We start from the raw sequence: 113,612 nt of genomic DNA on the forward strand, positions 1-113,612 counted from the left end.
GTGGTTTGCAGTGTGTGAAAGGCTCTTTGGCCTCAGGTTGCTAACTAAATAGGACTGCTTTTGTCCCTGCTGCCAGCAGCCCCTGGTTTCTCCCACATGCCCCTCTCTGGGCTCAGGCCCAACTTCATGAAGCCAGCCAGGGAACCAGTCTGTAAACCCCCCCCCCCCAGTTCCGTCCCCTCTTCCATATAACACGTCTTCCTCTCTCTTACCAACCCCCCCCCCCCCCGCCGCCACCTCCACCCCAGGAGTCCCAGGCAGCCCCTCTGCTACAGGCCGGTGTATAACCCACAACTGACATTTATATTAAGCACGGTTTCCAGCTCCGTGTTAACTGCGTCACAGGCATAATCCTGATGGACCCTTCTATCAGCCTGTCTGTGACCACTGCAGAGACGAGAAAACAAGCAGAGACGCCTACCAAACCTGTCGGAGGCAGAGCCGGAACTGAGATCCGGGTCTGGCAGACTCCAGAGCCCACGCTCGTTCCGCTGCATGGAACGTCCTCCCTCCACCGTACAAGGGTCTCTGCTCAAGCTGCCGAGCTTGTCCTTCTTCACTGAGACCATGAAGTCACTTACCTCGACCTACTCTCCCAGGTCTTTCTTGCCAGTGGCCTGCTAGACCTGGGTGGTGTACCAGGCGGGGTCCTACCTCCGGGGGCCTGGTAACCTCGGGAGCCAGTGTTCACCTGGTGGGAGCCAGTGAGAGACATCTATCTTCTTCCTAAACTTTCGATGCCTCTGCTAATTCTGTGGCTGCCACGTTGGCTGAAATATCCTTTAGGGACACCTTCACTTCTCCTGAGGGCTGCAGGACTGCATGGAGCCCTGATGCCAAGGACCTTTGGGAAATCGCTGAGAGTAGATCTTAAAAGCACTCATCACAAAAAAAAAAAAAATTGATAACTACGTGTGGCGATTGATAATTTCATAACGTATATAGATCGACCATGTCATATACCTGAAACTAATGTTATATGTCAATTATCTCTCAATAAAAACAAACCAGACCTTGGGGCTGCTACTTCGTTCTCGCGCGGGAACAGCAGGCTGAAAAGACCTGGAAGGATCACCCTGCGTCACCTCCGCGGAGGCCCGAGCACTGGCATTTAAAGTTTCACTGAGACCGCAGAGAGCCAGAGGTGGAGTCAAAGGCTCAAATTAAAATTCTGTCATCAGCTGTGTGCCCTTGGGCAAGTCGCTGAACCACTATGAATTTTCCTTTCCTCGATAAAATGTAGAGAAGGGGAGCCTCGCAGGGCTTTTTTTTCAGGGTCAAAGACACTACAGTCCACAAAAGTGGTTCGCAAATGTCCCAAACAGTGCCTGGCGCAGACACAGCAGGCTTGGTACAGATTCAAAGAAAACGAATCATAAGGGGTAGTGACATTCATGACTATTGCTAAAGTAGTAAGGGAGAAGCCCAGCCGACAGCCTAACGCTCGGAGTGGAAGCTGACTGTGGGTTCTGCTGCCCGCCTCCTCTGCCAAGCTCCAGTGCTGGGGCCACTTCCTGCCTGTCACTGCTGCGACGCTCCCTCTCTCTCTAAACCTTGCTCCGGCAGGTAAGAGAGGAAAATGCCAGCCGGCCCTTACCAGCTAAGGAGTGAAAAGTGCGGGCTGGCTTCTTGTGTTCGACCTGTGACTACGAAGTCTGCCAAGACTCTAGCCTCCCGCCGAGAACTTGCAATCCATCCTGTCCTACGTAAGTGGGCTGGGCATGCCAGCAAATCGAGAAAACACCCAAGTCCTAACGATGGTGCATTGCTATTGAACTCTCCTTTTTGTTTTTCTAGAGGGGCTTAAGATGACAGCTGAGCCATATACCCACGGCTAGGACACCAGAGCCAAGGAACCGGGTGTGCCTGAGCAATTAACATTTAGCTAAGAGGGAGGCTCACAGAACAAGCTGGTGGTTGGAGCTCTGACTGCCGGATATGACCCTGTAGTGTTCTAGCTACAACTGAGGAAGGCCAGTAGGAAGGATAAACCTGCCATAAATCATCACTAACAGAAGCTCTGGACACCCCACCCAGCAACGGGGGAGGCCAAGAGCAACGGCATTAACGAGATGGCTACCATTTACTGAGCACTGTGTGCCAGACACACCGAGCACTTAATCTAGATTACCTTTCACCCTCGCTAGGGAGTAGGTATTGCTATTCCTATCTACCTAAGAGGAAACTGAGGCCCAGAGAGGTTAAGGGCTTTGCCCAAGTGACCCAGCTGGTACATGTCTGGTTCCAAGCTCATTACCACTATGGGTATATCCAGGTTCCCAGGGGTGAGAAGCAGAAGCAGGGGAGTCTCGGGCAAATGAAGCTTCTCTCGAGGGGGGATAGGAGGCAGCCAAAGAAAAGAACTCTTGGAGAGTGAAAAAAATAAGGATGCAAGATACACGCCTCAGGCGCCTCTAGTTAGGGGCTCGACTCTCAGTCTAGAATGATCCTGAAAAAAAAAACTCAAGTTCTCCCCATCCCTCCGAATGCGAGGAGCCAACTGCTGCTTCTCCCAGGTCCTGGGGCCGGGGAAAGCATTCACAAACGGGGCACCGGCTGCATCTGTAAGTCCAGTCACATCGGCCACCCTGCTTTCTACAGAAGGCAAGCGGATGCTTTGACTTTCATTCTCCCTTTCTCCCCGCCTGGGTGCGTGATAGGGCCAAAGGCAGGTAGGTGGCTAGCAGGAAGTGGCTGAGAGGGCAGAGTGTGCCACAAAAAAATAGACGAGCTTTTCTCCCTCGCATAGTTCGGGCTGTAAGAATGTGACCGACCACTAGAGATAAAGCTAGCCGATTTAAAGAAACCCAGCCCAAGCGGTTTTTATCCCATACTACTTAGTTATAAAACTCCAATTATCTATTACGGTAGCAGGGCTGCATTTTATGGTTTAAAGCAGTATTTCCTTCCAGCCCTGTTTTTTCTCTTCTTTGGGCTTGAACCACACCATGTACACCGCATGCTTTCCAAAGCTGCTCACCGCGGCGGTCCCCAACCTGTTTGGCACCATGGACCAGGGCTCCCATGAGAACCTAAGGCCTGATGAGGCGGAGCTGAGGCGGTGACGCTGGCGCTGGGGAGCGGCTGCAGATGCAGACGAAGCTTCGCTCACTTGCCCGCCGCTCGCCTCCTGCCATGCAGCCACGGACCAGCACCAGTCCGCAGCCATGGGGTCGGGTACCTCTCATCTATAGGTGAGACCTGGTCCTGCTTATTCTAGTCATGGTTTTCACAGAACCCGTGTTTCAGTTCCAACACTCTGCACTAATAGGTACAACAGAATGTGATGATCACCAAGGATTCTCAGCCCCACCATTAACGGATACCTATCAGAAGGGCCCCAACCTTCTCGACACAATCTAGCTGTCGTGATGTATGGGGAGGGAGTTGGGAACACGAGATTGAGAACAGGAAAAGCAAGATGTTGTTCTCTGACAGATTTATTAGCTTTCAAATTAAATGTTTTAAATTCCTGCAATCCTTTATAACTTCTTCCAATATCAACAGAGGCCACAGGGTATAGTAACGGCCTCTTATAAGTCAAACCATATAAAGAGGGTGGCTTTGATTCCTTGGTCTGCCTCCCGAAATGATCAGAGGTGGCTCTGGGCACGCTCTGTAACAATGACAGCGCAAAAGCAGGACCAATGAAGCAGAGAAGCAGAAGGTGCAGACACGGTTTTACCTAAACGTCTTGTTTGTTAGAGTGGAAGTGACGCGCCTGTCCTGACAAGTCAGGAACAATTAGCACAGAGTAGTTCTGAAAAGGAGGAAGAATCACAAGGCATCGGTTATGGGTGAAGGGAAGTCACCATCTGCGAATGGGCACCGGAATGTCACTGCATTGGAAGGGGAAAAGGAGTGCGCTGGATGAGCTCCAGGGGCCTCTGCCCACATTAAAACTGAGTAGCTCCTCCGCCTGCCAGCATCGCAGTGTCAACACATTCTGCGTGTGTCTCTCTCTGTCTCACACCCAAGGAAGTAGAAACAATTGATGGAGAAATCGAGGGGAATAAAGAACCACCCAGGCTCGCTCTCCTGAAGCAGAGGGGCCTGCAGATGATCTTTCATAAAGCCCATGACTACGTCTGTCCGTGAGGCCTCTCTATACCTGTCTCCCTCCATCCTTCCCTGCTTCCCTTCATGAGACGGAGGTAGAGCAGGACCTCTACGTCCTGGCTGCTCACTGCCTCGGAGCTGCTCTGTGTGGGAAAGAGCAGGAGGGGCAGCAGATAAAAGAGGAGAGGACTAGGACTGCACCTTTCAGCTAGAAATAGCTTCCATAGTTGGAAGCCACAACTATAAATGTACCAAATCGAGAGGGACCCCGACAGACTACAGAGTATAGTCAGAATATGCAGGTGTCTCCCACTGGTCTGCGACATTAGGATTCTAGGAGCCGCCAAAAATAAGTCGTGTTGTCCACATACCTACTAGCGCTTCTGATTTCTGGCTATGATGAAATAAGGCCTATGCCTGTTTCTCTAAGGTTTAGAGTCTTAAATGGGATCAGATGGAGGGGAAAGAGGGAGTAAGTTTTCCAAGAGGAAGGAATTTCGCAAAGAATAATGAGTATTAAGGACACCCCCCCCCCCCGCAGACGTAGTTTTTAATCTTAGTCACACAACGTCAAGATCCGGTCATTCCCAAGGGTGAGCCATTTCATTACCTGAGTCACTTCTCTCCCCCCGCATGCTCCACAATGCAGTATAACCAAACGCCACGATCATCTAGAATAGAATGTTTAAATACCTGTCCAGCAACGACCCTGCTCCTCTGCACTGCTGGGAAAGGAGGGGAAAAAAAAAAAAGATACAAGAAAGCAACATAACCCACACCCTTTGCAAGCCAGCTGGTGCCTATCTTCCCAGGGCATTTTTAGCGGGACTTCTGCTGGGCCCTAAGCCCCTGCCCCCACATCAGTGAGGGAGGAAGCAGCAAGACAGGTTCGGGCATCTGCACTGGAGCGGAAGGAGAAACCAAACACAAGTCGGGCCACAAGTGGACTCTGGCACGTTTTTAGATGAGGTTAGAAATGTCACGCTGTGCACAGGAAGCAGGCGAAGGAGTTTTCTGAGGGAGGTAACGCCTGTAGGCAGATGAACCGTCCGGCTTACTCTCGGGGGAGCTCCTGGGGGGAGGAGCTAGGGGGCCTCCAGGAAGGTGTTGGTTCGGAAGATGGAGGAGACAATCTTGCCGGTGGCGTTGATAGTGCCTTCGCTGTCCGAGCTGGACTCGGAATCGCTGCTCCCAGAGTAGGCGCCCAAGCCGGGGAGGATGCCGATGCAGACCGCCGCCGAGGGGCAGTGGATGGACGGGCCGCTCAGGGCCGTGCTTCCGAGAGACGCGCAGGACGGGGCTTCTGCAGAGGAGGAGGAGAGGCCTGTTACTGCATCGCTTTTCCACGGCCCGCGGGGCAGCTCCCAGGGGCCAGGCGCTGTGCCGCGGGCTTCACCTTGGAAGCCTCGAAACCACCCTGCGCGGGCCACACCACACTCATCCTCACCTTGGAGCACGTTCCTCGTTTACAAATGTGCTCAGCCACAGCCAGAGCACATTTCAGACCATGCAGAATGTCACCGAGCAGCTGAGGCTCTTTTTGCCCCCAGGAAACCAACAGTTACGCTGTCACCTTAGTGACAGAAAGCCTCGATCTAGAAAACGCAGGGCTTAAAGGTTAAAGAGAAAGTTAACTCTGTTCTACTCCTTCCTCCTTCTACATGTTTCAAGCTTCATTTATCCCCCATTTTACTGATGAGGGAGGTCAGATGACCCGCTAAGGTTGTATGCCACTTAGAATAGAAAATGTTAAATGCAATCTGAATAAAAAAATAATGTACTAAAATGATACCTGAGCTCTTACTGCAAAGTAAGAGCTGGAGTTGAAGCTTCATTGTCTTCGGCTGACAAGATGTTACTATCTAGGGTTTTGTCTTAACGACAGAAAAAAAAAAAAGCTTATGTAAAAATGAAAAGAGTACGTGGTTCCCAAAATATAAAATTAGGAGTAAGCAAAAACTACGCTAACAGGCTGAGAGATTGCAAATGGCCGGGACACGGAGTTCGGGAGCTCAGTATGTTTGCCTGTCTTGCTGGAAGTTCTAATAAGGAGGAGAAGAAGGCAATGCGAAAACATGGAGACGTAGAACAGTGAGATGAGAGCTGACAATGACTGCAGAGATGCCAATAACAATGCTACAAGAACGCAGAGGCGAATGTTTGCAACGGGTACCACAAAAGCTAATTTCTTTAAGACGAGAAAGAGTTCTTCCGAAACCAGCCAAGCAAATGACTGAATAGAAAAGAGGACAAGAAGCATGAACGGTTCATAGAATTTTAAACACGGAGCACAAACAATACATAAGGAGGGAAGGTATGGGGCGTCGGCATCTTTAGATGTTGCTGAGGGAAGTACAGGCCAATTCAGCAATGTCCTTCAAACGTAAATGATGCTCATACGAGAACATTCACTGCAGCACTGCTGACAGCAGCGAGCGACTGAAAACAACTGAAATGCCCATTAAGAGGGGGCCAGGGAGGTAGTGGACTACTACCTAGTCAGCCATGAAGAAAAGCATCTCTGTGTTTACTGGTATCAACTGATCCCCAAGACAAAGCGCTAAATCAAAGACGTGAGGGTCTGTATAAGTTAGAATTTGTGTGTGTATGTGTGTCGGGGGAACATGCCACGGACATGCATTACATCTGAAAAGAAAAAAAGGAACCGGTGACAGTGGCTGCTCTGGGGAGAGAAGCAATGCTTGGGGAACAGGGGTGACTTAACTTTTCACTCCACACTCCTTTGCCCATTTTGAATTTTCTAGTATGTGCATGTACTACCTGTGTAGACTATTTTTTTAAAAAGTAAATGCAAAAATTTCATGCGTATCCCGGGCCACTTAAATTATGGAGGAACAGTTGCAGACAGCTCTGTAACCCCAAGGGCTTCCCTGTGTGACAGTCGGGAAGGCTGTGGAAGACTGGACAGTCGCAGTGACGACACGGATTGCTTGTTTGTACTGTCCTCTAACCGTAAGTTAGTCTCTTGAGGGCAAGGGCTCTTTCCTCACTATACCGCCCCCTGGGCACATAGCACAGGGCCTGGCACAGAGCAGGCCAGCATTCACGACGTGTGAGAATGCAGGAAAATGTGTTATAGATATTTTACAGCGTTCCATTGCAAATGGCTAAAAATTTTTTTTGGCGGGGGGCGATGAAAATATAGGCATAACATCAAACTGTAAGCCCTTCGTTACTTAAACATTCATTGTATTATTATGTCACATATACAATGATATTTTCAGTACTCTTGGTAAAATATCTTTTAAGGGTATGAATCACTTATTTAGAAAAGCAATTTTTGTGAAGCTGTTCAGTGAGCTATGTCGTTTCTTAGGTATTTCAAAGGTGAACCGAATTTTCTTAGACAGAAAAGGAGGATCAGTTTTAGAGTACCTACGGAGGACAAGAGCTGCCCGAAGGCAAGGATGGAGGTCAGCCACAGGCATGCAACCAAGAATCTACACCACTGTGGCATCAGCAGAGTTTATGCCAAAAGACCAAATCTCCCAATTATCTAGGAGGTTTCAAGAAAGAAAAGATTGCGACTCTGACAGATTTCATTCCAAAGCAGTTAACTGTCCAAAGAGAACAAAATGGTGCTCTCTGATCTCACTCATTTGGTGAATTTCCTGCCAACTTCTGCATTTGCAGGACCACATTGTTATACCAAATTAACACTGAAAATTACTAATAGAGAATGTTCTTGGGATGCAGACAGATGCGTGACTTGAGAATAGATGGGTCCACTTGTGCATTCGCAGGCTCTGCTCAGAGCTGAAGTCCAGAGACTCCGGTGGGGGCAACCTCGATCTCCACTGGGGTCACAGAGCTATCTTCTGGGGGACCAAAGAGACAAATGCTTCTACTGCTGAGGACAAGACTCTGAAGCAAGATACGGGAGATATTCTTCTAGTATGGCCTCAGCTCCTAGCAAAAGAGGATGTTCCCTGCCCAGCTTTTGCAGCAAGAATATAGGAAGGGGTGGGAAGAAGGGATTCAGAATGACAAAAAAAAAAAAAAAAAAAAAAAAAAAAAAAAGTGGCTCTGAAACACAAGTGTCTGACTCAGATAGTTTAAAGATCCCACACAAGTTTTCCTTTCCACTGATTCATGCAAATAATTCTAATCAGGGAATAAGCACCAGATACAGAGCTATTGGTTAACTAGCCGAAGTATGTTTAAGATTTCTATGAAGTATTATATACAGGTGTGTGCATATACGCACACACAGTATACACTCACCCTATTTATGCAGCCACAGTTTAGCAAGTTTCCTATAAAGATATCGGTGAAATGAACTCGTACATTGCTGATGGGAACGTAAACTGGGATAACTTCTTTGCAGGGCAATTTGGCAATATTTACCTAAATTACAAATGTATGATTCTCTTTGGATCCTGATTTTTTTAAAAAAACAACTGTCAAAAAAATGTTATGGGGAAAATGAATACTAATCTGATATTTGATAATATTTAGAAATTATAATTATTTTAGGAATGATAATGGTACTGCACTTATGTTAAAAACAAACAAAACAGAACCCTTATTTTTTAGGGAATTACATATGAAACAATCTGACGTCTGGGATTTGCCTCACAATACTACAGTTAGGGAGGCATAAATGAAATAAAATTGGACGTGTGTCAAAAATTGTTGAAGCTACATGATGAGTTTCACTGTACCATTATCTCAATGTTTGAGTATGTTTGAAGTCATCTATAATAAATTTTTTTTTTAAAGAATATACTTCTAATTGCTTGTACATACATAGAATAGCTCTGGATGGATACATAAGAGATGTATGGAAAAGAGAATTGGATGAAAGATGATATATAGACAGAAGTGAGACTCTTGACTGAATATCCTTTTTAAAAGTAGATTCTATACCAAAAGGTATCAGCAACAGCTGACCATTACCAGTGCTCAGTAGATACATATTTTTTAAGTCCATTACTTTTTTATTGAAAGAGAAATAAATGTAAGCCCTGTTTTAGAAATGACTCATTGAGTTTAGCTCAGAGTCTCATAGGATTTAAGGGTAGAACCAAAAACACTCTCCTTCACTTAAAACTGTGCCACTTAAGACAGTGCCAGATTTGATCACATAAAACTAACCACCAAAGAGAGTGTACTCCTGGAAATTCTATTAAGCCTCTAGGTGCAATCCAGTTCAACCATCGGCAGGAGCCAGGTATTTGACCTCTCACTGGTAGCAAGCCAGGTGAAACCAAGAAACTTGACATTGGGGGACACGGAGAAAAATCTCTTTGTGAGTAGAAGTGACACGACCAGGGCTTTGGCTCTGTAAGCACTCCTCGGGAGCACAATGGTCATTTATCAGTTCCACTGGTTTCTAACATATTATTACTCTGCAGGGCAGCTGACACATTCTTGGGTATAAATCTTGCCTGGTATAAAACAGTTTGGTATAGTAAGTTTAGGTAGGCTTGCTTAAAGATAAATGCATCCATTCATAGGTACAGTGCATTCCAGCCCTTTACTGTGGTCATGTGCCTTATAAGGAAAGAATGAAGTGAAAGCTGCCACCTACCTTGATTCTTGTCATCTGGGTCAGGGTCCGATTTCAGCCTTTTTACACTGTTGCCACTCTCTGAGCTATAACAGAAAACAGGGTGATATGAGCTGCGTCTAACTTTGGGGATCAAAGTTTTGGGAATGAGAAGCTCCATAACCATTTGTATGGGTCTTAGGTAGCCTCAAGGAGATGGAATGATCTGAAATGAAAAGTTTTCACTTTAGAGTCCCCTTCCGGTTATATTGTTATAAAAACAACTTAACTCCCTGCCCAATTCAAGGGGTAAAACGTTATATGTCAGCATAACCTAAACTTCAGATTCTTTGTTGTCCTTATTATTCATCCTGGTTAGGACCACAGATGGATTTCGAGACAACTTAGACATGTTCATAAATGAAAAAAACTTAGTTATTAAAGACTGAAAGAAACGTCTTTAGTGACATGTTAGAGATTCTGAAAGTCACCCAAAAGCCCTTCGCTTAAAGAACATATAAACAATGTACTTCAACAAGGAAGGAAATGATCCCAGAACGAAGAAGAGATGGTGAAAAAGAAACTGGCTAATACAAATATAAAGCTAAACAAATCTTGTCTGTATAAAAAAATAACATCAATTTATGGTGTCACACATGACCATACTGAAGTCCTAGGCAGTACTAGCATGTACGAAACGAAGAGAGTGACATGGCTAAAGGTTCTAAGGTCCATGTATAATTTTCTAACGGAGTAAGATACCTATTTACTTTAGGTTTTGCCAAGTGTGCCTCATAAATTGCAAAGTTAGCCATCAAAAGAGTCAAAATAGAATACATCAATCTAAATTAGTAAAAAGAAAAATATTTTTTAATCTTAATATTTTTAAAAGAAAAAAGAAAAAAATTTTAAGTAAAAAGACAAACGTTAAGATAGTAAAAACAACATCAAAAATCCTAATAAATCTAAATCTACCAGTAAAAAGAGATCAAGACTAAATTGTAAATCAGCCATTATGAGACATAACTAAAAACTTGATGAAATAAGACAATTTCGGATATACCAGTAATCAGAAAAATAAAAAAATACTAATGACTTTAGCTAATGCATTAGAAATAAGACAAAATGGACGAATTCCCAGAAAATATAATTAAATAAAACTGACTTAAAAAGATACAGATAAACTTAAATAGTCCTATAATCAGGAATTTAAAAAAGAGTGACCTAAATGACTTTATAGGAGTTCTATCAAACTTTTACAAAACAGAACACTATATCTTACACAAATTCCTCCAGAGAACAGAAAAAAAGGGAATACTTCTTAAATCACTCTATGAAGCTAGTTTTAATGTTCATGTTAAAATCAGATAAACTGGGGAAAACAATACAGGCCAGTCTCACTCAAGAACATAGATTCAACAACTGATTAAAAATATTAGCAAAGCAAACCAGCAGAGTTGAAAAAAAAAAATGATATATTACTAGCAAGCTGGGTTACTCACAGAGATATTACATTAGAAAAATCTATATGTTTAATTTTTTACTGTAACAGAGTAAAGAAAAAAAGATCAATTCGAAAGCAGAAAAACAGACAAAATTTAACAGCTTATGGCCACAAAAATCCTTATCAAACTAGAAACAGAACTTCCTTAACCTTCAAAAGGATACTTGAAAAAAAGAAACGATAAATACATCCTTAGCAAAAACGTTATATACACATTCTGTTTAAAATTAGAGATAAAACAAGAATGTGCATAGGAAGTGTTTCTATCTAACATTTTACTGGTCGTTCTAGCCAGTGCAGTAAGATATGAAAAAGGAATTTAAAGGGATAAGAGAATAAAACTGTCATTATTTAAAGATGGTAACTCTCTACATAAAAATTTCAAAAGAATCCACTGACAAATTATTAAAGTTAATAAGAGTTACTCAAGAATTTTTATTAAAGTTCACAAGAGCTGGGAAGCTGAATGTAGAGTTTCCATCCATTGCACTTTTACATAACAGCACCAAAAAAATATATAAAACTTAATAAATTTAACAAAAGATGTAACTTTTTTTTGAAAAACAACCGTAAGACTTTACAGAATAACAATACCAATAAATGTAGATATATGGCAGGGCTAGAAAGACTCAAATCCGTAAAGATCTGTTCTCTCCATAAATGTATCAAGAATTTAATAATATTCCAATAAAAATTCCCGTAAGAGATTTTTTAAGAACTTAAACTAAATCTAAAATGAAGAACAAAGTGGCCAAAAATAGACATGACAATCCTGAGAAGAATGTAAGGGGACTTGCCCTACCGGATATCAAGATTTATTATAAAGCTACAATAATTACACAGAGTGGTACTGCTCCAGCAGATCCAAGGAACAGAAAAAGAGAACCCCTAAACAAACCCATAAGTATACGGAAATTTGTTATAAGACAGAGGTGACATTGAAGATAACTGGGGAAAACAGGCAGAAATATTTAGTAAATATTGCTAGAAAACTGGCCTCTAATTTGAAGAAAAGAACTGAAACGGGATCCCTTCTTCATACTCTTCACAAAAATCAATTCCAGATAGATTAAAGGCTAAGATGTGAAAGACAAAACTCTAAAACTTTCAGAAGAAACACTATCTTATGACCTCAGTGTAGGAAGTATTTCTTGAACGAAATATAAAATGCTTTTACTGTAAAAGAAAATATTGATATATTTGACTCTCTTAAAACTGACCACCTTCAAAAGGTACAAACTTCCACTTATAAAATAAATAAGTCTTGGGATGTACAGTATGGTGACTATGGTCAATAATACTGTATTGTATATTCGCAAGTTGCTAAGAGAGTAGAGCTTGAAGTTCTCATCACACACACAAAAAAATTGTAACTCTATGTGGTAAGGGATGTTAACCAGATTTAGACTCCCGGACCTCACTCCAAACTTACTGAACCAGAATTTGTGTGAGGCCTGGAAGCCCCATTAACAAACTCTGAAGTGGTTCTAATCAACACAGGCTGGATACATTAGAACTCCTACCCCAGGAGACTAATCTATCAGCTTGCTACGCAAAACAATAAATAATGTGGTTTCAAAACCTAAAAAGGGGTTATATACATGTCACCAAACATGCCCTTTTGAAAGGTGCCAAGGACTATAGGGAGATAGTTATGACACCATTCTGCTAGCAGCAAGACACTGCTGAGAAATAACTAATTGTACACCTAGAGAGCCCTTTCTTGGCACTGTCCAGTAAAACTGACCCAGGTCCAAATCTTGAAAGATAATGGGCCAGGCATGAAAACTTATGAGAAAACTTGAAAGGAACAATTCACGGCTCGGGTAAGTGGCTCTTCACAGGCTACTAGTCCTCCTCCCTCTGCCGCTGTGCATACCATGACGACGTTTCGCGTGTAAGCAATGTTCCTAGAACAGCTGCAGCAGATGGCCGGTGTGCCGAACCACAAGACTGCCTCAGTACATGCCCTTCACAACATGTGGCTGGCTGACGGCCTATCACGTTGATCTCCTTAATAGACTGCACTTCAAGTTTACATCAATTTGCGTATAGTATGGCTGGTCGAATTGAAGGACCAGATTTAATCACTTTGATGCCATTTCAGGAGAGGAGCAAAAATAATGAAGAACTTATCAAAACCTCTAGGCAGTGCTGCTGCCCCCGTATCGATCGAGCAGAGCCCAGCCAGGCCCATAACCCTGTCACAGCTGCCATGTCCTTACAGGCCACAATGCCTTTGCGACAGCTGCTCCCCCTGCCTGGAACCTTCTCCTCTCCCGTCTAAGCCCTAGTCATCCTACCCAAATCAGTATTTCCTTTCTAATGCCTTCCCTAACTTCTCCATTATGAGCACACAAACCCTCTTCAGGACGAGTTATGTGTTTCCTCCTCTATATACAAATCCTTTCACAGAACTTGCTAAGTCGTTTGCCTAGAAACAGAAATGCTCAAACGTTGAACTCCGCCTCTCTTATTATTTTGTAGCTTTGGAAAAATGTTCTCAACCTCTCAAATTCTGTCTCCTCATCTGATAATACTAACTTGTATTTCATAGACTTGTTGGGAGGAATAAATGAGATAATGCATTAAAAGCGCTTAACACAATGCCTGGCACACGTCAGGTACCCAATGAAGAGTAGCTATTTATGATGCTGAATGAACAATCAGAGAGATAAGGATCAAAGGCCATAGGAAGACACCAAATCTGGACGGGGAGAGAGGTCAGGCTACCAAAGGGACTTCACTGAGACTTATGCTTAGGTAACCTTTTGCTCTGGATACCATGACAAGCAACATTTCAGAGCACACGGTCAGAGGGAAATTTAAGTTGCCCAAGTGCTGGCTGACCTCTTATGCTTCACAGCTCCTGCCAACAGCTTTGCCTGGGAGAACTTATTCTTGGTTTCTATGGGTTTCACAGCCACTTTCTTCTCCACGTCTTTCTTGCTTTCTGAAGAAATTCCAACCTTGTTGAGATTACTGTGAGTTAAAGGTTAAGGGTCAAACTAAGCAAAAAGAAAAGATATGGCAGAACAATGGTAAATCAAGAGAAGGAACACAAATATAATCCACCAGCACTTCAGCTCTGCCATGTTTAGCTTACTTATTAAAAAAAAAAAAAAAAAAAAAAAAAACGCTTCCCTCTTCATTCTGCCAGTCAAATCCAGTTGATTTTTAAAGAGAAATTGAAGGTGACTAGAAAGGAAGATGGCAAATCAAGCACAAAATATGAAACTTTTCCCTCTGATTCTCAATGAAAATCTGAGTACAGCCAGAAAACTTGCTATTTACCAAAGACATGGTCGATACCACGCTTGCTGGGAAAAACAAAAACCTTAAGAAATATAAATGTAACAGAAAAAAATGTGGCTTCTTTAAAAATGGAAAATGTTTACTTTTTTCTCCTTAAGAGTAAAAACAAATTTTGTAGCATGTCTTATGACTATTAATGACATTAAGTCTTAGACAGGACAAGGACTAACTCCTACTCTGCTGATACAGGGCAACATCAAAATCACTTAAGGCTCATTAAAAAAAGAGTCCCTCCCCTGTCCCAAACCTATTAAATGCGGACCATCAGAGGCCTAGGAACCTGTTGTAACTTTTCAAGGCAATTTTAATGAGAATCCTCTGTGCATACGTAACACAGCACAGGAACCAAAAAGTTGTTTTTCAAAGCATAAGAGGTTCACTGGTAACATCACTTTTTTCATGCTTGATGCTTTCAAGGTCTGTCACTTTCTTTTGTTCTCTCCACCAGCCTCTTCCCCCCACCTTCCCTTTCATTTTCTCTCTCCCAACCTATTATGCAATAGGTAAGTACTCTGACATGGTGCATGCAATGCCTTAGTTAAGAAGCAGTAGTACCTCATTGGAACAATAGTGACATCTAGTGCCCAAGATATCTAACAAGACGTATTATCAACACTGCCGAATTAAGCACATAAAGAAAGGACTTGGGGGTGGGGGTCTATAGTCTAAGCTATTATTTGACTTTAAACATTGGAGAAAACCGGGTACCGGAGATAAAGAAATTCTCATTCTGATCGCTCTTCAGCAACCAGCTGAGATCAGAGCTCTTACTGACACCAGCTGCCTTAAATATCTGTGATGTTCAGTGGGGATTACTCAATGCTCACACTATTCCAAGTTTCGTCAATTTAATGTTTTTAAGGTCATTGTGGAAACATGATGTTAATACTAAATGTTCACTTTTCTAAGAATAAAAATGAAAGAAATAATTTTATCTAATACGGAATGCCAAAACCATGAGCAAGCTGTGATTTTTACCTGCAAAGGGGACAAAAACTCTCAAAGAAAATTCTTAATATTAAATATTGAAAAAAAATTAAACATGAAAGCACACACGTATTCATAAGACCAGGACACAGACAAAAACCAACACATAATTTTTTACTCTTATAATTTAGACGAAAATTGTTCAACCTTTTAAGGGGAAAGATATAAGGAGGTGGTAAGAATATTATTTTTGATCTATACCCGAAGCATAAGCAATTTTTCCCCTGAAGTCCTCTCTCCCAACAATGCTTTAAATACACACACCTTAAAAATCTCAGGGGATGCATTAAATGAGGCACTTTTGGAGATCTCAGTTAACCTGAAGGAAATAACAGTTCTGTTGTTGTTTATGTGGCACAAACCACTGCTTATCTGTATTCACAAGTATCGATCACATTATAAAATGAATCATATTATAACAATCGAGCAAAGCTAAGAACCAGCTCCTGGTTTAGAGCTACCACAAACAAATGTCTGCTCCTTCAATTCCTATCTCAACGTGTCTCTGGCAACACACATAGCTGGGATTAGTGCATTAGATAGACATCAGCGGTCTGGAAGGCTTGCTTTTCTTCAGTTATTCTAAACAGTCAGAACTTTCCAAGTTTCCAGTGAAAGCCAACACCACTGGGGCCTCTTCCATGTTGTACCATAATGTTACCAGGACAGAGAAGTTTCTTTTCTCTCACTGCTGCCTTGTTCATTCTTCCCTTCGAATTGAAAACCGAAGGGCCTTTCCCACTCATACCACACCAACACGACTTTCCGGGACGCTGCTCTGGGACACATTGTCTTATTTGCTAGCCTGCCAGATTACGCATACAAAGTAAGACAATTCAAGGGATAAGTTTTAATCAATGTATTTCCTTAGAGGAAAAAGCCTGGTGCCTGAAACAATGCAATACATATATCTGCTCATTCTGCAAACATCAATGCATAATATTATTCTGAGGTCAGCAAGGAAAGGAGTGGGAGACGGGAGCTTCAGAAGAATGCGCCTTTCCATCAACTCCTATCTTGATGTTACACCAGAGCTCTACTACGAGAACTGGGACTGAAGCCAGGTCTCTGGCCACCAGTGCAGAGCAGGTTTTATAGCACCATGCTGCCACCTTATCTCAATCGGCGTCTGTCACCTTGATTTAAACCTAATCTCTGGGAATCTACACACACCGTCTCCCCGTATAACTCTTTAATGGAAGCTACTGCACACACTCTGCAAACAAATACCAACTCACACATACATGCAGCGTCTTATCAATCTTAGAGGTGAAGCCTGTTCAATTATACGAGTAAGGTCATTCAACATATACATTTGAAACATTCAAATAAGATTTCTCATAGGAGAAAAAAAATCGAGGGTGGCCTTAATCTTTCCTGTGAGTCATTCGTTAAGTTTTTCACATATACACAGAGAACCCACTACATGCCAGGGACTGGGAAATCAGCGGAGACCAAGCCCTTGTTCTTGTGCTTACTTTACATTCCAGCAGAAAAGGGGCAAACAAACCAGTAAAAAGCAAATAAATGAAGATTCCTCCGGCAGGGACAACTACTATTTGAAAATGACATAGTGATTAGATAGGGTGCCTTGTGAAAGTCTCCGCGAAGGGAGAAGTGAACTGGGACCAGAATGCCATGAAATGCCAGCCTTGTAAAATCCGAGGGCAGAGCATTCCAGCACAGGGAAAAAAGAAATACAAAGGTCTTGAGATAGAATCACAAAGCTCGGTGAGAGAGGAACATAAATAAGGGTCAGTAGGCTGTGTGGTACAGCAACGAATAGGAAGACTTGAGTTCAAGATGCAACAGGGAGGTGGGTTGGCCTAAATAATGTGGAGGCCTGTAGGGCCTGGTAAAGAATGTAGATTTACGATTAAATGCAACAGGAAGCCACTAATGTTTCCAACAGGAAAGTGACACGATTCTATGTATGTTTTTGAAAGTTCCCTTTGACTGTTGCTTGGAGAAGGGATTCTTGGGGACAAGAGTACAAGCAGAGACTAATTAGACGGTTGTAGTATTTCAGGGAACAGTGCACAACTATTGCAATGGTAGCAGAGATAGCAAGAACTGCTCAGATTTAGAGTACATTTTCGAAGTAATTTTTGGCCTAGTCACCTGTGGTACAAAAGTACCATTACTGAAATTGGGAAAACCAAAAAAAAAAAAAAAAGATTGGAGGGGGCAGTGTGATGAGAGTGGGGGTGCTGAGACATGGCATTGAGAATTCTGATTTGGCCAAGTTACATTTGGGGTGCCTATCAGAACATTCAAGTGGCTGTCAAAAAGGCAATACTAAGCCAGAACAGTCATTTTTGTTGTTTTCTCTACCCCTTTATGGGGGCGGACCTGGCTGTACCCGTAGGGAAGGTTACTGAGGACACAGGAGTTGTCTGACATTTTCTTTGAAAACTCAGAAGCTAATTTCTCCCCTGGGTGAGGTTTACTGCACTGCCCATCTGTTTCAGAGTCTAATCCTACAAGGCAAGAATATCCTGGTACTGACTATTAGGATTTAGGCCTTTAGTTAATCCTTAAGGATCTGGACTTTTGATTGCAATAGGCTCTTACATGCAACATAACTCCATAAATCACTGCCAGTTATGAAGTCATAAAAATACCATCGTTGAAAGGAAACGCAGGAGTTCACCAAGCAGATCTTCATTCTACTTATGAAAAAACTAAACCCATAGACGTTGATGGGAAAACTGACACCTTACAAACTGCTCTCAAAGTACAAAGGATATTCTGTATTCCTTTAGTTCTTTCAGTTCTTCTTCTCTTCGCTGCTTTTCTATTAATTCCTGCTGCCGAGAAACCTCATCAAGGAAGTTGGTCTCATCTTCATCTAAGCCTCTTACCATGTTTTCTGAGGAAATAATTAAACAAGGAACACTTAGCAGGCTAAAGGGAAAATATAGTCAAATAAGATTTTTCCTTTTTCTTTTCTTTTTTAATAAACAGCAGATCCTTCAGGGGATTAGAAGAAAGAATTTGTAAATAACGTGGCTTTCGAATAGATAACATGGCATAAAATCAAGGCATTTCTCCCATTACTGAATATTAGCATAGAATTAAAATGGGTATCTTGAGCTCTAAACAAAAATGTTCAATGTGGCTAACAGGAAGAAGTTTGTCTCTTTTCTACTTAATGAGCATTTAGAGACTAAGATAATCAAGACAATTCCATGGCTAGTTAGAAAAAGTGTTGCATGAGGCCAACATGCATCAAAAAGACCCCGCGGAGCCCCTTGGATTCTGTGTTTTCTGAAGCTTACTGAATTTGAACTGCTCCTCGTACTCCTGCTGCTTCCTGTCTTTCTGTTCCTGCAGCCTTTCATATAGGGACCGAGGGTCATAAACCTCCTCTGGACATTCTGAAAGGAAGAGGAAGGGAGAGAAAAAGGAGGGGAGATGGGGAGGAGAAAAAAAGATACACACTTTAGAACTCTTTCATATTATTTTGGAATCGCGAAGGATTTTAAAGATCAAGTCCACGCTCTGCATGATCCTGAGGGCAAGGATAACACAAAAATAGGACAAAATCCGCAGCTTCCCTTTGGACTTCAGAGAGTGGCCAGCAGTTCTCAAAGCCAACTGTCAGTGTCAACAGGGCCCATAGCCTGAGACAGTTAACTGGATGAGGAGCCGGCCCAAACCCTACAGAGCAGCAGCATTCTCAGCTGTTCAGATCCCAGATACAGCTGCATAGATGAAACAGACTAGCAGGATCTCCTGGAAGACAGTGTGGTAGGGTGGAAAGGCCAAGGGTAAGTAGGAGTATCCTGGTTCTGCTCCCAGCTGTGGAGGCCTAACAAAGGGTTCCTTCAACCGTCCGAGGCGTGGTCGTCTACTCTAAAGTGAGGACAGCGTTACCTACTTGGAGGGCCAGTGTGAGGACTGAGATTATGACGCTGAATGCCAAAGTATAAGCCCACGTACCTTCTGGATCTTCAGGTTTTCGAACTTTCTCCCATTCCTCTTGCCTCCTTTTGCGCCGCTCATCTAGTTCTGCTTCCGACACGAACCTCTTTTTGATAACAAGGTTACCATCATCCCCTCCATCCATAATGGAACACTCAGTCTACAGAAAACAAACACAACATTTCAAGTGAGAAATGCAATTAGTATTCTAAGGAGAAATAGGAAAATTTAGCTCTGACTCACCCAGCAGTGGACTACCTCAAAATTCCCTATGACCTTGAATTGAAGAAATCTTTAATGTATTGATCGGTGATGAAAGCACATGATTACATTTTTCCTAACGTATCAAGTAGTTTTATTAAAATATGATGTCTACAAAGTCAGTGAGAGGACCTGAATAATTCTCATTACACACTATTCTACAGTAAATCTTACACTGCAGATATTTCTCTGCCCCTCTAGGGACATACTGGCCTCTTGGGCACCCTATCCTTTTCCCAGTTCTCATCCTCCTTTAATTCTATAACATCTAATATTGTTCGTTCCTGAATTCCCATTTCAAAGATATTATACTATCTCAATTTGCCTGTTTTTGTTTCCAAGTAGATCCAGAGTGGAGAGACTCAGGTATTTAGGGAGACTTAGAGATCAAGTCTGGTCGGCACAGCAGCGAAGTGATAAGCCTAGGGCACAAAAACCATGAATAGAAAAAAGGAAACTAGAAGAACTCAGATTTCCCAACTTTTAAGTTCAATGTACTCCGCACTAAACTTAACTGACTCTTCCTTCATCTCCTTCCCGATCTCCCTCCCTGTAAACTCCGTATCTGCGCCACTTAAGAGTCCATCTTCGATCCTCCTCTTTCCTCACTCCCACGATGACCTCGACCACTTTATGTGCATCTTGATGCAGAAGACTCCCGAATCTCAATCCATAACTTCTACCTGAACCTCTCCAGAAAGGAGGGGCGAGGGAAATAAAAATAGAGGAGTGTGCATTACTCCTTTTAAGATAAACTTTTCCGCTTTTCTTTGCTGGTGCCTTTCCTTTTGAAGAATTGTGGAATTAGCTCAGACATGTTGTAGCATTCACAGAATTACATCCTAACAGAGAAGCACATATTCAGCACTACTGGCGCATCGATTTGATGTTCATTTCAAGACGATCCCTAATAACAACGATACGTCTCTACTGCTAGTACAGAAATAAAGTACCAACCATTTACTGAATCCTTACCATGTACTGAATGCTTTTTATGTTTTATTACCTCCTTTACACTCACACGGACCCTATGAGAAATATTAACCCTTTACAGATGAAAACATTGAGGTCCACAGAAGTTAGGTCACTTGTCTAAGGTGATAAAAATGGTGAATGGTAGGGCTGAGAATCAAATCCAGGCCTGACATCAAAGATTCGTATTCTTGTTTACTTCGCCATACCCCTCTCCAGAAACCAGGGATCCTGGTTAAAAAGAAGGACATGTCGATTTCAGCTTTCTTCCTACATCGAATTCCAGTGCTGAGAATGTTCATGTAACATTTTTCTTCAATAATGATGAAATGGAAGCTGAGAAAATAAATCCAAACATTCAGAACAGGAGAATAGTCTCAGCTTAAGCCCTACTGTTGCTGAAGTTTAGTTCAATATAACAACAAGAAGAGAATTTTGAAATTTACAAAAACCCCAAACCAACTGACAGAAGCTGTTGCTCCCACTGACAGCTCACAGCCTGGACACTTCTGCCTTAGGGTAACTCAGCGCCTCCTGTCAGAAGCCTACGACAGAGGCAGAACTGTTTGGTCTCTGTGCCCAAGCCAAACATTCCTCAAGTTCTACAGAGTGACCCCTTATGAAACAAGAGCCAACATTTTCTTAGATGTCCCTAGCAGAGAAAATGTCACCTATGTAGGGCTCTAATAAATGGGAGAGGCATACTGGAACCTCGATTTCCCCCACCCCCTTTTTAGCTGTATCTCTCATTTCTTGCCCTATATTGGTGGCAGTCTGGTTTCTCCCTATCACCCTTAATTCCTGATAAATAATTGAATAGGTCGGGTCCTCATAGCCCAGCTAATACGATTCCCCATCTGGCATCTGGAGATTTTCATCCAATCCATATTTTAAAACTTCAAGATGGACCACCACATTCCCTCCCAGCCAGCGACTCTGAGCACATCTACTTACTGGTTGGATAGTTCTTCCTTAAACCGAACTGAAATCTGTCTCCCTATAAATTCCACACATAGGTTCAGTCCACTGAGACTACACAAAAGGAGCCAAATCCCTTTTTCAACATGATATTGTTTTGGTTGTTTGAAGACAACTCCCATGTTCTTCCTAATTTGTCTCTTTTCTGTACCAAACATTTCTAGTTCCTTTAATCTTATAAAAATGGAGAAAAATAATAGTGTCTTAAAACAGTGAATTTATCAGATTGCATATGATTTAAACCTGGGGAATAAATATTGGGATCTGTGTCACTGGTATTCCATTAGATGCATCTCTTCACTCTCATTATACATTATAAAAATGAAAATTATATTGATACCGAAAACAACATTCCAAAAGGCCCAAATAAAACCTAGAATCTGACATGCTTCCTTCTAAATAAGAATTCAGAGACTAAAGATTATTCTTATAACTCAAAATTAAGAAAGGAAAATCGTTTATTTTAATCGTCATGGTCTGTTGAGGTTTTGGAACAAGAAGAACCTATTTTCATTTAACTTTAAGAAAGATCCCTGAAACTCAGGAACAAAGCCTTTAGGATACATGTAAATAAGGGCTTGAATCTGAAATAGAACCTAGAGAAAAATAAGGATCTTCCCAACATTTAACAATCACTTTTGGGAAAACACTAATTGATGGAATTCTAAGAAATCCTTCCTCTCTTTTTCATCAATCTTTTTCTCTTAAGTGCTGGAATTCGACTTCTACCCAAAGAGTGAGTCTGTGTTATTACCCATCCATCTTTCACACACGGGGACAAAACCAGGAATCACAGTTGGTTAATGAAAATGAAAGTAAAGCAGAAGCACATTTTTCAAAAGGACATTTAAAGACGATGGCTTTAGAATTTGATAGAGAAACTCTACTTCTCAGCTCTCAATGGGCTGGTTTCCTGAAAAAAGTCACATAATCAAAACTAACGAAGGCTTCTAAGTCTGCTCTTTAAAGCTAGTATTATAATCCTGACAATCTTTTGATTCTACAATAAAGCTAGACGGCCGTACCTTATTACAATGAACTTCTGTGAGTTTAGGGACAAGACTAAAACACAGACTGCTCTGCCCATCTCTTTCTCCCGTCGGTCCTCACTGCCTGGCACTTCAACTGTTGCTCTCTCCTAGCCTTCAAGCGCCTTCAGTAGCCCTCTGGCTAATTAATTTGGTCATCTTTCTGTGTTAGGAGAGATCAAAGATAGGGGCAGAAAATGTTCACAAACGAGTGGCCATACTCTTGAATATTCTGGATCATATTCAGAATATCTTTTTCCAGAAATATGCAGGCCTTTTCAGTATTCAAAACTTCACTGTCGATAAATGCTGCCAAGAAGCACGCTTAATTTCAGACATCTTTTACAACCTAATATAATTAAACCAATATATAACCAGTACCTTCTGTTGCAGTCTTCTTACCAAGAGGGAGTACAGATGACTATAAAAAAAAAAGTGTAGAAAATTGAAATCAAGAGACCTCAGTTCAAAACCTGGTTCTGTCACTTACCAGTTGTTTAACCCTGGGGAAGTCACTTAACTCCTTTGAGCCTTGGTTTCCTCATTCACAGACTACACTCGCCAATGGGGATTAAAACAGTACTGCACAACATAAATTTTTTGTGAAGATAAATAAGATAATTCGTGTACAGCACTTTGTGCAGTGTTTGGCACATGCTTAAAAATGCTTTGAAAAGTTTGTCATTACTGCAAAGCACTACGCTAAGCTCTGGACCTGTAGGCATGAAATACTGTCTGCCCTCCAGGAGTGGGGAAGATATAAACCAGCAGCATAAACAGTCATGACATTTGACATGGGAAAGGGATCACATCCAACTCAGAGAAATTAGGTTAAACTGACATGTATATGTAATCTGATTCTGTATTTTCCCTTTAGTGTGGTTCTTTATTTTACTGTTTTACTTTATTAGTTCAATTTAAATAAACTCAATACTGTGCTAAACGCTGAACTCTGTCCAGCGCTGTGCCAAATTCTATGGGGATACATCGAGGAAAAAAAAAATTTAAGAGTTAGTACTCCTGAACTAGCGAATACCAGATAATAGCATATCCAATGAATCAACAAGGTGAACAGTACAAGTAAGAAGCGGTAAGGAAGGGCATGAATGTGGATCAGTCCAGATTCCCAGGCTGAAAACCTGCACCCAGGCTCCTTTTGCTCATTCCCTTACATTCCTCCAGTCGCCAAGTTCTGTTGTTTCTACTTCATAATGACCTCTTTTTAATCCACCTCAACTTTCTTTGTTTTTTCTTTCTTTTTCTTTTTTTTTTTTTTTCCGAGAAGAGGCCTTTTTTTCCCTAATCTCTTTCTTTTCAGACCTCATCTTGCATGGACTACTGCAATACCATTCCACTTGTCTCCTTGTTTCTACTCTAGCCCCTACTACAGCCCTTTATAACTCTACTATAGCACTCATCCACTGTGTTTTATCATTTCTGACAGTTCCTACCACTCTCTGTATCCACAGTGCTTATTAGCACAGTGTCTGGCAAACATTAGGTATATAATAAATACGTACTGAATAAACCAACCATGAAGAGGATTTTAAGAATTTAAGCAGGGAGGAATGATCCCACAGGAATATTCCCAGCTGTTGTCTGATATAAGTTATAGAGAATGGTAGACATTAAATATGTATTTACTGAGGTTTCCATGTCCCATGGGGAATTCTATTCAAGCACCATATAATTTGTGCAGGAGGAAACAAAGGACCGAAAATTAAATCACTTTACTATATTATATAATTAATGTTTTTTTCAAGAATAACTCTTGCTACTCTCCTTTGATTTCAACTGACTAAAATGTTCTCTTACACGAAGTAATAAGTACTCCCCACACAAAGCATTTTTCTTTAGAGTCCAATGTTCATTGGCTGTTTGCTCTGCAGTAGGGAGTGGTTAAGTATCTGCAACTCATTTACCTCCCTCTGGAAATAGAAAAACCAGAAGTTAAAAGTGTTTATTTCTAATTCCTGCTGCCTAGCTAAATTTTCACAAGCCTCTTATTTTCCCCCTTTGTTTGCTAGAATAATTGAAAACAAACACAAACAAACAAACAAAAGCCCAGGGCCTGGGAATCTAACTATAAAGATTCATGTAGGAATAAAGAGAAATTACATTGGGACTACTCATTTTGTCCTTACTATGTTTAATTTTAGAAATAAATACTGTCAACTTTCCTAACATAGCTTTTTTCTTCAAGGTGACCTAAGTAGTTATCAGACAAAACATTACATTATTTTCAAAAGGATTAAAGTTATTCAAATAGAGAATAGAAAACCAAAACCATACCAAAATCACTTTGTCCAAATTTAAAAGTTTCAAACTGATACAGATAAAGAACACAGTTTTCGCATTTGCTTGACAGCCAAAAAACGAAGTTCTTATATTTCAAGTCAACATGACTGTTAAAACACTGCACTTACTGTGCTTGTACTGGAGATTGTGGTATTTAATTTCCAGTTTGGTGGGACAAAATAGGCTCAGTGTCTTAAATAGCATCCATCCAAGTTTTAAGATACATAACTTACACTGCTGCCCCCAAAATAATTGCTGTTGCTGAAAAAAAAAAATTATTCCTTTTTCACGCAGGCCTCCAACCCCCCCTGCCCTCTGGCAATCACCAGTTTGTTTTCTGTATCTGTGAGTCTGAAAAAGGTGAAGAGATGAAAAAGTACAAATTAGTAGCTACAAAACAGTTACAGGGATGAAGAGTATGGCACAGAGAATACAGTAAATAAATAATTCCACTGAGCTGGTACCATGATACAAGTTAATGAGATCTGGTTTCCTATGGAATTGAATTTTGTGATGGCAGACTACTCAAGTGTTTACAGCAGTAGCCACAATACCCTCCTAATTCTAACATTAGATAGACCGTAAGTGTAAAAATACACCCAGGGAATCAGATCTCTGTTACGATGTTCTAAGGCTTCTCTTTAGATAGCAAGAATAACAGGCCAATACACTTTCCTTTTGTCAGTAAATATAGTTAAGCACTGTTCTCCCTAAAATTTTGCCCTCATGTTCAAGTCACATGCGATTTCAAAATGCAGGACAGCAACTAAGAGGAATCTTCCATCTTAGCAAACTCAACTATATTCCAAATGGACTGCTTTCTGGAGAGAAGCTATGGTAATTTAGATCAAGCCAATTTCCTCTATATTTTAAAACTTCAGAAACTTCAGAAAATGACAACTACTAACAGAGAACAGTCTGTTAGCATTTATTACTAGATAAAGTCATCCTCAATCTTCTAACAATGAAGCTTATTTAACGTCCTCCAGTACCAAAGGAGACTAAAAGATTCTAAAAATGAGTACACATCACAGCAATTTAATTCATATTTAACATGTTCATTATGAAGAGTAATTTGTAATAACCTTCTGGCTGTCTAGGCATCTGAAAACACACACGCAATAAAAAAGTTATTTAAAAAAACCTATACATGCCATTTATCCTCCCATAAGAGAAGAACAGTCTCATCATATGTGCATTTACCTTGAATTCATTACATGCACTGAAAGAAAACAAGATCTTAAAATATTGGTTCCCTTTGCGCTTCCCCAATTCATATGTGCCTCTCAGAATATAAACACTTTCCTCACTATGTATGATTCTAATATTAGTTCTATTTGTTACACACTGTGACTTCTAAATGCAAACCAACTACTTCATCTGGGCTCACAGGAAGAAAAACAGCATCTGTTCCAAAGCTGGAGGAAAACCTGGCCATGCTGGAATTTTGCTGCGCTGGTATGCCTACATCCAACATGGTACTTCCCTAAAAGATTTTCGAAGGTAGCTGTGATTATGCACTACTTTATACCATATGGGCTGGCTTTGGAACCTAACCCACACTAAATCGTACCCTCCCTCCCCCAGGTTATATAACTCTGCTCTCTAAGATCAGATTTAAAAATAAAATAGAGGCTTTGCATTACAGAAACCACACATAAGGTCAACTAACTCATTTGGTTATATTTTTGAAGTAAATCTTTACAAGGGACTTATTATGTGCAAGGCACAATGCTAGGTACTAACCTGGCACTCTACTTTTTAGCAAGTGAGGAACTTGCATTCAGTAACAAGCTGGCACATGAGCAGTTTAAGGAAAAGCAGAGTGAGGTTAAATTCTGTAAGTAATTAGAAGCACTGAGGAGTTCAAAAAGGGACTAGAAAAAAACATCAGGGAACCTTAATTTTGACAGTGGCCATGACGCTGCACAGTGAAAAATGGTGGAAGTTTTCGGTATACGAAGAAAAATAACCTTCAACTCAAGATTGTCTCAAATGATGAATTTCATATTCCAAAATCAAAATGAAAGGGTTCTTTCATTCTCAGGAATAGTGGACTAAGTAATTGAGACAATCCTCTCCCTCTATGATAAAAAAGAAATGGAAGAAAAATTTTAAATAATTCTTACAGAAAAACTAACAAGATAGTAAAGAATTTAGCAAAAATGCAAGAAAAGGTGAAAACGAGAAATTCAGCTCAATATTCAAACTTGTCTTCACGCTGAGGATGTCTCTGACCTTGAAAGCTGCTGTGTGCCCTCCTAAAGCTACAGAAACAAAAGTCAAAACCAAGAGCCCCACAGGATGTGAAGAGAGAGTCTGATAATCACCTCCTTCTCCTGAATCTGGTACCCCAAAGAACTACACCCTCAAGGTAAAGGTGAACTGGAAAGAAAAACAGCAGGAATAATGAGCAACAGAAACAGATTCAAAAGAAATTCAGATAGTGGAGTTAAAGCATAGATTCTAAAACAACTATGCTTACCACGTTTAAAGAAATAAAAACCACCCTGAAAATTAATAGCAGAGAAAAAAGAAGCTATAAAAACAGTGGTACAGCACATTTGAAAAAGAACCAAATAGAACTTGAAGACAGTAATCCGCAAATTCAAATCTAATAAACACCAAACAAATCTAACAAAAACAAATCCATAGTTGGGTATGTCATAGTGAAAATGCAGAAAACCAAAGACCAAAAATCCTATAGAGTGAGACAGATCATATTTAAGAAAAACAAAGATTGTTCAAAAGATGATCCATAGAGATCAACTGAAACTGCTTCGTGTAGCTTCCTCAAAAGCATAGTACACTGATTGAGCTGAACCATGCGCTTAAATTATTTCATTTACCAGAAACATGGTTTTCGAATTCTAAAGCAGCAGCTTGACTCTAACCAAACATCAAGATTCTTAGGTGAAAGGAAAGGCTCTTAACCAGGTAGACGGTCTTGAAATAATTCTTCCTTTCTTAGAACCATGAAGAATTGCCCCACTAGTGTAAAAGGCATCCACCCACATCAAGACTTCAGCTGGGAAAGATACTTGGGCAGCCTCTGTTTTCAGACCCTTTCAAACTGTTAACAGCTCATCTCAAGCTCTATTTGAAAGGCTATAAAAGCAGATTTTATCTCAGCTCAATTCCTCGTTTCAAAAAGGAGTGTACAGAGATTCAAGGATTTCAGAAGTAGTGCCCACCAAACCATTTTATGGGGTCCCTCTTAACACATCAATAAACCAAACAACTGAAGAATCAACAAATCTTACCTCAAAGCTGGTACCCAAGATGTCACTGGGAATTCTGACCACCAGACCCACATTTGGCTTCCTGGGTCCCACTCCAGATCTACTCAGTCACACTATCAGGGAGTGGGGTCTGAGGATCTGCATTTTAAAAGGGCTGCAGAAGATCATGTTTTCTACTAGTTTAAGAACCCTGAGAACGAACAGGTCTCCTTCTTTCCCTCCGTGCGGATCGATAATCACATGGGCCACCAACTCTCAAACAAGATGCTTCAACTCTTGATCTTGGTTTCGTAAGTTTTCTACAAAACGAGCACGCTATGGCAGCTGGTACACAGAATATAGTAAATGTGTTTCCCATCTTACACTTACTTACATGCTGTGATTCAACCATTTCCAACCAGGCATCCCCACATCTCCTGAGGAGCCTGGAGCCATTCCCCGAGCTCTGGAAAAGGGCCCGCTCCTCACTTGGAGCCTCGATGGCCCCACCAGCAGAAAAGGTGGCGGGGAGAATGCAAGAAACCCGAAGTCCTAATGCCGCTTGAAAGGGTCGGGGATCCTGTCCCACACGACCTGGAGACCATTCCGCGGGCTCCCTCGGCCCCCCTCAGGCTGGGCCCAGCAAGCCTCGAGCCCCGGCGACTCAGAAAACTGGGCGAGTGCACAAACTGAGAACAGGCCGGACCCTAAACCTAACATCAGACACAGCTCCCCGGTCTCCTCAGTGATGAAGCTGGAGCCTAAGTCTCACCGCCTGGCCAGAGCTCTGGCCGCACTCACCTACCGGCGCACTGGAGGCGAGACCCCCGCTCCTCGGTGGCGCCCACCCCAAACCGCCACTGCAAAGGCCGATCGCTCTTTAGGAAAAAAAAAAAAAAAAAAAAAAAAAAAGGAAAAAAAAAAAAAGGAAAAGAAAATAGCCTTTGCTTTTGTATTTCTTTTGACCCTTCAGGGCTTCCTGCTCCTCGCCGCCACAACAAAGTTCCACCCCGCTTCCGGCAGCCTAACCCAATCCGCACCGTTCTTCCTCCCCAGGAGTCCGATGGAAATCCGGTGCCTAGAAAGCTGGCGGGAGACACTTGATTGGGCCATTCACACCTCAGCAAGGGGATTGGCCAGCTCTCTCCCAGAGGGCGGGCCGGGCCGTGTGGTCACGTGACACACACCCTGAAAGGTGATTGGTTGCCAGGGAGAGGGATTGCCACCGAGGAAGGGGCGTTTCCTAGGGGACTGGGGGAGGCCGGGGCTGTAAGAAGCGGGGGTGGGCCCCGCGCGTAATGGCAGTGCCGTGGCCTCGCGTCCATCTTTACGGCTCTCTCGGACCTGTCACAAAGGAGTCGCGCCGCCGCCGCCGCCCCCTCCTTTGGGTGGACCCGGGAGCTGGAGAAAGTCAGTGCCGCAGCCCGGCCGCGCTGCTCCGGGAAGCCCCTGGGGACGCGGAGTGGGGGGAAGTCTGAGAGCCGGGGACGACCGCGAGGGAGGGGGACAGCCGCCCAAGTCTGCGGCTGGGAGAAGGGACTGGGGTCCGGGGAAGCTCCGGGAAGAGGCCTGGGAGGATTGGCGTTGGGCAGATCCCGAGAAAGAACCCGGAGGCTCTCCGCTGGGTCGCCTGCTGAAGGTGCCCGAAGAGGTTCCTGGAAGAGGATGTTTCCCCTTTAATGGGTTTTTGACCCGAGGAGGTTCTTGGGGGTCGCCTTTCTGAGGAGGTCGCGGCTAAAGGGGCCCAGGTGAGAGGCAGGTAACTCCTGGAAGGTTCTTGATATTTAGGAGGGTTCTCGGGGGTGTCCAGGGCGGAAGAGGTAGATGGGAGGACACTTTGGAAGGGTTTCCTTTTGTGGAGTTTAAGGTTTAGGTGGCACGGGTGGGAGGCAGACCTTCCCTAGGGAGATGTAGAAATACCTCGGGGTCGAGAGATACAGCCGACAGAGAGGCTAGGAGTTGGGAGCCAGAGCTAAAGGATTCTCCTACTCCAGAGGCCTGATGTGAAAAATGGGTATGGGCCTTGGGGAGAGGGGACTGCTGGGCGTCTCCGGGAGGAAGAGACCCCCATCCATAGGAAAGCCCCGGCGGGAATAGTGAGAGGGTACCAGGAACGTCAAGACCCTTCTCTCTGGAGACCGACCAGGTGTCTTAAATACAGAATTCTGCTACTCTGGTCTTAATGCAGGTGGGGCCGGGGAAGTCCATCCCACCAACACACTCTCTGCGGGACTCTAGATCGGGCTTTTGTCCCCACTTGCTGCCTCAATCTCCCTGTCTTTGGGGAGGGAGACCAAGGCAGAGATGGCCCACTGAGACTGCAGTTCTGCCTGGAGTGTTGTACTTTGAACTCTTTAGGGTTGAAAGTGTCTGTTATTGACTAAGTGGAGTCTGGCAGGTGGCCGAGCAACTCGCCTACCGTCTACTTGTCCTTAGACAAGTGACAACTTCCTTAGGTTCTTCTCTAAAATAACACGGTGTGTGAAAGTACTTTACAAACTACATGCTTTGTGAAAGTAAAGTGCTGTGATTCTACTACCAAACAGGTTGCTGTTGAGGAATAAAGAAGTGAAGGCACTTTCTAAACTGAAACAGTACATAGATGTAAGGGAGCAGAATTAATACAGTAGCCTGTGGAGTGCTGGGAGCCATATTGTACTGAAAACAAGGTTTACTGCTTTTTAGGTCATAATATAATCTAAACCCATGGTTTCAACCCCTGCTTAGATGGGGATGGAAGGGTACTGGCAGGAGGCAGCACTGTAATATCTTTTCTTTGAGGAAGTTTTTCCCCGACAGCTGAAATTTTCCTCCAAGTAATTTGATCTCAATAATGTAAACTACCTCATATATATATATATATATATATATTTCACATATATATTTTCACATATATATTCCTATATGGGAATATTTTCTTTATATGGGAGTATTTCCCGTGTGTGTGTGCATGTGTGAGTGTGTGTATGTATTCATGGCCATTGGATGTCTACTGGTAGTGAATACCTTGCTTCCTCAGTTGTGATTTTATAAATGAGACCATTTTTTTTTTTTTCGTTTCCAGGACATTAGCAATTGATTTTAAATTTCTCTTCTGCAATATTTCTATATTTTTCACTGTATATATAGAGTTTGCATTTCTTGACATCTCGCTTTGTAGCTCCCTCTGTGAGGTTATAAGATACTTGTGTTCAGGTATGACATTTTCCTGATACTTGGTGAATGGCATTTGTTAGAGCTGGTTTTCCAAATATTAGGTAATTTGTGATTTTTGTAGTGGTTTTTGGTTTTGTTTTAACAAAATGCTGGCTTGTATTTCCTGTTTTTCTACTCTTAAATTCCGTGGTGCTTTTTGTGAGTTTTCTGATTTCCCAGGATACATGTCCTGACCTACTGCCTCATGTTTTTCTTTGACCTGCTTTCTGCTGTTTTCACGAACTGTTCATTATTTCTTACTCCATAATTATTTTTAAATTATTGATTATAGGAAGGGTTCCAGCATACTCTGTGTGGACTTCTTCTGCTTTCTCAGCAAAATAACTTTTTACTTAGTAAGTTGGCCAAGAATCAAGGGGAAATAAAAACTTAGCATTTTTTGTAATAGTCTGTTACTCTATAGTGAATAGGAGAAGAATTTGGCAAGAGAATAACAAAAAAATTGTATGTTCCTGAAGTGCGTTTACAACAGTCTGTTTCAACTCATGAGCTTAATTCAGTCTGTCAAGAACATTATACTTTGCCTAATAATGAAATAATGTGTTATAATGAAATGGGACGTCACTTTGCATCTTTGAAAATACAATTCTCTTGGATACTCCAATAACTATACAGTAAGAGAAATTATTAGGAGTTCTTAAGGATGGTTATCACTATTACACTACTTTAAACTGGAGATTTTCTGTTTTGTGGTAAGATCCTTGTAAAATAGAATGTGATAGTCCCGGGGTTGCACCATAGATGGGAACCACAGTGGAACCAGTAATCTGTTTCAAAAGAGTTATTTGAGAGTAGTAAACTATCAATTTAGCTTCTCTTCGAATAGTTGACATTTTCAAGACACTTACCATTGAATTCAGATAGTTTATTCTTGGTATTCAAATTAGAAAACTGAAAAACAGAATAGTCAGAGAGTACTGAATGCCAAAACTTGGGCCACAGCTTTTAGGAGGAGATTTTTACAACTTTTAGGAGTGCAAAAGAATGAATATTTTCCCTTTAGTTTATCTATTCAATAAGTCAGCTTTTGAAATAGTTTTCTTGCCAGCTTTTATGATTAGGAAAAATATATATTTGATATATTTTACTCTCAATGTTTGTTCCAAAGGGGAATACTTGCTGGTTAAATATGTAAAAGTGTATTTAACTGTAGATAATGGTGTGATATATACAAGGCTAAATGAGGTAAAGTGGTGGGCTCTTAGAGAATATTCCCATTTCTCCTTTTCTGAGCTTTTGAAACCTAAGAATGCATTTGAGATAGCAAAGAATTGATGCACTCCTTAAGGAATGAACCCTGTTTATAGCTTCCTTATTCCTTGAAATTATAGTTTCCAGGCATAATTTCGTGGGTCCTGTAGACATCAAATAGAAGGTTTAAAATACCTTACTTGGCAAGTTTATTAATTATCTCAGAGTTTAATGGTTCAGTGTTTGCTCTTTCTTACCCCTTCTACCTTCTGAAGAATTACATTTCCTCTCCTGTGCTGACTTAATGCACTGATCCTCAAAGTCTAACTCCTGCGGAGCCCCACCTTGTGGGGAGCCCCACCTCGTGGGAAGCGCAGCTCCTTTTCTTCGGTTCTCATTGCCTCATAGTTGTTCACACTTCACATATGCCTGAGAGCTACTTATTCATACCCTACCAAGCAAATTATTAATGATTACTAAAACCTGGTATTCATAAACCAAGATTAGCTCAACATTAGAGATTACTAATACCTTTTTCCCCCCAGGAAGTCTGTCCTGGGAAATGTGGCACCAGTGCAAAGCTTCTGACTGGGGTTCCCACAGTGTTCAGGAAGGATGCTTATTGGGATGCAGCATCTGTATTATGCCAAGTCGATCTTGGTTTTCCATCGTATATCCTCTTGTGTTTGTTTTGTTTTGTTTTTTATTTTTCATGATAATTACTATTAGCTTCTTTATTGACGAGCTTTTGGTTAATCTTTCACTGTGGTCGGGGATATTGGACCAACAATATTTTGGCTTATAATTTAAGACATGACTGTTGCAGTGCAAATACAAGCCCTCCATACCCTTTTTGCTAATGCTGTTATATATAGTCACCTAACAGATCGCTTGTACAGAGATGCCTGAATGTTACTAAGTTCTGTTTCCACTGGACACATGGTGGAGCGAGAGGCCTCCTCCTGGTGGACCTGACACTATCCATGGGCTCCTCTGGTGTGTACCGTGTTTTAGGTAGGGCACTCAGTGTGTTGTCTGTTGTCTTTCCTTCATCCCTTCACCAGAGGATGAGGGACCTTTTCCATCTTTGCTCAGTGCCTGGTATATAAGCCTTAGATTCATATTTATTGAATGAGGTCTTAGTTTTTCAAAGTGATAAATATTTTGGTAACATTTTCTGTTTTTACAGATTTTAGAATAAATTTACTTTAAAAAGTTGCTGAAAACCTGTTAGGTTCTAGATATCTAATTGAGCATGCAATTGAATGTTTTCAGACACTATTTTAAGTAGATCTTACTAAGGAAAGTGTTGCTATTTATATTGTTTATACATTTCGCTTGTTTTTCTTAATAGAAAAGAGTTTTCTATAATAGAAAAATTTTTATCCTTAAGATTTATGAATCATGTGTTTAAATAACACATCTGTATGATTTCTTGTTTGGTTTCTTGGGCAGAGGGTGGAAATCCCAAATAGTATGGAGTTGTCCATTTGTTTTTCTCCTTTGTATTGCAGCCAACATTCGTGCTTACCTCAGTTCTTCCTTAGTATTTCCTTGTTGGGTCCCAGGGAAAATTTTCAATCTTCAAGACTAGGCAGGGATTATTTACTTCTCTCTTTCTTTCTCTCTCTCTCTCTCTCTCTTTTTTTTTTTTTTTAACTCTTATTTGCTTCTGGAAATTCCTTACTTTATCCCAGCCCTAAATTTTATTTTTAATGCATTTTTTTGAATACCGAAAGGATTTGTCTTGTTCCCTTTGTACTGTTGCAGGTCAGGACTATATTCTATAATTCATTTTGCCATAAGTCTCACCTGACCGCAGACACTACTACAGGGTTAAAATGCTCTCAGTATTTTAAGGGAAGCTTTTTCCAGATACTCTAAGAGTTCAACAAGAAAAAATATATATTTTTCCTTCAAATATGGACTTGCTTAAGTGAACCTCAGTGCATAAGAGAAGTATCAGAATTATCCAGTGCATTTCTCAAGACAACTTGAAGATACAATCCAAGGGATAATAGTACTCTGTGTGACTTAAACCTCAGGTGGCCAGTGTCGCTGCAGGTAGATAATTTAGGACACCTGGGTGGCATGTAAAACTATTAGAGCTGCCTTCCCTTTGGGGAAAAGTGAAGTTCCAACCAAATACTAGATGTTTTAGAGTCTAGAAACAAAAACACTCTTGTTAAAACATCTTTTAGGTGGTATCTGTTCCAATTGGCAAGTGTACTCTTGATATACAGTACATGTTTCTTATCTATTGCACTACCAAATAATCAGTCTTGTCCTTCAATTTTTTCCCCATTTAAACACAATTCTGTAAAAAAAAAAAAAAAAAAAAAAAAAAAAAAAAAAAAATCTGATCTTTGGGGTATCCTGCAGGATATTTTAAAAGCAAATATATTTCTGGGTGAGGATCTCTGTCTTGATAGGGTTTGAGTTACACAGATGTATGCATTTGACAAAACTCAGCACATATGCTTAGCACTTGTACATTTCATTATATGTAAATTTAACCTCTAAAAATATATCGAAGTCCAGTTAGTGATGTGTATGCTGAATTATTTAGGGGAAAGTATACCGATGCCTGCAATTTACTCTGAAATGCATCAGAAAATGAGCTAGATTGATGATGGGTAGAGGTGGATGGATATGTGCTAAAGAAAATATAGTAAAAAGTTAATGATGTAATACAGATGATAGGTATGTGATGGGTCTATTTTGCTGTAAAAATCATCCTTGCTGTGTGTTTGAAGTTGTTCATAATAAAATGGGAGGACAGTAAATATGACATGAGGAGTTATCACTTATAATACTCTCAGGAAAAAATCCAGAACATTTTCTAATGAGAGGAACATTTTCTAAATTTCCAGTGTATTATATATTGTGACTGTTCATGCTGTATGATTTAGCCTTCGAGGAGTGGGTAGTGGAATGTAAAAAAATGCTGCATCCTCTATCACTATTTGGGAACGATGAGGTGAAGATGACGGCAATAGTAATTTCATGCCTGAAGTTGGTTTTTCTTTCTATGGTCATTCATTTAACCAGCTTCTCTTTTCTTGGCAGCATAATCCTGAAGTCTTATTTTCAGAGAAAAGAAAGTGTTCTTAATGTCACTGAGCTGTATTATGATTGAATGCAAGCAAATATTTGAAGAGCTGAATCATTGATTCCTGGACCATTTGTTAGAGAGGATTAGACCAGTTGGCCAGATGTCTCTTGTGGTGAGCTGTTTATGATAGTAGATGTCTGTGTTTTGAGTACCAGATCTCAGTGCTTTAACACTAAACCTACTGAGAGCCCAAGTATGATTTTTTTTCCCTCTCAGAGCAGCTTTAAAAATATATAAAATGCAAAAATTTAATAAATCATAAATGATAGAAATAGAAGGAATAGTCTTTAAAAAAGGAATCAAAGTAAATAATGCCACTCTTCAGAGAAATAGCCTCTCAAAGGAAACGTTGATTATAATTATGCTCTTGCAGTAAAATGGCTGTGAACAGTATGATTTAAAAAGCATTACCATTTAGGTGGTGAGGAGTCTTTCAACTAAGCAATGGCATCCAGTGGTATCATTATCATTAATTCAGTTGATAATTGCCACATCAGTTGATAATTGCCACAGCTGCAAATCTGATAGTTGTATATATTTAAATTATGTGACTAGCTTTTCTTTGGTCTGAAAATCGACTTGACCATCTAATAATGCTAAATAGCCTTCAAAGTTAAAGCGAAGTATATAGGTATTACAGATCTACATAATCTCAGGTGGTATTCATTTTCTCTTCCATTCAGTCTGTCAAACCTTTGATGACATTACCCGTAAGCAGAGTACCACCTAGGTTCATTATGATGCTTCATAGGGTGGATGTGGTGGGAAATATAAGGAACTAATCATTGCATTGATATGCACTGTACATAATCACTAATGGGTGTAACTGGATTCTAATGGGGTTATTTTGGATGACCTCTACAAAAGACTGTGTTCAAAGATCATCTCAATTCATTTTTCTGGAAAGGGAGAATTAACTTTTTTGACTCCAGAAGAAACACTCTTTAGTGTTTTAGTTTGTCCCTTCAATCAGTAGTAGGTCCTGCTTATTCTGCCAGGTTCTTTGTTAGGTTCTGTAGCACAGTGATTTCCAGACCTGGCCATCATCAGAATCACCTAGGAGCTTTTAAGAAAATACTTGCTTGGACCACAGCCTAGAAATTTGGATTCTGGCTATTTGGAATGGAACCAGGAATTTGCATTTTAAGAAATACCTAAGCAATTGTGTTGCCCATCACTTTTGGGATGATTAAGTTACAGTCCCTTCCAGGGTTCTTTGTCTAACAGTGTAGATAGGTCAAAATTATTTCAGAAGAGAGTAGATAAGTTTTGTGAAAGATAAGTTGTTTAGCTATCTAAGTTTTTTAACTCGGGTCTTACTCCAGAGTCCCCAACTCCCAGATAACTTAGTTACCTCCGCGGTTAGCTACCTGCTCATTTTATATCTTGCAGTTTGGGATCCAGTTTAAATGTTGGGCACTTTCACCAGCGCTGTTTCATGTAATCCTCACAGTAGTAATGTGAGATGTAAGAACTATTCCTATCTCTACACTTTGAAGTGTGTCTATAGTAGAGTAATTAGAATGCGTAGCTGTAAATATTGCGGGGCTGGGACCTGCACCCAGTCTGTCTAACTGCAAAGCCCATGTCCTGTGCTGTAGGTGGCCTCTGGCATCTTGTACAAGAGCCGTAGGCTGAGTGTCACGGTCTTAAAACCATGATCCTTGGAAAGCAGGCCACATAATACTTTTTGAAGTGACATCAAAGAAAGCTATCTAAAGTGTAATTTTTTAGCTTCATTACCCAGTCTTTTGCCTAAAGTATTTGTTCTATGAGAAAATTATCACAAGTGACAAGCATTTCCAGATGAAAAGGTATACGTTTTTTAGTGCTGAAAAAATCTGAAAGATCATACACTTTGTGCATTTAAGTGCCCTGCCTTTGGCTATAAAACCCTCAAAAGTACTCTGTGTGCTCATTTTAGAAATTTATAAAAGACACCAGCTCTTATTTTTTCCTTGAATGTTTTATGCCTGCCTTTGAAAGGTCTCCCAGCTTCTCCCACCTAATTAACCTCTTCTTTACATCAGGTCTTCAGAGCTAGTCCTTAAAAAAGAAAGTCTTTGGTTTTGAAATATTTGAAAACTTTTAATTTTTTTTGCTCAGTTTCCTTCTCTGACAAATTCTGTAGTTGACATAATTTTCTGGGTCATTTACAGAAAATGACTTGGAAGAAATTGACCTGAGCTACACTTGAGTTCATTTGGAAATGGGAGGGGGGGCGGGAATAAAAAAAAAACCACTTAATTCTTGTTTTTTCACCTTCAAATTTAGTCAGATTTTTAAAACTACCTGTATATATTGGATGTCTTCCATTTACTTTGAAATTGTACTAAATGGAAATCTGCACAGGCCAATTATTCTACATTTAGTTTATATGAGCCTTAGCGAAAAATGTTTGGGTAGAATAAAGTTTAAGAATTTGAGTTCCAACAAACTTCTTTTTAACCCACTGCTTTCCTCACAAGCATTCCTAACACTTTTTTGTTAATTCTAAATGGCTTTACAAGTATTGACATTCAAATGTAACTTTATAGGGTCCCTTACTCCCCTTCGAGGCTTTGTTTTCTGGGACTTAATTTCACCTCGACATTCTCAAATCATTGCCAGTTATTTTTAGTACCTGACCGATCTCTTCTTCAGGTGTGTCTTTCCCAATTTAATGTGTCTGGTTGGATCAGATCTTTTTGGATATCGTGCCCATCCCAACTTCCATTCCCAAATGGAGTTCCTTTGTTCGGAATCCTGGACCACTCCCTTCTATCCCCACAGAATTATTTGGTTCAGCAATAGATTTTTGTAGCAAAGTGGTTAAGAAACCCTGATAATCCAGAGTATGAATTTCTTTACAGCCTTAAACAGGATGAAGTAGTTATATATAGGGGTATAGAAGCATGTGTTGTTCAGAGAGAAAAGCAAATCACAAAACAATTTGGTATCATCCTAGTTAAGTTAAAAAGAACACATTTGTAAGTACGTAATACTAGGTATGGACATAGACGCATGAGGCTTTAAAAGGGGCTTACTTCTGGGAAAGGAATGGGCTAAAAAGAAAGCCTTTCAGAAGACAGCAGAAAAGAGGCTTGCTTTCACTTCTCTGTGGACATAGGCAACATTTAGATCTTAACATTTTTTATTTTTAAAAATTAGCAGATAAAAATTTTTAATATAATACTTTTAAGATTTTAAGAAAGTGCTCTCCTGGCATATCAGCTGGGCTGCTCACTGCCTAGTTGCAAACCTGCCAGAAAACCTTGGAGCCTGTACCTCCTCTCATCTGCATTGGTCCAACAGAGCCTTCTCTGTGAACTTCTCTATGAGAAGTTCCAGTATATCGCTCCTTAAATAATTGCTTTTTGGTCTTTCTCAGAAACCAGTATAATTTATAAGATCAATAGAAATTTATATCAGGGACCCTTTAAAAGAGTTATTTCTGATTTGTCTCCTGTCCCTTGGTTACCCAGCCTCTGAAGCAAATTATTCACCCGGGTGCCTGCAGTAACGGGAATGGCATTACTTCAACTCTTTGCTGGTTTAGAATGTGTTCTCTTTTAAAAAGCTATTTCCAGCTGAGTCCTTGCTTCATGCTTCTACCTATATTTCAGCAACGTTCTTTTAAGTACAGCCTCCAAATTTTGAAGGCAGCCTGACTGTTTTGGGGGTTCCAAGAACATTTGTAATTTTACTTGGCTCAGCCATTGCTGGCTTGGCGTCTGGAGGGAGATAATGTCTGTTGCTTCTCCTCTCTCTCCTCCCATCCCCTCTTATCCTATCCCTCCTCTGTCTGTCACCCTCTCTTTATAGATTAGAATTAGATTAGATATGTGTAAAGACTTTCTATCCACCTCTCTCTTTTTTCTTCAGTTTTCCCCACTAGGAACAGTAATTAAACTGGGCAAATGTTTTAAAAGAATTTGCTGCAAATCTGTCCAAAATAATAGAAGTAATTTTTCTCTTCTAATCCCACCAAACTATACATTTTATTTGTTCCTGAGCCATTGCTCTCTAATTGTAAATAGCCAAATGTTATTAGTCTCTATTCCTATGTGTCCATCTGCATCCTTACGGGTCCTAGTTTCCAGGTCTCGGCATGATTTTTTTACTTTTATGCTACCAGCTTCATGTCAGCCTCCTGCTTCCAAGTCTTTACTTCTTTCTAGACCTAACCAAATTTTTCTCAGCTTAATGAAGAGCTGTTTCTATCATTAGGGTTTTTTTGTTTTTTGTTTTTACTTTTTTTTTTTTTTTTTTTTTTTTGATGATGATGATAAATGTGTGCGATAAGAATGGCCATCCACGAAGTTTGGGAGGACAGGGACTGTGTCTTGTTCTCCCAGTGCCAGCATGGTGGGTGACACAAGGTGCTTAGTATTTCCAGACAAAGATAATTGGTACATCCTCATTCTTTGTAGCAGACTTGTATAACAAACTGATCATTGTCAGAATGTAACTTTGTGATATATAGTTGCCTTTCCCAAAACAATCTTGCTCACACAACAGAAAAATTTTGTAACTACTTGTATGATTTCTCTAAATTCTTCAGAGAGCTTCCAGTGGGAAACCTCAGCTTGGATAATTTGGAACAAGCTATCCTTTTATTCTTCTTGATATTAAATGAGTACTATCATCACATTTGTATCATAACTTTTTTAACAACAAATATCTAAATAGATATTTCATTTGAAACATACTAAATTTTTTCACACGCTTATATTAAGAAAGGAGACAATTCATTTTCTTATCCACAAAAGAAGTCCTTGAAACAACTGTACACATTCTTCTAAGGTATTGTGTTTAGATAGAACCACACGTGGTTTTTTAAGTAATAACTGGCAATTCCTGTGGTTTATTAGGATATGGTTTAGCAATCAACTTTATAAAATGATAGAAAAGAATTATTGATTGTTAATTTTCTTATGCAGAGATAAATTTTTGTGTCAGAAACCTATAAAAATAACCAAAGATGATTATTCTTTCTAATCCTAATGTCTAAAAAATCAAACTGAGAAAGTTTGAGTAATTGAGTGGCCAAGCATCTTTGATTTATTTTCCTTGTTGTTTCTCTTTGTCTTCTAGAAGTGTTACTGGATGACCAGGATTCCCTGTAATTGATAATGTTGGAGATCAACTCAACAACTTTTCTCAGCGTTCAGTTGTTAAAAACAAATAGGATGCAAGTTCCTCAACTCCATATTATGAAAACCATACTTGGAAAACTGAAAACTATCTAAATGATTGTCTTTGGTTGGGCCGTGTTCTTAGCAAGCAGAAGCCTTGGCCAGGGTCTGCTATTGACTCTCGAGGAGCACATAGCCCACTTCCTGGGCACTCGAGGTGCCACTGCTGCCATGGGTAACTCCTGTATCTGCCGAGATGACAGTGGAGCAGAAGATAGTGTTGACATCCAGCAGCAACAGGCTGAGAACAGTGCAGTACCCACTGCTGACATGAGGAGCCAACCCCGGGACCCTGTTCGGCCACCAAGGAGGGGCCGAGGACCACATGAACCAAGGAGAAAGAAACAAAATGTAGATGGGCTAGTGCTGGACACACTGGCAGTCATACGGACTCTTGTAGATAAGTAAGTACCTGACAATCACCTGTGTAAGGAAAAGTGATCTTCCAGGAACCACAGCTTTTGGACTCCTTCAGTTCATAGGATGTGCTTGCCAAGCCTTTCGCTCATAGGGCAAGGGAGACTATTTCGTCTCTGATGGCAGACTAAATTATAAGGTTTGATGTTTTACTGCTCCCATCTGGAAATGTCTAAACATTTCTGTAGCAGAAAGTGCTAATTCAATCTGCGGTCTTTATAAAGAATATAGTAACTTGAGTTTGTGTTGCAGGCTACAATAGGAAATGGTTTCACGAAGACTCACTCTTATCTTGCTAGCCTGTCTGCTCCACTGACCAGAGATTCAAGATGACTTGTCTTACCAAGAGCCTGGCTGCACGCAACTTGCGTCGGCAACACGAGAACATAACACTAGTGGCGTTTTCATCCTCTTTTATCTCTCTTGTTTGGCTCTCTTAGATCCATTTGGGAAAGTTGTAAATTGAAACTGCAGGGCACACCTGTACCTGTTGTGTTTTTATCCTCCACTTTGTCTAATTCTTAAGTGCAAAATCCAAGATTGAATAACAGTGGAATTAAAGGGCATTGTTCAAACTGAAAAAAATATTTTAGCTTAACTGTATAGTTTAATAGTTAGGAGCATGATGGACCAGGGTTCAAATTCTGGCCCAGCCCCATAACTACATGATACGGATAAGTTACTCCTCTGAGCCTCAGATTTCTCATCTCTAATAGGGGAATAATATTTTTCTTACAGAGATTATCATGAGATAATACATATACAGCATTTACAATAGTGCCTTCTAACAGTTGCTCAATAGATGATAATTATTTTACAAGTTATACCTGGCTTCTTTTTATTTCAGGCTCTGATAGTAAATTTAAGTATCTAAATATTTGATAATATGTAAAAACCCAGTTTCGTTTAGCATTAAGCAAAGTATACCTGTGCATATTATTCTGAGGTGATTTTTTTCCCTCATGGAACTATATCTGTTTTGCACATCTTTTTCTCTGTAGAAGATGCTGGGGAAAGTGGTTCTTACAAATATTCTTCGTAACAAATTTGAGAGGCCTTACTGAATTTATTAAAACCAGCCTTTATAGTAGTACTGATATCTGAATTAACTTGATTTAATGTAATCATAATATGTTTGTAGGTAATACCCAGTGAATATAAATCTGTGCCATTTACATTCCCCAAACTCAAGCAAAGGGCTAGAAGCTGTTATGTAAGTTTCTTCATGGTGACATTTAAAACGTACTATAAAACTGTAATGAAAAGTTGTCCTTCCCAAGTAAGGAAGTAAACCACAAACAATGTTATTTAAGCCTACCGGAAAAACGGGTACAGAATACACTTAGCCATATTTTTTTAGAAAGTGATTCAGAGAGTGTGGGGCAAGGCAGGAGGATTATTTATAAGCTTCAGGAAAATACTACAAATTACGAGTGAATTTGTTGATAAAGCATATAATTCACTTACATGAGGCAATTGGTGTACATTTGATTAATAGGGAAACTTTTACCTTAAGCCTGTTTGTACTCAATTATACTTATAACTCTTCTGAGAATGGAAAAATTAGGCAGATGTAGAGCAAACGTGAAGGGACATGTTGGAGAATATAATGGCAAAACGGTTCAGACAGTTTATAAACATAGTTAACATAGCTTGTTTTTTAGAAACTAAAAAAGGAGAATTTCATAACCTATAAAGTTTATAAGCTGTTGAAACTAAACATAAAAGATGCTTAGTAAAGCTATTCCTAAAACAATGTATGCAGTTATAAAATCTGTATTTATTGTTCTCTTCTCTCTATGTGTTACTTAGGAAAGGATGTCATGGATCTGACAGGAGAGCACAGTCCCTATTGTCATAGTGAGAGAATTGCTACAGGAAGTACACTTTAAATACACTTACTCTAAAACCATTTTGAAGTTCTGTTTGCATTTTTTTCGGTAGTGACTTTACCCTCAGATCGTTGACGTTGTTGACGTTAGTTGCTCTCCTGCGCTTTGGGACTGTAACTTGCAGACTCCTCTTGGTGGAAATTTTTTTCAACACTTGTGTTTGTGTGTTTTCTGTGTCTCTCTCTGTCATTCATGTTTTCTCTCTCTTCCTATCTGATCTTTCACTGTTGTCATTGTCTCCATCTGGGTCCCGGGGACCTTCAGTCGATGACTGAACCTAAAATTGATGGTTCTGAGTTCCCATCCCACTGTAAGATGCCCAGACCCTGCAGCATGGCTTTCTCTGCCTTGTTTTTGTCGCTAGAGACTTACAGCTTTATACCAGTGGTAGCTCAGATTGTCATTCATAACTTTTTCAACTCCCTTCGCTGAGAGGGGAACCTTGTCCCAGCTTCACTTGCACAGGGTGGGTTTTGGTCCCCATTACCTACCTTGCAGTCATAGAGCTCCTGGTCACCTCTGTCTGGTTCCTGACCCAGAACCTGGAGGTCCTATGGCTTTAGCACCCACCTTCTACCAGAAATTTCTTCTGTTTCTGTTCCTCAAAAAGGTTTATCCTTTTTTCAGTGTAGAGACATGTTTGTCCTTTAAGCGTATGTAAAGAGATTTGAGGTGCTCGTAGTCCTTATCGGGTGCCGACCTTGTCATACTTTTGTTATGTTTCCCTTCTTCCCTGATTTTATCCTCTTTACCACCGACCTCCAAATATCAGTGGGTAAACCATTCTAGTGAGTATAAGTTATGTTCTTCCAATCTGCCTGCCATATGTTTGTTTATGAGTTTATATGTAGTGTTTTTTGTTATTTTAAGAATTTACATAACCGATATAGTTATATAAATCTCTTTGTTTTTAACTTCTCTGAACATTATGTTTGAAACCTATATTGCTGTATCTGAAGCTTCAACTCCGCTGGCGGCTGCAAAGTGTTCCTTTGTATACTTGAAGGTACTATATTTTGTCATCCTATAACCCGCTGGTGGTCACTTAGGTGACTTCCACGTTTTCGTTCCTACTGTTAGCTCTGCAGCAAGTAGCCTCATATACATCTATTCCGAGTCCTAGTTTCCCTAGCATGTCGAGTATGTGCATACTTAACCTCGTTATTGCCACGTTGCTCTCCAGAAATGTTTGTATCTGTCAGTTACATCGTTCAAAATAATTTTTTAAATAGGAATTTCCCTTTATTATGAAAAGACACAGGATGTGACTAACCAGTACGTAATGAGTACCTGAAATGAACTTAGTAATTCCCATATCACAAGGTTATTCTGAGGATTAAATGATTGAAGAGACTAGTTTTTTCATTTTTTTTTTCATAGTAAAACAACCACAATATATAAACAAATAAACGGTGACACTGTTCCTTAGTTAGATTTAGCATTGTTTGCTGGAAGATATTTCATTTATTATTGAAATTTTCTAAAGCACTTAGGATTCCCAGGATCACAGTTTGAAAACCCACCAAATTAAGGTATTTAGTGCTCTTTTAGAAGTGTCTAGAATATTAAATAGCTCCTTAAGTTTGGTTTCTTTTTTCTTCTAACACCATATTTTGAAGTTGAAGCATAAAGTGTTATTTCCCAGAAGAACACTTAAAAATGGAGATGTTTATGTAGGCCCTTGTTTCCATAAATCCTCAGCTGGGATCGTTATCTCCCTTCCGGGCATCTCTTTGAGGTAAGTATGAGGAAGATGATGTTGACCTTCCTGACATTGGGCCTCTAGAGGTAAAGGTGAACGTAGGCTCTGGTCTCCAGTTTTACCTCAGGCCACATGGTGGTCCTTACGTGTGCCCTTCTGCGTGTTTTATTTCTGGGCATCATAGACAGCAACCTTGGAAATGAGCACTTGTGGTATGCATTTATCCTTGCAGATTACAGCTCTGGCGGTCCTTCCACCTCTTTCTCTGCATTCATCTGTGTTCCTTTTTTTATTTCTCTTTCTATCCTCATATTTTCAGTGTAAACTTTCTTTTGGAATTGTCATTTCTTGGTTCCTCAAATTTGATGTCTCGAATGTTTCTTTTCCAGTGATCAGGAACCTCCCTATTCGATGATTACATTGCACGAAATGGCAGAAACAGGTATTTTTAAAGTTTTTAAAAAATAGCTCCAGATGAAGTAATAACCAAAAAGAAATGTGGCCACGTTTTTAAATAAAAGATTTCAAAAATACTTAATATATACAACAAAGAAAAAATCCCTTCGTGTATGGAAATTTTCCTATACAAGGGTAATAATTAATAAGCACTATATATTGCATCCTGAATATGTAGCTGCACCTCTCAGTAATGGTTTTATCCCACTGAAATTATTACAAGAAAAATTTTGTGGCATTGATAGATCTTTGATCATAACTCTCCTAGAATGAGGATAATTTTTGTCCCTTAATTTCCTGAGTGTCATTCTGAAAATAAAGCCAGCTGCTTCAGATACTTAATCTCAGTTAACTCCTATGCCATAAGTAAAATGCTAACAACGGTTTTAAATCATATTTTGAGAACCCAGAACCATACCTTGAATTTTCTCTAAGATGCCCAGAAATCACCAGACTCCTGTGAGTTAGGATTCTTTGACTCTACCATGGTGGTCAGCAATTGATGACTATGTCCATGCCAGATATTAACTGCTTAAAATCTACAGGGTGAAAGCCAAAAGGGTTTCTGTTTTAATGTAAAGTCATTTTGTGTTGTAAGTTATATATTTTCACATTTTTAAAAATGGCTCATCGTATAATCTTCTTGACTTGCTCTTAGATGAAGGATGGTTGGATGTTGTCCAGTCTTTAATTAGAGTTATTCCATTGGAAGATCCTTTGGGACCAGCTGTTATAACATTGTTATTAGATGAATGTCCATTGCCCACTAAAGTAAGTTAATTCTTTTATGAAACTGTCATCTATGCTTAAATACAGGATGAGTCAAATACAGGATTATTTGATATTAATGCATTTATTCTTCATACCTTTGGGGTCTGTTTTATTTCATATTAATTTCATTATGTAAGTTTGTTTTTTTTTTATTACTAATGAAATACTACATCTTCCTATCAGTAGCTTACTATAAGGCTTTAGTTTAACATTTTTTAAATGTTAAAAATTGAAGCATTTGTATCTGAAATGCAATCTTTATTTGGAAACCAGAGGAGAATGTTAAGTTGCTAAGCCGATTTTATTACCTTTCTTTGAATAATTTCCTCATAACAGAAAATTTTAAAACATTTTCTGTTAAGAAAAACTATTATGCTGAAAGCCCTTTCGAGTCTTACTCAAGCATTAAAGATTAGTGTAACCTTTATTATCCCTTACATAGAACAAAAGTATCAATATTTTCATCGCTTTAGTCCATTTATTCTATGGAATCCTTTTTTTACCATTTTGGATTCTGGCATCTTTCATTAGTTTACACCTCAGACAGTTAGGTCCAGAATGGAAAAACATTTTGGACAGAAGGGGAAAGTCTTGGCCTAGTCACTGACGAACAAACCTTTGCCCAGGCTTACACACGGTTTCTGTTATAATTTGCTTCAAAACTGGTGAGATTTGTCCTTGCTTGGTAAAATGTCATTTTCGAAGGTAACTTTTTACTTCAACATCACTAGACCCTATTGTTATAAATTATAGTGGCCTTTGGGTAGATTTAGTCTACTCAAATGATATAATGATTTAATGATTCGAGAGTATATAGCATATGGCTGATACAACTGGTGCATTTCGAGTAAAATGGAATCTAGGAATTCATGTAAGAAAACTTTCAGGTTGATCAAATACTATTTCCCATCAATAATGGTATTATTGGGTACATTATATCATTTTCCTATGGTTATTCTGAGTCAATTTAACACCTGGTTATAGCTTTTGTCTGAAAGAATTGCCTTGGGGAAAAACCTAAGTAGTGTATTTATCAAATATACTTATTCATTTCTGTTTTTAGGATGCACTTCAGAAGTTGACAGAAATTCTCAATTTAAATGGAGAAGTGGCTTGCCAGGACTCAGGTCATCCTGCCAAACACAGGAACACTTCTGCCGTCCTAGGCTGCTTGGCTGAGAAGCTAGCAGGTAACCCTGGGGGGCGCCACCAAGGAGGGTCTCAAGTCGGACACCGTGGGGGAGATTACACTACAGGTCTTTGGTCAAACCTGCTGTACAAGAGAAAAGTGTCTCCCTCCACCCCCACCCCCCAAAATGAGGGACAGATATAACAGGAAAAAAATGATTCAGAGGCCACAGAAATAAATGTAATCTAATTGAGCTTTGAGCATTTTCAGAGGGAAATTTAAAAGGAAAAGGTTTACTCACTTGTTTTAAAATTAAGAATAGGAGAAAAGGCTAAACTCAATATAACAAATAAAATTTTGTATGTATGTGTATATAACATACACATAGGCACACACACCTTAAAACTCTAGGTAATAGAGACACACAAGGTGGGGGAAGAGAAAAAGAAACTTTAAATTGGAGCAGTTTCTGAGAAGAGAAGCAGTTATTTAACTTGTTTATGAATGTTACCCATTTTAGAACAGTTCACATTAAAATACTGGTGAGTAACTCAGCTAGTTATGTCATGTATGGTGGAAGAAACAATGGATTAGAAATCAGAACACGTGGGTGCTGGTTCGGATGCTGCCATGCGCTGCCCAAGCGCCTGGAGTAAGTCACTTCACTCCAGGGCTCAGTTGCTCTACTGTGAAATGGGGATAGTACTGGTCCCTACCTCGGAGGCTTGATAAGATAACATGCAGGAGAGTACTTTGTTAAAGAATTCTACCAAAACAATTTTATCGTTATTAGTTACTAATTAAAAATAATGTGACACATTTAATTATATCCGGTGTTTGTTGTATTCGTCTAGGTCCTGCAAGTATAGGTTTGCTTAGCCCAGGAATACTGGAATATTTGCTACAGTGTCTGGTAAGTGAGACATCAAAGCTAGTTATTCTTAGTCATCTAGAATTGTTCATTTTTTTAAAATCGCCAGCTTAGCCACTAGCACAGAGAATGGAATCAGTTCTGAATTTTATTTGCAGGTGTTTCCTGAGTGTTTGTTCCCTTCTATGTTAAAAAAAAAAAAAAAAAAAAACACGAGGGTGGGATAGGAATTTATTACAAGCAAAAACAGCAGCTGTGTTGGTCTGGCTGTAAATTTAGTTATGAGAGAGCAGCTACGATTGGCTTTTTTGTGTGTGTCCTTAGAGTCTGCCAAATGGTAGTAAGGACCTCCCCAGTGGAAACAAAATTACATGGCATTCCAAGCCAGGAAATCATCAGGTCAGATTCCCGGTGTCTGTAAATCTCCACCCCTCCCTCCCTCCCTCCCTCTTTGTTGCTGCTCTTAAAACTGTTGTTGAGGATTTGATATATTGTCTGTGAAGCTTGCGGTTTGCTGTGGCCGTGTTGTCAGATCTCGCACGTTGCTAGACTACAATCTTGACTGGTCTGTATTTTTTAAAGTTATTTTTGCAGGCCTAGTGAGCATTGGACTTTTTCAAAACCTGAAAGACCTTATTTGTCAGTGCTTATACAATGTGTACTTCAAACATTTAACACTATGTTACAGAGCGTTCTGGGATACAGAAGTAGCATAACAGTCCTTTGCCCTCAAGAAGTTTCCTATTAGTTGAGGAAATGGAACTACTCAGACATGACGGTTTGCCTCCATTCTATGACAGAATGTGATCAAGGGCACAGTCCTTCAGACTGAGTGCCGTGAGAGTTCTGAGAAGGTGATGGGGAGGTACAAGGTGTAGCTAGTGAGAGCTGGGAGAGTGGGAGGTGGGAGGTGTGGGTGGTGAGAGCCAGGAGAGTCATAAAAGACTTCTTGACAAAGGTGGGACCTCAGCTCTGTCACACCATAAGATGAGGATTTGATTGTGCTCACAGGAGGCAAAAATGGGTTTCTTAGCTAAGGGCACATCACCGGCAGAAGCTCAGAAATAGACATGACCTTGTTCCTGGCATATAACAGAGAATTGTCTGATCAGAAGATAGTGCTCAGAGACAGGAGGACATAGACTGAGTAGCCAGGAGGGGAGGGCTCAGGGCCTGAAAAGCCAGACAGACAGTGGGATCGAGAATGGATATGGCAAGAAGCAGGATGCTTGCTAAACAGGCTTTGCTGCTGGGGAGGGTGGTGGTTATGTGAGCTTTGCAGAGCCTAGTTGGGCACCAGGGAAGGGAATGGAATCGTCTGATGACGTAGAGCTCCTTCGCAGGCTCCTAACGTAGCTGTGCAAAAGGGTAGCTGTGGGAAGATGTGATGTTAAGCAGATCTTTCTTTAAATGTAAACACATGTGACATGGACTTAAAAGTGACTGAAAGAGCTCACTTGCTTTCTCCCATCTACCATCAGCATTTCTGGACTTGCTTTCAGAGAACAGATTGAAAACTAAGTCAATAGTTATGAATTGCATTATTTTGAAACACTTGATGAATACTTCCTTTTAGGGTTCTGAATAAAAAGTCATTTTTTGCTACAATTTTAGGTTTCTGTTTGGCCTGCTTCAGTGAATGTAAGAATCAGTGTTATTTAACAAAGCCCTAATATAAATGTTACTAAGTAAAATGACAGTGCATTTAGCAGGATACTTTTGAAATTTCCACATCTATAAATGAACCCAGTAACCTTAAGAAAATAACATAAGATTTGAAGAGACTCTGTCTTGGTTCTTCATTACTAACAATATAAGCAGGTTGGATAATCGAGACTTGCATGAGTAAAACTTTTCTGACTGCTTCAACAAAAACCTAGCACATGTATTGGGTAAGAAGAGGAAGTTGATAACTTGCCGCCTCTGCAGGGGAATGATGTTTTTGTTTTTTGTTTTTTTATCTTTTGTTGTCTTTCAGAAGTTACAGTCCCACCCCACAGTCATGCTTTTTGCACTTATCGCACTGGAAAAGTTTGCACAGACAAGTAGGTATAGTGACTTCTTGCACTAATGATCTTATGTATCGGTTGTTAAAAATCTTATTTTTCTTAGTTACCGGAGGAGTTTACGCTTTGAACCCCATCAGACATGCATACATTCTGTTTTTGTCTGTGTAGACAACTCAAGGCCAGTGAGATGTAACAGGGACAAAGGCAAGAGTTTGCTCACCTAAGAATCAAAACTCGATGACAGTGATTATCCACTTTTTATAGCTAAAAATTTAGTGATAAGGTTTCCACTATCTAGAAAATATCAGAGCTCTTGGGCTTTGTCCTTATTCTAGTTTCCAAGTTCTCCAAGTGCTTCTCCTCACTCCTTCCCACCACTAATCTGCCCAGCAAAGCATCCTTCTCTTTCATGGTTAATTCAAGGTTTATGTCTCTCCAAACAGGTGAAAATAAATTGACTATCTCTGAATCCAGTATTAGTGACCGGCTTGTCATGTTGGAGTCCTGGGCTGACGATCCTGATTATCTGAAACGTCAAGTTGGTTTCTGTGCCCAGTGGAGCTTAGACAATCTCTGTACGTAGGATTCGTCCTTTATTAAAATGCCAATTTACATTCCCAAACCCATTTCTTCCATAGGATCACTGGTCAGTTTGTAATAGTGAGTGAGTCTTTCCTTATAAGGTCCTCTACTGGTAGATTGACTGTATTCTAGCAGAAAAGCCTTCTAGAGACCCTTCAAGAATTACATGCAATGCTTCTCATTCCAGCATTCTCTTATTCAAAAGCTTTTACTGGCTTCCTATTTCCTGCGGCATTGAGGCCATTGATTGGATGGCAGGCGCTGTCTAATCAGCTCTTCCCAACACAAACTATCCTCATTGTCCTACGAGCAGGTCCCGAGCATTCCTACCTCCGGGCCTGGTCCCCTCAGTTGGAATTCCCTCTTTTTACTCTTCTCCATGTCCCAACTTTGCTTTTCAAAACTCAAATCATGTCTTGCCTACACAGCAAGGGTCGCTCCTGACATTTTCCTTTCTCTCCTCCTAGGGCCACTAGAACTAAAACCATACTGCCATGCTATCGTACCTCCGCATCTGTAGTTAGCACTGTGCTAAAGCTCAGGTTGACCTGTAACCCCCTGCTCCCGCTGCCACATGTGGGGAGTGGCTTAGGGCACAGCCCGTGTAGTGCCAGTTTAAGAATAATTCTGAAAAAGTACGGTTCAGATTTTGTTGCATGCATAATATAAGCAGACATCTTTTTATTGTGTTTTATTGCGATATTGCTTTATGGCGCTTTGGAGATGCTGCATATTTTACAAATTAAAGATAGATAAGGCCTTTTACCAGCAAAAAGATTATGACTCACTAAAGAATCAGATGATGGATAGTATTTTTTAGCAATAAAGTATTTTTTAATTAAGGCATGTACATTGGTTTTTTTAGACATAATACTGTTGTACGCGTAATAGACTACAATATAGTGTGAGCATAACTTTAAAATGCACTGGGAAACCATAAAAGCCGCTTCGCTGAGGTGGTCTGGAACCAAACCAACCGCATCTCCGAGGTCTGCCTGTAACGAAAGCATGAACGTCGCACTGCCTGGTTAGTCTCATGGGAGTGCAGCAGCACAGCCAGAGTCAGAGCCTCCCAGCTGTGCCGTGTAGGAGCGTCTCCACTCTAACGAGGACGGCAGCTGGTCGTGACACTAGCGTTGTTTCATAGCAGCCTGTCTCAGAAACATGACCACTTTTTCTTTTGCAGTTTTAAAAGAAGGTAGGCAGCTCACCTATGAGAAAGTGGACTTGAACAGCATTAGGGCCATGCTGAATAGCAACGATGTCAGCGAGTACCTGAAGATCTCACCGCATGGCTTGGAGGTAAAGCTGCTTCTACAGGTGGTCTGTTGGGAGTGAGTGGGGGATCTTGTTCTCATTTTCATGCCCTGGTTCTGAACAAAAGCAATTTCTTACAGAGATGGAATCTTATTTCATGTCTAAATGTGGTTAGAGGCGGGAGAGAGGGTACGCGGGGTGTTATTTACTCTTATATCCCACGTAATGCTGGACACACAGGAAGCACGATGATATTTACTGATTTTTTGGTTTACATATGTCTGTTTTTAAGCTCCGCCATTTTTTTCAGCTAAAGGTACAGAGACTAGTGTTTCTAAAAGAGACCCTTTTTTTTTTAAGCCCTTCATAGCCAGTTGTATTCAGTCTAGCGCTTCCCCTCCTCCCCGTATCTTGGAAATGCTGCTGGTTTTGTGGTGAAGGTTGATGAGAGAGCTGCGTATGTGCAGGAAGGTACCACAAGGCACTAGACATGTCAAGATTAAAGAGCTGTTTGAAGAAGGGCTGCAGACAGCTCTTTGATCTTCCATATTGCCAAATGCCTGATGTAGTTTTCTGCTTTCAGTTATTTTTAGGGGCCGCATCGTATACCCCTCAATATCCTTGTCTCGCTCCATCATAACAAGTACAAGTTAAGGCAATGTTTATGTATTTGTAAAAGGCTCTAGTCTGAGAGCAAAGCTCTGTAAGTATTTAAAAATGAAGCCAGTAGCCTTCACTGATTCTTACGGCAGCCATCTTCGAGGTCTTCCAATCCTGTTAGAACTCCCTTGAAATAAAACTATAAAATAGAGTGTGCTTCATCCATTTTCGCCCTTCTTTCACTGAGGGTGCACAGGGAAGGAGACAGTAGTCCAGCAGAGGCTGTAACAAGGACAAATCCAACCAGCCTTCCGAGCTGCCCGTTACTTTGGTGGTCGTCAGGCACTGATGGTGGACTCTCACGCCCTTTGGTTTTGCCAGGCTCGCTGTGATGCCTCCTCTTTTGAAAGTGTGCGTTGCACCTTCTGTGTGGACGCTGGGGTGTGGTACTACGAAGTCACAGTGGTCACTTCTGGCGTCATGCAGATCGGCTGGGCCACACGAGACAGCAAGTTTCTCAATCACGTGAGTACTCTGGAGAACTGGGCCAACGAGGTCAGGGCGGTTTGTGGGCGAGTGCGAGGACGGCACTTATTTTTCACATGGATTTACATACTAATCATTTCTTGGGCTGAACCACATGGTGCCATATCCCTAACAGTGGCTTGCTAATCTGATTCAGACCTAGAAAACACAAGTGAAATTGCCCCTCAGCCTTTTTCCCCTCGAGTCTTAAGTACACATTAATTTTCCACTTTGAGGTTGGATGTGTCCTTTGTCTTTGAAGGCTCTGCTCCAGCCCCAGCCACGTCTTTGGCTCAGCTCTTATTTTGAAGCCAGTGATCATTTTTACCTCACATTTAAGCTTTAAGAGCTTTGCAGGAATTCTCTTCCTTTAATTAAATATGAAATGTGGGCTTGACTCCTCTTGCTTGATTTTCCCCTTATGATTAGTAGTAACATTTGTTTTCAGTATCTAGTATCTTCTGTTACAGAAAGCGGTAATATAGAAGGGAAGATAAATCCACTAGAGAAAGCAGGATTGGGCTACCACTACTTGAATATGAGAGATTGGAGCTCCTCCCTTTCCTCCAGGTGTTGATTTCTAATGCCTGGCTCAGCTGACTTTCTTCTGTTGTTCAGATTATAAGCTATTGAGAATTAATCCAGTTTTGATCAGGACTATTTTGTGGACATATGATTTATTTTTACCCTTTGGGCTGGGAAAAGCCCCTTAGATTATTTTGTTAACCTAAATAAGTTTCCCATCCCATATGTAAGGTCCTAGGATGGATTTTCGAAGTGATCCAACAAAATCAAACTAAATTTCCTTGCCATAAGTATAGTTTCGGAAGAGCCCTTTCAGAAAGACTGTATAGCATCTCGGAATTGTTCATGGCATTTTACTCAGCTCCCTGCTGGAGAGAGGTAAATTGGAGGAAGAAGGCTGGTAGAGAGGTCAGGTCTGGCTCCTGTCCATGGTGGAGGGCCTTCTAGTCAACCCAGCATCAATTAAAAGTTGGAATCGCGGGGCTTTATTGTGGCTCCATATGGTCTGAAGTAAGCGTGTCTGGAGAACAATGCCAGTTGGTCTCTTAGTTCCCAACATGCGCACTGATTTAAAGCAGATAGTACCAATTACACTCACAGCCTGCCCCCAAATGACATCTTAAAGATGATTTTTTAGGACTTAAAATTTCCAGATCACCTTCATTTCATAGTCTATCATCTGATTCTCACAACCATTTTTATTGTCATAATTTGCATTTCACCGATGAGTAAACTGAGACAGAGTAGGACCTAAAGAAACTAGCACAAAAAGTCAGTCACTTTCTATTCTACAATAGTTGTTTTCTTTGTATTTGAACGTGGTGAGAATCTGAGAGAACTAGTTGATCTCATAACAGAAAGATTGTTCCAGAATTAGAAGAAACATAGATTCCTCTGGTAAGGAAGCCTTGATCTAAAGTTTGTCTCCCTTGATTTGGCAGCAGTAAGTCTAGGTGTGTGTATCTGAGACTGAATTTTTTTAAAGCACCAAAAATCACCAATGAAGCTAGCTCATTTTATCTGGTGGATGAAGATTAGTTCTGCCATGTAGTTGCAGGAACTTTAGCTCTTCAAATTAAGAGGCTTAACATACTACTACTTTACCCTCTAAATTGCTTGATACTTGATAGATCGTTAATGTCTTTCTTTAAAAAACAAAAAAACATTTTTCCCTGATCCAAGTCAACTGGCCAATTCCCTGTTAGAAATTGGTAAAATCTAATGTATCTTTTCTCAGATGTAGGGTTTTAACGATGTTGCCATACTTAGAACTTTGCTTCAAATAGACATTGTTCTATGATTCAGAACCGTTTTGTCTGTACAGACAGGGTGTGGTTTTATGGAATAAGTCATTGCTAGGATACACCCAGTTTCTAAAGATTCGAAATCTGTCCATAGAGCCTCTTATTTTCTCTCTTACCACTTAGCCTTCAGTTTTCAAAGGATGATCAAAGCATTGGGCTTGGAGATAGAGCATTAAAATTAGAAGCTTGAGGATAGTTGTTCAGGTCACCCACAGAACAGTTTGTTGTGTTGTATATTTTTACAGGGGTTTGGGAGTGACGAGTCTCCAAGGGTGCATTTCGACTTGTCTAAAATATCTTTTGCCTTTTCATGAACATCTACCATGTGACAGACTTTTCACACACTCATCTCTAATCATTTTGAAAGTTTGGGAAGGTGGCATTCTCCCTATTAAAGATGAAGGAATCAGAGTAATTAATTTAGAAACTTACCCAAAGTCACCCAGCCTCCAGGTGCTGGAGAAAAATTCACACCATGGTCAGGATAGCCCGAGATCCTTCACCTGTTGAAGCCTCTTGCCTTAGATAAAATGACTCTTGTTAAGCAGAATAGGAATGACTTAGAAGCTTATCAGGGCCTCCCAGACTGTTGAGGGATTTGGGAACTAGACAGGCTCCAAGGCAGTGTCCAAGGCTAAGAGACAGGAATCACAGCTGCCAGTGTTTGGGGGGCCAGGACGCGAATACTGCTGCAAATCAGATCTAACCATCCCTCCACGTGGGGTCACTCACTCCACCAGGTATCTCATGCGAGGGTCCAGTTGGCCAAGCCTAGGTCACAGCTTACCCCTCTACCTCCAGAGCAGGACACTGTACCTTCATTACATTCCCTATAACAGAAAAGGGTTGAGGTGCTGGACAGCAGAAAAAAGGATGCTGTTTACCACATGTAGAAGGATTCAAAATATTCCCCAAATGACAAGCTATGAATAAACTTTCGTCGTTATTAGTAATGTTTCCATCATTAAAATATACATGACCGGAAACAGGCAGCTCAAGCTAACACCCTGTTCTCTCGTTTATCTGTCTCAGCCAAGGGAAACCATAGGTTTTGTCCTGCTGGGAATGTTTTCAGGTTGAAGGAGAGTGTAGTACACCTAGATTGCTCTCTGAGCTGTGAACTCAAAGTGCATCTCTGCTTGGCATAGGTACCTACCTCTTAGCCCATGGAAGTTTATCTGTAGTTAAAATGATTAGTTTCCCCTTTGTCCCACAATGCCACTCTGTTGTGAAATTCATCTAGGCATAGAAGACTTTGCATGGTAAAGTGTGCTCTTAACAACTTTTGGTGGCTAGTAATCTAGAAATTTCTTTCAAGTGTTCCTTGGAGGACTTTATAGGACATTAGAAAGTTCAATAGAAGTAATTGCTTGCCTTTTGCCTATGCCCTGACACCCATAAAATAAAAACTAGTTTTTTACTTCTTCAGGCTTTGAAAGGGGTAGATAGCAAGGTATTCTTTCTGGAAGACTAGTGAGTTTCTTCTCGGCCTAAAGGCAATTAGATGCAAGTTCATTTAACTCTTAAATAGTCCAAATAGTGCATTCAGAACAACTAAGTCAGAAGCTTCAATTTGGAGAATTCTCATCCAAATTCAGTATATTACAGGTCAAGAATTTAATATATTGTAGCCCAAGTAGTCAGAAATATGTTAAAGCCTTTTTTCAGTCTATTTCCTCACTGCATTTATCCTGTAGAATAAGCAGACCATCACCAGGACCTGAGATCTTACTTGGATTTGACCCACATTTTTAATTCCTTTCTCCATTAGAATCTTTCACCCTTGACCCTTAAAGATAGCCGTTGTCTGATTTGCATGCTTCTTGTGTTTTATTTATAATTTTTAATTCTTATTTTTATAAGCACTCAAAACAATGTCTTAAGATTCCATCCATCCTTTTATTTTAACAATAAAATAATTGTGAGATAATTATAAGGCAGTAAGTAATAAGCTGTCAAGGACCTGTACGTTGCTGAAATGGAGCTGATCTCAAAATAGCTATTAGCCAATCGTCCACTGTAGCCTTTCTCTTGCCTCCAGTTTTGAAATCTGTGAGCATGTGGGTGCTTTGAAGTCTACTGCATGCAGCAGTGAAGTGGAAAGCTCACAGTCTTAGGCAAGCTGGTCGACCTCTCTGAGCCTTTATTTCCTCTTAAAATGGAATGTAATGCCGCTAGCCTCAAGGTGGTTGGTGAGAATTAAATGAAGTAACAAATGTGAAAGTTGGTAAATATTTGTTGGTAAAGGCATCATCTGCTCACTTGGAACTAGGCCTCTAAGTCGGAATTTTGACATCTTCCAAAAACCATAGGCTCTCCCTTCATCCGGAAAGCTTAGACTTCTAGCCACCCAGTTGATCGTTAAAAAAGACACACTCTCTTTTCCTAGAACACAGCAGGTCTTGCTAACCAAGCTCTTGGGCTCTGTCTCCCTCCAGGAAGGCTATGGCATTGGGGACGATGAATACTCCTGTGCATACGATGGCTGCCGGCAGCTAATTTGGTACAATGCTAGAAGTAAGCCTCATCTACACCCATGCTGGAAAGAAGGTATTCATTCCTCTCCGTCAGAATTTATTGACTAAGTTAAGACATTAGGTTATTATGAAGCATCTATTATGTTAGGTCTTAAAATGTTTAAATGGAAGTATATGAAATATGAAAAGGATTAGCCTTTGTATCCCCTGCCATGGATGTGAATGGTATTCTCCTGGTAAATTCACCTCTAGTGGAGCTCTTCCTTCAGCAAAAGCATCTCAGAATATAAAATTCTTAATTTAGTGGGAAGTGATCATCTTAAGGTTAATGTGAATTCTCATTTCCTCTCTGGGTATATGTTTTGAATCAAAGCAGCCATGGAGATTTTGAAGGTAATGAAATTGTAATGCCGGTTAAATGGGGATGTTTTCAGAGACCACATAGCTGTGGAGTAGGCACTATTCAGTGGCCACTTGGGCACCTCTAGAGCAGTTTTTAAGGATAACTTGAGCTCTTTCAGCCTCACACACATCTGCCCAGCCGTCATTCTTCAGGCATCAGGCTCAGGATGCTATAGGGGGCACAGGCTACCGGAACTCTCAGTCGTGGCTCTTGGATTTCTAGCAACAGCATGATCTTTCTCTCCCCGTTCAGTTTTTGTTCCACCCAGTTTGCAGTATCTAAGGCTCGAGACCCATGAAAACATTTATTAATGAAAGATTCAAGCAGCAAAGTTAGAGCCACACAGTTGGTTTATTAAACACAGACCAAAGGATTCAAGGTTGTTGAGTCCTTTTAGCCCCAGTTAATTACAGCGCAAACAGGCCTTTCCTGCCGAGGCACCATTGCACCGGAAGATGGTATTCTCGGGGCCTCCTGGTGTCCCCCCCCCCAACCCCATTCTGAAGACATAGAGTCATATGTAGGGAATGGGGTCTCTGGAAAGATTGTATTCCCAGCATCGGAGCTAGGTAAGGGATAGAGTCCAGCTCCTTCTCCAAGCCTTCTCTCCGCTTCTTGCCGCCATCAGCATCATAGATGTAACTGGATTTTCAGGCACGCCAGGGGAGCAGGGCTTGACCCCTGCTGCGCGGGCGCAGCTCCGCTTAAGTAACTAAACTGATAGTGTGGGGAAGGAGAAAACCTTAAGAGCCAGCTCAAGCCCTCATTTTAATGGCTTACAGGTTCTTAAAGGAACATGAAACTCCGTTTAACAGAGCATAAGATAGACGCTCTGTCTGTAAAGACTGTCTAGTGTGGCTTCTTAATAATTTTTAAAAAGATTACTGAAGTAATATATTTATTATAAAAATTGGAAAATAGGGGAAAAAGCAAAATGAAACTAAAATCCCTTATAATTATTCCATCCAGAGATTTCTTTTTTAAAAACACTTAAAATTTGATATATATATTTTTTGTTGTTGCACTTAATATGCCTTAAACGGCTTTCCGGGTTATTAAATAACATTATTTTAATATTTTTTCAATTTATTATTATATAATTGTACTATATTAATCTATGCCTCAAGTTAGATAATTATATTTTTGCCTTTTTAAATTATTACTATAAAAGAAAAATTATAAGCCATGCTGGGTTTTCTCAGGGTAAATGCTTAGTAGTGAAACTTATCTGGCAAGGGGGATAAAGGATTTCATTTTTGAAATTCCTTTGCTATAAATCACTGTGTAATTTCATGTGTTTAACAGTTTAAAAAGCAAAAATTTTATGAGTGAAGATGAATCCTTTTTTTAAACATGATTTTGGGCAATTGTTATCCTAGGGAGTTTTAAATCTCTAGAGCGGCAAAGAAGCACTTAGCTTTGATCTTACCATATTTCATTGATCCCAAAATGCCCATTTTTTTCACAGTTTTAGCATCTTCAGAATTGGGATGTCTCGTATAATGGATGGCCTGTCATAGATTAATTGGCAGCATTTTCTTTTTAATGGTTCATATGATACTGGTATGTAGGGGTCAGATCAGTTGCAGAAGAAGCAAGAAAGTTGAATATGTTGAATCCAGAGCTACAGTACAGACTCAATACAGTGACATCAGAACTGAGACACTTAGCAGAATCCTGGTCACACACACCAGTATCCTAACAGTGCTTCACTTTATCCTGTAGGAGATACGGTGGGATTTCTCTTAGACTTGAATGAAAAGCAAATGATCTTCTTTCTAAACGGCAACCAGCTGCCTCCTGAGAAGCAAGTCTTTTCATCTACTGTGTAAGTAGCTCTTCCTAGTCAAAACTTTTAGGAGATGCATGGAATGTACTTTACTCCAGAAAAAACTGTCCATTTATGTAGTCAGTTGTGATGAAAAATCACTTTATTTCAGGTAATTGGGGACCCATTTGATTGTACCTAAAGCTGTCCCAAAATTTGAACTAGGAAGCTGAGGGCAGGAGACTGGTTCACGGTCCTGTCAGGGTTGTGAACAACCTGTCACCCTTCCCTTCAGCTGGGGTGTGACCTATCCCGATTCTGGAAATGAGCTCTACTTTGTTTTTATGAGTTCTCTTGACCTCTGTACTCCTTTTTATCTGTAGATCTGGATTTTTTGCTGCAGCTAGTTTCATGTCATATCAACAATGTGAGTTCAATTTTGGAGCAAAACCATTCAAATATCCACCATCTATGAAATTTAGCACTTTTAATGATTACGCCTTCCTAACAGCTGAAGAGAAAATCATCTTGCCAAGGTAAGGAATCTGCCAGGCCATCTCCAGACTTCCACGTGTGTCCTGTGAGAAATTACAAGTTTCTAAGAGACTTTTCTCAGCTTTATACAAATAACTTTGAAAACCTGAGTAAAGTGGTGACTTCCTAGGAAATATAAATTACTGAACCACATCCCAGAAGAGATATAAACAAAATAATTATTATAAAATTAATTGAAAAGAAATTAGGAGCTGTGTTCCCAAAACACAGGTGGTCTCACAGGAGCTCACCACCAAACCTTTGAGTAGCAGGTAACTTCGTTGCTATTTAAAATGTTACAGAACCCAGAAAGAAAGAATACTCAAATAATTTTTACGAAATAAATAACATTGGTATAAAAATCAGACAGTATTACACATGAACATATACCAAAAAATCCCTGCAAACTTCGCTTAAATGTCAATGTAAAAATCCTAAATATTAGGAAATCAGATGCATCTTTTGACAGATGTGGGATTATTGAAACAGACTTCTTGTTGGGTTTAAGCCACGTGGCAAACATGCCCACGCTGTTCTCCAGCCATTAAGACGGGGATGCCATCTTGGATAAAATTTCACAGCCCTTATTTTCCAAAACTGATTGGCATTAGTCTCATAGGCTAAATGCCTGCTTTTCTTCCTCACGAGATGAACACAGTCTGTTCCGTAAGCTGGGAAAGACTCCAGCTGCTTCCTGGTAATTACTTCAAGTTGGAGCTTGTTTCACAATATGAGCCAAAGTTTATCATTTTCTACCAGAGCAGCTTCCTGGGCCTGTGTGGGGAAGGGTATTCCAGTTACTAATGCCACATTCGTTGTATGAGTGACAGTCTCTCTCAGTGGTGAAGGAGACCACACTGGTCAGGGTGGAGCCCGTGTTGGGCCATCATGCCCCTAAAAGTACTTATAAAATAAGTTCTAATCCTAGCTCCTGTTTCAGCTCAAAAAGCAGGTTTGTAAACAGCTTTGTGCTTCACCTTAGACTCAGTGTCTCAGGGCTCGAGAGTGCCTCTGAAGTTTCCAGCTAAACTAGAAAATGTCGCATAGTGACAGCAGCATTGCTTGCAGCAGCAGGACCTCCAGAATATCCCAGACAGAAGGACTGGCCACTTACATTCCAGCTCAGCGACCTGAGGTTCATTCCTAGAACTTCCCTTCACCTTGTCTTTGCTGCCTGACAGAGATTCTGGACTTTAATTCCTCCTGCGGAAAGTCTGAAGGGGCAGCTCTCGCATCTGCCACACCCCATCACCTTTTCATGCCGCCTGTCTTGTATGCGGCGTATAAATAAGTCCGCTTCTCACATACACCCAGAAGGGTGCAACCAATCCCCCAGAGAGTTCCCCTAGAGGCTGGCCTAGATTAAAACCGCTCCAGCGTGTAGTTAACCACCCCTGCAGAATTCGACTTTCCAAAAGTCAGATGGCCACAGGCATCAACTACCGGCAAGTCTCCTCTTCAGGGCAGCTGCTGGGTACTCCCTCGGTACCACGTCAGTTCAGCACCGAAAGTGCAGCCTGCCTTGAATAAAAACAGCAGAGTTACAGACTAGGCCAGTCCAGTGCTACACTAGACCATCGTCTCTGACAGTGACACCGCGACAGGAGTTGTCGGAGGCTAATCGAGTGTCCTCCTTAATGCCAACCTCCTGCTGGTACATACCGGTCACACTTAATCACGTTGTGGCATTAAGTGTTAACGTGCCCAAGATCGTTTTCTATGCCGTTAACATTTTCAGCTTGTGTTCCAAAAGCTGTATTCAGGGATACTTTTTACTCAGTGGCACAGCATTCCTTCCTGGCTTCAGGGTAGGGGACTGCGGCCCTTTACTACCTGGGATTTTGTAGATTGGTCTACCTCGTGTGTACTCTCTGTCTCTAATTCATCTCCTTTCATTCATTCTTTTTTCCTCTTAACCTTTATATGATGGCAAACTTCAAATACACGAAGAAAAAAAGAATAGTTCGGTGAAGTACCATGTACCCACCTCTCATCCGCGTGCGGCCACCTGCCTCTCCAGTCTTTCTTCATCTCTGTTAGTACCTGTATTATCGTTCCGGTTTCCCTGGCCGTAATCCTGGACTGCCCTTGACATCGCACTTTCTGTCATTCGCACATTCAATCGCTTTAGCAAATCATGCAGGCGTGTCTTCAAATGACATTCCAAATCCGGCTACTGCGTAGCATCTGTCACCATGGTGGAGGCCTCCATAATTTCCCACCTGGATTATTTTTGCCTGCCCTCTAGCTGGTCTCCCCGTTCCTGCTTTGACCCCCTTCGGTCTATGCAACACCGCCTCCATAATGATTCCGTTACAGTTTAAATCAGATCGTGTGCTTCTCTGGTCAGAATGCCTAGTGGCCTCCCATTTCACTTAAGGTAAAAGCTTAAATTCTCGCAGTGACCAACCATGTCCTACAGGATTCGTCCCCCCCTTTCCCTTACTTCTGTTACTTATCTCCTACCCTCTTCCATTTGTTCGTGCTTCTTTAGCCACTCTGGTCTCCTTACTGTTCCTAAAACATACTGTAGTTTTAAACTTTTAAACATTTAAAACACACCGAGGTCTATTGTAGCCTCAGGACCTTTGCACTTGCTGTTTCTGTAGCCGGAATGGTCCTCCTTGTGTTTTCCAACACCACCAAGCAATAATTCAATTCTGGCACTACCTACCTAGAGAGAGCATCAGATCCCACAGGTTAAGGGCTGTCATACAAGACTGCTCTTCTCCCCAACTTTAGATGCCAATCAGAAGTCTAGGTTGTTTGCTGTGCATCTGACCAACCAGCTGTAAATAGGAGGTTCCCACAGCCCCCTCCTCGTGACTGATCAATTTGCTAGAGCAGCTTATAGAACTCGGGAAAAGTTTACTTTATAGAATACTGGTTAATTGTAAAAAGGATATAACAGGAACAGCCACAGGAAAGAGATGTATGGGGCAGGTTATGGGAAAAGAGCTGTCTGCAGGCGGAGAGATACTTTACTAGTCCTCGCTTCTCTGCAGAATTGCTAGGGCTTGGAACAGCACCTGCCCCGTGGTGAGGGCTCAGTGTTTGAACAAATGCCCCCTGTTCCTCTTGCTCAAGCATCAGGGCTGTACCTTCAACAGTGTGGCTCTGCCGACTGCTTTTCCATTCCAAACTAAGTGGAAGTACAAGGCAAGGGTTCTACCCTGGGGTGTCTGGACCTCCAGGGAGTCTGCGATAGGCTATCATAACACTTTGAAATTGTATTAAAACGTGTATGTACATTTTTCTTGGAAAAGGCCCTAGGCTTTTCATCAAACTCAGAGATGTGTGGCTTAAAAGGTTAAAAATTTGGTAAAATAAAAAGCAGTGGACATAGAATTAAAAGATTTGAATTTGATTCCTGAATCTGTTTACTGTATGTGACCTTATGCAAATCATCTCCTTAAACTATTTGTACAAGGGGAATGACCATACCTCCTTATTCTAAAATAGAATCTAGTGATTTTGAATCTTTATAAGAGTGAAATGAGATGTGTGTGAAAACTACTGAACAAAACCTAAGGAATGTCGATGCAAGAACATCCAAACCTATACAAAAATTTTATAAGAGTTTATTAGAGTTAGAGCCAAACTGAGGACAAGCCTGGAAGATCTCGACAGATTGAGAACATGCTTGGGAGAATGGCAGTTTTGCAGGGGTTTTTTTTATGCATTTAGAATCAGAAGTAAGGAAGATACATGAAATTCATTGGTGGTAAATTAAAGAGGCCAGAATAAGCAAGGGGAGGGGGGGCGGATTTTCTAAGATTGGTGGGTACAGGACACTTAACATTTGACATTTACAGTAAGTAGAGATGGAATGTGGGCAACAGGATAACGAGGAGGAATTTCAGGTGCTCCTCCCAGTGCCTCCCAGGGGTTATGCCTCCTAGGGGTTTGGAAAAGATCATCTGGCATTTCAAAGGTGCATCATCCTAGATGCCTAAAGCAGGGGCGCTCAAGGCAAAGATTAACCTTTTACTAAGGGAGCTATAGGCCTGGGACAGGACTGCCCACCATGACCTGCCCAGTTAGGAATTTATGATCAGATCACCCTGCATGATTACTTTCCATCGCTGAGCTTGTCAGGCCTACTATGTGGTCTTTTTTCGTTCACAACCTTTTCAGAGCATTTTCAAAATTTTCTTACACGTCACTGCTCTAACAGACCCCGTTAATTTGTTGACAAACTGTGTTTTCTACTCAGGCACAGGCGTCTTGCTCTGTTGAAGCAAGTCAGCATCCGGGAAAACTGCTGCTCCCTGTGTTGCGATGAGGTAGCAGACACACAATTGAAGCCATGTGGACACAGGTAAGAGGGTTTGTTTGATTATTTCCTGTTTCGTACGTTACATCAGCCGAAGTTACATCCATCCCGTTCCTGAATTGCTTTAAAGTAGCTGTTCATCAAGGTGGGCTGAGTGAGAAATTAGACCTGCCACGTGGTGCATGGCTGCCTTCCAGAACGTGCCTGAAATAGAAACCGCTTTATATGGAATGCCTGTGCTTTCTTAGTATTATATTTTTAATAGTTTTCACGTCACAAAATGTAAAATATTTAATGCTATTTATGAGCTTCTTGGGAAATCTCTCTCTCAGTCTTAGACCTCCTCATATGCTCACCATCTACAGCCCTAACCACTGAGGAGGCAGAGCCTCCCTGCCACTTAACCAGACTTCAGTTGTGTGAGATGAACTCAGAGAGCAGCCTGGATGCTGTAGAACCGAGTGGCTAAACAGCGAGACGGGCGAGTGGGCCGGTCCCCGAGAAGGGCATCCCAGCTGGAGTTAGGCAAGGAGTTGGCGGCGTGCGGGCCCCGGCCTGGGCCAGGCGCGTGCTAATGTTCCAGGCCAGCTCTCTGTAATTCATCACAGTTTGTACCCTGCCTTGCTCTTATTTGTGACATAGCTTTAGCTACCAGGTCTCCTAGGGGTCCAGAGCTTAGAGTGATGCACGCCAGTTTGTCACCCCCAGGTATGGTTCAGCTTGGGCCCCTGGCTCTGCCCCTACTGGTCTGCTGTGTTTGGAAATGTCTCGTTATCTGATCGGCTGCTAGGGGAAGCGCATGCAGTGTCTCTCCTGTCGTCCTTAGCTGCACCAGGCTGTCCCGCTGTGGTTTAAGTCCTTGGTATCAGCTGCAGCCCAGAATTCCTCACTTTAGCCCCTCTGGAGGTTTTAGTTTGCAGGGCCTCACAGGCAGACACGGACTTTAAATGTCAGATATCTTGATGCCCGTGGGTCTCTGTTTCTGTAAGAATGGTAAGATCCCGAACAGCAGGATCTGGTCTGGCTCATCTTTGCGCTCTCTGACCCTTCGCGGTGGTTTTTGCACAGTCAGGGTTCGTGAATGAAGGCCGAAATCTAAAAACTTAGAGCCAGGTACCTTAAGGATGAGCAGTCTCCTTACTGCAAAAATCCAAAACGGGGTTGGAAGAGGAAATGAAAGAAAGTTAGCCCAACTTTCAGCAGCCACAACAACTTTAAAAAGGTGAGGGTAACGAAGGGAAGTCTGGAGAAACGAATGACACGAAGAAACCTCAAGAAGAGATGGGAATCTAATTCCTCTTCCCACAGAAGAAACCGAGCCGTTATCGAAGCTCCCTTTGCCCTCCTCCCCGAAAGCACTAAGCAGGTGGTTTCACAGGAATTCTTTCAAATATCTGCGGAATAGATAAGATTCTATTTAAATTTCCCCAGACCATAGAGAAAACAGGAGAACCACCATATTCTTTTTACAAAGCCTGAATGATAATCATACCAAAAGCTGATAAAGAAAACACCAAAAAAGGAAACTTAAGAATATAAATTTAAAAATCTCAGGTATTAATTAGCAAGTAGGACCCAGCAACACAACCTAAGGGCCAGGGCGGGTGCTTATCTCAGGAATGCGGGGACAGCACGATGTAGAGGCTCTATTAATGTAATTTACTCAAATAGGTCAAGAGGGAGAGGTATGAGGAATTACCACTTTCTCCAAAAATGCTGCAAAGGCGTTTGTTAAAATTCAGTATCCAGTCCTCATGGATGGAGGGAAGGAACATGTATAAAATAGGAATGTGTGGATACTTTCTTAACATTCTAAACACATATACATCTCAACCAGATGCTAGCATCTTTTTAATGTGACACATTGGAAGCATTCCAAGAGATGCCGTGGACAAGGCAAGGCTGCCAGCTGTCAGCACCGTGACTTGCATTATACAGCTAAGGCAGTTAAACAAGAGAAAGAAAAGGAGAAAACTGGAAAGAGGAGCGGATCATCATTTGGAGATTATATACCTGGGCACCAAGAGAATTGATCGAAAGCCTGTTAGCATCAATGTGACAACTGAATAAGCTAGTTGGTTACAAAAAACAGTAGATTGTCTATGTATGAATAGCAACCAGTTAGAACATATAATTGATTCATTTTACAATAGTCAAAGTGGGGAGCTATCTAAGAATACATACCAAGAAATTGCGGTACTTAGATAAAGAAGAGTTAAACTACCAAAGAACGTGATAGAAGACTTGAATAAATAGATCTGTTCTGAGATAGGAAGACCTCTCACTATTGTTAAGTGATGGTTTTCCCTAAACCCTAAGTTTAATTTAGTCCATATAAAAAGGGCAACACGATTTTTTTGTTGTTGTTCTAGAATTAGAAATATCAAAAGTTTATGTGATACTAAAGCAAGAAAATTTTGGTAAATAAGAAGTATTAGGGGGTCCTACCCATGGGAGGGAGACTTATTTATTTATAGGTTTACTTTTTTTAGCCATTATTACCTTTTCAAGTAACAAGCTTATCACTTTACATTGAGTCAGCAGTACTTTTGAAGTATTGACCTAACTGATGTTTATCTTTCTCCTCAGTGACCTGTGCATGGATTGTGCCTTGCAACTGGAGACCTGCCCATTGTGTCGTAAAGAAATAGTGTCTAGAGTCAGACAGATTTCTCATATATCATGACACACATGAAGAGGCATCATGGACTTATTTCTACTCAATTCCAGCCAATGTTGAAAAGAAAAACAGAAAAAAACAAAAAAACCCATCTCTAATCAGTTGTATGCACATTGAAACTTATAGCCATGGCCAGATTTTATGCTAAAAAATGGTAGTTTGTCAAGGACAAAATTCTCTTAGAATCTAACCCAACTTGCCAGCCCTGAGAAATTCCTTTTAAGGCCAAGGAAAGCTGAATGCTAACAAGCTAGGCCTGCGGTACCTCCATGGAAAACAGTAGGGGACAGTCAGCGCCCTCCCGAGAGCTGCAACCACGCCGGAATTTTCCATGTTGGGTTCATTTGATTGTTTAGCATAGGAGGTTTTGTCTCATTTTCTAAAGTTTTCTTTTGGACAGAAGTCATTATGGAGAAGTTTAAATGACAGCATTTCTGGGTTAAATATAACTTCCCATTGGTCAGAGATACTGGTGTGTTAAGTGCAGATATTGCACTGCAAGACTTGAATCTATAAAACTAGGATCACACAGGTCAATACTATAAGCAGCATGGAGGGCCTGAAAGAAGGTGCACAGACTGTAGAAAAAAACCCAAATTTTTGATATTTCACTGATTCCAAAGAACATTCTAGTTTTTTTTAACTGCAGAAAATTGCTGGTATTTTCACATTCATGGTATTTCTATCCAATTTCAGTACCCACATTTTGTGAGGAAAAAATGTTTTAACAATGCAGGAGGAGTTCTTAAATTAATTGCTATGTTTGGAGAAAATTTGGTATTTAGGGTATTTTTAAGGTACCATCAAATCAGGTTTTTTGTTTTTGTTTAAAAAAAATTTTTTTTAATCAGTATTGTTCTTGGAAGTAATATACTTTGAAACTCTTGAACTCTAATAGTGTCATAAACTCTTAGAGGACAGTCTGAGAGCACGTATTCATATTGTTTTAAATAAATACATGTTTTGAATAGTAAATTCAATCATGGATTATTGACTATGTCTTCATCAAAAGTGTTAATCCCTCTCAGGGTCTCTGGTGAAGACCTTCAAGAGTTTTGTTTTTTCTCCCAGGAAATTGGAAGGTAGAATTGTAAATTCATAGAACTTATTTTATAATGGTGTACCTCAGCAGCTGCCTTTCAATTTATGCCAAGTCCTTACTGAGTTTATACTTGAATAGTAAATATGTCTTCTGAGTTTTACAGTGTCTTAAACTCAATGCACATTTTTTCTTCCTCTCCCACCCTTCCTTGTTTGTAGTTCATTAAACTGTCCTATCACAGAGCTGATTTCCTTCCTGGCCGTACTTGTTGGGGTGCTGGACTTTTTCCATGTCTTTAGTCTTCCATAAATTCAAAAATATATATAAAAAAAAATATATATATATATATATGTTCTCTAGCTTGTGGTGAATACAGTAATTTGCATTGAAGAAATAAATTGCCTTTTTTGACTAAGATTTCACAACTTTCATTGATGCCTGCTCTAAGGTTCCAAGACATCACACTCTCAGGTTCAAGGGCTACTTTCCGGGATAGGAGAGAAGCAAGTATTAGAATTAAGAAGCAACGTTACACTTACTCACCCAGCCAATCTTTAATGAGGACCTACTATGTTCTGCGCATTGTGCCTTTGTGGTATACAAAACATCTATTCATGGAGCTTGCTTACATGTGGTTGTGTTTATTGTAATACATTATTAGTACCTTGAAAAAAAAGAATAGGGTGCTATGAGAGAGAAAGGGAGGCTTAATTGAGATGGCAGGGTAGAGGAGGGTAGAATAAACCTCACTGAGGAAGCAATAATAGTAAAAACCCGAAGGAAGAGGTAGGACATGGCCAGGCAAAGAGACTAAAAACAAGCTTCTAGAACTAGGTAGCCTCATAAACATAATCTTATAGGCAAATTCAGGACCAAGGGAGCTCAGCGTGCTCCAGGATCTCATGGACGGTGACCCCTGCAGCTAGTAAGTAGGAATGAGTGGGTAGAATTACATGCTCTGGTGGTGTTAAGGATTTTGTATTTTACCCTAAGTGCAATAGAAAGTAAAGGAGTTTGAGCATGTAAGTGCTCTTGATCGTTTTAAAAGATGGCTGTGGCTTCCATGTGGAGAATGGAGAGGGAGGAAGGCGCAGGAGAGAAGACAAGCAAAAGATGGAAGTAGTAAGAACAGTAAGGAGACTTCGAAGGAATCTAGCAGAGAGGTGAAGGTCTGTAAATTCAGGGGGGATAGAGAAAAATAAATGGAATTAATAGGTAATCTGTCGGAGCCTCTTAGCTTTCCAGATATCTATCTGCCCTTGAACTTTCACATAAGTTGGTCTGCTTTTCCAGTTCTTTCAGACCATAAAACAAGATTTTAATATTAAATTAATCATTCAGGACGGAAGCAAAATGTAATCTTGGAGCTACTTCAAAGGGAAAGACCTTTATTCCACACAGAAGAGAAAAAACTAAGAATTAACAAGCTATGTGGAAAAGAATAAACTATGTTGTGCACTGCTTGTAAGCATTTTAAGAGAAATTGAAACCCAGGCAATTACTGATACATTGTCCCAGAGAGAAAAAGAAAAAAATATTTTTTATTTCCCAGAAATATCCCCAGGATTCCAGCCCCTCCAAAAAAAATATTTTTAATGAATTGTTCCCTTTTTTGAATGATATTGATAAAGTAAGGTCATAGTGTCATTTGCATAATGTCAGGAAACAGTGGTTCAATCACAGAAACCAAAACAGTTTCACTGGCAGAAAATGACTATTGCATGAATTTCAACTATCTTGAATATGTATCTGTGAAAACCAAGATAGTCCATTTTTTTTCTATTAAAACAATCTTAATGCTTACCCAAAAATATTTAAGGAATGAGTATTAATGGAAAACATTTAATACAGTCAAGTAAAAAAATATATATTCAAGTAAATTTTTAATTTTTCTACAAAAAGTCCACCATTCTATTTTTGCAGAAAAGTAATATGTTCTGATTCCCAGGAGTTTTGTTTGGCAACCCAGGAACCGCGGCCGTAAATACACATCATGATGATTAAAACAGAAGTGAGCCCGAACCCAGGTTCCAGCCCCAGGATGCCACTTGTCACCAATATGCAAGTACTCCTAAGCCTTGCTTTCCTAATCTGTAAAATGGAGATGATAATACTCCCCTCATAGGGTTTTTGGGGGGTTTTTTCCTAATAGAAGTTCAAGTATTTCAAAAGGAAACAATGATTCATCAATGTTTAACACCATTACCTGGCAAATGCCTGAGTAAGTGGGTACCTAGGACTATTTATCCCCATTTGTTCTTAGAGCCAGAGATGGTCAAGTAGATTAAAGATGGTCATATATTCTTTGACATTCCTCCAATCTATAAAATGAGGTTTATGTCTCTTCCTCTTAAACCTTGGTGGGCTCTGTGTCTGCTTGACCAATAGAATTCAGCGGAAATGACACTGCTATTTCCAGTCCTAGACCTTTAAGTGACTGGCAGCTTCCACTTCCTGTCTCTTGAGATATCTGCTCTTCGACCAGCCACCATGGTATGTGAAAACCCAAGTATCCCTGGGAAGAGCTACATGGAGAGGAACTGAAACTCTTCCACCCCAATCCTCTGAACCAACACACCACACTGAGCTCCCAGCCAAGAGCCAGCACTAATTGGCCAGCCATGTGAGTGGGCTTGGAAGAAGCTCCTCTAGCTGGGTTCCAGCTGCCCCAACTGATGCTGACTGGAACAGATATAAGCTGTCCTGGCCAAATTGCAGATCAGTGAGAAAAGTAATTGTTTTAAGTCAGTAAATTTTCAGGTGGCTTATAACAGCAATAGATAACTAGAATAGATGAAAATTTTCTCCTCCACTCTGAACCCATACATAACAAAGCACTAGAAAGGGTGGGCAAGTTCATTTAGTCCAAAAGAAATGTGGTTTATAGAGAAAGTAGGTCATGAAGAAATCTGCTGAGTTTTCTTTGAGCTTTGTGACCAGTGCTGGACTTAAGCATAACTCACCCCGGTTATTCAGCAAACCTTTTTAGATGCCTGTTTTCTACTTGGTGCTAAGCAGAGTTAATACCTCTGAGAATAGATCTCCCCCTGGATATAAGAGTATCTTGATAATAATTTCTAGTTCCAGATCCCACTGATATTTACTTTACGTCCATTCAAAATGTCAATTCATTTAGGCTGGCCATCTGACCTTCGGATGAAACCTAAGCCATACCTGAAATCCCTGTAGACACGTACCACACATTTGACCAAAAGGTATAATGCAACCGGAAACATAACGCCTAGTAGTCCAATCAAGAGAAATCAGCTCTAAAGAATCTTTTTTTGCAAAATTTGGCAGTGTCGGATCGAACTCTTTTCTGATTGCATTGTTCAAAGAAGTTCTGTCAACTTTTATGTGGCCTACTTAGCCAAGGGACCAGTTAATTGCCTTATAATCTTTATGATGCGACTGTGATCGCTGATGTAAATTACGACTTCCACTTATTGCGGTGAGGCTTTCCTTCCACAAGAGGGAGTAACTGCCTTGCAAATCTGACGTCTGCATTATCTGATTAAAAAAGCTAAGGAGTTGGCTTTCAAGAGATTTGCAATTTATAGTGTTCTTAAACCTCGCTTTAAACTAGTCTTCCTCTTAAATCTTGTAATTTCTAAATGAGGAAATCGAGGCCCTTGGCTTATATTTCTCCCTCCATAAAACGGGGCGACGTGAGATTTAATCGCCGCTCAGCGTGTGAACACGTCAGCAACCCGTTGTGCTTACTGAGGCCCAGCTTCCCGTCGCGACTAGATAGCCTTTTCCCTCACTTCCTTTCCCTATTTTGCCCCGCCCTCACGTCGGGCAAAGCGCGTCTGTCATTGGCTGTCGGACCCACGAGGCGGCGGAAGGGGTTGCAGTGACCATGGTAACGGGAGGCGGGGCGCGGCCCCGGGAGGTCTGTTATCGACGCAGGGTCCCTGCGGCTGCAGCGGCTCGCGCGGAGGCCTGGCGGGGTGTGGAACCCCCGCCGGCGCGTGGCTGCAGCCGGAGACCCTGAGGCCGCGGCCCGGCGCGCAGGCGCTGACCGGCTGGGCGGTGGCCTCGGCGGCAAGGCCTCCCCGATGCCGGTTGGGGCTCTGCGGAGCGGAACGCAGGCTGGGCCCGGGCCGCGGGCAGGGTAGGAAGCCGACGGGCCTCCTTGTCCGCGCAGGGTGGATGCGGTGGCGGCGGCGGCAGCGGCGATGGACGCCTTAGAGGAAGAGAGCTTCGCGCTGTCCTTGTGAGTGACAACGCCCTGAAGCCTGGAGGCTGGGACTCGCTGGCGCTCGGCCTCGGCCCTTTGAAACGGGAGTCCTCGCGGGGTTGGGGGACCGCCAAGGCTCAGCCCATATTCCCCGGTGTGGATTCTGCCGCTGCTGCGACCGCTGGATTTAGGCCCGGGAGTGCGGGGCGGGTGTCGCGCGTTTATCAAGGCCTCCATCACAATCCTCCGCCTCTAAGCTTTAGTCGTCAGCAGAGCCTGGCGGGTTTGAGCTGCCAAGGCCGGACCACGGGTTAGAGAACCCTCTACCGCAAGGGGCTCCTGATCTAATTACGCCCCACCCCCGGCCGGTATCGAGCCCGCGCCCGATTCACGCTCACAAGTAGATAGGTGTGGGGTGATCGTGAAGATGCGGTGAGTAGATAGAACCCGTGAGAAATAAATGCGGAGGAGTCTGAAGATGTCTCATGCGACGCTTTGCTCCTTACATTCGTCCTTTTTGTAATTACTTGTTTCCCATCAGATTTTCTGAAAGTGGAACCATTGCATTCGTGTTTGATGCCACAGGTGCCTTCAGTGTGTTTTATTCTGTTTGGAATTGCTAGATTAGACAGTAATCATTTTAATTGTTGAAACAGTGATAGGAAGTTAATTGTGCTATTCTTTTTTCTTTTGTGCATATTGAAAATATCCATTTTTTTTTTAAACGAGTTATTTGAAATAGCACCTAATCCAGGCTTATTTTTCAGCTCTTCCGCTTCCGATGCAGAATTTGATGCTGTGGTTGGATACTTAGAGGACATTATCATGGGTAAGCGTCCTTGCCACAATCTGACTTGTGGTCTGTTTAGTTCTTAGACCCTTGCTTTTAAGGACATTGAAATCAATTTAGTTTTTAAAAGAGGGAAAACATCAAGCTGCATATAATTTTAATGTAGCTCAATGTAATATTAAACCTAACTGTGGTTTGTCTTAGAGGCAGACAGCCCAATGACTCCTTAAAACAACTAACACCTGTCAATTCAGGAGTTGGGAAAGAACTTTCAGGTAATCATGAACCTAGAAGTGATGGGGCTCCTGGCAAAACTTCAGGAAATACTGACCTACTTTATTTCAGAGACTAAGAACAATTTCGTTTTTTTAGTTTTTAGTTGTAATAGTTTTGTGACATAAACCACAGCACAAATGTCCATGAAGAAAGCAAAGTTGTCATACTTCAGCTGGTTCCGTATTGTCCTAGATTATGAGTTCCTGTTTGTGGGTTCATTTTGGCAACCCTAAGTCCTACTGAAAAGCAGTAACACACTGAAGGATTAAGACAAGTATGTGAAATTTGAGAAAACTTTCTATATTGACTTTAAGTTTTCTGAGAATTAGGAAAAAAACAGTTATTTGGTGTTACTAACGTTGTTTTTCAGTCTAGTTTAGTCTGAAAATCACTGACCAGGTTTTTGTACCTACAGATCCAGTAAAGGTCCACACCCTGAACCCTTAAAAAGATGTTTGTAATTCATCTAAAGTCCACCTAGTAATCCTATATATTAGGTACTATGATCATTCTCGTTTTTCAGTCGAAGAAACTGGAGTTTAGAGAAATTAAGTAAGATGCCCAAGGTCACACAGTTCTCAGTGGCTGAGACAGGATTTGAACCCTGGCAGTCTAGTCCCTGTCAGAGCCCATACATTTCACTACACTGTTGCCATCACTGCTGCTGAAATTATATTAAAATAAGAGAACCATTTCATTCCTTTCTGGTAATGTGAGGGAGTTCCCAAGCCGCCCTGATGATGGTTTTGGTTGCACAACCAAATGAAGATACTTAATGCCATCAAACTGCACACTTAACGGTAAATGTTAACGGTGATCAAAATGGTAAATGTTGTGTATATTTCATTACAATTTGGAAAATAGAAAAAGACTGGATTGGTCTGTTTCCACATTTAACGCTTTGCTGATATACGTTTAGCTTTTCCTCTCCTAGAGACTGACCATTGAGAAACCAGTTATGACATATAATTCCTGCCTATTTATAAATCAGAATTGGGTTTAGTCTCCATTAAAAAATAAATTTTCCTATCGTGGTTCAGATGACGAGTTCCAGTTATTACAGAGAAATTTCATGGACAAGTACTACCAGGAGTTTGAAGACACAGAAGAGAATAAACTCACCTACACACCTATTTTTAATGAATACGTAAGTAAATTTCTATTTCTCATACCAGAGATTAGAATTTCTTTAATCTCTGAAATTTGCTTTACTTTTAAAATCCCACCAGGACCCTGCCGGGAATAGTAATTAGAATCTGGTTTAGTTCTCATCTCCCGTTCTTTCCTCCACATGGCTTTTGGGGCTGTTTTCCAAATGTTTGATGAGTTTGTGAACTTCTATTTTAAAAGGTATGTGGCTTTACTGTAATCCTGCTTTCAGGTACTGTACGTGGGGACACACTGCATTTCTATTTGGCATTTTGACCTTTTGGCTTTCACAGTTTGTTTCTGTCACATAATTCAGCCAGGTATGTGTGACTGTCAGGTAAAAGTAAAAACCAAGACCACTAACTAGCTGGTGGCAGAACCAAAACTAGAACCCCCAAACCTCGACTCTTAAACCTGGGATCTTTCTGCTCTGCGGAAGGCCCGGGAGCCTCCTGGAATGATCTCAGCTGTCCGAGAACGGGTTTGAGCTTCCAGGACTTTCTTTTCTTAACATAGAAGTTTGGCGCAGGCGGCGCAGGTTTCCTTAAGCCACGCCTCAGCTTCTGAGCACTTCGCAAACGGACTGTAAGCCTTTGTTCCCGTTCTTTTTGCACAGATTCCATCTGCCTAGGAAGAAAAGCCCCACTTCATTCCTTCCTTCCTGCCGTGGGGTGGGAGCCCGGCTATCTCTACCTACCTGAGAGCATTCATTCCCCTTAGCCGTATAATTACCTGCCGGTGCCTCTCTCCCTCGGTGGGCCAGGCCGGCTCCTCCTCCAGGACAGGACAGGAGCTGTGTTCTGTTTCTTTGGCATCCCCAGCATTCAACATGGAGCCTGTCACATAAAATGGGCTCTTAGGACGAGCTTTCTGAAAAGAAGTCTTGTTTTCCTAAAGCACATGTGGTGTGACAGATCCTTCCCACTTCCAGATCTCTCTGGTAGAAAAGTACATCGAAGAACAGCTGTTGGAGCGCATCCCTGGATTTAACATGGCAGCTTTCACGACGACCCTGCAGTAAGTCGCGCTTCCTCCTGCTTCAGGGTTTGTTTTTTTCCCCCAGTGCTTGGACATCAAGGTTTAGAGCGCTTGGTGGTTAGGGCCCGGGTGGGAGGGCCTCCGAACCCTCGAATGAAATCTCGAAGAGACAGAGTCTGTTCCGTCATTTATCATGAAACAGCATCCTTTTCTTCTGCAGGCACCATAAAGATGAAGTGGCTGGTGACATATTTGACATGCTCCTCACATTTACGGATTTTCTGGCTTTTAAAGAAATGTTTCTGGACTACAGAGCAGTAAGTCACTCTCACCTATTTAGTTAGCCACATTGTACCACATAGAAAGTTCCAAGTACTGTTGTTGAACAAACCACCTCCTGTGCTTCTCCCTGTGAAACTGGCCGGTAGCAGCTAGCAGGTGTGAGAGGGGTGAGCCGCTGTCCCCCAGCTGGGACCTGGTTCCCGTACTGAGGAATTACAATCTCATGTTTTGGCGAAACGGGTCCCAGGGACTCTTTGCGTCCCTAAATAATCAAAAGGACAAAACCAAAAGGCAGGTCTAATTCTGCCTTGCCTTTCATATAATATGGGCTCTTAAATAGGAAAAATAACTGTTGTTCAGCGAGGAGAGGTGCATTGTTTAAGCGTGACCAGGGCCAGTGCTGAGCAAAATGGCAGTCGTCTCGCCTTCCTGCGGGCCCCCTGGCGGTCCCGCTCCCACCCTGGGAGCCGCCTTCCCCAGGGCCAGGGTTCTGAGCTGGGAAGGACTTCTTTTCTCGATTCCTTGCCTCTTGAAGCTGTTGTTTTTCTTTTTTCTGTGTAGGAAAAAGAAGGCCGGGGACTGGACTTGAGCAGTGGTTTGGTGGTGACTTCGTTGTGCAAACCATCCTCTGTGCCAGCCTCGCAGAACAGCGTGCGGCACTAGCTCCCTCCAGGCAGGGGGTTTGCCCAGGACCGTGGCAGCCCGGGATCCTGCGAGAGGCTGCGGCTAATGACGGAAAAAATACATCTCGGAAAGACTAGCTCTGCTCTGCAACTTTTCATTAACGTTAAGTATTGATGGGTCAAAAAAAAAAAATTACCTGACCCTCCTGGGGCCAGTCTCTCCTGAAAAACCTTGTGTTCAGTAACCCTAGTACCCCTCCCCAAGCAGACCCCCCTCTCAGGGGCTTCTGAGCTGGGCTGGTCTGGAGCAAGCCCCCAGCCAGCCAGCACCCCCCTGGGGGGCCCGCACCCAGCGCCAGCCCCGTGTCCCAGCGGGCTTTGCGTGAACGTCTCTGTGCACTCCCGGCTTTTTCCACGTGTCGCTTTCAGTCCTGCAGCCTCAGTGGTGTTTTTGACTGTTGGAGACTCTTCATCTAGGATGTCACTCGAGCCAGCTGCCCGTCGCCGTTTCTGGCACTCCTGTCGTCACAGCTCGGCCGGGCCGTAGGTGTCAGCTGAGAAGGACATCCTTTACCTGAGAGCTGCACGTGAAAATCAGTTCCTGGGCTGACATCTGCAGTCCTCGTATCACCCTCTCTTCTGCTCGTCCTAATGTCGTCCCCGTGTCTAGAACCCTCTTTAAACATTTTTGAAAAAAATATTTTTATAGATGAATACTCAGGCTAACTCAGTGGACGTAATCTTGGAACTTCCACGATTACCCACGTAAAGATCAAAGTATTATATGCTGTGTGCGTTTTAGTTGTCAGTGCCGTGGAAGCAAAGACGCGCGCTCCCGGCCTCCCGGGCCCCGGTGCGTGTGTGCTCAGCCCGGAAGGAGACGAATGGTTCCCTTTCCCTATAGCATGTTAAGTGTTTATGCCGCTTCGCTCAAAACCCTCTCTGTACAAACTAGTTCGTTAGGTTTTCTGTCGGGGTTGGGGCTCTGTAGGTCCTTCGTCCTCTCAGACACTCCCTACCAAGGTGGGGTTTTCCCGGTCATCTGTCTGCTTGGATTTAGTACACTGGTGTAGTACAGTGTCCGATAGAACATTATTGACCAGGAAACAGGGACATCACATCTCTAGACAGAGGGAAAAACATAGTAGTCCAATTCCCAGTGTGTACCTTAGATTTTTTTTTTTTTTTAGTAAAGAATCTACTCATTGTTCATTGGCTATTTTGATTTTAAAGAGCTGTATAGGCTGTGTTTTCTGTACCGATGTGGCGCTCATTAAATACTTTTTGTATTACGAGTAAAATTTGAGGTGTCTTGTAAGAATCATGATTCTCAACGAGTCATTCCTTATCTTTGCTGCAGCTGCTGCCATCGCGTTAGTACTGCCTACGTCTTTCAAGCCCAAGGCTCTCAGAGTCAGCCTTTCAAAATGCTCCTTCTCCTGGGCTTGCTTTCTCCCCTTATTCTTTTTATCAGTAGGACTGCCCAGTTCAGGCCGGGCATGTCAGAAGCACTTGAAGACTCATGGGTCAGTCCACCAGGTTGAGAAAGGTCAGGTGGACAAGTCCAGAAATGAAATTATGAAAAAAGAATGAGAAGACAAACAGTTTTCATCCTTTTCCACTCAGAGGAGGAAGCAGGCAAGCTTGTTGTGATTTCATATTAGAAGATAAGTCTTCTAATTTCTTTTCAAACAAACTAGAAATCTGTCCCTCCATCCACACTGGAACTTATGTTATCACGTACTACCTGGGGCTCGGGCCTGGCTTGGGATGAGAGAGCCAGACATTCTGGTCCAGCCTTAGGAGGCAGTTGCATTCTCTTATTGCCTAGCCCTCCTCACCCCTGGGACGTGCTATTCACCCACACTGCGGGCCTGAGGGCTGGATGGGAGAGGCACTGGCCAGAACCAAAGGTGGTGGTTTGACTAAGCTTGTTACCGGCTCCGCTGAAGCAGGCTGTGTATTAGGATTTAGGATGTCGGGAACCTCTAGGACTTACCTAGCCCTCATTTTTTTTTTTTTTTAACTTCAAAAGAAAAGAAAATGAGTTGTTCCTTAAAACTAAACACTCTGATGGCTTAATCCTGGAATGACTAATTTACTCTTCAAACTGAGACACCTGAGAGTAAAAAGGAATTCTGTTAACATTTATGCCAGGACAACAGGCGTAGGCTGGGCCTGTCCCGGGCTAACTGGGCACGGGTATCCGACTTAATCTCCATCCCTTGGTAATGGGGTAGCTCATCCACAGCATTTTGCATCGAGTTACATTTTAATTGTTCCCAGTTTTCAAAAAACCAAGGCGTGCCCAGAAATGCCTTGGGCTTAATATTCAGAGCATGTTGCTCCGGTGGTAGAAAAATAAGTTTTAAAAGGACCCTCACCCCGACCATCTGTACCAGCTCTACGTGTCAAGCATGGCCACTCACTGTGATGACGTGATCTCTGAACTTCCAACTTTAAAGGCAGGTGACATGGCAATCTTAAGTTCAACAGGAAGACTTCGCCCACCTAAAGCTCTGATGCTAAGTGATTTATTGTCAAGCTGGGCCCCTTTTGAGAATAAAAGGAGATGCTATTAAATTTATGGCAGGACAACAACATAAACTGGGCCTGTGCCAGACAGGCAGGAGGTTCGTGGGCCTACCTCGGGTCACAGAAGTGGCTGGTGGTGCTGAGTGACTCCAGAACTGGAATTGCACTATCGGAACCTTTGTCCTGTTTTGCCCTGCAGCTTCCTGGAATTTATAACCATCCACAACCACGATTCTCCGACACCTTTTCCAAATAAGTTCTTCCATCTTTATTTTTGTAAAAAAAAAAAAAACAACAACAGTCACCACCAAGCATAGGACAACTCACCAGGCAAGGTCTTGATTCCCCCTCCTCCACGTCCCATGTGCCTAATCAACAGTGTCAGAAAGCAGTTGGTACTGACGCTAGCTTTTCCCAGGGGACGATTACAAACGCGGGCTTGGGAAAGCGAGGGAAGCCCGGTTGGGATTTCATCACTGAGAAGTCACTTAAAACCAGTTTGCTTTGGATAACTGGTGTGTTTGAAATGCAGGAAAGGAAGACCACGCCGTCAGAAATGTCTCCCTACAAGCGACGTACGTGTTGTTGGCTTGGGGGAGGGTCAGGTTGGAATAGTGTTTTAAGGGATCAGAATGCTTTCATAAGGCCACTCAGCACTCCGGAACCAAGACCACAATAAAGAAGAAAACATGCTGCTTGTTAGGCTTATTCGGTGGTGGGGCAGGGGCTACAGGTCCGGAGTCCTGTCCTTGTTAGTGTATTTAGTGCTGGTGAGAAGGCTGGGCCCAGCCTTGGACTCTGAAGTCCTCTAAAGACAAAGCAGAGTCCGGGAGCCCCTTCCTCCCCTGTCACCTGCTGCTGAACAAAGGGGATGTGGAGGAGTCTCGGCCACTGGCCTGTCTCCTTCCCATGCGCATCAGAGGAAGGTCTGGATTCCTCAGGAGTGCTGGCTGGGCCCGTGTCCGATGGTCAGAGGAGCGAGTGTCGTCCCTTCCGAGCTGACTCCACGGGCTCGCGGGGCCACCCTGCGCCGTGACCCAGCCGCAGCCTTCAGCCCCAAGGCCGGGCCGCTCGCTGCACGGGGGTTTAGGAGTAGCCACCAGCCATCTGACTGGTGGCTGCATTGCTGCCCACTCCTCGCCAGGCCTGGAAGCTGAAGAAAGCACTCACTCCATAGGCAATCATCACTAAACACGAGAAAAACTGAAAGAGAAAACAGCGAAGCTGAGTCGTCTGCAGCACGGCACAAGGGAGGGGTGGTGACAGCAATAAAAGCACCGGGCAGACAGCCTGGGACAGGCTGACCGTGAACCCTAGGGCCCCTCAGTGAACCGGGACGGTGGCTCTGGCAGCCACGCCAGCTCCTACTTCACCACACACTCATTTGACATCTAATTGTCGGGGAGCTGACACTGTATTCAAGTGTTAACCACACAGGCAAGGACGTCAGACTGTGATACAGGCAACTGGACAACGTGCTAACGAGCGACGGGGGGTGGAGGGGGGGGAGCTGCTCTAGACCCATTCCAGGGATTTCGTTTTAAAAAGACCACATTCAAAAAGCGACCCCGGGACTTTTCTGGAATCGGTTCACAAACGCCCTCCCCACTAGTACTTGCGGCTGCATTCAGAAGCCCCATGTCTCAATCCCACTGACTTGAGTTCGCTTATTTCAGAACCATCCTCACCAGGAAGAGTGTAGGAGGAACCCAGTCCTGCCCGGCCCTGGACCTCATCCAGGGCGTTGCTTCATCTCAGCTGCCATCCCTATCAGATGGGACTGGTACCCACCGGCCTCACCGGGGGCTCGGCATCCTCTGAGGAAATGTCTGCAGGGCCTCGTGGAGTAGATGTGGCAGGTGCGTGTGTGTGTTGGGGACTGTTCACTGGCTACTTAACGTGGAGCCCGTTTAGGCTATGTGGGAGAGCCTGTGAATGCCCCCAAAATGGTCTAAACCAAAATATTTTTGCATGTGTCCCTTTGGAGGTGGAGGTGGGGCAATAGCTTTTAAACAGATTTTCTAAGGAGGTACATGACCCCGAATCAGTGTGCCTCTTCTGATTTATACCACGAAACCCATTCACCGCCACACGGAGTCTCCCAAGCTTTCTACTTCCTCAAGGTTTTACTGTTAACATGGAAGACTGAAAGCTTGGCTCCTCTGAGACCTGCTGAGATTAGCATGAGAACTCAGGAGGTGGCCGCTGCCTGGAGCAGTGGGGCTCCAGGGACACAGACCTTGCTTTGGCCGGTCCCCTGTAACTGCCAAGGGCGCCCCGGGAACCATACTCACGGAGGCAGCTGCACGCTGGTTGTAGGGCCTGGTGCCCTTCAGGGATGTCGGCTCGACCGCGGCAGAGCAGGTGATGAAGGCTGTGATGTAGAGAACGGTGGCGCCCACGTTGAATATCATCAACTGGGGGGGTGGGGAGGGCAGAACGGGCTTAAGACATGAGACTTCCAGTAACTGGAAGCCCCTGGTTCCCACCAGCACACGACTGGACTTTCCCACTAAAAGGGCCTCGGGGGCGGGGGGGGGGGGACAGCAGTCTGAGGCCTTCTGAGCAGGGAGCATAAACACGCCCAAGGCTGAGGGGAGGGGAAATGGTGGGAAGGCATGGTCAGGGGACAATCCCAGTAGGCAAAACCCATTCCCGGTGGCGGGAGGTCCAGTGCAGCCAGTCTCTGAGTGCACCAGCTGAAGAGCTCTGGGCTGCTCCTCCTGCTGGCTCGGGGCCAAGCCCAGTTCCTCCCCCTCCCCGCCCCCCACACCTTGCCACACCTGGCTCTTAGCCCAGCCCTAGGAGGGGGTCTCCTATCCCTCCCTGTCCCCAGAGGGAAGAATCTGTCTGCCAAAAGACCACATCTTAGTCTCAAGGTCCCACATCAAATGCCATGGTGAGGACCCAGAAGGAGCCTGAGCCGGACCCGCAAGAAGGCCCTCAGCCAAAACCGGGCCCAGGTGCCCCTTCCCCACCGCCTGGCCCCTGAAGCCAGTGAACCGCAGACTGGTGGCCCTCAGACATATTTGGTTCAGTCCATAGATTGTTTTTTAAATTACCAACATTCTAAGATGAGATTTCATATGAAAACCTGAAGATTTCATAAAAAACTTTAAATCTTAAAATATCGATTTGGCACCAGGGGGCCTGCTGCCCCACCAACGACAGCAGACCGAGCAGAGGCGGCTTCCTATGGGCAGCTGGGAGCCGGCTCTCCAGAACCCCTCCTCCCACTCCACATATCTTGCCTGCCCTATAGGGAGTGTATAGCCCCCCATCCCAGAAGAATCTCAATCTGGCAGTCCCAATCCAGCCCTCTCTGCCCTCTCTGCTGACAGGTCCAGGAGCGTGAGAGACACGCCCCGCCATCACAGCCTGAAGAAGAAGCCGCCTGCCACCCACGGCAGGACTAGAGCCCCAAATTGTGCCGAGGGACACCGAGGCCCCTCCATCTCCCCAGACGTGGGGCAGGGGCTGGACCCCAGCCAGGCAGCCAGGCCACCCCCTCCTCACCCCGGGATCGTCCCTCCAAGGACAGTGCCCGCCGCAAACGTCGCCTGGCTCCTGCCAGTGATGTCGAGATCTAACAAACCACCTCTGTCTTAAGGATGACTCACGTTTCCTCAGTGTAAAAAGTCATTGAATTCCAAACAATGCTGCCTAGTCCCAGCCTTGCTCGTCTTACAATCATGTGCCTCTCTCTCCTCTCTGCTCACTGAAAGCCTCAGACCCCAGCTGCAGGGGTTTTCCGGGTCAGAGAGAAAAACCAGCACTTTCTCTGTGCCTGGCCCGGGCACTTCCTACGGACGCTGTCAGCCCTGTGTCCTGAGGAGACGGACCTGGGTAAACCTGGGACGCCACCCTCTCCGGGGCTGCAGGGGCCTCACTCTGGAGGCAGCGGGTCGCCAGCCCTGTGGCGCCTGGGCCCGCCCTGCACACGCCGGACCCGGCCTCCAGGCCCAGGGCTGCCTGTCTGGGCCCAGCCGGATCAGAGACCCTCTGCAACACAGGTTCGAACTCCAACATCCCCCGCCCTCCCCCCACCCCTCCAAAAAGGAAAAATATTTTTCAAGACTCCAAATGGCCTCTGGTCTCTTTATCCAATAGCACACTTCTGCTCACTTCCCCGGAGAAAGGCGAGCCTGTGCCCTCCCTGGCTCACGCTCCCAGTGCTAAAAAACACTGCACAGCCAAACCATCAGCCCCTCCCCCACCCAGCTCTGCAGGCCAGCTGAGGGCCAGCGGGGACTGCAGCCAATCCCACCCCACCTCGTCCCACTTAGGGAAGGGTCACACTGTCACAGCTACTCCCAGAGGCTGAGGGCTCGGCCTGGAACCACCTCCACTGTCCCCATCCTGACTTACCACCAGTGGCCAGGGCACCATGTACAACTTCATGTGCAGCTGAAACAGGTAGACGACAAAGAAGACGATTGTCACCAGCCAGAGGAAGACAGCGACGAACATTACCCAGCCGTAGGCCGGGTATAGGTGGTACGGGGTGTCGGCGATCAGGGCCCATACCAGCAGCCCCAGTACCTGGAGGTGTGAGACAGAGCCCCTCGCATCAGTCAGGCTGGGGGCCACGGACCAGAGGCCTTTGCCATGACGCTCCCTCTGCAAGACGCATTTCTCATTTGGTCAAGAAATATTTATGTGGTGCCTGCCGCATACCACTGTATACCAAAGCAAGGCCTTGCCTGGTAGCTTCTCTTTCAGGTCTCAGCTGAAATGTTTCGTGCTCCAAGACACCATCCCCCCTCCTCCAGTCCGGGTTCCAGAACCCTCTCCTGTGTTCCTGAAGCCCCCCAGTACTGGAATTGTTCCCTTCCCCAGACTGAGCTCCCCAAGGGCAACATGATTGTCTCACCCACAGCCGGGTCCCAGCACCCAGTACGGGAACTGGGCCCCGCCAAGAGCTTAGTAAAAGATGCTGAAAGAAGTCACCAGCACTTTCCCGACGGACAGACAGGCACAGACTCCCAGAGGTGGGAAAAGGAGCAGCCTGAGTCCTCCGGGTGACCTCCACCTGGTGCCCCGCCAAGCTCTCTCCACCCCACCTTCTCTGATTCTAATTGCCCCGCCTTACAGGTGAAATCAGGCCTCAGAGAAGCCAACCTGTCACCCTGTTCCCAGGTAGTAGGGTGGGCCCTGGCAGACACTGTGTGTAGCTATTAACAACATGAACTCTGGCAATGGCTGCCTGCTTTAAAACCTCCCTCCCCTTCCTGCTGAGTGACCTTGTGCAAATCTGCAACCTCTCAGTGCTGTGGTCGTACATCTGTCAAATGAGCATAACGATCTCACAGGGCTGCCTTAAGGACCCCGGAGTTCACGTACGTATGACAGAAGCATTTGCTTTTATTCCCCCCAGCCAGGTACGCTGCACCTGCCCCAGTCCTCTGGGCCACAGGATTCTACACGGCCCTCATGGGGACACCTGGGAGACCACAGCAGGGTGGACCCAGCGAAGGGTCTGCTGAGGCGGGGAGCGCGGGAGGCCCACAGCTGCGCCTCACATGTGGCCATCCTGGCCTCCCTCACACCTCTCCCGCCCCATTCCTTGCTGGTCGAGATCCCCCCAGCCAGGCCATCCTCCTCCTCCCCAGGGGCATTCTCTGGTCAGCAGTCCCTGGTCAGCTAGACGTGACTCGGGTTGGTCGCTGAGGGGAGGGGGGGTGGGTCTACCATGGGGCTTCAGAGAAAGGCGCCATTGCTGACGAAGACAGAAAGAGGCTCTCCTTTCCTCTGTACAGCATCCAGGCGTGTGGCACCAAGGCTCACGGTGACCCCGCCACCAGCCCAAGATGAGCCAACCCTCAGTCGGATCACAGAGGAGCAGTTCAAGAGCAAAACCCACCTCTGGCTGCTGGCTTTGGGGGACAAAACGTTCTGCTGGCAGCTCATACCAGCTGACGGGCTACCGCGAGCTCCCGGACCAGACGATGAAGAGGTGCCGCTCACTTAAGGGCTCATGACCCAGAGATCGCCAGAGCTGGGTGTCTGCCGGACAGCCCAAGCAAAGCACCCACCAAGACCAAAGAGAAGCTTCTGTATCGATCCCCCTCTCTGTGGGGTCTGGACAAGAATGACCTTAGCCGAGTGGTCCAGAACCCAACAGCCCCTCTGCCAACCTTCCTCTTCCTGCCCCTCCCTCGCAAGAGGCTGGGGAAGCTGTAGCTTCTCTTTCTGGGTCAGGGGTGGTTTGGAGCCCTGGGCCTGGGAGTCATGAGCTGGGTTTCAATCCCATCTGTGCTGTGTGACACTGGACAAGCACCTTCCCCTCTCTGTGCAGCTCACCTGGCCAGCTCTGGCGAGGGCTGCCCACTAGAATACAGGACCCCTGAGGAATCCTGTTTTGTCCACTGCTGTATGCCCAGTGCCCAACGGCACACAGTACCTGCTCAGTAAATATGTGCTCAGGAGCTACCTGGCCTAAATGTCCTTATCCATGAAACGGGGGTCAAAAACCCGGCCTGCACAGGTACTAGGGACTAAAAGAGGAAGCAGGTGTAAATCAGTGAATCTGCTCCTCTACCTGCCATGAACAGTCTGGCGGTGGCCCACGGGACCCACTCTGCAGACAAGCAAGGTGGGCCAGGTAGCAGAGCCTTGCCAGCAGCCGCACGAGCCGGGGACAGAGCCCTCACCAATGAGGACCCAGAGCCAGGGTGCCTCAGCACAGGGCATCGCACACACCCTTTACCACCCATGCGCCTGAAACAGACACATCGGGGGGCCAAGAGCCCCCGGAGCTGGGGGAAGTAACTGTTCTTAGCAGCATGTCCTGGGACTCAGCCAGGTGAGAACTGGGCATGACAAACGATTCTCTTTCCCCTTAACGCGGATGCTTGCAGGACTCTATGCACTGTGTTGCCTGGTTCCAACTCTCTGAAAGTGAATGAGAAAATGCAGTGGACGAAGAATCAAGAAAAGACCGATTCAGGTTCACGCTAATGTGCACCTATCAGTTATCAGCATTATCACTCATAGACTCGGTCGCACTAACCACTTAATGCCCTCGGGCCATGTGCCAGGCCTAGAGAAAGCACCTCCCCTCTGGTTTCTTCGATTCCCCCATGACCCTCTCATCAGTTGGTACTGTTTATTATCTCTGTTTTCCAAACAGAAGCTCAGAGGGAAATGTGCCCGTGGTCATTCATGGTCACCTGGAAAGACCAGGATTTGAACCCAGATCAGTCCTTCTCTGGAACCCAGGCCACTGAGAGTTACTCAATGATGCGTGCAAATGAGGACAGCCAGCTGGCTCTGAGGGCCAGGCCCTGCGGGCACCCAGGCTCTCCCGTCTCTGCCCTGCCCTCCGGTCCAGCCCGTGCCCAGATGAGCAAGAGCAGCCTGGGAGCAGAAGGTGCTGGATGAGCAGTGGGCATCTCTAGTGTTCCCGGCCCAGCAGCCCTGGCCTTGTGCCCAGGGGGCCGCCTAGGTTTCTGCCCTAGAACAAGGAAGGTCCATTCCGCCGTCTAAACCAGACCAACTGGTTTTTTCCCCTGTCTCCTCCTCTCTCCCAGCCCCAAGAACCTGAAGGGAAGACCCCCACGCAGGGCCCCACGGAGACTCCGCTCCGGACAGGGCACTCCCACGTTTGCTGACCCCGCTCCTGTCCTGGGGGATGCTGCAGGGGAGGCTGGGCCCAGGCCTCATCTCCAAAAGCCACGGGAGCTGCTGGCCTCCTGGCTGTGGACCCATGTGTGCTCTCGTGGGGAGAAAGGACCAGAGGACTTGCCTGATCCATTCAACAAATACATGTTGAGCACCTACTGCGGTGTGACCACAACAGACAAGCCCTGCTCTTGTGGAGCTGCCACCCCGCCAGGGCGGGCCGGCTCAGAACCCAAGACGCAAGTGACATTCGAGTGGATCGCAGGGTAAGTGCTACAGGGGGAAAAAAATCCAGCTGAAAAGGGATAAGGAGGATGGGAAGTGGGGTCCCTCGCAATTTTAGATACGAGGTCAAGATCTCACTGAGAGGGTGATGTATGAGCAAAGGCAGAGGATGGGAGAGAAGGGAGGGAGCTGCGTGGGGAGGAGCCTGTGTCTCCCTGTGGGCGTCTACACACACATCTGCGCGTCTTACTCTCGGACAGACACACGCGCACACACACACGCACACACACACGAACACAGACAGAACCAAACCTCAACGCCTCACCTGTTCTAAATCTCCAGAAGCCCCTGAAACGCCTCATATTAGCCAAGCACTACCGATAAACAAAGAGAACTGTCTGGAAACCTCAAAGGTACAGGCTTTTTTTTTTTTTTCTGAAAACCTCAAGATTTGGGGGAAGGGATTTTCTCTTTAAACAAGGACTGTGAAAAAGGACACCTTCAGATGTGCCCCAGGACCTGCGCGCCTCCAAAAGAATTTGTGAACAATTGGGGAACAGGTATTTTTGTTGAAAACCATCTGCAGGACCAGAAAGGAGAGAGGAGTGTCACAAATGCCGGACCAGAAGGCATCCTCAGTTAGGGAAGCCCTGATCTAGTGACCGGTGTCCTTATAAGTGGGAAATTGGACACACACAGGGCTAATGTCAGGAGACGATGGAGGCAGATAGTGGAGTGATGTGTCTTCGAACCAAGGTGTGCCACAGATTGCAGGCAAACACCAGAAGCTAGGAGAGGGGGCCCAGAACACATGCTCTTTCAGAGTCTCCAGAAGGAACCGCCCTTGCCGACAACTTGACTTTGGACTTCTGGCCTCTTAGAACTGCGAGAGGATGAGTTTCTGTTGTCTCAAGCCACCCAGTGTGTGGTACTTTGTTGTGGCTGCTTTAGGAAACGAATATATCTTCCTTAGCTACTCTTCGCGTCTGCAGGTGGATGTCACGATCTGACTTAACGGTGATGCTGGCACCAGCTCGGGTGGAAGCCTGGCCTACTCGCTCGCTCTCTGGGATCAAGCGCTGGTCCTGCCCACTCGCTCGCTGCATGGCTTTGGGCAAGTTGCCGAACCTCTCTGTGCCCCAGTGCCCTCGTCTTCAAAGTGTGCCTACCTCGTGGGGTAGTTCTGAGATATAAATGAAGGTATACTTATAAGGTACTTAGACCAGTGCCCAACAGAGACTTAACACTCAGTACATGTTCTACCGTCATTATCTCTCAGAGAGGTTAGAATGTAGATTTTCCAGTCCATTCTCTGTGTCTGGTTTCCTCAGGTCTGAATAGTGCCTGCTGTTCATAGGGGTGGGAGGTCATGGTGAGATAACGAATGTATCTAAACTTAAGCACCAGGCCCGGAGCCAGGGCCCGGCAGATAAGGGTGCTATGCCTCACCCATCTTTCAGATAAGGCAGATGTGGGCTTATCGGAAAGTCCTCAGAAGTCCACTGGGCCCAGCCCTAGGACACCTCCTGGAGCTGCACTTTTGCTGTCTCCGGTGGGGTCGGCAGAACCCGTTACCCCTGTGGGCCTCAGTCTTCCCCTCTGTACAGTGGGAGCGGGGAGGCCGCGTCCAGTGTTCTCCAAGGAGGCCGGACACTCAACACAGGCCTCGTCCAGGGGCCCAAAGCCAGGGAAAGAGCACCAACCCCGTGAGCTCTAAGCTAACTCCTCTCACACCCAAGGGTGGTCACCCCAAGCCTCCTGTCAATCCTCCCCATTTCCCGGGCTGGGTCAGAACCTTGTACGTAGATTCACCGTGTGGTGTTGGGAGAGCCAACTAACCTTTCTGCTGTTTCTTCATCGGACATGTTGGGGAGAGTTCACTAATCCTGGTCACCTCACAGGTGTGTCGTGCAGGTAAAATGATGTGAAGGAAAAGTTAAAAGCCGTTGCATTGTGGGTGGCCGTGAGGGCTGTCAGAGGACAGGGTGTTGGGGAGGGACAAGCCCCAGAGGGAGGGACGGTACCGCTCTGGAGGCTGCTACCGGGGTTTTGAATGCTGCACCGGCCAGGCAGGCAGGTCACAGAAATGACTAAGGTGGGCCGGGCGGGTCTGTGGAGCTGGGAGTGTCCTGCTGGTGTCTGAGGGGACACAGGCCTGAGGCAGCCAGAACTTCTCACTTTTCAAGAGACATTAGAAATTTGAATTTCTACGTGAGATCTTTAGCTCTGCAAAAGTTGAAAACCAAACCAAACGTTTTAGGAAAAATGTGAGGGCAGGACCCACCCATGACACCCTGGGGCTCCCTTCTCCCCAGTGCACCATCCAAGAAACCGAGGCCCAGGCCGATGACGTGAACCCTTCCTGGGGCTTCTCACAGGGACACGGCGGGGCCGTTGGGGACACTCAGAGCTTGGCTGAGCAGGCCCAGCCTCCGCCCCCGCCCTGGCCCTTCTCCCGACAGTGAAAGGGACTTTATGGGGACAAAAAGCCACCTATTGTGTCCCAGGAGACAAAGGCACAGGGGACAGAGGCTCCAGGCGCCTGGGCTGGCCAAGGCGCCACGTGCCGCCCGCTCCCTGTGCAGAGGGTCGGGCTTGTGGGGAAGGCGGCTTGGAATTCCCGCGCCACACTCTCTGGGCTTTCGAGAAGCCTGGGGCCAGCACTCGCCAGCTCTGCGGGAGGCGCGAGAGTGGACGAGACCCTGCCCCAGCCTGCGGCGACATCTGCTCCCCTAAGCCTCCCCTTCCCTATCTGAAAAGCGGGCATGTGAGCTACCAAATCCAGCCCCTCGGTCACTGAACAAACTCTCCCGAGGGCTGCTCTGGCCAGGCGCAGCAGCTCCCAGCCAAGGCTGTCACAGGGAGGATGACAACGAGTCACCTCCAGGGCTTTCTGAATTAGGCCTTTATCACATTACCTGTCATTTCTGAGTCCCCAGTCTCAGAACTGAGATTTTTCTAAATCGTGGAGGTGGAAGAAGAGGTTCCTACTTACCTACCCAATGGCCGGGGCACCCCCAGAGGTCCCAAATGACATCCTCCAGCCCTTCCAGCCCCTGCGTGCACCCTGCATGTCAGGGAGCCCACTGCCAGCATGGCTCCTTTGGGGTCCCCCTATCTAAGGGTTTTAGAAAAATATTCCCAATGCAAAGCTCAAACTGTATCCTGCTCACCCCTACTCCACACCCAAGTTCCCAAAAACCAAGCAGGTCCCCCCGCGAACCTTCCCTAGGTATGTAAAGGCTGGTGGGAGCCCCTTGAGTTACATCCCCAAGGCTCTCCCAGAGCAAGTGGCAATGCCCCTGTGAGTTTTCAGAAATTCAGACTTCACCTGCCTGCCCTCACTCCCTCAGGGGCCTCCTGGCCCACCCCAGAAAGCCTACCTGTGCCTCCCAGCACCAAGACCCCGATAGCCATACAGAGCCCTCCCAGGAAGGCCTTGGCCCCTTGTAAAGCCCCCAGTCAGGCCCAGCCCCAGCCCCCTCAGCCTTCCTCCCTGACCCCAACTCTCTCCCATGCAGAGCACTTGCCCCATTTCACAGATGAGGAAACCGAGGCTCCGGGAAGATCTGGACCTGGCCCGAGGCTGTGACTGACTGTGTGGCGGGAGCACCGGCGTCCTGGAGGCCAGAGCAGAGAGGGGCGAGGCCCACCCAGAACCCTGGGAGGACGGGATGACAGAAACTCATATTCTCAGCATGCAGACAGGTCCCATCCTGCCATCGACCCTCCGGAGAGAGGTGGCTATTGGGAGCATTCGGACCCTTGCGGCGCTGTGAGGCCTGGCTTCTGCCTCCTGCGAGGGTCTTCTCTATTACCCGACTTCTTCCTGAGACACCAGCTCTAGTCCTGACTCCAGCACGAAGGTTTTGGGTGACCCTGAGCAAGCCCCACCCCATATTAACTACAAGGAGGGACAGGTGACCCCATATGGCTAACCTTACACAGGGTGGCAGATTGTCTGTTGTCCGATACCCCCATCCCCCCAATCCCCACCCCAAACACACACACTCCTACCGAAGCTGGAATGTCCCAGAACAGGCTCTGGGCCTCGCCTGCTCTTCAGCCTTTGCTTTCCTTGCCCTCTGTGAGACCCTGGAGTGCCACCCCGGCCTCTCCCTCTTGGACTAACCCAACCCTGTTAGTATCCAGGGCTAGGTTCACTGGGCAGCCAAGAAAAACAGGCTCTCCCCCGCACACTCAAGTTCCAACTCGCTATGGGGTAGAGGATGCAGGTTTTCCAGTCTCTGAGCAGGACATCAGGGCCTGGACCTCCCTGAGTGCTGCTGCCACAAACAGCTCACCAGTGACAAGGAGTGACCAACACTTGGCTCTGCCACTCATACGGAAACAGCAACCACCCACTGCATGGGGACAGCTTTATAGCTCTTACCTCTGTCAGCCCTGCGGTAAGCCAAGTCTTCATTCCACTTACAGATGGTAAAGGAAACTGCCCAAGGTCGCCTACCCAGTAACACTGAATGCAGGACCACTGCTTGCAGCTGCGTGATCCTGGGAAGGTGTCTTTCCCCTCTCTGGGCCTGAGGGACCTTCAAGTGCTACCTTCATAGCTTTTGCAGAATCCACAAACTATATGAACTATTTTTTTACTCAATATTTTCATTTATTTGAAAGATATTTTGAAAAGTTATTTTTTAAATCTATAATATATGTGACATGGTACATAACAAAATGGTGTTTTTAACACATCTCCCTCATCCCCAGATACTCAATTTCTTCCCCAGGGACAACTAAGAGTGGCTTCTTACGTGCCTCTCCAGAGACTGTCTACACACACATGTACACACGCTTCAGACAGGTGTGTCTGCATATAGTCCGTGTGCATTTCTCCCATACAAATAATAGTGTTCTACACATACAGTTTTGTACCTTGTTTTTTCCACTTAACCACATAGCCTGGAGAAGGTCTATTGAGGGCTGCCCTATTATTTTCTTTGAGGGCAGCTTTTTACTCACTGCATAACAGACTATTGTAGAATTGTATCATGTTTAACTAGCTCTCCTTGATAAATGTATATATCACACACGAATTATTTTAAAAGGAAATCTTTATATCACTAAAAAGTGGGAAACCTGCATCATCTACCACAATAGAAGCTAACTATAAAATTAAGTAGAACAAATATATAACGGTGTTGCTACATCCTAGATAGATACAGTTGTCTTCCAGGGTCCAGAACTCCCTATTTAATAAAGGGCGGTGAAGGATGAGAAGGTGCTAAAGATACTTTAGCAGCAAAATGAGGCTGTCCTCTCTAGCAGTGTCTTTCAGGGGTGTGACTGACTATAGATGACGTGACACTTTCCAAGTTCCACACAGCAGAATTTCTTTATTACCTAGGAGTGCAAAAGTCCTAACTTTGAATCAATTTCCAGAAGCCAGAAAGAAAAAAGGAAAAAGAAAAAAAAAAAAAATTCAGCAACATACAAACAAGTCTGCATGGCAAAACAAAACAAACAAACCACCACGAGCAAAGCCAAAAAACAAACTAGAGAAAAATATTTGCAAATTATCTAGAGCTCTTACAATTGATAAGACAAAGACCATCAAGTCAGCAGAACAGGGAAAGAATAGACAGGGAAATACAAACAGCTCGTAAACATTTTTTAACCTCACTCATAAAAGAAGTACAAAACAATGCTACATTCACCTGCCATTTCACCCATCAGACTGTGGGGATAGGCACTGTACCCGGTAATACACTAGGGGGATGGATGTGAACCCCACAGAGGGCATTTGGCAACCTCTACCAAAACTACAAACTCACATACCCAACCCAGCGGTCTCACTTCTGTACGGGGTAGGGCACATGCCCTGGATGGCTGGCAGCGGCCAGAGTGGAAACCCCGGGCGTCTGCCAACGAAGGGGCGGGCCACACGAATCACACCACGGTTACACAGTGGGATGCTGCAGAAGCCGTCTCACTCCACACACTGGGATCAAAGGACCGCCAAGGCACATTTTTAAGTGAAAAAGAAAAGGTACAGAAGGGACAGACTATATCCCCAGGGGAAAATAGGGAGGAGAGGTGGGAACCTACCGCCACATTTCCACGTCTCTCCTTCAAGAAACGCGAAATGGTATCTGGGGAACTAGGAAGCGTGGGACAACTCTAACCAAAAGGGACAGATTTTTCGCTGCGTTCTTTCCCACTCTATTTATTCCGGAGCCCTGTAAATATATCACCTATTAAAGAAATTAGGTAAATAAAGGATTAAAAAAAGACACGAGCAGCACCATGGGCATTGAGACAGAACATCCTAAGTGTTTTGCCAAGGAGGAAAAAAGTGTGGCGGGGTACATGCATGCAGGGCTCCCCGTTTTTTGTTTTTTGTTTTTTTAAGTGAGGATAGGTGACCGGCCCCGGAGCACCGCACGCATTATGATGGCTGCCTCACAGGACTGGGCAGGGATAAGAAAGAGTCTATTTTCACTGATAACCGTTTGTACTGTTTGGCTGTTTTGCTCTACGTCTGCATAATTTTTTCCAACAATAAAACCATTTTTAAAAATGGTTCCATTGGTAGAGAAACAGCTAAAGAGCTGGGGCCGCTGGGACGCCATGGAATGCCCTGGAAGACTTACTTAAAAAGGAGGGAGACAGCTCTGTATGACATGAAGAGACTGCAGGGGCCCTGGTGGGGAGAAAAGCAACTTCCAGAACAAAGGATACAGAATAAAATCGTCAATGTTTTTAAGAATGCATAGGACAGAGAACTGGAAACACCCCAAAACAGTGGTCCCCTTGGGGAGAGGGGTTGGAGATTCAAGGATAACTTTAGCCTTATCTGAAACAGCTTTTTCTTTTTTTAAGGAGACTGTGTTCATATATTTATTCCACAATTATAATTTAATTCCAAATACTCAACATGCTCTCTGTCGCAATGGGGAGTGTGGGCGGAGCTAACAGTACAAGCAGTGGTTTGCTCAGAGTTGGAGGCAGTTGGAGGAAGCCCGGTGAGCTGGAATGCAGCTCGAAGGAGACTGAACCCACAAATCTCAGAGCTAAGGAAAGCCCTAGGAGACCCCAACAGTGCAATCCCAACAGGACTAAGCTCTCTGCTCGCACTTCTTAGACCCCCAACAACCTCACCTAAGCAGCCTCTTCCTGAAGGTCAGAACTGACCTTCGAGGCCCTGCCCCGTACCTGGCTTGCCCGCTGGGGCTGAAGGCAGAGCTAGGAGCACCTTGAGGAAGAGCTTTCTAACACTCCTAAGTGCGCTTGGATGGAGTAGGCCGCCTTGGGAGGGACTGAACTTCCTGTCCCTGGAAGCATGCAAGTTCATGTTCAGCATGCACCACAGGAACTCTAGGAACAAGCATAAAAGCCCTAGGATTCTATGACACCTGTGAATTCTAAGTGCCCTGCATTCCAACATACTCTGTGCTAAGCCTTTTGCAGGCTTTCCCTTCCATAGTCCTCATAATCCCACCATCACCATTTTACAGACAAGGAAACTGAGGCTCAGGGGAAATTAGGGAATCTACTCAAGATCACACAACCAGGAAGGGGCAGATCCAGAATTTGAACCCAAGGCTCTCTGCTTCCAGGCTTGTGCTCCCACCAAAACTCAGCACCACCAGCTGGCAGGTGAGACTTCCGATCTGTTTACTCCCCTGCAAACTGGGAATTGTGGCCACTCCAACCCAGGAGGCAGGACCAGGAAGAAAAGAAGGTGCCAAAGGCAATGGCCCTGTTATCACAAGACATTCAGATGGCTGGCTCCTACATCCTGAGCCTCAGGAACGCCCCTGCACAAGCTGCGGTCTGTTTCTGATCCTTTTTAATTCTGCCCCCTTCCATAAAGCGAGACATTTCAGAGCCCACTTCTGTCAGGAAGCCTTCCCTAGTGGCCTGACTCCTGATAAGTCCTCCCTTCCTGAAGTCCCTCCCTTCCCCTCCAAAGCACCTAGGAACTCCCACTTCCCACCAAAAACAAAACAAAACGAAAAGCAACAACAACAACAAATAATGATAATAATAGTAATAAAAACAGGAAGCTAGAGCCAGGCTCTTAATTCTCACATCTGAGTGCAAATCCCAGCTCTGCCACTCTACCCCATGACCTTGGGCAAGTTCCTCTCCCTCTCTGAGCCTGTCACCTCACCAGGAAACCCAGGTTAAGATCATCCTTCTCCCCAAGACTTGGGGAAGATTTAAAAAATGAGAAACATGGGCACTTAGCAGTATTCACTTCATACTAATTCTATAAAGGCTTTCGGACCAGCCATATGCACGAGTTAACCTCAGCTTCCAGAACATTCCTCTACTCCACTCGCTACACAACGGTCTGCAGCTTTAAAGACTCTGGTTTTTACAACCAAAAGAGTTGTCTCTAGATCAAACTTGCCCGCTTCCTTTTTAAAGATGCTATTTACATAAATTCATGTTTTCCTTTTCGCCTAGGCTGCTAGGAAGCTCAACAAAGAATCAACTGCCTCAAAATTGCTACAACTTCATGCTAACAATCTTTTTAGCTCTTTAAGTCAATCCTCCCCAACACACCAACTTTAAAAACTAAATTAATTCTTCTGTCTTACGTGGCTTAATATAATATATTCCATCTAATATTCCTTCAGGACCTAGGTGGGATGGGCAGAATGACAAATCTGTGTACAGTGAGGTTGATTTTTCAGGACATGCTTAATGTTAGACATAAAGCCCATCTCAAGGAGCCGGGGCCTTTCTACCTGCCCTGTGCTTCACTCCCTGGCCCCTCTTCTTCTCACATCTGGACCAAGTCACCAAATTCTGGGAAACAGAGGGGTGGGGGTCTGACAGAAAATTAGCTTTCATCTTCCCACTTACCGCCTCCTCCGTGCAGCCTTCCTTGATCCCCCCATGAAAAGCACACCCTCTGGGCACTTCCCTCACAGATCAAGAGCTCCAGGAGAGCAGGCTCTAGACCTGAGGTCTCCATCACTCCCTCAACAGCACCAGACCCTGTGCCCCCAGGGGAGCAAAGCTGAGCATGCTCATAAGAGCACAGGCCAGAAAAATCCGGCCACTCAGGGCTTAGATCTCCTGTGGCAGAGGGGTATGAGAACTTCAGCAAAGAACTGACTTCTGAGCCTCAATTTCCTCACCTGTAAAATAGGGAGGAAAAAGAAGATATAAAGCCCTTGGCAAAGGGCCTGGAGCCCAGTGGGGACCTGACTGGTGGGAGCTGTGGCTTCCCAGCAGATGTTGGTGCCGGTTGAGTGAAGCCCGCTGTGTGAACCCCGCTGTCTCAGACCCAGTGGAACTGTCCGTTGCCAGAGAAACAACTCAAGAAGCAGCTTCCAGAAGCAGACATGATGCACCAAAAGGTGCAGCTCTTCAGAATTCTGACAGGAGACCTTGGTCCTTCCTCTCTAACCTCAGCCATGAAAGCACTCACTGCAGGGAGGGCAGAGGAAGACCACCTCACCCACAACCAGTCCCTGGGAGTCTGGATCCCAGTGTCCACACCTGTGCAATGGGACCCAAATGCTGCGGACTGGGCTGCTGAGCCCACTGGGACCCCTAAACCAGAGACACAGGAAGTCACCCAGGTCCCTGCAGGCACAGCAGGATGCTCCCCTTACTCCAATTCTCATTGTTCAAATGCAAAAGGAGCCGGAGGCTCAGGACCAGTCTACCAGGAGCTCACCCCAGGGATCCACCCCAGGTCTACATCTCTCAGCCCAGCAGAGATCCCTCCGCTGGTCCAAAACCTCCCAAGGCTGCCAATGGAACACGGTCACCACCTCTCTCAAAAGGTACTCAAGGCACTCAGTTTCTGGCCACCCCAGAAACAAATCCTTCAAGTCCAGTTTCAACAACCCATTGACCACTGCCCCCCCCGCCCCGCCCCCCGCCCCTCCCCACCCCCGCCGCCTCCCCTCCCCTTTCCCATCCCCAAGCTCTGGCTCATACAACTTCCTGCCCTTTGAACACCTTTCCCCTACCTCCGCCTCAGATTTCTGTCAAGTGCCTGCTCAAAAGTCACCTCTGCTCCATGAACCCTCCTGAACTTAGAACTGACCTCCCTCTCTTCTGCCCTTTCACACGGCTGGGACCCGGGCTTCCTTCCTGGGCTGCTGCGCCATTCACAACCCCCGGAGCCTAGCACAGTGCCCAGCTCCACACAGGCTCTGCCGAACCCCGACCCTACCACCCCCCCATCTCCGAAACAATTCTTGGAGAATTAAAAATGTAGCTTTCTGGGCTGCACTTCCTGAGATTCAAATTCCAATTCCACATCTTTTCCGGGGGTGGGGACGAAGAATCCTCGTTTTAAACAAACCCCTCCAAGAGAGTCTGAGGCTGGGGTGGGGGAAGGGGGCTCACAGGGGAGAAGCGAGTAATTCGGAAATAGAGGTATCACTGCCCCAGGAGGCAGGCCCCCACCTGGGCTGGGAGTGGGCGCAACGACCCAGCCTCCCAGCCTGAGCCTGGCAGCCTTGTTAGGACGTAGCAGTAAAGCCCCAAAGGAAAATAGACCCTCGCCCACCTCCGAGTCCCCCTAGTCCTCTGAAAACGGCCCAGGCCCTCTGCTGGGGGAAAGCGTCTCACAGGGGCCGCCACCCATTTTCCTGACTCGCACCAGAGGGTACTACGGGAAGAAAGCTGACCTCCCCTCTCCAAGTCTGTAACGAGTATGCATGTGTAGAGGGGAAGAGGGGTGTTCTCACCGGTCCGCCTCAACTAGGGTCTTCAGAGGGTCTCAAAGACATAGGAGTCTTACCCCAGGCTTCCCACAAGTCACTCCTCCCAGCGCTGGGCGCTGTACCTCCGCCCGCGAGGCCCGTCAAACAGGCCGGAACCCGGCGGGTCACCCAGAGTAAGCCAGAAGGGCCCGGCTCCGGCGCGGGGGCCCACAGGGCCATGCCTGAGTGTGTGTGTTAAAATAGATGTGCCCTCTCGATTAGACCAAGGGTGTTCTGGGGTGCAGCCACGCGGAGCTGCAGGGAGCTCAGCAGAGGGTTAGCCAAGAGTGGACTTTGCCCGAGGCTGGGTCCTCTGGAGGGCGGGGGCACTGTCCGTGCAAAGACAGAGAGGTACACAGAGCCCGAGGGCACCTAGCACCGTAGGCACATCCAAGAGAGAGTCGGCAGAAGTCAGCCTGTGGCTCATGCGAGACTTTCTGCGGGGGGCCTCTGGTGACCACCTGGGGGGATGGAGGGGCGTTGGCGTGGGCTCTGAACCCCTGCGCACGGCGAGTGTGCTAGCACGGACCGCAACAGGGACTCTCGAGGTGAGAGGGTGCCAGGGTGATCTCCGGGGCATCGGTCCTGGAGGAGCCCCCGGGGTAGGCACGGCGCGTCGAGGCGCGTGTGAGCCTGGGCTGCGGGTGTACGGGGTGCGAAGGAGGGCCTCCCGGAGCCCCCGATCCCCCCGGGCCCCGCCGGTACCCCACGCGCGGCCCCGCGCGCGCTCACCAGCTGCAGCAGCATGAGCGCGCCCAGACTGGAGCGCACGAAGCCCAGGTCGGGGCGCAGCGAGGAGACGGAGGCGCCGGCGCCCTGGGCTGGGCTGCTGGTCCGCGTGCTCACTTTAGACGGGAACTCGGCCATCGCGGCTCCGCTCGCCTCGCGAGGTCGCTCAGGCCGCCTCGCCGCCCCTGCCGCGGTGGCTGCCGGCTCCCGCGCCGCTCCTCCCGGGGGGCTCCCGCTCGCGCCGCCGCTCCCGGCGCTCCGCGCGGCGAGCTGGGAGGGAGCCCGCAGCTGCCAGGTGCTGCCGGACTCCGGCCCCGCCCTCGCGGCGGGACCCGCCCTTTTAACCCTTCGCCCTCCGCGGGCGGGTCAAGCCTCGAAACACTCGAAGCCGCGTCCACGTTACAGACCGGGAAACTGAGGCCGCCGTCAGTGAGCCGGCCGCGCCAGGACCAGTCTAGAGAGCTGCGCGCTTCTGTCCCGACGTGAGCCTCCTGCTAGGAGTGTGCATCGCTGCCCCGCGCCCTCCTGGCCGGTGACTTGTCCTGCTCTCTTCTGGTTGTCGCTAGGGCTCTGGGCGAGCCACAGGCGGCGAGCCACTGCGCCTCTCTATGCGCTCTCCTTATTAAAGCGGGATCAGCACCCTTGTTTAACTACTCCTAAGGAGTCCTGGGAGACCAAGCACCCAGGAGGGGAGGGTCTGGGCAAGCTGTGGGTGCATGTGACTCAATCGATGTGATTTGCAGGTCTGAACAGACCCGAGCAGTAACTTAGAAGATCGCTGAGCCTCAGTTTCCCTGTCTGTCGTATCGATAAGGGTATGAACGGACCTGGCCTCACAGAACGGCTGTGCGGAATAAACGAAGCTCCTGGCGGGCAGTGAGCAGGGGAGCAGGGGCACTCAAAAGGCGGGGCATGATTTGGACTTAGGGTTTCATCGCCGCACCTGTACCCCGAAACACACACACACCCTCGGAATACAAAGGCCTGCACACATTATTTCGTTCCCCAACCAATGTTTGCCGAGCACCCACTTTGTCAGGCCCAGTCCGGGGCCCTGAGACCCACAGCAGGGAATGAGGCAGACAAGCCCTTCTTGGACCCCACTTTCTTGTGGGGTGACAAGAAGTAAACTAGGGGAGAAAAAAAAACTGCAGATAGTGACAAACGCTATGGCTAAAATAAACAGGGGGATGTGTCCGAGGCAATTTTTGATAAGAGTCATCAAAGAAGACCTCTCAGAGAAGGTGACATTTTTGCAGACACCTGACTCATTAGTAGGGGCAGCTGGACAGTTGAAAGAACAGAAAGAAGATCCACTGTGGCCATGGCAAAGTGAGCGAGGGTGACACGTGAGCAGGGACAGGTCACAAAGGGCTATTTAGATGATTCTATTCATTTCCCCTGGCCGCTGGAACGCATTGCCGCAAACTCGGCGGCTTAAAAGAACAGAAACGTATTTCCTCGCAGTTCGAGAGGCCAGAAATCTAAAGTCAGTTTCACTGAGCTAAAATCAAAGTGGCCGCTCTCCCTCGGGGGCCCTGGGAGATCGTCTGTCCCCCGCTCTTCCAGCTTCTGGTGGTGGCTGCTGGGGTTCCCTGACTCGTGACCTCATCACCTCAAGCTCTGCTTCCGCGATCACCTTGCCCGCTCTTTTGTATGTATCACATCTCTCCGCGGCTCTCTCTTGTCCCCGACACTTGTGATCGACACTTGTGATCGGGTTAATCCCAATCCGCGGAGGGAGGTAATCCAAAATAATCTCCCCATATCACAAACACGAATTGAATCAGCAAAGACCCTTTTTGTTTATAAAGTGAAATTCACAGTTCGCAGCGACAGGGTCTGATATTTTGGGGTGGTCATTCAGCCTGCTGGGTAATGGAGGAGGTTAACGTTTTGTTGTAAAGCCTGGAGGGTTTCAAGCAGGAGAGAGGCAAGATCTGATTTGAAAACAACCGCTGGCTGATGCTGATCTGGATGTTTAACCACTTCGCCCCAACACACCTGAATCCATGCCCGGGCCCCGCCTGTAGCTACTCAGGAAATAAGGAGTGTTTCTTGGTAGTTGCAAAATAGTTACCCAGAGACCAGCCTCTCCCCTTTCTGTTTGAGCCCCATGTGCAGAACAAAACTCTTGGATAAACCCTTAATTTTATTATGACACAGTAGACAATAAGGCGATTGTTTCTGAGGCAGATTCTAAAACAGTAGAGTGGTTTTGTTTGGGTTTGGGTTTGGATTTTGTTTTTTGGTTAATCCCACTTTCATTCCTTTCAAATGGCAGCAAGCAAGACTCAATCACTGTATTGTTTTTGACTTTGATGTTTTCTTGGAAACCAACATCGCTCGCCCCCTAGTCACAAACAATGGGAAGGGACCTGTCCTCAGGCTGAGACCAGCCACCCACACAGAGTCTCCACTGGCGCCAGGGGAGCCCTGGGTTCTTGGGGTGGGGTGGAGGAGCAGAGAACCAGGACGAGGAGGTGAAGGTATGCATGGGTGATGGCTGAGCCCCTCCCCTCCTCCTTGGGATCTGAGCAGGCCATAGCAAAGCAGATCACCTGCAGCCCGCATCTTGTCCCAGTTCTCACTTCTACGAAGCCTCCCTACTCTGGACAAGCCCCTCCTGTGTGCAGGGCCCACCCTCCCTTGGGGTGGGCAGGGCATGCTGGAAGGCAGTGGGGATGTAGGCGTACCTTGGAGGGACAGAGGTGTGAGCCATCCAACTGGACCCCACCTAACATAAGTTCTGTTTTGGAAATTTCTCCATTACAGCACATTAAGTCTGGCCTCATTCTTTTTACACGTCAGGTAATATTTAATAAAATAGCTATTACATAATTTTTATCCCTCCCACCATTGGTGGACGCTTAAGCGGTTTCCAGTAGTTCCTTATAATATTATATAAGCATTCTTATTTGCACATCTTTGCACACGTATGTGAGACTATGGATCTAGTCTTCCAAGAAGAACCACTAAATTAAAAGGTATTTGCACATTTGTTTTTTTATACATACTGCCAAATTGCTCCAAAAGACTGTGTTAGTTGACACCCCCACTCAGTGTCAAAGAGCTTAACTATTTATCCACCCCAATGGGTATTTGTGATGAGCATTTTTAAAAAGTCTCATTATTTCCATTTGCATTTTCTAATACTTCACTGGTAGGGCCTAGTTTCTCCTTAAACTTATCGGCCATTCATACTACTTTTTCTGCGAGTTTAAAATTTGACTCATTTGCCCTTGTGTAGTAAAGAATTTAAATTTGCCCAAAGAGAGGTCTGGCTTTTGCCCTCAGCTTCTGGGAGGTACTATCTAAGCCCATGGAATGTCAGGCCTGATAGAAATGTCTTTGTTTAGGGTGGGACGTGGCCATACCAGATAGTCTAACTGTGATTTAGGGTGGAGTCTGGCCACGCCAGATAGACTAACAGTGCGGTTTAGGGTGAGGGCAAATGGTATCAGCTAGAAACTGTTTGGACTGTCAGTCATGGCTCCATGATGGAGCCCCAACAAAGACGTTGGGCGCCAAGGTGGTGAGCTTACCTAGTTGGCAATGCTCCATGTGTATGGTCACATATCGGTGCTGGGAAACCAATGCATGGAGTTCCTGATTCCCTGGGGGAGGACAGCAGAAGCTCCACGTTTGGAACTTAAAACTCGCACTTAAAAAAATTATACAAGTCCCTGGTTTTTAGTATATTCACTGTAGTGACCCACAGCCACTAATTCCAGAACATTTGCATCGCCCATATGTGCACTTTCATTGGCTGATTTCAATTTGTGTCCTTTAGTTGTAAGAAACTGGAACTGTGGGTATCCAGTTTGCAGGACATTCCGTGAGTCCTTCCTGCTGCTGAATTATTGAACCTGAAGGTGGTCTGGGGACCGCCCGGAACTCCACAGCTGTCAGGAGTGACGGGGTCTTGTGATTTATAGTGCTCCCTTTAACATCGCAGCCCTGTCTGGATTTGTTTGTTTTTTTAATTACATGAGCTCCTTTTATGTTTTGGATGCTTGTCTTTTGCCAATTTTATATGTCGCTATTGTTTTCCTTTGCCTCTCCCACTCTGTGTCATTTTGAGAAATGTGTACAGTTATGTCACCACCACCAAAGTTAAAATAGGGAACATTTTGGTCACTCCAAAATGTGCCATGGTGACCTCCACCCAGGCCCCAAGCAACCACCAGTCTGTTTTCTATAATTGTTGTTTTGCCTTTTCTAGAATGTCATATAAACGAGTCATACATTACATAGTTGTGCCATCCGAACCCCCGTACCTGTGGATGTTACCTTTTATAGCTTTTTTTTTTCTTTTTTACACTTATAGCACATGGTCTTCCTAGGTGGTCTTCCATACCAAGTACTAACCAGGCCCGACCTTGCTTAGCTCCCAAGATCAGACGGGATTGGGCTTGTTCAGGGTAGCATGGCCATAGACTCCTTTTACAGCAAAAGGGATTTCACAGATGTGATTAAGGATTTTGAGATCAAGAGATTATCCTGGATTATCGAGGTGGGCCCTAAATGTAATTACAAATGTTCTTATAAGAAAGAATCAGAGGGAAATTTGATAACAGTGGAGGAGAAAGTAGTGTGGGCACAGAAATAGAGATCGCTAGGATTCAGCCAGAAGCCAAGGAATGCCGGCAGCCTTTAAAGTCGAAAAGGCAAGGAACAAAGTCTGCCTGGAGCCTCCAGAAGCAACCGACCTTGCTGACACTCTGATTTAGCCCCTTAAGGCTCTATTATATAGTTCTGGAGTTACTTTAAGCCACTAAGTGTGTGATAATTTCTTACAGCAGTAAGAGGAAACTAATATAGTAGTGGATTGGAAACGTTCTTGATTGTAACATAAAGCTTTTGAAATTCATCTATGTTGTTGAGCATGCCAGTAGATTGTTTGTTTTTAATTGCTGAATGTATTCCATTATAATGATATTGTACAATTTCTTGATCTGTTTACTAGCTGATGAACATTTAGGTTCTTTTCAGTTTGGGCCCCTAGGAGTAAAACTGCTATGAACATTGATATTGCAGGAGTTTTTTGTGTGTGAACAAATGTTTTCATTTCTTTTGGCTAAGTACTTAGGAGTAGAATTGCTGGATCATATGGTAGGTATATCATTAATTTATAAGACGTTGCAAAACTGTTTTCCCACATGGCTGCTCATCACTGGCTTTAGAGATGACTAAACCAAGGCTAGAAAAAGGGCAGTGACTTGCACAGGGTGACACATGGAATTAGAGGCATCAGTAGAACTAGAATCCACATCTGCATCTTTATCCCCAGCAGGGATGCTGAGAGGCAATCCTGCCTGGGTATTCCCCGCCCAGGCCCAGCCTCCCCGGCTGCTCCTGCCCCTTCCTACCTCTATTCCCTCATCCAGCCCTGGCAGGAGGTGGGTGCCAGAGCAACTTTCAGTCCATCGCAGTTCCCACTGCACCCCCAGAATGTAGGGCCAGTGATGGAAGAGGCTTGGGGAATGGGGATCATTGACAAGAACCCCTTTAGGACCCAAGGGCCGTGCATCTCCCTGGGAAAGACCCTTGTGTGGGATGTGGGATGGTTTTCGATGGTCCCAGGGCAGTCATTGAATACTTGAAATGCTTTATTAGAAACATTTTGTTTTTAACTTTGCTTTCAATCCAATTATGCCAAGGAGAAAGCTTCCTTTGGTGCTAACGTGTTTAACATCTAATTCCATTGATCTTTTTTTAGCAAACAAAGATTCTGGCTAGAATTTAATGACAGTGGTTTGTTCTCATTGTGTTTATTTTTACTGTGACCTTCCATTTAGGGGTCACGATGCAAGTTTTCTATTATAGACAAATTATAGGTTTCCTTTTTCAATACATTTATTGCAGTTCAAAAATCAGTTTGCTTAAAGAAAATATTTAGTTTTCAAAAACCGCACAAAAATCCTTGCATATTTATTTAGTCAAATGATTTTCGACAAAGGTGTCAAGACCACTCAATGGGGAAAGGACACTCTTTCAACAAATGGTATTGGGAAAATTGGATATCCACATACAAAAAATGAAGGTGGACCTTACCTTACACCATATATGAAAATTATTAACTCAAAATGAATAAATCAAAGACCTGAACATAAGACCTAAAAGTATAAAACACTTAGAAGACCACACAGGGGAAAACTTCATGACGTTGGATTTGGAAATGAATTCTAAGATATGACACCAAAAGCACAAGCAACAAAAGTATAATTGGACGCCATCAAAATTAAAGCTTCTGCGCATAAAGGACACAATTAAATAGAGTGAAAAGGTGACCCACGGAATGGGAGAAAATATTTGCAAGTCATGTATCTGATAAGGGGTTAATATTTGGGATATATAAAGAACCCCTACAAGCCAACAATGACAACAAAAACTGCCCATTTAAAAAATGGGCAAAGAATTTGAATAGATATTTCTGCAAAGAAAATATGCAAATGGCCAATAAGCATATGAAAAAATGCTCAACACCACTACTAATGATTGAGGAAATTCAAATCAAAATCACAATGAGCTAGCACCTCATATTGATTAGGATGGCTGATACAGAAAGAAAGAAAGAAAGAAAGAAAGAAAGAAAGAAAGAAAGAGAGAGAGAGAGAGAGAGAGAAGGAGGAAGGAAGGAAGGAAGGAAGGAAGGAAGGAAGGAAGGAAGGAAGGAAGGAAGGAAGGGAAGGAAAGAAGGAAGGAAGGAAGGAAGGAAGGAAGGAAGGAAGGAAGGAAGGAAGGAAAAGGAAGAAAAAGAAAGGAAAAGAAAAGAAAAAGGAAAAGAAAAGAAAGGAGGGCGGGAGGAAGGATGGATGAAAAAAAGAAAGAAAGAAGGAAGAAAGGGGAAAGAAAAAGGAAATAACGAGGGTTGGTGAGGATGTGGAGAAGCGGGAACCATCGAGCACTAATGGCGGGAGTGTAAAATGATGCAGCTGTTGTGGAAAACAGTACGGCACTTCCACAATCAATTAAAAACAGAATTACAGTGCCTATTCCATTGCTGGGTATATATCCGAAAGAAAGCAGGGTCTCCAAGAGATGTTTGCATACCCGTGTTTAGCATTATTCACAATAGCCTAAAGGTAGTAGCCACCCAAGTGTCCACCAATGGATGGACATATAAACAAAATGTGGTATACACATCCAGTGGAATACTATTCAACCCGCAAAAGGGATAAAATTCTGCCACATCCTACAGCATGAACTTTGAAGGTGTTATCCAGTTACAGAAGCCAGTCGCAAAGAGACAAATACTGTATGATTCCACCAATATGAGGTAGCAAGAGTAGTCAGATTCACAGAAACAGAAGTAGCATGGTGGCTGCTAAGGGCTGCCAAGGGAGGAGGAGTAAGGAGTGTTTAATGGGAACAGAGTTTCAGCTTTAAATCGTTTGCTTAAAAGTGGTAAATTTTATGTTATCACAATTAAAGAAAAAAAGATTAAACATTTTTTTTAGTTAAAAAATATTTTTAAGTGCACGAATGCTATATAGATGGGAAAAGCAAGGTAACAAATGCCTGAAGTTTGTGAGACGCAGTGATCCAGTCTGACTCCCTCCTGTCACCGCCGGGACATCTGTCCATCTCAGAGAGTGGGCAGGAGTCAGCTCAGGTTACACAGTGAGTCAACGTGTAGGGCCAGGTGGCTTTTCTTGTTACTGAGCATCCCCCTTATGGGGTATCCAAGGTCTAGGTCAGAACTGGGTGCACCAGACAATTACAGAGCCAACAGCTTTGGAGGGCTCTATTAATTCTAGACAAACACTCATTCTGAACTTCCTGGGGTAGGGCGAAGATATGAGAGCTTCAGGGTGGAGGTACCACTCAAACAGAGCCTTGAAAGGAGCAATCTGAGAAGGAGGCATGCCAGGTGGATGACACAAGAGCAAAGGGTGGGCATCGGGATGCTGAGTAGCATGGGCTGATGGCCTCTGCGATGTCTCTTTGTTGAGAGATGCGGCCAGGACATAGGAGGCGGGGCGAGGTGCTACCATGGACCTGCCAGCCTCTGGGCCAGTTACTTATTGGCCCAGCAGGAGGCACAATCAGACTTGGGGTTTGGTTATTTTCTCTGCTTGGCTCCTCCTGCCTCTTGGAACTGGGACTAAAGTTTGGGGTGGGAGCTCCAAAGAGAGGACATTAGAATTAACTATTTATTCAGGCCTCCATGGCTTAAATTCCTGAGAGATGTGACCATGCAAAGGCTTGAGTAAACTCATTCTCCCCACCTGCACGAGGAAGTCTGGGGAGGCATTTCCAGGACGTCCTGCCCCCCGCCTAGCCCCTATTCTGCTGTCTCACTCATTCATTTTTCAGCCTGCACTCATTTAGCTCCTTCTCCACATCTTTGTGTCCTAGATCCTGGGGATTTTGGCGTCAAACAAGACTTGCAAACTTTGGCCATTTAAGAGCTCAGTTTGCGGGGTAGGGAAGGCACATACACCTAAAAAGGCCATTCCAATCCCCGTGCTTTGAGGGGTCAGCCCAGGAACTTATGGGAACACAGAAGAAGCCAGAAACCTGGTTCAGGAAAAGAAGCATCAGGGAAGGCTTCCTAGAGGAGGTGACATAGGAGGAAGAAACAGGAAAGGAAGGAACTCTGAAGGAACTTCTTCAGCCTTCCTTCCAATCCAGCTCCAGCCACAGGGGTGTCAACACTGTTCCTCTCCCTGCTTTGGCTCAGGGCCCTGCTGCTGGGAGCTGCCCCTACTTCTAGTCTCCCTTGACCCTTCCAAACTGTACCCAGAGTTCCCCTTCCTGTGACTCCCCTCTTAAGGACTCCAGGGTTCACCAACTCCATCAGTTACCATATGATCCGGCAATTACACTTTTGGGTATACATGCAAGAGAATTGAAAGCAGAATCTCAAAGAGATATTTGCACACCCATGTTCACAGCAGCATTATTCACACTAGTTAAAATGTAGAAGCAACCCAAGTGTCTATTGGTAGATGCATCGATAAGCAAAATGTAGTATATACATGCAACAGAATATTATTCAGCCTTAAAAAAGGAAAGAAATTTTGACACATGCTACAGCATGGGTGAACCTTGAAGGCATTATCCGAAGTGAAATAATTTGTCATAAAAGGATAAATATCATATGATTCCACGTATATGAGGTACTTAGAGATACCCACCACCGCACGTCCACCTTGAGCCCCAGGTCTTGGAGCAGGAAGGACAGATAGACACACTCCCGATTCCTTGTGCACTTCACAAGGAATTGTCTCCTCTCCAAGCCTTCAAGTTTTCCCTAGTTCGGTTTACTAACAAGGTATAAAAGCCAACTTTCTCTGGATGAGGCTCCAGCTAAACACTTGCGGAACGGGATCCCACTGCCTGCCTGTCTGCGGCTTCCCAACCTGAGGCGGCCATGGCAAAGTCCATCAGAGAGCACCTCGTCTTCCAAAAAAAAATCATCTAACTCCCTCCCCCTTTTCCCCAGGGGCCCAACAGTAGTTTCCATCCTTTCTACGAATAGTATTAGTCGTTAAAAATAATATCGAAACTTCCTAGCCTTGGCAAGTGGCTGGAATTTTAATAATATAGTTTCGTTTCCATTGTATTTATTTTGATGGTTATTTTCTACTGATGGCAAGGGAATGATTTTCCTTTTCTGCTCAGGCTACAGTTTCCATTTAAAAAATGTAAATAGTAAAAAAAGTGAAGCAGTTTAAAAATAACGCTAAGTCTTAACAACACCGGTAGATTTTAGATGTAGACGGTAGGGTTTATGTGGTTGTCTGTAGAAAACTGCCTGGAACCCTACAACTTAATAATTCTCGAACTGTGGTGCATTGTTTTAGAAACTACATAAGACCCCATAGAAGCTGCTTCGGCGGGTCAGGATGGCCGAGCGGTCTAAGGCGCTGCGTTCAGGTCGCAGTCTCCCCTGGAGGCGTGGGTTCGAATCCCACTCCTGACAGCAAGTTCACTTTTGCGTTTTTTCCCTCTCCAGGCTCTTCTAAGGAAAGGGCGTACGTTCTCCTAAGGTTCTGCCGTACAGAGAGCAGGACTTCCTCTTTATAGTCCAAAGTTAAAAATCTCATTAGAAGAAAAATTGTGAAGAAGAAAATACTTGATTTATAAAAAGATCAGAAAAATGCTATCCAAAGTTGTAAAACATCATTTACACCGGCGGTTTATTGGCGGGAAAAAAAAAAGCTTGTCAGGAGTGGGATTCGAACCCACGCCTCCAGGGGAGACTGCGACCTGAACGCAGCGCCTTAGACCGCTCGGCCATCCTGACCACTTGCAGAACAAGTCGCAAGCCAAGTTCTTCAGTAAGCCTACACTGTGCGCATGCGTAACGATAACCATGGGCCTGGGCCTTGTTCTCTCGCGGCGCTGGGAGGAGCTGGTGGGTATTTGCGCTATTTCGAGGGGCGGGTCGAGATGCGACCAGGAGAGGAGCGAGGCGCCTAGGAGACAGTAGAGGGCGCTAGCAGCGCGTTAGACAATCTGACAGGCGGAGGAGGACTGCCTCGCCGTTCCTGCGTTCGTGCCTCTGACGTGCATTCATTGTGCATGCATTTACTATTCACGGCGGCTTTGAATCTTGCATACCTGCAAGTAGCCTTGCCTTTCTGCTCACATTCCCTCGTGCGTTTTCTGCACTAAACAGTCAATCCCGCACATTCACACTGATTTACACATGTTTCCTGGCGCCGGAATTAGGCGAAGCTCAGATATCGCAAGGTCTTATGGCACGGGTATCGCGTTCTCCTTCCGAACATTTGTCAAAACTGCAACTTTGCGTTGCATGTGTTTGACTCAGGCTCGGGTTCAGACCGCGTCCTGCAGCGGCACAGCCGGATTCTCCATATTCCTGGCCGAGTCCCCAGTGCCCAAGCCGTGAGTGGCACACAGTAGGCGCTCAGATGATGTTCGTGGATTAATCCCTCCCTCGCCTCCTTCCTGCATTCTGTCATTTCGTGACTCAAGTCTCCTCCCCCGCCCCCGAGCCCGACCCCCGCACCACCTTGCGCTCGCTCCTTCCCTAACCCCAGACTTACCCACGCGCAGGCTCTGTCCTGGACCAGAAGAGCTACGGCCCGCGAAGGCGCCTTTCTCCCCGGAATTTCCAAGAGGCATAAGGACACCCACACCCTCCCGGGATCTCATGCGCCCCCGTCCCCAGGCAGGACGGGGAGACGGGACACGAGGTTCTGGCGTGGCTGGGCCACTGCGTTGCTGCTGTGTGACATGGGTTAGGCGCTAATCCCCACTGTGTACAGAGGGTCTGAAAGAGAGGACCTGAAAGTCACCCCAGCCGATCCTGAAGTCCAGGGGACAGACTCAGAAGATTTGTGTGATGGAGTCGCTGTAGTGCTTTAAGCAGAGGAATGACATGATCCACTTGGCCTTTTGGAACCATCCCTTTGGCTATAGCTGTGTGGAGGATGGATGCGAAAGACCAAGAGAAAAACGGAGTCCAGAGAGAAGGCCATGGCAACGGAGGATGAGAGATGATGGTGGCTGGACCAGGGAAGTGGAGATTGCAAAAGGTGGTTGAATTCAAGATTCAAGGTTCAAGCTGTGTTTTTGGACATAAAAAGGAAAGCTCTGCTGGCTGGCCAGGGAGGGCGGTGATTGGGAGAGAGGGGATACAGGGATACAACAGAAAGTCACCAGGATCACAGAGGGGCCAGATTGCTAGATGCTCACAACTTCCCTTTGACCCCAGTGCTTCAGACAGGTGCTGCTAGCCAGGGCTCCTGCCCCATACTGCAGACCAGGGAGCTAAGGCTAAGAAAGGCTGAGTGACTTGCCAAGGTCCTCTCTGGGGAAGAAGCCCTGTGCTCTCTGCCTTTGGAACCCTCCCCTCATGCCTTATACCACTGACCTTTCTGAGTGTGCATCATTTGAGAGATGAGAAAAGAGAGGCCAGGCAGAGCTGAAGCCTAGGACAGCCCGGCTCTGCTTGCTGCCCTGCTGGCCTGTCTTGGAGAAAATGCTCACTTGATGGGGATCAGCGCTAGGATCCCACTCAGCCCTATCGCCTCGGTTTGAGCGGATGGTCAGCTGTTCTCACCCAACACCTTTCAGGCCAGACTCCTAGCATGAAGGAAGTCTTTCTAGTTCCAGGCTTTCAAGACCAAACATGGGAAGGAAGAAGGCCACTACTCCTGTTTACCCCATTTTTCTCCTTATCAGCAGCCTGGACATCAGCAATGGATCCCCCAGAGACAGATCTCTTCCATTTCCCTCTCTGGACTTTGTCCTGCTTGGGAGGAAAGTACCCTGAGCTCATTGTGGAAAATCTACAAGCAGCTGGGGAAGTCCCAGTCCCAGAAGGTGCTGAACCCCGGAAGGGTACAGATGAAGTCAGTCGGCTGAGCTCAGCCAGCCGAGAGGCCTCAGACGGAGAGTCCTAGCATCGCCGTGACTTGGGCACACATCACCACTTCTGCCTGGGAAAAGTGTGGCCGGAAGATGAGTTCTAGTGAGTGCCTTCTTTACATCCATCATTCCACTTAATATTCAAAATAGAACCACGACACAGGGTTTCATTGCCCTCATTTTACAGATGAAGAAAATGAGGGTCAGAGAGGCCAAGTAACTTACCCAGTCACACAGTCGATCAGTGGAGCCTGATTTTCCTGGTTCAATATCCCTATTTGAGAACTACTAGAACTGTGATAGGGGCTTTCTTTGTATTAGTCCCTAAAAAAATAAAAAATAAATAAAAATAAAGCCATGATGGCTTGCCAACTTTGGCAGGATGGCTTTTGAAATGTTCTTTTCAGTCCTGTTTTTATTATTATAGGAGACATAGAAGAAAGGATAGGTTTTTCCCAGCAAACCAGTTTAAGGAGCATGGCCAAGTTTTTGTGGTTTAGGCTCTGGTTTCCTTAGTCATCATGTGTTTGCAATAAGTGCCTGTTAAAACTCTGGTTTGGGCATCTTGGCCTACTGAGCTGGCAGCCCAGGGGTGAAGTGGATGAAGCAAGCATGAATCTCTGTTGGGATGGGATGGGAACTTCTCAGTCCCTCTGGAGCCAGAACCAAAGACTCCTAAATCCACCCTTGGCACAGAGAGAGATGGGCAGCCCAGTTTCCTGATTTCTAATGGATCTCGTGGACAGCAGTGACCATAATGGACAGAAGACCAGGTGCTCACTTTTGAGTCCTCTGGCTTGCTTATCGTGCCCCTCCAAAGCCTTTGGTCACCCTAGAAAGAGAACCCCAGGAATGGGAGAGACTGTAGCTTTCCACACTGATAAATAAGGGGCACAGAGCCAGTTTTTAACTTGAGGCAGCATGGCTGAGCGTGTAAATGTGTGGATTCTGGAACCATCTCAGTTCAAATCCCGCTTCAGCCATTTGCTAGCTGTGACCATAGAGCAGTGACTTAACCTCTCTGTTCCTCATTTTTTTTCTACCTGTAAAATGGATTTAGGAATAGTATCTGCCTACTGGGTTGTTGTAAAGATTACAGAGTTCATACATGCTGAACATTTAGAGTGCATGGAACAGAATAAATGCTTTCTGTGTTAGCCCAGAGAAATAAAGCAAAGGACCGTCTCTTGCACCTGGTGAATATTGTGGCGCTAGTTCTCGCCTGCCAAACTGGCTTTGCAGAAAGTGTCCACAGTGCCATCCCCACATCCATAGCACATCCTGACTACCCCGTTTGAGCCAGGCTTGCTCACTTCTCTGATCTCAGCTCCACCTCCAGCCCCCTGCCCCCTCCTCCTGTTCCTCCAAGACACAAAGTATATCCTCTCCTCGGGGCCTTTGCATTTGCTCTTTCCTCTGTGTGGAGCCATCTTCCCTCAGCTGATGTAAGGCTAGCTCTTTCCATCATTCCTTCATCAGCTCAAATGTCTCCTCCACAGCACCCTGGCTAAAGTGCCCCCCCCCACACCCATCTCCAACTCACCTTCTCTTGGCTGCCTTCTTACAGGTGTAAAATGTGCTCATTTGCTGATCATGTTTTTCTCCCACTAGGATCTGTGCTCTGTGAAGGCAGGGACCTTGGCCAACTTGGCTACCAGGTTTTCACAGCAGGTAGCACAGTGCTTGTCACATCGCAGAAGCTTGATAAATAAATACTGAATGCATGGATAAATGGACGAATCAATGGATGGTTGAATGGGCGGCTGGATGAATGGATGGATAGACAGATGGATGAATAAATTCCTTGGGTTCCAGTGTTCTGTCCCTCTCAGGTGGAGCTCAGGAAGCCTCCCCGGTGAGGTCACCCATGCCGTTTTGCCTTCCCCTGGAGCTGCTGTCTCTGACCCGCAGGCCCAGGCCTCCTCATGGGCACATTGCTTTTACACACATCTGGGCTTCCGGCACCTCCGGAACCTCTTGCAGGCCCCATCTACTCTGCCTCTTTGGCGTTCTGCTTAGGCCCCACCAGCCCAGGGTTCTCTCTCCAGGCGGGCTGAGTGCTCAGTGTAGGGATGAGGGGAGACGCAGTGTCTGAGCTCTAGGCCACTGGATAGTCTCCTGGTCCACTCTCTGTGGCCATATCTGTGAAGGCAGAATAAACTACTGCAGTACCAGTCAGTAAACAGGACTGCCCGGGGCCCCCACTGCCAGGCTGGCCCCTCCCACTCCTGACTCCCCACAGTCCCTTGACCTCCTGGATGTATCTTGCAAAAGGCCGTTAGCCGTCTTCATTGGAAGGTACCATATTTGTCATTAAATATCTTGAACATTTCCCCAAGACTAAATCATTACTTTCCTGTTGGACCTGATACTCCAGTGGTCTGGGGAAGCCCCTGTTGATTCAATCCAACCCCTACTTTGGCCAGCCCACCCCCTCCCCTGCTCCCTCTGATACCAGCCCCTGATTTTTCCTTGGGAAACAAGCCCTCTTCCACTTCCGTCCTAGCAGGTCAAGTGAGGCTGATTCTACTCTCGTGCAGTGCAGGAAATGGGCATGTGACTCAGGTCTGACTAATCAATTCCATTTACCTAGCTACAGAGTAATTGGCTCAGACGTGAGCACATGATTCCACTTGGTCCAATGGGCGTCCGGGGAAAGTCTTGGCGAACAGAAGCTGGGCCTGGGGGTCAGGTGGCTGACCTTGTAGAAGGAAGCCTGAGGCTGGTGGCTGTCCTTATTATGCCATCCGGAGCCTGCTTGAAAAGATCTGGAAAGTACAGAAAATCAGATCTCTGATGACGTTGACATTACTAGAACACCCGGATCTAGCTGTGCCTAAAACCATGTACCTCCAGTTCTTTTTAATTTCATGAGCCAACACTATTTTTCATTGAAGCCAATGTAATGTGATCTTCTGTCACATGTAACCCAAAGACTAATGCAGCCTGGATCTGTGCTGACCAACGCGGAAGTCAGGAGCTGGCGATCGGGCATTCGAAACGTGTTTACGCTGAATTAAGATAGGTCGTGAATGTGACATACAAATGATTTCAAAGAAGGGATGAAAATAAAATAACTTAAAATAAAATACAAACTAATCATTTTTTAATATCGATGACACGTTGAAGTGATTATACGCTGGCCACGTTGCGTTAAATAAAATCCATTACTCAAATTAATGTTATCTGTTTC

The 113,612-nt window shown here is 44.5% G+C and overlaps 4 protein-coding genes and 2 non-coding genes across 14 annotated transcripts; 3 read left to right on the forward strand and 3 right to left on the reverse strand.

Moving 5' to 3' along the window:
* Positions 1-3,422: 3,422 nt before the first annotated feature.
* On the reverse strand, positions 3,423-29,072 carry PSME3IP1 (proteasome activator subunit 3 interacting protein 1). Of its 3 annotated transcripts, none has more exons than XM_016128494.2 (7): positions 28,868-29,072; positions 19,323-19,464; positions 18,659-18,757; positions 18,128-18,249; positions 13,926-14,059; positions 9,614-9,678; positions 3,423-5,362 (listed from the first exon to the last, which is right to left on the reverse strand). In XM_016128494.2, exons 2-7 carry the CDS (start codon positions 19,447-19,449, stop codon positions 5,145-5,147), a joined length of 765 nt encoding a protein of 254 aa, XP_015983980.1. In that variant the 5' UTR covers positions 19,450-19,464; positions 28,868-29,072; the 3' UTR covers positions 3,423-5,144. The 3 variants fall into 3 exon arrangements, with proteins under 3 accessions (XP_015983980.1, XP_015983979.1, XP_015983982.2); XM_016128493.2 differs by having other exon boundaries at positions 28,864-29,072; XM_016128496.2 differs by lacking the exon at positions 28,868-29,072 and adding an exon at positions 28,457-28,802.
* Positions 29,073-29,309: 237 nt separating this feature from the next.
* RSPRY1 (ring finger and SPRY domain containing 1) lies at positions 29,310-68,398 on the forward strand. 7 transcript variants are annotated; one of them, XM_016128485.2, is made up of 16 exons: positions 29,310-29,821; positions 40,661-41,165; positions 45,162-45,214; positions 45,887-45,999; positions 47,063-47,189; positions 47,983-48,041; positions 48,324-48,398; positions 49,978-50,044; positions 50,452-50,583; positions 51,777-51,892; positions 52,829-52,972; positions 57,240-57,351; positions 59,407-59,509; positions 59,833-59,985; positions 64,200-64,304; positions 66,849-68,398. In XM_016128485.2, exons 2-16 carry the CDS (start codon positions 40,816-40,818, stop codon positions 66,943-66,945), a joined length of 1,806 nt encoding a protein of 601 aa, XP_015983971.1. In that variant the 5' UTR covers positions 29,310-29,821; positions 40,661-40,815; the 3' UTR covers positions 66,946-68,398. The 7 variants fall into 7 exon arrangements, with proteins under 7 accessions (XP_015983971.1, XP_015983969.1, XP_015983970.1 ...); XM_016128483.2 differs by having other exon boundaries at positions 29,310-29,810; XM_016128484.2 differs by having other exon boundaries at positions 29,310-29,472.
* A 3,506-nt stretch (positions 68,399-71,904) lies between these two features.
* Positions 71,905-77,583, forward strand: LOC107501915 (ADP ribosylation factor like GTPase 2 binding protein). The gene is made up of 6 exons (XM_016128500.2): positions 71,905-72,200; positions 72,932-72,993; positions 74,271-74,377; positions 75,311-75,396; positions 75,578-75,674; positions 76,201-77,583. The coding sequence occupies exons 1-6, from the start codon at positions 72,163-72,165 to the stop codon at positions 76,300-76,302; spliced, it is 492 nt and encodes a 163-aa protein (XP_015983986.1). The 5' UTR covers positions 71,905-72,162; the 3' UTR covers positions 76,303-77,583.
* A 1,458-nt stretch (positions 77,584-79,041) lies between these two features.
* On the reverse strand, positions 79,042-98,330 carry LOC107501914 (plasmolipin). The gene is made up of 4 exons (XM_036231306.1): positions 98,072-98,330; positions 83,166-83,339; positions 81,092-81,214; positions 79,042-80,000 (listed from the first exon to the last, which is right to left on the reverse strand). The coding sequence occupies exons 1-4, from the start codon at positions 98,204-98,206 to the stop codon at positions 79,884-79,886; spliced, it is 549 nt and encodes a 182-aa protein (XP_036087199.1). The 5' UTR covers positions 98,207-98,330; the 3' UTR covers positions 79,042-79,883.
* A 9,589-nt stretch (positions 98,331-107,919) lies between these two features.
* TRNAL-CAG lies at positions 107,920-108,002 on the forward strand. Its single transcript has one exon. It is a non-coding gene; the product is annotated as a tRNA-Leu (tRNA).
* Positions 108,003-108,243: 241 nt separating this feature from the next.
* On the reverse strand, positions 108,244-108,326 carry TRNAL-CAG. The gene has a single exon. It is a non-coding gene; the product is annotated as a tRNA-Leu (tRNA).
* Positions 108,327-113,612: the final 5,286 nt, after the last annotated feature.

The sequence above is a fragment of the Rousettus aegyptiacus genome, unplaced genomic scaffold (assembly GCF_014176215.1).
Source record: "Rousettus aegyptiacus isolate mRouAeg1 unplaced genomic scaffold, mRouAeg1.p scaffold_m13_p_14, whole genome shotgun sequence".
Taxonomy (NCBI): Eukaryota; Metazoa; Chordata; class Mammalia; order Chiroptera; family Pteropodidae; genus Rousettus; species Rousettus aegyptiacus.

What these genes read in the sequence shown, in the direction of transcription:
- RSPRY1 (XM_016128485.2), top strand. Translation starts at nt 40,816, where the DNA reads ATGATTGTCTTTGGTTGGGCCGTGTTCTTAGCAAGCAGAAGCCTTGGC. An exon ending in ACAGCAAGTTTCTCAATCAC is followed by an intron (nt 52,973 to 57,239) that starts GTGAGTACTCTG and finishes GTCTCCCTCCAG; the next exon opens with GAAGGCTATGGCATTGGGGA. An exon ending in CAAGTCTTTTCATCTACTGT is followed by an intron (nt 59,510 to 59,832) that starts GTAAGTAGCTCT and finishes TTTTATCTGTAG; the next exon opens with ATCTGGATTTTTTGCTGCAG.
- LOC107501915 (XM_016128500.2), top strand. Translation starts at nt 72,163, where the DNA reads ATGGACGCCTTAGAGGAAGAGAGCTTCGCGCTGTCCTT. An exon ending in GAGAGCTTCGCGCTGTCCTT is followed by an intron (nt 72,201 to 72,931) that starts GTGAGTGACAAC and finishes CTTATTTTTCAG; the next exon opens with CTCTTCCGCTTCCGATGCAG. An exon ending in GCTTTCACGACGACCCTGCA is followed by an intron (nt 75,397 to 75,577) that starts GTAAGTCGCGCT and finishes TTTCTTCTGCAG; the next exon opens with GCACCATAAAGATGAAGTGG.
- PSME3IP1 (XM_016128496.2), bottom strand. An exon ending in CGAGGAGCAGTTCAAATTCA is followed by an intron (nt 18,250 to 18,658) that starts GTAAGCTTCAGA and finishes TTATTTCCTCAG; the next exon opens with AAAACATGGTAAGAGGCTTA. An exon ending in CCCAGATGACAAGAATCAAG is followed by an intron (nt 5,363 to 9,613) that starts GTAGGTGGCAGC and finishes CCTCCTCTGCAG; the next exon opens with AAGCCCCGTCCTGCGCGTCT.
- LOC107501914 (XM_036231306.1), bottom strand. Translation starts at nt 98,206, where the DNA reads ATGGCCGAGTTCCCGTCTAAAGTGAGCACGCGGACCAGCAGCCCAGCC. An exon ending in TGGTGCCCTGGCCACTGGTG is followed by an intron (nt 81,215 to 83,165) that starts GTAAGTCAGGAT and finishes CCACCCCCCCAG; the next exon opens with TTGATGATATTCAACGTGGG. An exon ending in ACCAGCGTGCAGCTGCCTCC is followed by an intron (nt 80,001 to 81,091) that starts GTGAGTATGGTT and finishes TTTCTCTTTCAG; the next exon opens with TTTTTCTCGTGTTTAGTGAT.